This window comes from Bos grunniens, chromosome 3 (assembly GCF_055505025.1).
Source record: "Bos grunniens cultivar Pamir isolate PY7600 chromosome 3, Bosgru_T2T1.0, whole genome shotgun sequence".
In the NCBI taxonomy this organism is placed as follows: Eukaryota; Metazoa; Chordata; class Mammalia; order Artiodactyla; family Bovidae; genus Bos; species Bos grunniens.
In genome coordinates, this window is record NC_141167.1 from 86,740,890 (window position 1) to 86,841,957 (window position 101,068).

The 101,068-nt window shown below is 38.9% G+C and overlaps 2 protein-coding genes and 1 pseudogene across 4 annotated transcripts; all 3 read left to right on the forward strand.

Moving 5' to 3' along the window:
* The first annotated feature begins 9,508 nt into the window (after nucleotides 1–9,508).
* Nucleotides 9,509–42,660, forward strand: FNDC7 (fibronectin type III domain containing 7). Its single transcript, XM_086391544.1, has 13 exons — nucleotides 9,509–9,805; nucleotides 10,315–10,333; nucleotides 14,400–14,654; nucleotides 15,640–15,900; nucleotides 19,874–20,131; nucleotides 22,516–22,770; nucleotides 24,253–24,510; nucleotides 25,206–25,460; nucleotides 29,220–29,474; nucleotides 32,167–32,427; nucleotides 35,422–35,451; nucleotides 41,587–41,654; nucleotides 41,761–42,660. The coding sequence occupies exons 1-12, from the start codon at nucleotides 9,509–9,511 to the stop codon at nucleotides 41,616–41,618; spliced, it is 2,436 nt and encodes an 811-aa protein (XP_086247670.1). The 3' UTR covers nucleotides 41,619–41,654; nucleotides 41,761–42,660.
* LOC147375959 (heterogeneous nuclear ribonucleoprotein A1-like) lies at nucleotides 20,313–21,541 on the forward strand (annotated as a pseudogene).
* A 3,779-nt stretch (nucleotides 42,661–46,439) lies between the features above and the next one.
* STXBP3 (syntaxin binding protein 3) lies at nucleotides 46,440–100,598 on the forward strand. Of its 3 annotated transcripts, none has more exons than XM_086391569.1 (19): nucleotides 46,440–46,546; nucleotides 62,865–62,914; nucleotides 63,527–63,608; nucleotides 64,400–64,476; nucleotides 67,451–67,529; nucleotides 68,771–68,871; nucleotides 72,334–72,488; nucleotides 77,083–77,173; nucleotides 78,206–78,330; nucleotides 80,342–80,437; nucleotides 80,572–80,629; nucleotides 84,804–84,869; nucleotides 85,650–85,730; nucleotides 86,619–86,757; nucleotides 87,748–87,854; nucleotides 88,406–88,498; nucleotides 90,695–90,780; nucleotides 98,894–99,042; nucleotides 99,870–100,598. In XM_086391569.1, the coding sequence occupies exons 1-19, from the start codon at nucleotides 46,498–46,500 to the stop codon at nucleotides 99,962–99,964; spliced, it is 1,779 nt and encodes a 592-aa protein (XP_086247695.1). In that variant the 5' UTR covers nucleotides 46,440–46,497; the 3' UTR covers nucleotides 99,965–100,598. The 3 variants fall into 3 exon arrangements, 2 of the variants coding, with proteins under 2 accessions (XP_086247695.1, XP_086247696.1); XM_086391570.1 differs by having other exon boundaries at nucleotides 63,540–63,608; XR_015160599.1 differs by lacking the exon at nucleotides 90,695–90,780 and having other exon boundaries at nucleotides 63,540–63,608.
* The last annotated feature ends 470 nt before the right edge of the window (nucleotides 100,599–101,068 follow it).

The following is a 101,068-nucleotide window of genomic DNA, read 5'->3' on the forward strand; positions in this document are numbered from 1 at the left end:
TGAAAGTGAAGTCGCTCAGTCGTGTCCGATTCTTAGCGATCCCATGGATGCAGCCTACCAGGCTCCTCCTTCCATGGGATTTTCTAGGCAAGAGTACTGGAGTGGGGTGCCATTTCCATTATGGTCAGTGGATATTCTTGCAATTTCTCTGTTTCCCATAAGATTACCTGAATTTCTCTTCCTTGAAACCCATGAGCCTTGTAGTTTGTTTTATTGTAACCACCAAGAATCCCTGATCATTGGAGGTCTTGTCAATTTCCTTTACACTTAATTCTTAACCTGTCTGCACTTGGTACAAGTAAGACTATGTCCTCTATTTGATTGGATTGGCAAAGAAGTCCTAGGTACAATTCCCTTTCCTTGGTAGAAACGAGTTCCTCGAAGGGGAGGTACAGAAATGGTGGAGGAATGGAGTATGAATGAGGGCAACCATAAATCTCCATAGTGTCCAGTCTTTTTCTGGACAATCAGTTCTGCTCTGTATTCCTACTTTCTTTTTATTTACCTTCCGGTGGGTATTTCAGATATTCACTAGTTTCTTAAGTCCTCTACTCTACCTCCACACTTTCCACGCACAGAGACTACCAAGTGGACATTCCTACACTTGCTGCCTTCTCTTCTCCAAACTAAAAGATGAACTGTGGTCACATCTATCCTGTTCTCCTCCTACTTCTCTTTATCCATCTGTTAAATATTGCAAATTCGGCCTGAAGCTTATGCCTTGTGCTTATACCTTATTTGTTCATTCATGTGTCAGAGACTTCCCCAGTTCAATATCCATTTTCTGTTCCTTTGTAGCAATAGAATTTGTTCTTTTCTTAGCCACATGATGGGATGAGGGAACTTGTTTCCTGACCAGAGATTGAACCCATGCCCCTGCCTCCTGCAATGGAAGCATGGAGTTTAAACACTGGACCACCAAGAAAGTCCCTAGCAATAGAACTTTTTGATTGTGTATGCCATTTTCTTTTCTTTCAGCTCAGTTGACATAGCCAGGAGACCAACTTCTCACCAACAGGATGTATGTGGCAGCAGGAACCTTTCTTTAAAAGCTTACTGGCATATAGTTCATCTTTTCTTTTCCCTCTACCATTGCTGAATTCCGCTGCTTAGAACTTTGATATGACAGCTGGAGCTTTATCTTGGACTAGTAAAAAGAAGGCCTCATCCTAGGGATGGCCGACTAAAAAATTTAAGGGAACGTGGCTTCCTCAGGACTCCATGGAATAGAGTTGCAACTCCTGGATGCTCTGCTCCAATACTTACGAAACTTAAAAGAAACTTCTGTTTAAGCCACTTTCTTTATAGTTTTTCTGTCACTCTCAGCAAAATGAATCCTAGCATTATATATTTGAAATCTGGAATTGTATGCTAAGTAACAAAACTGAGGGGCTTCCCTGGTGGCTCAGAGGTAAAGAATCTGCATGGAGAAGAAAATGGCAACCCACTCCAGTACTCTTGCCTGGGAAATCCCATGAACAGAGGAGACTGGTGGGGGGTCCATGGGGGTCCCCAAAGAATTGGATACAACTTAGCAATTGAACAACAATAAAACCTAAAATACTTAACATTAGCTTGGAGGTTGGGCATCAAGAAACATGGACACAGGTATTGTGGGCTGGAAAGCTGATGATGCTTATTATGCAGCATCATAAAATATTATCTTTCTTTCATTATCTTTTTTAACATTTTACTTTTTGGCCATGCTGTGCAGCCTGTAGGATCTTAGTTCCCTGACCAGGGATCAAACTTGAGCTACCTGCAAACGGGGGTGCAGAGTCTTAACCACAGAAATGTCAGGGAAGTACCTCATTCTTTTAGCTTTTATTTTCAGCCCTTCTCGTGGCCTTTGGATGACTGACTAACCTTGATTTTCCTAGTATTATCCTATTAGTGCCCTAAGAATGTTTAAACAGGGCTTCCCTAATAGCTCAGTTGATAAAGAATCTGCCTGCAGTGCAGAAGACCTGGGTTCAATCCCTGGGTTGGGAAGATCCCCTGGAGAAGGAAATGGCAACCCACTCCAGTATTCTTGCCTGGAAAATCCTGGAGACAGAGGAGCCTAGTGGGCTACAGTCCATGGGGTCACAAGAGAAAGACATGACTTAGCAACTGAACCACCACAATGTTTAAACAGACTCCATATCCCTTAGGACCTAAACTCAAGCATTTACTGCTTTGCAGAATTCCCATTTCTGAAAGGAGAATTTCAGACAGTTGGTAAGCATAGGAATTCAAAATTTTAAAATAAATTTATAGAAAGCAACTGCATTATATGATTATTTCCTGATGGAACTGTTCAGCAATAGCACTCATAATCTATTTGACTACAACTAAGAAGTTGACTTTAGCCAGAAATCAGTTGCTGCTGACATAAAATCATCGTATGTTTCTACCTCTTCTCTGAACCTCTCAGCTCCTCTAATGTTCATGTCCACAGATTATATCATCTGCTCTCAGTTGTTCATGTCATCCATAGACCTCAAAAGATATTCCCCGACAATTTTAATGCTTGTTGGGAGCAGTAGGTGGGTTGTTTATTTTTTTAACTTTATTTTTGGCTGTGCTGGGTCTTTGTTGCTATGCAGGCTTTCCTTTAGTTGTGTAGAGTTGGGGCTACTCTCTAGTTGCCACGCATGGGCTTCTTATTGTGATAGCTTCTCCTGTTTCAGAGCTCGGGCTCTAAGGTGCATGGGCTTCAGGAGTTGCAGCACACATGGGCTCAGTGGTTGTGGATCCCTAGCTCTAGAGCACAGGCTCAGTAGTTGGGGCCCATGGGCTTTGTTACTCCAGGGCACGTGGGATATTCCCAGACCAGGGATCGAATCTGTGTCTCCTGCATTGGCAGGTGGATTCTTTCCCACTGAGCCACCAGGAAAGCCCTGGTATTGTTTAGTCAGTAAGTTGTGTCTGTCTGACTCTTGCGACTATAACCCATCAGGCTCCTCTGTCCATGGATTTCCCAGACAAGAATACTGGAGTGGGTTGCCATTTCCTCCTCCAAGGGATCTTCCCAACCCATGGATTGAACCCATGTCTCCTGCTTGGCGGGTGTGTTCTCTACCACTGAACCACAAGGGAAGCCCCGGTTCAATACTTAAGGCTTAACAAATGTCTCAATACCTCTTTCCTCACTGCTACCAGAATTCTTAGTGATTCCAGTACCCATCGAACAATTTTTCCAATCAGGCCTTTCAATTTCTTGATCACCTGACTTGTAATGCTTTTTTTTTCTTCCACCTGAACTCAGCTGCTGTTTCCCATGGTTAACATCTTAGAACTGGACCATCACCAATAGCAAACTTCTCCATAGTTCCATTTCAAATATCCCATTCTCTATTCATCTACTCCCCATTTTCTGCTTACTTCCCTCGCATATCCTTTCCAACAATTCTTTAACTCCACTGGGTCCTCCTGTCTATTGTTCCTGCCACCTTTTCATTCTCCGCTGTGGTCCCTTCCACCTCCATGGTCACAAGGCAGCAAGCCTCACTTTCTTGCCCACCCAGCTTAGTTTCCACAGTCCATTATTGGAAATCACTTCTTTGTAAACATTCTCAGTTCCCTTGCTGCAGTCTCTCTCCATCATGGCTGCCTCATAATACTGCTATGTGTGTGTGTTAGTCACATCCAACTCTGCAACCCCAGGAACTGTAGCCTGCCAGGCTCCTCTGTCTGTGGAATTCTCCAGGCAAGAATACTGGAGTGGGTAGCCATTCCCTTCTCCAGGGGATCTTCCCAACCCAGGGATCGAACCCTGGTCTCCTGCATTGCAGGCAAATTCTTTACCATCAGAGTCACCAGAGAAGCCCCCAATTAGGACTAGAAGTAATACCCTAGTCTTACTTAAATACAACTCTCAGTCTTCTCTGTGCCTGCACATGACCAGAAAAATAGACAACCATGCTGACTGGCATCTCTTTAAATTCATGACCATGACCATGAATGAGTGGAACTCTGGGCTTGTGTGAGCCTGAGCATGGTGCCTCAAATTTTGCTCCTTTTCTGCCTCTCTAGCCTCACCCTCATCTGACCCTGGTAGATGCCATAGTGCACCATTCACTTTGGTAAATCTCCCCTCCTGAAATCAGGCAAGGAGAAACTGTATTTGTTCATCTCCCAGTCTTTGGATGTGGTTGCCCCAGGGAAGAGTGTGTGATTTTGAGCAAGGAGCTCTAGGCTAAGGGCAAGCTTGAGAGAGGCTCAGCTAGCGTTCCAGCCACCAACACTTCCGCAGCTAGGGGGCGTGAGTGCTCATCTTGCTCTGGCCAAGCCCTCCTGTTCTTCAGGCCCTTTCCTTTTCCTCCTCCCTCCGCCTGGCATGTTCTTTTCCTGTTTCCAAGGGACTTATCCTCTCTTCCCTGATGTCCATGCTCAAGCACATCATTGCTGGAGAAGTCCTCTCTGACTGTGGTATACAAACTCAACTCCATCCCTCCATATTCTCTCCTGTTACTCTGCTTTTTGTTCATGTTTAGCGATACCTGGCATTAAATAGTTCTAACATTAGCTGCTTCTTTTGGTCTTCCTCTTACTAGAGTCCTCCATGAGTGCAGAGCTCTGATTTGCTTCTGTTTATATCCCCAGTGCCCCTAACAGTGCCTGGTATGCAGTAGGTACTCTATGAAAGTGAAAGTGTTAGTCACTCAGTCCTGTTGTGTCTCACTCTTTGCAACCCCTTGGACTGTACCTGCCAGGCTCCTCTCTCCATGGAATTCTCCAGGCAAGAATACTGGAGTGGGTTGCCATACCCCCTTCCAGGGGATCTTCCTGACCCAGGGATGGAACTGGGGTCTTCCCACACTGCAGGCAGATTCTTTACTACCTGAGCCATCAGGGAAGCCCCATAGAAACTTGTTAAATGCACAAGTGAAAATGTCTTGAATGCATAGTAGTCAACTCACAGAAGACTGGTTTAGTGGAAGGATCTTAGAGTGTAGAGTTAGACTGATTTTTTTAAAACAACTTTAGTGAGATAAACTGACATACCATAAACTGCACATATTTATAATATAAACTCAATGTTTTGACATATGTATACACACATGAAACCATCACCATAATTTAGATAACATACATGTGCTTCATCCCCAGTTTTGTAATCCCTCTTGTAAATGGCAGGTGGTAATAGGGCTGGATGAATTTAATGTTTTCGTTAAGGACCTCCCACTCCTTCTCGGCGCAGGGACATGCTCCAGTCCTTTTTTTGTCTTTCTTTCTCTGAATATAATTGGCATATAACATTGTCAAGTTTGAAGTATAAATCTGGGGTGTACAAGTGTTGGTTTGATACATTTCTATATTGTACTTTTGTAATCCCTCTTTTCTGCCCTTTGCCATCCCAGGCAACCATTGATTTGCTTTCAGCTTTCAGAGTACTTTGCATTTTCTAGAATTTTATATAATCGGATAGGTCTACATATATATATATTTTTTGGCTTGGCTATTTTTCAGTCAGAATAATTATTTTGAGATTCATTCATGTTGTATGTATCAGTAGTTCATTCATTTTTTTTTACTAAGTACTAGTCCATTTGTCATTCAGTTTGGTTGTTGGACTTGATGTGCTTACATTTTGGTGCTATTTTAAAAATACTGCTAGAGATATTTGTGTAAAATTTAAAAATTTTCTATTTGAGTATAGTTGGACTGTGTGAGTTTTACTGTACAGCCAAGTAAATCAGCTATATGTATACATATATCCCCTCTCTTTTGGATTTCCTTCCTATTTAGATCCCTACAGAGCAATGAGTAGAGTTCCCTGAGCCATGCAATAGGTTCTCATTCAGTTCAGTTCAGTTCAGTCACTCAGTCATGTCTGACTCTTTGCAACCCCATGAATTGCAGCACGCCAGGCCTCCCTGTCCATCACCAACTCCCGGAGTTCACTCAGACTCACATCCATCAAGTCGGTGATGCCATCCAGCCATCTCATCCTCTGTCGTCCCCTTCTTCTCCTGCCCCCAATCCCTCCCAGCATCAGGGTCTTTTCCAATCAGTCAACTCTTCGCATGAGGTGGCCAAAGTACTGGAGTTTCAGCTTCAGCATCAGTCCTTCCAATGAACACCCAGGACTGATTTCCTTTAGGATGGACTGGTTGGATCTCCTTGCAGTCCAAGGGACTCTCAAGAGTCTTCTCCAACACCACAGTTCAAAAGCATCAATTCTTTGGCACTCAGCTTTCTTTATTGTCCAACTCTCACATCCATACATGACCACTGGAAAAACCACAGCCTTGACTAGACGGATCTTTGTTGGCAAAGTAATGTCTCTGCTTTTGAATATGCTATCTAGGTTGGTCATAACCCTCCTTCCAAGGAGTAAGCATCTTTTAATTTCATGGCTGCAGTCACCATCTTCAGTGATTTTGGAGCCCCCAAAAATAAAGTCTGACACTGTTTCCCCATTTATTTCCCATGAAGTGATGGGACCAGATGCCATGATCTTAGTTTTCTGAATGTTGAGCTTTAAGCCAACTTTTTCACTCTCCTCTTTCACTTTCATCAAGAGGCTTTTTAGTTTCTCTTCACTTTCTACCATAAGGGTGGTGTCATCTGCATATCTGAGGTTATTGATATTTCTCCAGGCAATCTTGATTCCAGCTTGTGTTTCTTCCAGTCCAGCATTTCCCTTGATGTAATCTGCATAGAAGTTAAATAAGCAGGGTGACAATATACAGCCTTGACGTACTCCTTTTCCTATTTGGAACCAGTCTGTTGTTCCACGTCCAGTTCTAACTGTTGCTTCCTGACCTGCATATAGGTTTCCCAAGAGGCAGGTCAGGTGGTCTGGTATTCCCATTTCTTTCAGAATTTTAGTTACCTAATTTATACATAGTATCAATAGTATATGTGTATTAATCCCAATCTCCCAACTCATCCCACCTCCTATTCCACCTTTCCTCCTTGATGTCCTCACACTTGTTCTCTATGTCTGTGTCTCTGTTTCTGTTTTGCAAATAAGATCACCTATACCATTTTCCTAGATTCCACATATAAGCATTAATATATTTGTTTCTCTCTTTTTTACTGACTTCACTCTGTATGACAGTCTCTAGGTTCATCCACAACTCTACAAATGACCCAATTTTGTTCCTTTTTATGGCTGAGTAATATTCCTTTGTATGTACATTGTATGCAAGTTTTTATATGAACATATGCTTTTATTTCTCTTGGGCGAATAACTAGGAGTGAAATGACTGGGTCATATAATCAGTGTGTGTTTAACTTTTTAAGAAATAGTCAAGTTGTTTTTTGGTTGTGCCATTTTATGTTCCTACCAGGAATGAGATTTCCTTGCTAACATTTGGTATCATCAGTCTTTCTAATTTTAGATGTGTAGTAAGTATGCAGTAGTATCTTGTTGTGGTTTTAATTTACATTCTCCTAATAACTAATAATGTTAAGGATTTTTTTTTTCCCTCACCATGCTGCTTGCAGGAACTTCCCTGACCAGGGATTGAACCCTAGCCATGGCAGTGAAAGCTGAATCCTAACCAGTAGGCCACCAGGGAAGTCCCTAAGGACATTTTCATGTACTTATTTTTCATGTATATATCTTCTTCTGTGAAATGTTTGTTCAAATCTTTTGCCTGTTTTTTTTTGAGTTATTTTCTTATTACCGGGTTTTGGGAGTATATACATACACATATACATACATATATATTTTTTCTAAATTTTAATTAAAAATTTTTTGGATGCAAGGCCTATGTAAAACATGTGATTTGCAAATATTTCCCCCAAATATTACTCTCTGGTTTGTCTTTTCATTCTTGGAATAGTGCAGAAATTCTTCATATTGTTGAAGTCCAATTTATCAAATTTTTGCAATGGATCGTGCTTTCAGTATTATATCAAAGGAATCTTTATCTAACCTAACGTCACAAAGATTTTCTTCTTTTTTTTTTCTAAAAGAAGTTTTATATTTTTAGATGTTATGTTTAGGACTATACTCCACTTTGAATTAATTTTTATATGGTATGAGGTATGGATTAATGTTTATGCTTTTAGCATATGGTTGTCCAATTTTTTTCAGCATCATTTGTTTTTGGGTTTTGGTTTTTGTCTTTTTCAATTTTTTTGGCTGCACAGTTCTGTTTGGGAATCTTAGTTCCGCGACCAGGGATTGAACTCATGTCCCCTGCAGTGGAAGTGTGGAACCCTAACCACTGGTGTGTGTGTGCTTGGTCACTCAGTCATGTCTGACTCTTTGCAACCCCATGAACTGTAGTCCACCAGACTTCTCTGTCCATGGATTCTCTAGGCAAGAATACTGGAGTGTGAGTAGCCATTCCCTTCTCCAGGGGATCTTCCCAACCCAGGGATCAAACCCAAGTCTCCTGCTTTGCAGGCAGATTTTTTACCATCTGAACCACCATGGAAGCCCCTGGACTGCCAGGGAATTCCCTCAGCATCATTTGTTGAAAAGACTCTTCCCCATTAGATTGCCTTTACACCTTTTTGAAAATCAATTGTCACATATATATTGGTCTATTTTTGAACTCTATTCTGCTCTATTGATCTACCTATCTATCTTGATACCAATCCTTATAATTAGTCTTGTCTTAATTACTATAGATGTATAATAAGTCTCGAAGTCAGAGAGGGTAAAATCAGTTCCTTTTACCCCATTTTGGTTGGAAGTGGAGTCAGATTGATGAGTTTTAGTCCAAGCTCTACCATTTAATACTAGTATGATTTCATACAAGTCAGTTAACAATGTTTATTACTCATTTACATCCTTGTTTATTGTTAGAATTAATATTATAGTGCTTGGATTAAATGCTAATTATTATTAAGGGTCTGAACTAGAAAGATGGCCCTGAATCTAAAAGGTACTAGAATGTCAGGGCAGTGCTGGGATGAATGAATTTAATGTGCTCATCAAGGACCTCCCACTGTCTTTCTCAGTGTAGGGACATGCTCCTGTCCTTTCTTTTCCTTTCTGTCTCTCTCTTTCTTTCTTTAAACATATAATTGATGTATAACACTGTCAAGTTTGAGACATAAGTTTGAAGTGTACAAGTGTTAGTTTGATACATTTACATATTGTATGATTACTGCAGTAGCATTATCTAACACCTCTATCACATCACATAAGTATTTCTTTTTTGTGTTGGGAACAGTTAAAATTTGGTCTCTTAGCAACTTTGAGGTTTATAAATATTATATCATTAACTATTAATATAATCACTATGTTGCATGTTAAATCCCCCAAATATATTTTTCTACTAGTTTTTAGTTTGTACCCGTAAACAACATCTCCCCAGTTCCCCCAGGACCAGCCCACAGCAGAACTGATCACTTTGCATTGAAACAACAGAAAGAATAACAAATAAAGGTGACAAAGAAGAAATTAAAACTGGTCAGAATCCCCAAGTTTAAAATAGTCATTCCACTATGTCAATAATTTCTATACAGCTTTGTTAAATTTATATTTAGAAAAAAATTTGAATAGAAAAGGAGAGCATTCTACACCCAGTTACAGTAGCCTTTTGGCCCGCTTGGCATGGCTTACTTCCACTCTCTTCTTTTTTTCAGCCTTTGCAATACCTGTACCTGCCAGTCTCCAGGTGCCCCTAGTTACAGGTCAGCTCCACACAGAAGGGGAGGAGCTACTTCCCAGGGTCTGTTTCCAGCCTTGCGGCCCCACATCCCAGCAACCAGAAGTGCTGCCCACCTGGAGACCAAGGAGGACCTTGCCCACTTCGTTGTGTGCCATGTGAGTGCTCAGTCCAACAGGATGGCTGGTGCACGGGTGAAATTTTTATCTGTGGTTGGCTTCAGTCTTATCTGCCTTAAAATGGTGAGTTCACCATTCTGACCTACCTGCAACTATTTAGGGGGGGGGAAGATACATTCAATATCTTTCTCTTTTTTTGAAGGCTTTGGGGGTGGAGAAATAGAAATCAAGATACTTTGGGACCATACCAAGATTGTATATGTTTGTGTGTTTAAAATTTAATGCAATTTACTAGTAAAAGAAAACAAGAATATCATTATGTTTTAAAGACAAAGGTTTCTAAAAAATCTGTCAGCAGTTACTGAATTAATCAGTAGGCAGATTCAGGAAGAAAAATGAAATAGAAATACGATCTGCCTCCAGCCTCTCAATTCTGTTTGGGATTGCTTTCTGGTAGATTTTAGTATTGGGGAAATAGTTTGTGCAAATCGCTACTGTGTATGGATTGGAAGATTGCTCACATTATGTATAAACATGTTGTTCTAAGTGTATTACTGCTCTGATTTAGGTTTTATATTTCCTCAAATGGTGTTTTTCTTTATAGTTCTAACTTTCTAAACTTTTCTTTTCAGGTTGCTTCAACAAAAACAGGTAACATTCCCTGAAATGCAAGTTTACCCTACCCATATTTCATTTTCATTTCCACTATTAATTCTTATACTGCCCTAAAATAGAAAGGCTATACCAAGAAAAATATTCAACATTTTTTGAGTACTCATATTGTGAGTGTAACTGGTAAGACAAATACATTGATCAAACTTTAAAGATACATCCTCATAAGATATTCATCTTGAGCTGTATAGAGTCATGCAGTCATAGATTTTTCTCAGACATAGTTACCCATTAGGAAAATATTGCAATGGTTATCATTCCAGTCAAAAAAAAAATTATAGTGAAGAGCCTAATTTATATAAGTTTTCTTATTTGTCTTCTAAGGAATTAGAGGAGAGAGCTAGAAACAGTTTTGATCAAAATTTCAAGATTCTCTACTTTAGTAAAAAAGATTTTATACCTCTAATATTGCATCCATAAAATATAGATAATGATAACCCAGAGCTAGAAAAATTCTTTCTTTTAGAAGATTTTATCACCATTTTTCTTGAATAAATGACTGAAGGCAAGGATTATTTCTCTACGGGCTTCTCCTGGCTCATACATTCTAGAAATTTAAGTCCCTAGAATGGAAATTTATGTTCAGAGATTTAGATTATCTGAAGAAACCATATTATATCAATTATATCACAAATAAACTCTCTTAGCAATTCAGTACAAGTAAGAACAGTTTTTATTTATTATTTTGTTCATTCCACAGAAAAGGAAGTATAAATAAAGCAATTAAAATATGTGATAGAGATTTATGACTGAGCCATAAAGATCTGTGCTTATAAAATAGGTTTTTAAAAATTATTATGCCATGCTTTATTCTTACTTATTGTTAAGACACCTTCAGTGCTGACTAGGAAGCTGTGAGAAGAACTATTTGGCCATATACACGAAGTAATTTTTAAAATAATAAGTGGCCTTTAAATGGATGAAATCTAGCTCTGCTGTCTCTTAGAGGGTCCTCCCAGAACACCCAGACACAATGAGCCCTCAAAATGGGCCCCTTTTCAACCCCACTCTCCACACTATTTGAGAGAAGGAATGGGACAGACTGAGATACTGATGATGCTGTCAACTGATTCATCCTGTCTTTTCAACAGATGCAAAATGTTTTATTGATACTGCATAGGAGATTTCATTTGGTGTGTGTGTATTTTGATTTTCTCTGGGCTCTTGGCATCAGCTACCTATCTGTGTCTGATCCCTGGGGCCAGCTGGGATAATTTAGATCTCTGAGTTGGTAGAATGCACAAATGCTGAGACTCAAAGGGTTTCACTTTTGGTTGATTGCAAATCTAGGGAATAAATTTTTCTCTTTCATCAATGCAGTAAGTGGGCCAAATATAGAACTAAGGAAGAGTGAAGAACCACTGCTAATTTATGGAGACTTACACGTCCTACTCAATCTCATATCTTTTAAGGGAAACATAGTACAGGGATGTTGATCTTTTTTCGTTGCCATTACTGGTCAGATGCTGCTCTAGATGCCATGTGTAAACAAGCACTCTGTCTCTCCAGCCTGTGCCTATCCCAGACCCTCCAGAATCCCACCTCCTCTGGTAGCAACCCCCACCCCCATGGCAGTACCATGAGGCCTGGCTTTTCCAAACTCAAAATTTGCTAGCCCTGGTTCATACACACACACACACACACACACTAACCCTCCCTCCCTTTCAATGTGCCCTTACATTCACTATTTCACTTAATCTTTACTATCTTAAGATGCAGACATTTTACATTTCAAAGTAAACTCAAAGATGTAGGAATTATTAGTATTCTGTATATTCAAGACAGAAAACTGAGACTGGAAGAGGTGAAGTCACTTGTACATGTTGATGCATGTATGCTCAGTTGCTTCAGTCGTGTCCGACTCTTTGCGACCTTGTGGACTGTAGCCTGCCAGGCTCCTATGTCCATGGGATTCTCCAGGCAAGAATACTGGAGTGGGTTGCCATACTCCTCTCCAGTACACATTCACAGACAGAAGCAAATGGCAGAGCCAAGGCTCCAACCTAGCATTCTGGAATCTAAATCCTTTTCTGTTTTCTTGCCATGAAACTCTGTGTTTCATGATACTGGCTTTATGTACTACTATGCTGGGCAACTGTGCCCCTCCCAGATTAATTCAATAGGACAAAGTTTGTGGAGTCCTCAGACTCCTTGACAGGCCTGTGGGGAGATAGTCTGTGTTATGCCAGCCTTTTAGATGCCTTTCAAATGAACCACTCCATGAAGGCACTGTCACAACAACGTCTGGTTTGGTTGTCAGTTGTCCAGGAAATCAGTCCATTGCAATGAGCAGGACTGGCTAACAGGAGATAAGATGAATAATGGGGTCAAAGGAAGAAGCAGAGGTTGAGAGATACCACAAAGTCAGAGGAAAGAAGGCCAAGGACTAGCCAAGGACAAGTAACTGGGGCGCAGAAAAGGGATGAGTGTGTAGGAGGATTGAATGTGAGACCCCTGGGGGGCTTTCTGTCCTGCAGGGGGGCGGGGACATAGGCGCTTCCTACAGAGTCAGTTTCTGCTGGCAAATGGCTAAGATGAATCCCTGCAACTTTTCCCAAGGATATATAAGCCATCAGAGTTTTCTTTTGATGGTGAAGGAGACAGTCCTGGGTGATGTTCAAGGAATGTCTGGCCAGTGCACAGTGGACTCTTTGTCCATTCTTGCAGCATGGTTATTTCTGAGATGCTGCCAAAGCCAGCTCTCTTGGCCTTGGGGACAGAAAGAGAAGGTTGTCTGTGTCATGCACAAGGCGATTTGGCAGGTGGGGGTCTGCTGGAGGGAGTTGATACTGGCAAATCACACATTCACACTGTATTTACTCCTTCTCCTCTTTGCCCTAGAGTTTTGTTTTGCCCTTTAGTTTTGAATTTGGCATACAGTGATCTTACCCAGCAAATGCAGTTGTTGTTGTTGTTTAGTTGCTAAGTTGTGTTGGATTCTTTTGCGACCCCATGGACGGTAGCCCACCAGCCTCCTCTGTCCGTAGGATTTCCCAAGCATGAATACTGAAGTGAGTTGCCATTTCCTTCTCCAGGGAATTTTCCTGGATCAGGGATCGAACCTGCATCTCCTGCACTGGCAAGCAGATTCTTTACCAGGGAAGCCCACAATTGCAGTTCATTAAACATAAAACCCAGCAATTTCGGTTTGACCTTTTCTTCCACTTGGACCTCCTACACCTAGAGCATTTTTGTGTCCGCGGAGTTTTGCAGAGTAATCAATCTGATTGCCATGTTGTATCTCCTACCCCATTCCCAAAGTATAGGAATGCCTAGTGTAAATTCATAACATAAGCATTCATCGCCTCCTGGCAAACCATGGCCAGGTCCAGGTGAGGAGGGACCACAGCAACTCATTCTTATTCTGGGGCAGATATTTTGATAGAGAAGGAGAGAATAATGTTTAATTTTTAATATTTTATATAGAAGAATCTTAAAATTGTTACATTCTGATAGTACTAAAACAGTACAATGGAGCAATTATGAAACAACCTGATTCTCCCTCCTTTTCCATTAGGTGAAATACCACTTGGGAAGTGTGCAAAGTGCATGAAAGGAAGTCAAAGCTGTGGCGGGATGGGGGATGGAGGTGGACCATCACTGAAGGCAGTGGAGCACAGCTGTGGGGCAGGGAGGCAAGATTAGGGACAAAGCAGGCTGGGGATTCACAAGTTGGAGTAGAATCCTCCAGAGTGAAGTCCCTCCTTTACTCTCTCCCTCCCCTCAGGGTTCTTTCTCAAAATTATTCCCCATTCTTACTTAACTGTTTTAAAAGTACAAAAAGAAGCAACTGGGGAAAACCTCTTTGAAATCCCATTCCTGAATGGGAACTTTGAGCTTTCTGACTCTCTTCTGAAAAGTAGTAGCTTTACCCTCTTTTTTTTTTTTTTTCCCATCTTTCTTTTTTTTTCTTGATCGGGAAAATAAGGGCAAAGTTTATGTCTGAAGGATGGCATGAGAATGACTTAGTTTGAAGAGTAAAATGATGAAAGAAGTAATCCTTATAGGTACTCTAACTAATGTACATCTTCAAAATTTCTTTTAGCTCCCGAAATACCCACTATTGATCAGGCTTATTCAAAAATCAGCAACAGTATCACTGTGGAATGGGCTACAGTGCCAGGGGCCACCAGTTACCTCCTCACGGCCAAAGACGGGAACACTGTCGTTGAGACCATGGTGGCCAATTCCCCAGGCACTGTGACTGGCCTGAAAGCTGCAACCTTGTACCAGATCACCATCAGATCCATCAGTCCTGCGGGGAGAAGCCAAGCATCACCTCCAAAACAGGCAAAGACAGGTAGCTCGATGCTCATCCTCTACTGAGCAATTGCTTGTGACCTGAATCAATTGTACTAAGGCTGCAAATGCATGATGTAATTCTTTGTCTTGTAAGTGCTGATGATTCAGGGCCCAGAAGTGAAAGCCACCAAGTGACAGTTTTTTTTTTAATTCAAATAACTGTGGAGGAGGTGGTATTTAAATTCCAGATGCTTTGGAAAATAAAACCCATTTTTGGGCATTGTTAAAAGCATCCCTGCTTTAAAATCTCTGAAAAAGGGATTTCTGTTTTTAACCTCGGTTATCTATGAAGACCGTGGGGTATGATAAACACGTAGAAGTGATTTTGCTGTTCTTTGACTTATTTTAAATAAAACCCGTTCAAGTTTATCATCAGCATGACTTACATTGGTTTGATGAAGTTATACCTTGGCATACTTCTGAAAGGTTGTGTGCACATTAAAGTAGTATAAATTGTCATTTCTTTTATTAATTTATTTTATGATTAAGAGGTTTTATCTAATTTCTTACCAACTTCCAGTTGAAGGTATGCCTAATATTAGAATTTCTGTTCCTATTCCTCTGCTGTGTGTGGGTGCTAAGTCTCTTCAGTCGTGTCTGACTCTTTGTGACCCTGTGGACTGTAGCCTGCCAGGATCCTCTGTCCATGGGATTCTCCACACAAGAATACTGGAATGGGTTGCCATATCCTCCTCCAGGAGATCTTTCCAACCCAGGGATTGAACCTACATCTCTTATGTCTCCTGCGTTGGCAGGCAGGTTCTCTACCACTAGCGCCACCTGCCACTCTGAGTCATCTGCTGAGTCATCTGGAATTAATACACATTTAAATAACAATTATAACAACTCTGACATGAATCCTATTGCAAAGCAAATAATTTTTTCATAATATGGATAATCAAGCTCAAATTTTCTATTCCTAAATTTGAATTATCCTTGATCTCACTTTCATAATGCAAATGGACATGTTTTTGTCTTTGCAGTACTGGCGGCACCTATTCTACAAGTAAGCTCTCCAAGTTCAGACTCTATTCTTGTGCAGTGGGAAGCTGTATATATGGCCATTGGATTCTCTGTGTCCATTATGCAAGCTAATGGCTTGGGTAGAATATGGAAAGAGAATACCACCAACACCTCCTTGACATTCACCAGTTTAGACTCCGGGACTCTCTACACCATAAAGGCCTATGCATGGAATGCCAATGGAACCCCTGGGGATGACTCCACCTGCAATCAGAGAACAAGTAAGGACTTCTCAGCTCAGCTCCAGACTTTCTCCTTTTTGATTAATGAGAAGGGCTGTGCACTGCAGCCACTGAGAGCAGCGATAAGTGATAAGTACAGAGCAGCTGGCAGCAGATATTTAAACTTATTATGAGCTTATTTATAGTGCGTTGGCAGTTCCCCCCAAGTAGTTTCAATGTTCTCTGCATGTGTAAAGAAATGCTGCTCAGAGTACACAGAGCGTGGTAACCCCATGTCTGCCTCACCCCCACTGCCCCGTAGCTGATTCAGCATACATGTTCAATATCACACAGCAGGAAACAATTCTTGTTAGGTTGTCCAGTTACCTCTCATCCCTTCCTAGGTTTAGACCAAGAGTATAGACAAAAAGAATTGGGCCGAACAAGGATTTATTCAGCAGACATTTAATGAGTGTGTCCAAATTTTGAGGTGGTACTACCCTAGAGACATAGCAGCAAGCAAAATAAACTTCCTGTTATGATGAGAATTTTAAACTTCCTGATGTGGTGAGAATTGATATTTCAGACATATTTCCCAAGCCCTCACCACAGGCCTGAGGCCAACACAGGGCTTCCCACTACCTCTCCTCCAGCTGTAAGCCGAGAAGCTGGAGCACGGTGTGTGTTCTTACCATCACTATCCCAGGGAGACCCAACCAGGGCCTCCGACTGCATGATAACTGGAAGCCCAAATTGAGCTGCAGCTATGAGCCCAAAGAATAAGAGGGAGAGAGAGGGAAGGGGGCAGATTTTTCCTTCTCTTGAGGCAGAGTGAGCCATCCTCTGACAATAAAGCCTGTTGTTGAGTCTCCAAGTCATGTCTGACTCTTTTGCAACCTCATGAACTGTAGCCCATCCAATCTCCTCTGTCCAGGGGACTTCTCAGGCAAGAATACTACTGTCCATGGGACTTCCCAGGCAAGAATACTAGAGTGAGTTGCTGTTTCCTCCTCTAGGGGATCTTTCCGACCCAGGGATTGAACCCTCATTTCCTGCGTTGACAGATGGATTCTTTATCACTGAGCCACCAGGGAAGTCCACAATGAAGCCTAATAGATGCCAGACTCACCAATCAGATTAACTCTTTCATCTCTTGAGGATGTCCAAGGAAAAGGCGGAAAGAAAACAGAAATGTCCTCTCCAACAGTGCCTAAGTTTGGGGGGCAGTGAAAGTTGCCTTGTCTATGAGCCAAGGCTGAAATGTAGGGAGAAGGGTTTGCCTTTTATAATACTTCTCTAGGGAGAAATTATAACAAGGTGACCCTAAGGTGATTCATGATGGCCCTGGTGAGTTAGGATGTCTATGATAAACCAGTCTCCCTGGGCCTCTTCCGAGGCATTCACTCATTCTTTCCTTCCATAGACATTTATTGAGGGCCTGCTATATGCTGGGCATCGTTAGCTGATGAACATACAAAATCAAAAAAGGCATGATTTCTACACCCAAAGAATTGTGTCCCAGGAGGGGCCAATGTGTAAATCAATGGTTACATTTCTGGATAACAGGTTCTTTGATGGAAAGATGCACAGGCACAGGGGGGCTTCCCTTGTTGGCTCAGATGGTAAAGAATCTGGCTGCAATGCAGAAGACCTGGGTTCGACCCCTGGGTTGGGAAGATTCCCTTGAGAAGGGAATGACAACCCACTCCAGTATTCTTGCCTGGGAAATTCCATGGATAGAGGTGCTTGGTGGGCTGTAGTCCATGGGGTAGCAGAGAGTCGGACATGACTGAGTGACTAACACTAACTAACAGGCACGGGGTGGCACAGGGGAGCATCTACTTCAGGCTGGGGAACAGGGAGAGCCATCTCCTAAAGGTGACTGGTCTCTCAAAGCCTTCCTCTTCACTTGTTTCCCTATGTTTTAAAAGTTTTAGATACTTTAGACCTAGACTCTGTATTAGTTTGCTAGGACTGCCACAACAAAGTACCACAAACTAGGTGATACAGAAGTTTATTATCTCATGGCTCTGGAGTGCATAGGAGTCTGAAATCAAGGAATTGGCAGGATTGGTTCCTTCTGAGCACTGTCAGGAAATTCACGCCATTCTCCTTGGCTTGTAGATGGTTGTCTTTGTGTTCACATGGCATTCTCCCTGTATGTGTATGTCTGTGTCCAGATTTTATCTTAAAAAAAAAATTATCTATTTATTTATTTTTGGTTGCTCTGGGTCTTTGTTGCTTCATGCAGGCTTTTTTTTTTTTCAGTTGTGGCAAGTGGGGGCTATTGTCTGCTACAGAGTGTGGGCTCTTTCTCACTGCAGTGGCTTCTCTTATTGTGGAGCACGGGCTCTAGAGCACACGGGCTTCAGTAGTTGTGGCGCTCAGGCTTAGTTGCTCCACAGCATGTGGAGTCTCCCCAGTCCAGAGATCAAACCTGTTTCCCCTCACATTGGCAGGTGGACTCTCAACCACTGGACCACCAGGGACGTCCCAAAATTTCTCTTATAAGGTTATCAGTCATATTGGGTTAGGATCAACCTAATGATCTCAACTGATTACATTTGCTAGGAACTTATTTCCGAATGAGATCACATTCTGGAGTACTAGGGATGAAGACTTAGACACATGTTTTTTTGGTGCTTCCCGTGCCCCACGTGGGAAAATCAGATTGTCCTGAAATACTGCAGATGACCACTACCAGCCTTGGGCCCAGCATTACCCCAGAGTAGATCTGCCTCTGCAAATGAGTTGACTGTATAGCAGAAGAAGGGGCCTGTCAAGATGGCCTACAGGAGAAACATGGCTCGTATCTGCCTTGCAGAGGACGAGCTGAGTCCCAGTTTCCTCACACAGAGCCTTTCCTGTTTAACCCCACACCCCCAACCCCACCATATGTGTCTGAAGGGTGCTAGTCTCTGCACATAAGCTGTTCTCTAAGGTTTGTGGATGAGATGGTTGGATGGCATCACCAACTCAATGGACATGAGTCTGAGTAAACTCCAGGAGTTGGTGATGGACAGGGAGGCCTGGCGTGCTGCAGTCCATGGGGTTGCAAAGAGTTGGGCATGACTGAGCAACTGAACTGAACTGAAGGTCTGTGAGGTGGGCCTTATTATAGCACAGATTCCAGAGAACTGAGGCCAACTTTTCTCCTTCCCAGCCCAGGAGAACACTCCTCAAGCTTTTTTTTTTTAAGAGGACGACCCTGAGGAAAGGAAGGCCTACTTTTAAGAACGTAGAGGAAATTGTTTTGGAGACAATAAAAAAACTGACTTCCTGTGTGGCCATCACACTTGACACTTTCCTTCCTTCCCTTTGGTTTAGAATGAAAGGAAGTCTGCTTTTCTTTTAACAACAGGTACCTAAAAGCTCTTACATGTCTTAGCATGTATCAAAAGTAAAGAAGAAATGCTGCTGAAGCTAATCTAACTTTATCAATCTGTAATAGAATGCTTTATCTACATCTTAATGACATACCCACTTGGCTCTCCTAGCCTGTCATATTTATAATTTCATTTAATTACTTCAATCACTTATCAGATTGTGTGTTTACTCATTCACATATTCAAAATATGTTGATTGAGACTTCCCTGGTGGTCCAGTGGCTAAGACTCCATGTTCCCAATGCAGCGGGGCCAGGTTCGATCCCCAGTCAGGGAACTAGATCCCACACACCACAGCTAAGACCTGGCATAGCCAAATAAATTAATTGCAAAAAACTCAAAATATGTTTATTCAGCACTTATATGTGCTAGGGACTGATATTAGATCAATTTTACACATTAAAAAAATAAATAACAGAAAGATTAAATAACCTGGCAAAGTCATAGCTAGTTACGAGTTTGCATAGTCAATGGTGGATATATTACCAGTTCTCAGGTACCCTGAATCCCAGTTTCATGCTTTGTATACTTGCAATTATCCTGTTACTGGAGTACTTCATCCTCTAAGCTCCACAATATTGCTAGGCCAAATCTTACTTGGGTTCTTGAGTCTACTGCAAAATATCAATTGTTTCTCAAAAATGTAGGTCCAGGTACTCCTGCAAACATTCAAGTCTCTTTTGATAGTGGTGCTCTGAAGGCATCTGTTTCGTGGGCACCGACAGAAGGAGCTTTCAACTATACCGTGATGGCTTTGAGTGACTCTTCTAGGCTGAGCTGCAGTACAACTTTCAGTTCCTGCATCATCTACTCTCTCCAGTGTGGAACCAAGTACCTGATTTCAGTTTCAGCAAGTAATGATGCCGGATCTAGCAGATCGACTTCAGCAGTGACTTTGAAAACCGGTAAGTAAACAGGAGCGAGATCACTGTGGGGCTGGCAAGCCCAAGTGGCTGACCTTAGGGAAACAAATAATTACATGACAATGTTCCAGAATGCTCTAGAACAAATGAAAGCAAAAGCCTACTCTAAATGAAAGCATAGGCCCGTGGACCCCACCGAGAAAGCATCGTTGAAGTCTTCCCCGCCTCCTCTGCCATCATGTCTAAATCAGAGTCTCCCAAAGAGCCCGAACAGCTGCAGAAGCTCTTCATCGGAGGATTGAGCTTTGAAACAACCGATGAGAGCCTGAGGAGCCATTTTGAGCAATGGGGAACGCTCACAGACTGTGTGGTAATGAGGGATCCAAACACCAAGCGCTACAGAGGCTTCAGGTTTGTCACATACGCCACGGTGGAGGAGGTGGATGCAGCCATGAATGCAAGGCCACACAAGGTGGACGGAAGAGTTGTGGAACCAAAGAGGGCCGTCTCAAGAGAAGATTCTCAAAGACCTGGTGCCCACTTAACTGTGAAAAAGATTTTTGTTGGTGGCATTAAAGAAGACACTGAAGAACATCACCTGAGAGATTATTTTGAACAGTACGGGAAAATTGAAGTAATTGAAATCATGACTGACTGAGGCAGTGGCAAAAAGAGAGGCTTTGCTTTTGTAACCTTTGATGACCATGACTCCGTAGACAAGATTGTCATTCAGAAATACCACACTGTGAATGGCCACAACTGTGAAGTGAGAAAAGCCCTGTCTAAGCAAGAGATGGCTAGTGCTTCATCCAGCCAGAGAGGTCGAAGTGGTTCTGGAAACTTTGGTGGCGGTCGTGGAGGTGGTTTTGGTGGGAATGACAACTTTGATCGTGGAGGAAACTTCAGTGTTCGAGGTGGCTTTGGTGGCAGCCGTGGTGGTGGTGGATATGGTGGCAGTGGGGATGGATATAATGGATTTGGTAATGACGGAAGCAATTTTGGAGGTGGCGGAAGCTACAATGATTTTGGCAATTACAACAATCAATCTTCAAATTTTGGACCCATGAAAGGAGGAAACTTTGGAGGCAGAAGTTCTGGCCCCTATGGTGGTAGAGGCCAATACTTTGCCACACCACGAAACCAAGGTGGCTATGGTGGCTCCAGCAGCAGCAGTAGCTATGGCAGTGGCAGAAGGTTTTAATTACTGCCAGGAAACAAAGCTTAGCAGGAGAGGAGAGCCAGAGAAGTGACAGGGAAGCTACAGGTTACAACAGATTTGTGAACTCAGCCAAGCACAGTGGTGGCAGGGCCTAGCTGCTACAAAGAAGACATGTTTTAGACAATACTCATGTGTATGGGCAAAAAACTCAAGGACTGTACTTGTGACTAATTGTATAACAGGTTATTTTAGTTTCTGTTCTGTGGAAAGTGTAAAGCATTCCAACAAAGGGTTTTAATGTAGATTTTTTTTTTGCACCCATGCTGTTGATTGCTAAATGTAATAGTCTGATCATGATGCTGAATAAATGTCTTTTTTTTTTTTTTAATGTGCTGTGTAAAGTTAGTCTACTCTGAAGCCATTTTGGTTAACTACCCCAACAGTGTGAAGTTAGAATTCCTTCAGGGTGATGCCAGGTTCCATTTGAAATTTATTTACAACCTGCTTGGTGGAGAAGCTGTTATCTTCAGAACCTTGGTGTAGTTGAACTGACAGTTACTGTGTTGTGACCTGGAGTTCACCATTAAAAGGGTCACCCATGCAAAGTCATGGAGTTTTTTTTATTTATTTTTTGGTTATTAATGATTGTTGGCACATCCTATGCAATATATCTAAATTGAATTATGGTACCAGATAAAGTTATAGATGGGAATGAAGCTTGTGTATCATCCATTATCATGTGTAATCAATAAAAGATTTAATACCCTCAAAAAAAAATAAATAAATGAAAGCATAGAGTTGAACATTCTGATGATTCTGAGTAATGTTGATAGTGAAACGAGATCTTGTGCTTTGGAAAATCACTTTGAAAATTAAGAGGCCTGTTTCCTCTTCCAAATCTTTCACTAATCAGTCTATTTTCTTTTGCATTTGTAAAGTTGTAAATATTCTAAGATCCAGTTTGATCACAACCCTAACTGTGCGGCCCCTTATTTACATCATGCTTCACAGACCTAGGCCTGGTAGGAGCTATTCTTTAAGATAAACAGGGAATGTCTATAGTTTGGAATATGTGTTTAGATATCTGCCCTCTTTCATTCTTATCAAAGAGATAAAGACATACATATGTGGGAGTCTACACTTCAATTTAGAAATATTTGTGTGTTTTGAGAATGTGAACTAACATTTAGTGAACAGCTACTATGCAAAGCCACAAAGAAAATCTCTTGTAGTACTCTCAGACTCCTTTTTATTTATCATTTCCTAGTTGCTTGTGCACCTGGAAGAGTGGCGATCCAAGAAGATCCTCCTGGCCACCTGTCCGTAGCTTGGTCCAATGTAGATCTGGGTGATTACTACGTGGCCTTCGTGAAGAGTGATGATGGCTTGGAAGTACATTGCAACACTTCCCTCACCCAGTGCAATTTCTTATCTGAGTGTGGCTTCACTTACTTTATTAGTGTTTTTGCCTATAACAAGGCAGGGCAGAGTCCTTTGGGTGATGTGTTTAATTATACCACAGGTGAGTTGCGCTTGATGCTTGTAAAGGGAGTTCTGAGTTCACTAAATTCAGTCGCAGAATGGACCACTCATTGCACTCCTTGACTTCGACTATTTGGGAGTCATTCTAAGTCCAAGAATGGAAAGTGAATCTCTTCTTTCACGTTCTTTCCTGGGGAATTTGGACTAAGTGGACTCAACCTTAACAAGAATACAAGGTTTAGGAGTAAGAAGAAAGGAAAGATTGTTGCTATTCAAGCTTGCTCTGAAAAATTGAACCCTCCATCCAGATCTACTCATTGTTCATCCCTGTTCTGGATGCTGAAGGGGAGGCAAACCTTAGGTCTCAGAGTTCACTCTTTCTCTAAGCCCAGAAGACAGAGGTGCAATGGCAAAGATGCCTCATGGTGTAGAGAGTTCTGGAGTAGGACACCTGGGCTTGAGTCCTAACTTGACCACTAACTCATTTGTAAAGTGGAAATAATGATGTCTACCTTGTTAAGTCCCTTAGTATCCACGACTGCAAAATGGGACAAATAATCAGGAGTACATGAATGTGAAAGGGTCTTTATACATAAGAAAAGTACAGTGCAAATATTTTTATTAGCAGCTTTATTGCTGTTACTATTATTCTCCTGCACTAGACTTGGGCCTTCTACAGGGCAGGGATTATATCTCATTCATCTTTTCATCCTGAATGCATATCATAGTGTGACTGGCATATGGGAGATGCTCGATTTTTAAAGAATGAATGGAGTGAGAGACTTAAAATTAACTATATGTACAAATAAGAATACAGTAATACAACTATATAAATAACAATTATAGCTGGATTACATACATTTTTATCCAGATGAGGGAATCAAATAATTGGTGCCTTTGGAATTTGGAGTCAGAGGCCATCAATAAGGTCTCAAGGGCCTTCCAGAAGGAGTGGTTTTGAACTGGATCTTTAAGGATGAATGGAATGTTGGTGGAGCAAGAGCATTCCAGAGAAACCCCATATGAGTTAGACATTTGTCACAATTTGTCCATGAGGTAATGTAGGGCTCTTCTAAAATGTACTAATGCAAGGCTTCCTCCTCTCCTCCACCCCTTAGTTTTATCTAGTTTAGAGTCTGGAAAGACTGATAGGATCTAGAAGTTAGACTAAATATGATTTTGTCAGGAGAAGGGTCCCACATTCCAGTAGAAGGGACACAGTCTCTGAAAAACGGGAAAAAACATGCACGTTGGGTGGAGAATTAAGGAGTCAGGTGAGGCAGGGGGTGTGGGGAGCAGCTGGATGTGTCGACAGGGTAGCGCTTATTATAACCTTGAATGTCATGCAGAGAGAAGCTATCCTCTATGTAGTGGGTGTCAGGCCAGGATCACTGTTGGGCAGACCTGTAGGAGACTCTTACAGTGACTGCAGAGACTCCTGGGCACGGAGACGCCGGGACTCAATGCCCCTCTGACAGCATGGCTCCTGTACTGACGTCCTTCTCTCTACTCCTGCTTGCAGCTCCCTGTTGTCCTAGTGACATTAACCCTGTGCTGGTGTCCAGTGACAGAGTCGAGATTGTCTGGTCTCCCGTCCGAGGCGCCGAACTTTATGAAACAAAGGCTGTGGATGGGTTCAATGTGGTTGAGTGTAATGACACGGCTCCGGCTTGCACGCTTTCTGCTCTAGAGTGTGACACCAAGTACAACATCACGGTATATTCCTTCAGCGAAGTCCGGGGCAGCAATACGTCATGTACTTCCCAATTCATAACCACAGGTATGATACAACAAGGATTTTGTTCACCGACGTCTGGATGGCTCACCTCTATGTCCCTCAGGAAAGGCATTCAGCAAGTATGGTAAAAAGGTTAACTGCCACTAATGACTCTTGGTAGGGATCCTGAGAGCCCCTCTTACTAAGGAGAGGCAGAAGAGAAGGTGGAAGAGGGAAAGAGGACAGCAAGAAACAGGAAACCCTGGGGAGAGTGGAAGGATTGGCTGGTGATTACCTCAGCCATTCACATCCTCCTAACTTTGGGGCCGGAGAAGGCAATGGCAAACCACTCTAGTACTCTTGCCTGGAAAATCCCATGGGCGGAGGAGCCTGGTGGGCTGCCGTCTATGGGATCGCACAGAATTGGACACGACTGAAGCAACTTAGCAGCAGCAGCAGCAGCTTTGGGGCACCTGCCTATAGTCACACCATGAAGGTGCAAATGTTTGTCTTAATTACTTTTGCTTTTGGAGTTCAAATGGCTCCTTAACATTTTCCAGTTAGCCCAACACTATGGGAATCTAATACCATCTGTCAATGTCAGCAAGGTTTCCACACAAAGGCCCTAGGAATTTGGCCTGAGCACAAGGTATGGTTGAAAGTAATCATCTCATTTAAGGGAGAAAACAAGTTTTAGACCAAATGCCACGTGTGATATTTCTTGACTCTGTTTCAGTTCATAATCTAAAATCTCTTAGCTCCTTGCAGTCCTGAAATCAAAAACATTTCAAAGGATGACTTTTCCATGATTAATGTGCGCTGGCAATCCACTAATGATGAGGCCACTTACACGGTGACTGCCCAGGGAGAGAATGGGCTGCACCAGTGCAGCAGCACCGGAGAGTCCTGCATCCTGGGGGGCTTGCCCTGTGGCTCAGTGTTCTCTGTCACTGCTGTGGCTGAAACACCCGCAGGACGGAGCCTGCCCAGCTACAGTGTGCCTCTAGAGACAGGTATGTAACTACATACAATGGAATGCAATGGAATATTAGTCAGCCAGAAAAAGGAATGGAATTGGGTCATTTGAAGAGGCATGGATGGACCTAGAGGGTTCATACAGAGCTAAGTCAGAAAGAAAAAAGTAAATATTGTATAATATCATTTACATGGGGAATCTAGAAAAATAGTATAATGATCTTATTTGCAAAGCCCAAACAGAGACACAGACGTAGAGAAAAAATGTATAGATACCAAGGGGGAAAGGGGAAATGAGTGAGAGGAATTGGGAGATTGGGACTGACATATATACTACTGATACTAAGTATAAAATAGACAACTAATGAGAACCTCCTGTGTAGGTCAGGGAACTCTACTTAATGCACTGTGGGAACCTGAATGGGAAGGAAGTCCAAAATGGAGGGGATATGTGTATATCTATGGCTGATCCACTTTGCAGAAGAGTAGAAACTAACATAACATTGTAAAACAACTATACTCCAATAAAAAATAATTTAAAAAAAGAAAGAAATGGTATGTAGCAACTGCAACTTGAACCTTAGTTCCAGTGGGTCGTTAGGAATTGTTTTAGGATATGAGCTTTATCACTTGATTTACCCTAAGTGTGGTAGAAATACATTAATCTCAGAGAAGCCTTTCAAAGAGCCCCAGTCTTAGGAAACTTTCAACACAGGTTCCATATAAATATCATCTGAAGGCTCTAATATATTCATACACCAACATCAAAGGAGGAATCCACTGACTCTGCAAAAACATTTCTTTGACTTCATATTCCCCCATGACACAATCTACCAAAGCATCTAACAAGTGACCAAATGAGCTGGCTTATCATTTATTTCTTTGGTTCAGCCTTTCAAATCTTTCTCTTAAAAAGGTTTTCTGAGTTTCAGTTTCCTAATTGGTAGAAGAGGATAATGGCTTCAATGGGTGGTTGTGAATATTACATTTTTTATGCTGCAAAGCACTTAGCATAGTGCCTGCTTGCATGGTAGGAGCTGGATAAAAGAAAGCTGTTATTACTTGATAACATTTGAGTGAATGAAATATAGCAAATTACTTAAAGCCTTTGGGTCTTATTTTCTCTTATATATAACGATAGATGGCACTTTGGAGCAGATAAGTTGAAACATAAAAGGCCAATAGGGACAATGCCAAATATGCAGGAAGGTTCCAGATATCCTATATGCTGTATAATGGATCTTTGAAGAGTTGAGAATTGATTGTGGTACTCTTAGGTGGCTAAGAATATTGTAAGCTTTTATATAAACCATGTTATAAGGTTTTATATCAACTATGATATGTTTTATATCACAATGCAAAAAGGCAAAATGGTTGTCTGAGGAGGCCTTACAAATAGCTGAGAAAAGAGAAGTGAAAGGCAAAGGAGAAAAGGAAATATATGCCCATTTGAATGCAGAGTTCCAAAGAATAGCAAGGAGAGAGAAGAAAGACTTCCTCAGTGATCAATGCAAGGAAACAGAGGAAAACAATAGAATGGGAAAGACTAGAAATCTCTTCAAGAAAATTAGAGATACCAAGGGAACATTTCATGCAAAGATGGGCACAATAAAGGACAGAAATGGTATGAACCTAATAGAAGCAGAAGATACTAAGAAGAGGTGGCAAGAATACACAGAAGAACTGTACAAAAAAGATCTTCAAGACCCAGATAACTGCAATCATGTGATCATTCACCTAGAGCCAGACTTCCTGCAATGTGAAGTCAATTGAGCCTTAGGAAGCATCACTATGAACAAAGCTAGTGGAAGTGATGGAATTACAGATGCTCATGATGATGCTGTGAAAGTGCTGCACTCAATATGCCAGCAAATTTGGAAATCTCAGCAGTGACTGAGATTCCACGGGACTGGAAAAGGTTAGTTTTCATTCCAATCCCAAAGAAAGGAAATGCCAAAGAATGTTCAAACTACCACACAATCGCACTCATCTCACATGCTAGCAAAATAATGCTCAAAATTCTCCAAGCCAGGCTTTAACAGTACGTGAACTGAGAATTTCCAGATGTTCAAGCTGGATTTAGAAAAGGCAGAGGAACCAGAGATCAAATTGCCAACATCTGTTGGATCATCAAAAAAGCAAGAGAGTTCCAGAAAAACATCTACTTCTGCTTTATTGACTATGCCAAAGCCTTTGAATATGTGAATCACAACAAACTGTGGAAAATTCTTCAAGAGATAGGAAATACCAGACTACCTGACCTGCCTCCTGAGAAATCTGTATGCAGGTCAAGAAGCAACAGTTAGAAATGGACATGGAACAATAGACTGGGTTACAAATCGGAAAAGGAGTATGTCAAGGCTGTATATTGCCACTCTGCTTTTTTAGCTTATATGCAGAGTACATCACACAAAATGCCGGGCTGGATGAAGCACAGTCTGGAATCAAGATTGCCGGGAGAAATATCAATTACCTCATATACGCAGATGACACCACCCTTATGGCAGAAAGCGAAGGACTAAAGAGCCTCTTGATGGAAGTGAAAGAGGAGAGTGAAAAAGTTGGCTTAAAACTCAATATTCATAAAACTAAGACCATGGCATCTGGTCCCTTCACTTCATGGCAAATAGATGGGATGGAAACAGTGACAGACTTTATTTTGGGGGGCTCCAAAATCACTGCAGATGGTGACTGCAGGCATGAAATTAGAAGACTCTTGTTCCTTGGAAGAAGAGCTATGACCAACCTAGACAGCATATTAAAAAGCAGAAACATTACTTTGCCAACAAAGGTCTGTCTAGTCAAAGCTATGATTTTTCCAGTAGTCATGTATGGATGTGAGAGTTGGCTTATAAAGAAAGCTGAGTGCAGAAGAATTGATGCTTTTGAACTGTGGTATTGGAGAGACTCTTGAGAGTCCCTTGGACTGACAGGAAATCAAACCAGTCAATCCTAAAGGAAATCAGTCCTGAATATTCATTGGAAGGACTGATGCTGAAGCTGAAACTGCAATACTTTGGCCACCTGATGCAAAGAACTGACTCATTGAAAAAGACCCTAATGCTGGGAAAGATTGAGGGCAGGAGGAGAAGGGGACAACAGAGGATGAAATGGTCAGATAGCATCACCAACTCGATGGACATGAGTTTGAGCAAGGTCCAGGAGTTGGTGATGAACAGGGAGGCCTGGTGTACTGAAGTCCTTGGGGTTGCAAAGAGTTGGATGCAACTGAGCGACTGAACTGACTGATCAACTATGTACTATGAAATGCATGAGAAAGGCAAAACACATTTTATTGCAAATGTGATAATACGTATTAGGAGAAGAGGTAAATGCAACCATTGCATTGAAATTTGCAACTGGAATCATTAAAGCTGAAGAACAACAAAGGATTTCTTTCTTATACTGAAAAAAGTTGGGGAGAACCTCACATTAATTACCCACAGCCAGTTAGTGAACTTCGTTCTCGGGGAAAGTACTTGCTATATACAGTGATGTTAAATAATGTATCAGAGAGAATGAGATTTTGCTTAACAAAAGGACATTTTTAAAGTTTTTAAAAACTTTTTATTGCAGTATAGTTGATGTTCAATGTCATATAAGTCACAATACAGTGATTCACAATTTTTAAAAGTATGTTCCATTTATAGTTATTAAGGATATTTTGACTAACAGTTAAAGGTTTGAGAAATCTAGGATACTGACTGAAAGACAGACAGAATACCATGCTTGGTTGTTTTTCACAAATAACCCTTAGTGGAAATAAATTCCCAATTTTTTCTTTTTCCCCATTTGAGCGCCGTGCTGCTCAGCCAGTCTGACGGTAACTCAGGTCACTCAGTCAGTAATCAACGTGAGCTGGACTGTTGGGACTGGGGCCCTAACCTATGTGACGGTTCTGCAGTCACACACGGGACAGTCAAAGTGTCACACCCATCAAAACCACTGCCTCCTGGGATGCATCACATGCGGCATCAATTACACAGTGGCAGTAAAAGCAGTTAGTGCCACTGGGTTGACTACGGACTGCGCCTACCAAAGTTACTCCTCTAGTAAGTGAAATCTAGACTCTAGTTCTAGAGTGTCAACAAGGACCTTGACTATTATAGATCCAGACATAAGCCCTTCCATCTCATTTAAAAGCATGCTGCATCTCCACCACGCTTGCATGATAAATTCAGATTACTTTCTAAAATGTTTGCAATTTTCCTCTTGATTCAGAACCTCAAAGCTTCGGAGGCTTTTGTTGGTGCATGCTAAGTCACTTCAGTTGTGCCTGACCCTTTGCGACCCCCTGGACTACAGCCTGCCAGGTTTCTCTGTCCATGGGACTGTAGCCGTGTATCCCACCAGGCTCCTCTTTCCATGGGATTATCCAGGCAATAATCCTGGAGTGGGTTGCCATTTCCTCCAGGGATCTTCCCAACCCAGGGATCAAATCTGTGTCTCTTGTCTCCTGCATTGATGGGTGGGTTCTTTACCACTAGCACCACCTGGGAAACCCTTTTGGTAGTTGGTGAATGAACTCCCTGATAACAAGGTTCAAGTGGACTTTCTCTGAAAGAAGGCTTGGTTTTTATATGATCTAGCTACGTGCAGCACAGAGTAACTCAGTCTGGCAGAGTTTTCAGAAAGCATTTAGATCACATATTCTATTTGGCTTGAATTTTTTGCTTCTCAATATTATTGCGCTACTACCTCTCTTTTCTAAACCACTCCAGCTTCTCCTATGGTATCTTATTTTAACAGGCTTCAAGAGCAAGTATTGCATTTTGTTCTTCACAAAGACCAATTAGGGAATGGCGGGAGAAGTAAGGAGTGGTACAGGGTTAACAAATAAGATTTCACTGGTATGATTCTAGTCCACTACAGTGGCTGTTTAGAGCGCTGTTTCAGGAAAAAAAAAAAAACTCTCAAGATTAATGGGATGCCTCTCAGGCTTAATGGGAGCGTAAGTACCGCAACCAGTTAGCTGCATCTGTTCTGAGGCATGAGGTGGGAGAGTTGAGATGTAATTTTCATAGGACTTCCCTGGATGTCCAGTGGTTAAGACTTTATGCTTCCACTACAAGGGGCTCAGGTTTGATCCTTGGTTGGGGAACTAAGATCCCATAAGTCTTTCAACAAAAAAAAAAGAAATAAATTAATTAAAAAATGAAATTTTGGCATCCCAAAGGTAGTAGAGTGAGTCTTCAACTTAGGAGTCTAAAGATATGGCTTCTTAAACTGTCCTGCCTTATCTTATTCCCTGATTCTATTTCCTCCTTTGTAAGAGAAATAGGAATGATTATGGTGTGAAAGCATTTAAAACCTGCTGCATGCTATGTACTAAGTTGCTTTGTGTGCATTTATTAGTCACTCAGTCATGTCCATGGAGAAGGCAATGGCACCCCACTCCAGTATTCTTGCCTGGAAAATCCCAAGGATGGGGGAGCCTGGTGGGCTGCCGTCTATGGGGTTGCACAGAATCAGACACGACTAAAGCGACTCAGCAGCAGCAGCAGCAGTCATGACCGATTGTTTGTGACCCCAAGGACTGTAGCCTGCCAGGCTTATCTGTCCATGGGATTCTCCAGGGAAGAATACTGGAGTGGTCACTTCAGTTGTATCCAATTCTTTGCAACCCCATGGACTGTAGCCTGCCAGGCTCCTCTGTCCATGGAATTCACCAGGCAAGAATACTGGAGGGGTAACCATTCCCTTTTCCAGGGGATTATCCCAACCCAGGGATTGAATCCAGATCTTCTGCATTGCAGGCAGATTGTTTACTATCTGAGCCACCAGGGAAGCCCAGAACACATATGTAATCTGCTTTATAATTTCTTTCATTAGAGTTGCTGCCTAAGTTCTCACCTTGATATCTAGTTCTGGAAATACGGTCCACTGCTTACCCTCACACCTAAAAAAACCTTTTTTTTTTTTAAAGAATGAATCAAAGGAACCTAATTATCTGTAATACTTATTATACAATAACATCTTTATTTTGTTTACTGAGGAATCCACCATTTGACACCCAATGTGTGGCCTGCTCAAGGTATTCAGTAAAGGAAAAAGGGAAAGTACCCAGTCAGCACAGATGAAGTGTGGACTAGCGACAAGAATCATGTTACTCAGCTCAGCAAAATTTAGGTCTTTTCAACTAAAGCTGAATGCAGTTAATTATATCTAAATTGAATCCCACTAAAATCATTATGGGCTTTCCCAGTGGCTCAGTGATAAAGAATCTGCCTGCAATGCAAGAGAGTTGCAGGTGACACAAATCAATCCCCAGGTTGGGAAGATCCCCTGGAGCAGGAAATGGCAACCCACTCCAGTATTCTTGCTTGGAAAATCCCATGGAGAGATGAGCCTGGTGCGCTACAGTCCATGGGGTTGCAAAGAGTCAAACATGACTTAGTGACTAAACAACAACAAAAATCATATTATGGGTACTATGGGTAGGATGTTATGAAGGATCTTGACAAGGATTCTGTGTATTTGACTCATACAGTTTGAGTCATATACCCTTCATATCTGCCAAGTACTTGGACTCACCATTGCTCTCTATTGAAAACTCATGCCCCACCTCACCCTCACACATGGATCTCTAATCATGTGGCCCAGGACAGAAGGAACTTGATACCTCCTCAAATCTTGCTCTAATCGGTTGTCATTTAGAGCAGGACACTTACGCTGTTTCCCATAGTAGCAGAGGCTAGGTTTGTGGTGGTGGTGGAATAGTGATGTGTTTGTTTTATCCTTCAGGTGCCTGCTGCCCGTTAGGGGTGAAATTATACAGGCTGGGCCCTAATGGCATCCGGATCCACTGGCAGGCCTCCAGGGGCTCTGCCAATTACAGCACCGACCTCTATGGTTCCAAAGGCATTTTCACATGTGCCCCAAGCGCTGGCCTCAGTTTCTGTGATGTTACCGAGATACCCTGTGGGGATGTGTATACTGTGATGGTGTCACCAGTTGCTGAGACAGGACTGAAGCTTACTTTCTGTCCAAAAAAAATATATTCAGGTAGAGAAAGTTATGACCCTTTATTTAAAACTAACCCTTGACTCAATCTGTGAATGAAGGCTAAGAGCAATCACACTTTGCTATGTAGGAAGATCAAAAAGGGCATGACATTTCTACATCCTATAGGCAGATTCTGGCAACAGGGGACCCCAAGCTCCTTTGGAATTGTGATGCTTTGTTATAATTTGATTTGGAGGTACTCCTTTCATCCCTCTCCCTCTCTTCAGAAAAAGGAACAGATGCTTGCTTAAACAGTAAAATGGATTTAAAACAATTTTCTGCTTTGAGATTTGAAGATAGGTTTTATTCATGGTTAGAGGTAATGACAGACAACATGGAATATTTGAAATTAAGAGACTTGAACCTTTATTTGCACAGATTCAGACTTATGATTGAGGGAGAGTTGGAGGATCAGAGAAAAACAAATTTATAAATCATAAGCTAGGTTTGGAAGTACGAGTGGGCAGACAGTCTGTGATCACAAAACATGACTGTCAGCAACTGCCATTTCAACAGAGCTGATGGAAAAAGATGAGCAATTCTCCTGCTCTGTATTCCAGCACCTTCTGCTACCTTGCCCAGGGCATTGTCATATTTTTTTCATATATTTATAAAATAAAGAGATGATGAGGTCCTATAACTCTGCAGGGGAATGCAGGAAGAGTAATAAATGTTGGCTTAGAAAGCTTTACTAGTAACCAGAATCTAAAATTTCCAGTTATGTGTAGGTGACAAGAAGGTTCAAGACGGCTCCTGGTGATGGAACAAGGCCAGTTCCTCTTCGGGGGTGTTCTCACTATCCTTGGCTGTCATGCTCTGATTCCTTGCTTTCTCATTATCTTGTCCAGAGGACAAGCTGGCCCAAAGCATGGCCCTATGAGAAGGGACAGGAGTAGGTTGTTGGGTTGAAGATGAGCTCTGAGGAAGCAGAGCCTACAGGTCAATAATGATACTTCATTGTATTTGCATAATGCTTCAAAATTTATCAAGTGTTTTCACATTCAATATTTCACTGAATGCTCAAATAACTCTATAAGGTAGGTTCAACAGATTTTATTTTCTCCAATTTATAAATGAGAAAACTGAGATTCAAAGGCTCCCAAATCTCTATCTATAACCCTTCTCTTCTTCTGATCTCTAAATCCATATTCAAACATGTTATCTCTACTTAGAGATACACCTCAGGCATTTCAATTCCTCAAGACCAAAAGGAACTTCTGATCCCATGCAGTTTCTCATCTCCCATCATCCTTGTTTCAGGTATTCAAGCCTGAAAACCCTGGTGTCAGCTTCCCCTCTCCCTCACCTTCCATATCTAAATAGTCTCCAAGCTCTGTTCTTTTCACTCCATGATGGTCTCTAAATCCAACTTCTTCCCTTCATTCCTACAGCTACTTCAGTACTTCAGGGTCTCACTACCTCTCCCCTATACTATTACACCAGTCCTATCCTCCTGCCCTCTTACCAGTCTTCATGCTATCACTAGAGTTATTATTCCAGGACACGGACCCAACTGTCTTTCTTTCACGCTACAAAATTCTCAGAAGTTTTCCATTGCTCCATAGGATAAAATACAGTCCTCTGAGCATGGCATTTAACATCCCTTATAATCTGTCCCTCTTCTATCTTTCTACACCTGTACTAACAGAAGTTTAATGTAAGTCTGAAAATTTAAAATTTTCTAGTAGCCACATTAAAAACATAAAAAGAAATAGGCAAAATTAATTTGCATATATTTTCATTAATCCAATATATCCACAATATTCTAATTTTCAACATGGAATCAATGTAAAAAATTTGTATTTTTTCCATAGTAAGTCTTCAAAATCTTGTGTGTGTTTGTTTAAGACAGCACATATCAGTTTAGACCAGCCACATTTGGAGTGCTCATAGCTACATATGGTGAGTGGCTACTCTATTGGACAGTACAGTTCTTGGCTCATTCCCCAACATCCTTACTGAGAAGACTCTATTCTCTAGTCCTATGGAGTCATTCACACCCCTCTGCCCTTACCACACATGCATACTATGCCACATCGTGCTTCTGGGCTAATGCAGCACTCCCCGCTTTGCCTGGAATTCTGCCCCTCCCCCAACCAAGGGAACTCCACCAGCCCAAACTCCCCCTCCTCTGTGAAGTCTTCTCCAGTTCTCATAGGCTGAGTTCATCTCTCTCTTTCCTTTATAACTCCACAGCACACATTATTGGCACCACACCAGATTTCTGTGAGTTGAATGTCTGTAATTTCTGCTAAATGGCAATCTCTTAGACTCTCAGTACTTTGCATGTAACTGTTGCCCTATATATTTTAAGTTAAAAAAAAAAGAATGAATAAGAGTTTATGTGTTTCTCTATGATAATACAGCCAGTAAGTGAGTGAGTGAAGTCTTTGCTTCTTCTCCTAATTCATACTCACAATTTAACTTTTAGAGAGACACTCTCTCTGATGGTTTGTTAGTTGGAACTCTGATATCCTTTGGCATCTCAAGCCTATAGTCTTTGCCCTTTAGTAAGGGTTGGGTGTCCAGACTCAGGTTAGGGAATCTATCTTTGCTCTGGCTCCTTGATAAAAACCATGCATTTGGGGGAAGATTGTTGCTTTCGTTTTTTGTTTTTCTTTCCCCAATATCAGTGATGCCTTAATCTTATAATTAGGATGATATTGGAAATGATAACAATGATTAATATTTTTTGAGTGTAGTGTGCTAGCCACTATTCTAAGGGCTTTAGCTTGTGCTAAATGTGCATTAGCTTGACTGATACTTATAACAACCCTATGAGGTTGGCATTCTTATTCTTGCCACCTAACAAAGTGAAGCACAGAAAAGTGAAATGACTTATCCAAGTTAACAGTGTTAGCAGGTGTCTCCTTCTCTTATTACACAAGTTGGTTCTTATTCATTCTTCACTCACTTCCTATTATTCTTTCTTAAATTGTATCTCAAATACGTCAATGAATCTGTTTTAAACGCTTGTGTTTTTATTTATTACAGTAACCTGCTCTGGAAGTACACTTGGAATGGGTAAGTCATTTTTCTCATGGATAAACTAGAAAGAAATTTTTTGTTAAATTTTCAGTTCAGTTCAGTTCAGTTGGTCGCTCAGTCATGTCTGACCTTTTGCAACCCCATGGACTGCAGCACGCTAGGCTTCCCTCTTCATCAACAACTCCCACAGCTTACCCAAACTCATGTCCACTGAGTCATTGATGCCATCCAACCATCTCATCCTCTGTCGTCCCCTTCTCCTCCAGCCTTCAATCATTCCCAGCATCAGGGTCTTTTCAAATGAGTCACTTCTTCACATCAGGTGGCCAAAGTATTGCAGTTTCAGCTTCAGCATCAGTCCTTCCAGTGAATATTCAGGACTGATTTCCCTTAGGAATGACTGGTTGGATTCCCTTGCTGTCCAAGGGACTCTCAAGAGTCTTCTCCAACACCACAGTACAAAAGCATCAATTCTTCGGCTCTCAGCTTTCTTTATAGTCCAACTCTCACATCCATATATGACTACTGGAAAAACCATAGCTTTGACTAGATGAACCTTTGTCAGCAAAGTAACGTCTCTGCATTTTAATATGCAGTGTAGGTTGGCCATAGCTTTTTTTCCAAGGAGCAAGTGTCTTAATTTCATGGCTGCAGTCACCGTCTGCAGTGATTTTGGAGCCCAAGAAAATAAAGTCTCAAACTGCTTCCATTGTTTCCCCATCTATTTGCCATGAAGTGATGGGACCAGATGCCATGATCTTAAGTTTTCTGAATGTTGAGTTTTAAGCCAACTTCTTCACTCTCCTTTTTGCGTCCATCAAGAGGCTCTTTAGTTCTTCTTCACTTTCTGCCATAAGTGTGGTGTCATCTGTATCTCTGAGGTTACTAATATCTCTCCCAGCAATCTTGATTCAAGACTGTGCTTCATCCAGTCCAGCAGTTCTCATGATGTACTCTGCATATAAGTTAAATAAGCAGGCTGACAATATACAGCCTTGACGTACTCCTTTCCTGATTTGGAACCAGTCTGCTGTTCCATGTCCATTTCTAACTGTTGCTTCTTGACCTGCATACAGATTTCTCAGGAGGCAGGTCAAGTGGTCTGGTATTCCCATCTCTTTCAGAATTTTCCACAGTTTGTTGTGATCCACACAGTCAAAGGCTTTGGCATAGTCAATAAAGCAGAAGTAGATGTTTTTCTGGAACTCTCTTGCTTTTTTGATGATCCCATAGATGTTGGTAATTTGATCTCTGGTTCCTCTGCCTTTTCTAAATCCAGCTTGAACATCTGGAAGTTCACCGTCCAAGTACTGTTGAAGCCTGGCTTGGAGAATTTTGAGCATTACTTTACTAGCGTGTGAGATGAGTGCAATTGTGTAGTAGTTTGAGCATTCTTTGGCATTTCCTTTATTTGGGATTGGAATGAAAACTGACCTTTTTCAGTCCTGTGGCCACTGCTGAGTTTTCCAAATTTGCTGGCATATTGAGTGCAGCACTTTCACAGCATCATCTTTTAGGATTTGAAATAGGTCAACTGGAACTCCATCACCTCCACTAGCTTTGTTCGTAGTGATGCTTCCTAAGGCCCACCTGACTTTGCATTCCAGGATGTCTGGCTTTAGGTGAGTGATCACACCATCGTGATTATCTGGGTCATAAAGATCTTTTTTGTATAGTTCTATGTATTCTTGTCACCTCTTCTTAATATCTTCTGCTTCTGTTAGGTCCATACCATTTCTGTCCTTTATTGAGCCCATCTTTGCATGAAATGTTCACTTGGTATCTCTAATTTTCTTGAAGAGATCTTTAGTCTTTCCCATTCTATTGTTTTCCTCTATTTCCTTGCATTGATCACTGAGGAAGTCTTTCTTATCTCTCCCTGCTATTCTTTGGAACTCTGCATTTAAATGGGTATATATTTCCTTTTCTCCTTTGCCTTTCACTTCTCTTCCTTTCTCAGCTATTTGTAAGGCCTCCTCAGACAACCATTTTGCCTTTTTGCATTTCTTTTTCTTGGAAATGTCTTGATCGCTGCCTCCTGTACAATGTCATGAACCTCTGTCCATAGTTCTTCAGGCATTCTGTCTATCAGATCTAATCTCTTGAATCTATTTGCCACTTCCACTGTATATTCATAAGGGATTATTTAGGTAATCAATGGTCTAGTGGTTTTCCCTACTTTATTTAATTTAAGTCTAAATGGTCTAATGTTTTTCCCTACTTTCTTCAATGTAAGTCTGAGTTTGTCAATCAGATGTTCATGATCTGAGCCACAGTCAGCTCCCAGTCTTGTTTTTACTGACTGTATAGTGCTTCTCCATCTTTGGTTGCAAAGAATATAATCAATCCAGATACTGACCATCTGGAGATGTCCATGTATAGAGTCTTCTTTTGTGCTATTGGAAGAAGGTATTTCTTATGACCAGTGCATTCTCTTGGTAAAACTCTATTAGCCTTTGCTCTGCTTCATTCTGTACTCCAAGGCCAAACTTGCCTGTTACTCCAGGTATTTCTTGACTTCCTACTCTTGTATTCCAGTCCCCTATAATGAAAAGGACATCTATTTTAGGCTTCAGTTCTAGAAGGCCTTATAGGACTTCATAAAACCATTCAGCTTCTTCAGCATTAGTGGTTGGGGCATAGACTTGGATTACTGTGGCATTGAATGGTTTGCCTCAGAAACAAAAAGCAATCCTTCTGTTGTTTTTGAGATTGCACCCAAATACTGCATTTCAGACTCTTTTGTTGACTATGATGGCTACTACATTTCTTGTAAGGGATTCTTGCCCATAGTAGTAGATATAATGGTCTTCTGGATTAAATTCACCCATTTCAGTCCATTTTAATTCACTGATTCCTAAAATGTCAATGTTCACTCTTGCCATCTCCTGTTTGATCACTTCCAATTTACCTTGATTCATGGACCTAACATTCCAGGTTCCTATGCAATATTGCTCTTTACAGTGTCGGACTTTACTTCCATCACCAGTCTCATCCACAACTGGGTGCTGTTTTTGCTTTGGCTCCGCCTCTTCATTCTTCATTGTTGTTCTTTAGGGTGACTTAATGAAGTCCGAATCAAAGCTGACTCTTCAATTATAGAGGCAAATGCTTGCTTTCTGTGGTTTAAAGGGTCCCTGCTCTCCTCTTGCATAACTTTTTCTCCCCTCTTACATTGCCTCCCCTCAGATTCCACCAGTGGAGAGGAACTCCACTGGATTCTGAAATTATTTCAGTCTTCCAGGAAAATAAAAACATGCTTCAGAGAAGCAACTGATTCATGCCTCACTTGAGAGAGTGGTTCCTAGCCCTGCTGTACATTGTGTCACCCAGAGAGCTTAAAACTAATCGATTTGTTGTTGATTTTCAGTCAGTAAGTCATGTCCGACTCTTTGCGACCCCATGGACTGTAGCCCACCAGGCTCTTCGTCCATGGGATTTCCCAGGCAAGATTACTGGAGTGGGTAGTCATTGCCTTCTCAGGATCTTCCTGGAGATCTTCTCGACCCAGGGATCAAACCTAGATCTCCTACATTGCAGGAAGATTCTTTACCATCTGAGCCACCGGGGAAAAGCTTCTTAGGTGATTGTAAGGTGTAGCCACGGCTGAGAACTGCTGCTTTAGAGCACAGCTTCTCAAAGCTTATTGTGCATAGAAATCACCTGGGGCCTTATTAAAGCAGATTCTGATTTGGTAGGTGTAGGAAAGATCTAAGACTTTGCACTTCTAACAAGGTCCAGGTGAAGCTGGTGACACTGATGCTGCTGGTCTGACCACACTTCTGGCAGTCAGGTGTTAGAATCTGTTAACGGCCTGCAGAGTCCTAAGATGCCTGCTTCCAGTTTGCATGGGTGGACGTGGCCAGCAGAGGTAAACGGGTGCTGAAAGGGCACCTGGAGTAAAGGTAACCCTCACTGCCACTCAGATGTGCTCAGGACTGATCCCATCTAGGCTATTCTGGGGGCCCCATCGGGGCTATTCTTGGCTTGGGGCTGTAGAGATGATCACAGAGCTGTGTGTGCTGACCCCGTGAGTAGCATATGGTGCTTCAAGAGGAATCTTTGCCACCATCTTCTAGGAGGATTGCTTGATTTGAGGCCTTGGGAATACCCCTAGGGAATATTATAAAACCCAAAATACAGACCGGACATGTAAACACACACACCACACACACATAGTCAGACATGGCTGACTTCAGAGGATTTAAGAGAAAATGAAGCCTTCCTTTGAGCAAACCCCACTGGATAGCCTTCCAGCCTGGGCCAGCTCCCTTCCAACACTTCCTGCCACCGGTAGGACATATGCTTCTCTTTGCTGCCGGTTCTCTGTTTCCTCTCCCAGTCCATTTCTTCTCTGAGCACAGAAGACACATGTTTTCTAATTCTTGCCCCACCTGGTGGTGTTGTCTAGGTAACTAAGTCATGTCCAACTCTTTGCGACCCCATGGCCTGTAGGTAGCCCACCAGACTCCTCTGTCCATGGGATTTCCTGGACAAGAATATTGGAGTGGATTGCCATTCCCTTCTCCAGGGGATCTTACCGACCCAGGGACTGAACCTGCATCTCTTGCATTGGCAGGAGGATTCTTTATTGCTGAGGCACCGGGGGAGCCCCACCAGCAGTTCTGAAATAAGAATAATCCCTATTAATTTTAAAGGGTTTCTATTTCCAGTGATTACAGGGAAACAGACCTGGCTTATTAAAAATAAATTATGAGGAAAGTTCTAAATTATAATTACTTGAAAAAAACTCCCAAAGTACTAATGCCCATAAGCTCTGGTCTTCAGGAAAATGTACATGGGCCTGAGTCTACATTCTTGGAATATCTTTCCAGTATTATGGTGGTTTTAATTCAATATTTCTCCTGAGCCCCAGAGGGGTAGTAGAATGGGGATCCTTGGGGATCCCTAGGAGGTGAAGAGTGGTGTATTATATATTGGTCTTCCCTAAGATTTTGTTAAAGAGATGATACTTTTTTAAAAATGCTTGAAAACCGTCTTTCTTAAGACCTTGCTATTTGAGATCACCAGAAACCTTGTTCAAAATGTATAATTTTAGGCCCCACACAGAGTTACTAAATCCCCAGGTGATTCATTCACATGCATATTAAAGTTTGCAGGTTACTGGTTGGGTAGTAGTGCTCAAACTTTGGTGTGTATCAAAATCTCTTGGAGAGCTAGCAAAGGCTGTAGGGATCCATGCCTGCTGAAGTGGGCCCCTGTGTTTCTATCAGGTTCCTATGTGATTCTGACACTCTCCAAGTTTGAGAAGCACTGCTCTAGGTCACTGCTGTCCACTTCCTATGTCCCTCTGGGCTGGCCTTGATTATTACTTCTCCTTTCTTAGCGAGTTTCAGTCTTCAACCTGAAGAGATCTGACCTTTTCTTTAAGAGATTGTTGTAGAAATTCTGCAAGACTATCAAAAATGATTATTTGGGGGTCTCTACATCATATATAATTCACTGTATTAAGGGAGAAATTCTAAATTGCTGTCCAATTTCAGCATTTCTCCTCTCTATACACAGGACTAGTCAGAGTAGGTCCCTAGCTGGCATGGGGCCTCTAGATACGCTAAGGGAAACCTTGGGAATCTTGTTGGTCTAAGGCTTTTGGTCTTACTTAACTCTTGGGTTATCCTAAAGCTTTTCAACAGCATGAATGGATTTTTTAAGAGACAGATCTGGGTTCAAATCCTGCCACTGTCCCTTTCCCTTAGGTAAGGTGCTTCAATTCTAAGTACAGGTTTCCTCATCTGAAAATTGGAACAAACTTCTCATAAGATGTTATGAAGATTAAAGGAGATATAAATTGTTAGACCCAATGACAGGCTCAAAGTAGGCTCAGTAAATAAAAGTCTTGGGGGTGGAGAGGAAAGTCCTTTGTCTTGGGTCAGTAGTCTGAGCTCCAAGAGACTCTTGGGGAGGATTCATTTCACAAAGCAGCAGAGAGAACATCCTGGTTAGTTAGACCCTGATGGTCAGTTTCTTCTTGCCCTTTGAACGGTTCAGTTTATCTTACTTTTCTGCTTACTTGCTGGGAAGTGCTGCCAAAATAGCATTTCAAATCGAAACGCTAATCTGAACCTCAGTGACATCTGAGGGCTTTTTAACTTAAGAAAATGTCTGCATACTAATGCATTTTGTGGCTTCCTCCCTTCCTTGCCTTTTTAGTGATTTACAGAGGGAAGAGAAATGTGGAATGACACAGTAAACCACGGATAAAAACAGAGACTTGTCTAGTGAGTAATTTAAATTGAAATGTTATAATTCAAAGGCAAAGGCAAAGTGTTTTTTTTGTTTTTTTTTTTTTTTTGCTTTAAAAATGTCTTCCCATATCTTTTGCAGAGGTTCCTTAATTGTTAGTGTGATTAGAGCTGGAAAAAGTCTATTAGAATACAAAATTCCTCTAGGCTAGGACAAGCTCCTTTGGCCTTTAGAAGAACTGCTCTGACTCCACTTCCTGAGTTCAAGGTCAGGTGTGTCCTCAATGGCAAGGAGTTCAAGATCTGCTGCAGAGAAGACTCAGGGGAGAAATTAATCCAGAAAGTCTTGTGGAAGGCTGCCAGAATGAGCCAGCACACGGGGAAAGTCCTGGAGATATGAAAGATCTGCATAGCAGAAATTCTTGGAGATTTCTTACACCCAGACATAGTACATACTACAACACACCCACTTCATAAGTGTTTCAACGACCCAGCACTTGCCATGCAGCTCTCTAGCTATTCAAGAGTTGGAAGCATCCACTCCCAGAGAAGTCAAAATCAAGCCACCACACATTGACTGCACTCATCCAGAACAAAACTCGACAAGGACTTCGGCTGAGGTTGGATAGCAGCAGCTGCCAGGGCCACCTGTAGGAAATAACACCCTCATCTAAAGTTAGGAGGAAGCCGAGCCACTTGCAAGCTTTCCCAAGCGAGAGAAAGCATCATGTGTTGACACCTCTGTGTGAGTGTCTGGGAAAGCAGAGTTGCTAGCCTGTTACTGGAAAGACTGTAGTCATGCTTTTGAATGAGCAAAGACTTCAGATGGAGGGATACTCAGAGCCAGAGCCCCAAACTGTGGCAGACTGACATACATGCATCTTTGGAGGGAAGGACCATTGATCTTGTTGGCTCTATTGCTCACTCACACTGTAATTTTTTTTTTTTTCAGAGAGAAAAGACAATGATAACTCTGTTGTACCTAAAAAAATAATTGTGCTTTGAGTGCCAGAAACCTTATTAAAAGATAGTGCAAGCTGGACTTGTGTAACACATGTAACTAAAGTGTTTGCTCCCCAGAAGCCTAGCTGTGGAACTAAGACTGTCTGTAGTTAGGAACAACCATGGAACTCTGCCCAGAGGGAATTGGAGCATGGAATTAGGCTTGAGGTACACTGGGAGGGAACAGCAAACTTCCTTTTCTGTGTCTGCTTTCCCTTTCTGTGTGAGACTGAGATACAAAGGTGCCACTGATGAGATACTCAAGAGCATTTGCACTTGAAAAGAAGGCAAGTCAAAGAACTTAGATTCCAGAAAAATAGAAATCACTGAGTCAGACAGTACACACAGAAGAGGACCGAATTTAGTTCACTTTTGTTCCTAAGCACTAGTGGGTGAACAGGAGTCAGACTAGGTGCATTGACATCAGCTGGGGAGCTCATTATTTAATACAAACTTCCTGGTATCATCCCCTGGAGATTCTAACTCAGCAGGTTTGGGAGCAGACCTGGGAATCTATACTTTTAACAAACTCACAAAGTGTTTCTGCCTGGTGGCCAAGTTTGGGAACCTTAAAAGACTTGCGTTGGCCCCATTCTTCCTTGAAGCAAAATTTCAGCGATGGGAAGCTGAAACATGTTAAAAGATAAACTGAGGCATGTTAAAAATTTTAAGAGTTTATTTGAGCAAAAATTGATTTGAATTCAGCAGCACCAAAACCGAGATGATTAGGAATACTCTACTGACAGGAGCAGGGGGCAGGGGTTGGTGGGAGGGGGAGACTTTTACTGAAAAGAGGTGGAAGCAAAGCAAGGATATTATTTGACTGGCTATAAAACCAATAGCTATGTAGCTATAGTGGTTGTCTTATGTGTGCCCTCTGATAAGAGTTGTGTCCATGGCTGACTGGAACAGGCAAAGAGCCAAGGGCAAAAGCCAAATGGAAGGCCAGGATCCCTGGTCCAGGACACTAGGGGGCTGCTAGGACCAGTGCACTCATACCCTACAAATACCAGAATACAGAAAAAATGAAATGGCTGTCTACTTAGCTAGGCATCTAATTCTGGGCTGCTTTGGTCAGAATTCCACAGAAGACAATGTGATCCATATTGGGTGAATGTAAAACCAAAACATGGATGTCACACATACTACATGCTTTTAAGTGCTTTTCCTATACTCATTCTCATCACAACTTTCTGAGCTAAATGATAATATTCCTTTATATATATATAACAAAAATGAGACCCAGAAAAGTCAAGGAATTCATCCATGTTCTCACAGCTAACCAGTTGAAACACAGATTATCAGGGGGCCAAGTATGTATGTAGCATTGATCAGACCTGCTAATCTATGATATTTTTATGGAAAATATCTATCTGGGTTATCATGATTAATTGATAAATTATTAGAAAAGAAGACCTGGATATAGGATGGTGAGTGAGTGATCTGCCTTAACTCAAGAGCTTTTACATTCAGTCTCAATTATTTCAACTGTGTATCTGCTCTACAAATTATGCAATGCAGATTTTTCATCTCTGATTAGCATTGGTGGATTCTGTCTTCCACTCTGCTATATCCTGTTCAGGGAATTCAAATTTTTCGTTCAATCTTTTTAGGTAAACCAACTAGAGGAGACTAGAGAGACAGCTCAAAGAGGTTATGTGAAACTAGGAGGGCAAGTGAGGTTAGGCAACGTAGTATGATGGAAAAGCCAGTGGTTTGGGAGCCGTCTTGAGATCTTACGTAATTTAATGTCTCCCTCTGAATCTCAGTTTTCACATCTGTAAAATTGCTATAAAGATTATCATCTTGTTGGGTTGTTGTGAGGTTTGAGATACTATACTCACCTTCAACATATAAATGCAATGACACTGAAGTGTTTTAAGTCATGCTACTAATAAGAGGCCAATCCAGGGTTTGTGGACACATGTCTATATGCTCCTAATGCCCACATTTGCTCCACGCATTGCCACCTTGGAATCTGGCCTTCAGGAGCATGAATCACAGCTATACCCCATGTGACCCAAGTCAAACTTCCAACCCAGAAGGTGCTTTCTGTGTTACCCTTGGCACGTGGTCATTCTTCTCAAGACACTTTCACCCACCTCATTCCTCTGTCTCGGTTTGACCCTTGAGGACAAGGAGCTTCATTTTAGAAGTGTGAGTCTGTAACATGTCTTTTTTTTTTTTTTATGTCTGGGGGCTCAACCCTGCTATACAGAGCAGAATCTGATTTATAATATAAAATATATAATATAATATAAATATATAATATATATATATTATATATTATATATATATATATATATAATAAATAATATAATATAAAAAAGAGAAATATAATATATGCATTTGTTTAAAATTTTGAGCAGCTAAGTCTATTTAAAGGAGATTTGAAAGAGGCCAGAGCCCCAGAGCCCAATCAAGTCTATAATGGAAAGTCATTCATGCCATAGGTTTTTACTTGAACCCATTTTATGGTTGTTTTTATTCTTCATTTTCCTTCTCCTAAAGAGCAAAAATTGCAAGTCATCTCACAGCCTGCCTTATCTGTGTAACTCAAACCTTATTCTCCTTCCCACTGCACCACTCCTGTGCATCCTTGGCAAGTTATTTAGTTTCACTAAGCCTCAGGTTCCTTGACTGTGAGGACTGCTTTGAGGATCAGTGAGATAATTCATTTAGCATGCTGCCTAGCATATACTACATCCACAGTAAATGTTAGCCAATATTATTACTTGTAGTAACTAACCATTTCCACTTCCCTATGTGACCAACTCGAAATAAGACCATTTGTTCTTTGCAAATCAGTTGTGAGAAAGTCTGCTTTTTGCTAGTGTATATGCTGTTTATGTTACAGTTGAGGGTCTCAGAAACTAAACTGTTTTAATTCATGATTGATAACTTGTTTGTTGTTGGTCTCAGGGCTTGTGGGATTTTAGTTCCGCGGATGAGTGATTGAACCCACCCACTCATCAGTGAAAGTGCTGGAATCCTAAGCACTGAACCTCCAAGGAATTCCCCTATGATTGATTACCTTGATTTCAAGTCTCAAAATGACCGTCTCAAGAAACAGATCTCTGCCTAAACTTTCTCTAAGTCTGAGCTCAGATCATCTCCTTTGTGAATCAGCAATAATTGCCCTCTTTTAAATCGAAAGCACTGATAGTCCCTTCCACATAAATTAATGTTTGTTGACTAAGTATTGTTTTATTGGTTCATTTATGTATATTGTCATCATTATGGCATTCACTATTTCAACCAATATTTGACTGCCTTCAAGCATGCCAGGAACTGAGCTAATTAGATTTTTCTTCAGAAGTGGGTCTCTCCTTTCTTTGCCTTGCCTGAACGTCCTACACAGTTCTGGGCACAGTGGGCTGCACCTCATGGTTCTACATAATTATTATGTCCTTGAAAAGTGAATAAACTTTTTGGAGGCTAAATTTTCTATTCGGTAGCTGACTGAGTGAAGTCTATTATAAATAGCTTCTCAAAGTGAAGAATTCTTTTGTAAACCGAAGAACCCCTCTCTTTTTCATGAATCCTATGCGTGAATTCGAGTTTCTTAGGCGGTGTTAGCTCACAATCCATTGGTACGGTTTCACTTTCTGACATCCCAGGACGCCGAGATTCGGCTGAGAGCCTCCCGCTAGGGGGCGCGCAATTGCCCACGGAGAATTCACCCACACTGCGCAGCCTCAGTCCGGGGTTGGGCGGGAATCCCATGAGAAGCTCGTGACGTTACTTGTGGGCGTGACCCGTGGGTGTGGGCGGGGCTGTCCCCGCAGCGAAGGGCGGGGCCCTCCAGAACTCCCTCTCACAGAGAAGTAGGTTGCGAGTAGGAGGCGGTGGCTGCTCCTCCACAGCGTTTGGGAAGATGGCGCCGCCGGTGACGGAAAGGGGGCTGAAGAGCGTCGTGTGGCAGAGTGAGTTCGGTGGGGCAGAGGCTGAGAAAGGGAAGGCCAGCATGCCGTGGCTCCGGGCCCTGCTTTCCTTTCCCAGACCAGCAGTGTCTTGGAGAGCCGCGGTGGGCACTTGTTGCTTTGGCTCCCAGGTTCCTGTTAGGATTTCTTCCTGTTTTTCCTGTTAGGATTTCTTCCTCTTTCCTTCCCAGCCCTCTGGCGTTCTGGCGGCGCCAGAGATGGGCTGGGAGCGGGAGGACGAGGCCTGAATGCCGGCGTCCGCCACCGTCTGGGCTCTGCTCGGCCGGGCCCTGACATCGACGTCCCGTCCTGGATGAGCGGCCCCCGGCCCAGCTTTTCCGCCCGGGGCCCCTGCGCGTATCTCGGCCGCACCCCTGCCTGGGCCCCACCAGTAGGCGATGTCTCTCCACCCGAGACAATCTGAGCACTGTGTTCCCTTATCCCGTCCCCCCGCGTCTCCCCACACTTGAGTTTCCGAAGACTGCGTATTCTGCTCATTCGTCTTAGTATCCGGGAGAATTTTACACCTGTACTTTGCCATGCCTGTCCTTTAAAAAAAACAGACCCTTCTTTCTTTCTAGAAGAACCCACTTTCTCAAGAGTTCTTGAGAAGGGACCACGGGAATGAGTGTATCTCGGGGCAAAGTTGCACCTTCAACCTCTTTACACTCTCGGAGCCACGCCTTTCATCTAGGGCTTCACCACTTACTGGTGACTGACACTCTGCCATTCTGCTGTGTCGTCTACAACTTTCGTAAATATCACTCCAAACCTGTGTCTGCGACCTTAGAGAGAGAATGAAACGGCCAGACAGGAAGAACCATCATTGTTTGGCCTTGCTGGGTTCAAAGTAATTATGGCCCAGTAGTGGAAAGGGGTATAACATCTAATTAGTATTTCTGGTTCTGGCTTGTTGAGCAAGAACAGAAATAATGACTGAGTTAATAAAATTCTGGGGGTTATAGAGTTTCTTGTGTAAAATTAAAACTCCAAATCGATAGCTGTCGTATTCCTTAACATATCAGGTACTAGAAACAAGTGTATAAATAGAAAGGGGGAAAAAAGTTATAACATTTTTTTTAATTGGATAATTATAAGGTTTGGAGAAGGAAATGGCAACCCACTTCTGTATTCTTGCCTGGAGAATTCCATGGACAGTCCATGGGGTCGCAGAGATTCGTATACAACTGAGTGACTTACACACAATTATAAGGTTACCATTTTGTTTTTCAAAATTTATATGGGTCACTTTTAAGAGTTGATAATGTTTTAAAATCACAATCGTATTTATATATATATATATATGAAAATAGGTAATGAATTGTGTTGTATAAATAATTTCCAAGACGGTCCTTAACATCAGCATTTGTCAGGAAAAAAAAGGTTAATGTTAGTAACATTAGTGTTGATAGCATGGAAACGAGGCAAGAGGGAATGTTTACAGATAACAAAATTTCCATCTTGTGCTGTTAACTTGAGGTAGCACCAGGATATAAACATGGAGTGTAAGATAAAGAAGAGGGGATGATGAACGGAAGAAAAGTGTTATAAAGATTCAAAAAAATAGTTTTTGAAATTGTAGTGTAAACAGGAAAGTGAAAGTGAAGTTGCTCAGTCGTGTCCGACTCTCTGCGATGCCATAGACTGTAGCCTACCAGGCTCCTCTGTCCATGGGGTTTTCCAGGCAAAAGTACTGGAGTGGGTTGCCATTTCCTTCTCCAGGGGATCTTCCCAACCCAGGGCTCAAACCTGGGTTTCCTGCATTGTAGACAGATGCTTTACCGTCTGAGCCACCAGGGAAGTCCTGTGTAAACAGGATCATAACTAAAAGGATAATATTCATTCAACATTTAGTGAGTAGAGAAGTGGGAGCCCCTGAATTCTGTTAGCTAAAGAAGATGGAGTCTGAAAGAAATGAGGACATCTCTTCAGAGGTAGGAGAATCATATTTGACTGGGAAAAGGTTTTGCTCGGCTTAGGGTAGTATCGGAAAAGGCAGTGGCACCCCATTCCAGTACTCTTGCCTGGAAAACCCCATGGATGGAGGAGCCTGGGAGGTTGCAGTCCATGCGGTGGCTAACAGTCAGACATGACTGAGCGACTTCACTTTCACTTTTCACTTTCATGCATTGGAGAAGGAAATGGCAAGCCAGTCCAGTGTTCTTGCCTGGAGAATCCCAGGGACGGGGGAGCCTGGTGGGCTGCCGTCTATGGGGTGGCACAGAGTCGGACACAACTGAAGCGACTTAGCAGCAGCAGCAGCAGTAGCAGTAGCAGGGTAGTACAGTTTGATGAGGGTAGAAAGATAAGTAACTTTCAATTTACCTGCAAAGTAGGAAGAAGGGAATTAATGTTTTTTCAACATTACTCTGTGCCCGGCACTATTCTTTATAAACATTAAAACTTAATAAGAATTATTATCTCTTTAACAGATGTTAAAGCTAATATACCTATTATCATAGCAGCAGCATTCTAAATACGCAAAAAGTCAGAACAGCCCAAATGCCCATCAACTGGTGAATGGATTAATAACATGTGGTATGTCCATATAATGGAATATTATTGGGCAATAAGAAGAAGGAAGTACTGATACATGCTACAGTATTGATGATCCTTGGAAAACTATGCCAAATGAAAAGAAGCCAGGCGTAAAGAACCATATGACTCCAATCATATTAAATGTCCAGAATAGGCAAATATATAGAGATTAGTAGAAAGTAGATTTGTGGTTGCTTATGTCTAGGGAGGCTGGGGAGATGTGGGAATTATGGCTAAGGAACTGGGTTTCCTTTTGAAGTAATGCGATGTTCTAAAATTGATTACAGTGATAAGCATACAGCTCTGAATATACTGAAAGCCATTTAATTGTATATTTTGGGTGAGTTATATGATATGTAAATCATAATAAAGCCATTTTTTTAAAAAAACCTTATACATCTGTTAAATATAGACTTAGTATTCCAATCCAGATCTTTTTGGCTGCAGAGTTTCTGTGTGACCTATGACTTTCTATAATGTTTAAACTTCAGTTCAGAGCCTTATTTTTTGCCCAGTCTGTTTCAGTAGCCTATATGAGCCTCCAAGCCTTGTTCTTTCTCACTCCAGTTCATCTGACCAGATTGGTTTTCCTGTAATAGTATTGAGCTATGATCATGCTTAAAAAGACCTGCAGAGAGATACCCTGCACTTGTGCCTAAAGATCTTTTCAGACACTTAGTCTGCATTTGAAGATTTATAACCTGCTCCAGCCTACTTTGTTATCAACTTTTCCTAATATAATACTGATGTTTGGCTAGTCCATCCTGTTGACTCTTGTCAAAATCTTCTGCCTCCACATCTTGATGGCAGTTCTTCTGTCTAGAATGCTCCTCTTACTCCTATTCTTCAACTATCCAAGTTAGCCAGCCTTCAAGACTCAGCACAAATGGGGCAATTACCTCCGTAGCAGCTTCTCATTTTAATCCCGTGTCTCATATTTCTGTAGCATGTGTGGTTTATACTTTGCAAATGGTGCCTGATGTGACTCTTTTAATAAGCTTCTTAAAGGTAGGTCCATTATTGTGTCTTCTAGAGATTTAAATTCCAAACAGTCCCTGGGAGAATGAAATGGGTAATAATGCTTGTTAAAAGTAAAATGTTGGGTGGCGATGGGGTGGGAAGGGGGGACCTCCCTGGTGTCCAGTGGTTAAGAATCAGCCTTACAATGCCTGGGGAGCAACTAAGCCCATGGGCCGCAACTAAGACCCAATGAAGCTGAGTAAATAAATATTTTAAAAAAATAAACAGGAAAAAAAGTGAACAGATCAGTTCTGTAATGCCCCCCAATTTATTCAGTAAATATTGAATTCCTGTGGGAATACAGCAATAGAAAGGAGATAAGTTTCCTGTCTTCCTGAAATCTTCTATTCAAGTGGTGAATAATAGAAAATAAGTGTGTAAACAAAGAATAAGCATGGTTATTTCAGTCCTTGATATCTATATATAGAAAGAGGCTGCTCTGGATAGATAGGTCAGGAAAGGATTCTCTGTTCAGTTCAGATACTCAGTCATGTCTGACTCTTTGCAACCCTGTGGACTGCAGCATGCCAGGCTTCCTTGTCCATCACCAACTCCAGAGCTTGCTCAAACTCAGGTCCATCAAGTCAGTGATGCCATCCAACCATCTCATCCTCTGTGGTCTCCTCCTCCTCCTGCCTTCAGTCTTTCCCAGCTTCAGGGTCTTTTCTAACAAGTCAGTTCTTCACATCAGGTGGCCAAAGTATTGGAGCTTCAGCTTCAGCATCAGTCCTTCCAATGAATATTCAGGACTGATTTCCTTTAGGATGGACTGGTTGGATCTCCTTGTAGTCCAAGGGATTCTCAAGAATCTTCTCCAACACCACAGTACAAAAGCATCAATTCTTCGGCGCTCAGCCTTCTTTGTAGTCCAACTCTCACATCTATACATGACTACTGGAAAAACCATAGCTTTGACTAGATGGACCTTTGTCAGCAAAGTAATGTAATGTCTCTGGCTTTTTAATATGTGGTCTAGGTTGGCCATAGCTTTTCTTCCAAGGAGCAAGTGTCTTAATTTCATGGCTGCAGTCACCATCCACAGTGATTTTAGAGCCCAAAAGAATAAAGTCAGTCACTGTTTCCATTGTTTCCCCATGTATTTGCCATGAAGTGATGGGAGCAGATGCCATGATCTTAGTTTTTTTAATGTTGAGTTTTAAACCAGCTTTTTCACTCTCTTCTTTCACCTTTATCAAGAGGCTCTTTAGTTCCTCTTTGCTTTTGGCCATAGGGTGGTGTTATCTGTATCTCTGAGGTTATTGATATTTCTACCTGTAATCTTGATTCCAGCTTGTGCTTCATCCAGACTGGCATTTCATGTGATGTACTCTGCATAGAAGTTAAGTAAGCAGGGTGACAATATAGAGCCTTGACGTATTCCTTTCTCAATTTGGAACCAGTCCATTGTTCCATGTCTGCTGCTAACTGTTGCCCCTTTATTTGCATACAGATTTCTAAGAAGGCAGGTCAGGTGGTCTGGTATTCCCATCTGTTTAAGAATTTTCCACGATTTGTTGTGATCCACACTGTCAAAGGCTTTAGCGTAGTCAGTGAAGCAGAAGTAGATGTTTTTCTGGAACTCTCTTGCTTTTTCTTATGATCTGGTGGATGTTGATAATTTGATCTCTGGTTCCTCTGCCTTTTCTAAATCCAGCTTGAACATCTGGAAGTTCTCAGTTTACGTACAGTTGAAGCCTAGTTTGGAGAATTTTGAGCGTTGCTTTCCTAGCATGTGAGGTAAATATAGTTGTGTGGTAGTTTGAACATTCCTTGGCATTTCCTTTCTTTGGGATTGGAATGAAAACTGACCTTTTCCAATCCTGTAGCCACTGCTGAGTTTTCCAAATTTGCTGGCATATTGAGTGCAGCACTTTCACAGCATCATCTTTTAGGATTTGAAATAGGTCAACTGGAATTCCATTACCCCCACTAGCTTTGTTCATAGTGATGCTTCCTAAGGCCCACTTGACTTTACATTCCAGGATGTCTGGCTCTAGGTGAGTGATCACACCATCATGATTATCTGGGTCACGAAGCTCTTTTTTGTATAGTTTTTCTGTGTATTCGTGCCTTCTCTTCTTAATATCTTCTGCTTCTGTTAGGTCCATACCATTTCTGTCCTTTATTGTGCCCATCTTTGCATGAAATGTTCCCTTAGTATCTTTAATTTTCTTGAAGAGATTTCTAGTCTTTCCCATTCTGTTGTTTTCCTTTATTTCTTTGCATTGGTCACTTAGGAAGGCTTTCTAATTTCTCCTTGATATTCTTCAGAACTCTGCATTCAGATGGATATATCTTTCCTTTTCTCCTTTGCCTTTCACTTCTCTTTTCTCAGCTTTTTGCAAAGCCTCCTCAGACAACTGTTTTGCCTTTTTGCATTTCTTTTTTTTTTTTTTTTGCATTTCTTTTTATTGAGTATGGTTTTGATCACCACCTCCTGTACAGTGTTGCGAACCTCCGTCCATAGTTCTTCAAGTGCTCTGTCTATCAGATCTAATCCCTTACATCTATTTGTCACTTCCACCGTATAATTGTAAGGGATTTGATTTTGGTCATACCTGAATGGTCTAGAGGGCTTCCCTTGTGGCTCAGCTGGTAAAGAATCTGCCTGCAATGCAGGAGTCCTGGGTTTGATTCTTGGGTTGGGAATATCCTCTGGAGAAGGGAAAGGCTACCCACTCCAGTATTCTGGCCTGGAGAATTCCATGGAGGAATCCATGGGGTGGCAAAGAGTCAGACACAACTCAGTGACTTTCACTTTCACTTTCATTTTTGATGGTGTAGTGGTTTTCCCTACTTTCTTCAATTTAAGTCTGAATTTTGCAGTCAGGAGTTCATGATCTGAGCCACAGTCAGCTCCCGGTCTTGTTTTTGCTGACTGTATAGAGCTTCTCCATCTTCGGCTGCAAAGAATATAGTCAGTCTGATTTAGGTATTGACTATCTGGTGATATCTGTGTGTAGAGTTGTCGCTTTCTGTTGTTGGAAGAGGGTGTTTGTTATGACCAGTACATTCTCTTGGCAAAAGTCTGTTAGCCTTTGCCCTATTTCTCTGAGTAGGTAACATTTGAGCTGAGACCTAAAACATGAGAAGGAATCAGCCTTTAGGGACTACATTAAAACCCCTTTTAAAAATTTAATGTTTCGAGTGCAAAGGGCTGCGTTTATTTACAAAATTAATTCCTGTACATAATATCAGTAAAAATTTATAGTGCTTAGTATTGCTCATTTGCCATTTTTTGCTGTAGGGGAGTCGTAGCAAAGCTATCACTGATAAAAGATTTTAAATAAAAATTTGATGTAGTTTATTTGAAAAACACAGCAGAACGATAGTAACTAAATATAGTAACTAAGTAAAGCAAGTTGAAGCCACTTATAATATTTTATTTTTCCTTATTCACTACAGCCTATTATAAACAATAGTCTAATGTCTATAATTTACTTTGTATATTTTAGAGGAAATGTTGGAGAATGTGAAATTTGAAAAATTACAGATCAAAGTAATTTGTTTACAAATTAAAATTGACACCTTAAATTATAAGCTTTTTGCTTTTCATGTTTTTCTTCTAGTCCTTATATACCTTCAGATATATTATTAATTACTCGTCATTTTGTTGCTTCCATTTTTTAAATGCTTAACATTGACATAACTTTTTCTTCATCCTTCATAATCTTTGTAATTAGTATTTTTAGTCATTCTTAAATACCTTGATGTGGCAAAAAATTTTGATAATAGAAAAGATTGTAATATAAAATTAATCTTCATCCCTACCCAGAGCCCAGACTCCTTTCCCAGAGACAACCAGTCAGGTTTGTTTTATAAATTCCTTGAGAACTTATTTTTCCCAAATATAGGGCTTCCCAGGTGGCGCTCGTGGTAAACAATTTGCCTGCCAGTGCAGGAGACGCAAGAGACTTGGGTTCAGTCCCTGGATCAGGAAGAATCCCCTGGAGAAAGAAATGGCAATTACCCAGTATTCTTGCCTGGGAAATCCCATGGACAGAGGAGTCTGGTGGGCTACAGTCTGCGGTGTCACAAAGAGTCGGACACAATTGAGCATGCATGCACACACGTACATACACACACACACGGGCATATAGAAAATATTTTTTTGTTTTTCTGTTTTAATCTGTTATCTTTATGGCTTTTTTCATTCTGGTTACTTCTTTATCTTGTAACACAATTTTTTGCTTTTTGGATATTTGCAGAATCATGTATTCATTTAAACCAATTTTTATTGAGTAACCTGTGCCACCCACTGTTCTAGGTGTATATTCCTTTTGTTGTTCAGTCAATAAGTCGTGTCTGACTCTTTGAGACTCCATGGACTGCAGCACAGGCTTCCCTGTCATTCCTTCACTATCTCCTGGCATTTGCTCAAATTCATGTCCATTGAGTCCATTCATGTCCATTGATGCTATCCAACCGTCTCATCCTATGCCACCCTCTTCTCCTTTTGCATTCAGTCTTTCCCAGCATCAGGGTCTTTTCTAGTGAGTCAGCCCTTTGCATCAGGTGGCCAAAGTATTGGAGCTTTAGCTTCAGCATCAGTCCTTCCTGTGAGTATTCAGGGTTGATTTCCTTTAGGATTGATTTGTTTGATCTCCTTGCAGTCCAGGGGACTCTCAAGCATCTTCTCCAGCACCACAGTTCAAAAGCATCAATTCTTCAGTGCTCAGCCTTCTTTGTAGTCCAACTCTCACATTCCTACATGACTAATGGAAAAGCCCTAGTTTTGACTCCATGGACCTTTGTTGGCAAAGTGACATCTCTGCTTTTTAATACACTGTCTAGTTTTGTCATCGCTTTCCTTCCAAGGCGCGAGCGTCTTTTAATTTCATGGCTGCAGTCACTGTCCACAGTAATTTTGAAGCCCAAGAAAATAAAACCTGTCATTGATTGCACATTTCCCCCTTCTGTATTCATATTCCTTGACCTCCTGGAATTTACAGTTCAGTGGGAGGAGACAGTTATACCGGTACTAAGTACTATATTAGCAGCATGAAGAAGTTTCACAGAAAAAGAGAAGAAAAAGAAATTTTTTCCTCTTTGGAACTGCATTAGGGAAAACTCTAAATAGAAGGTAACATTGAAAGGTAGTAGGTTTTTGCCAGACAGGGAAATCTGAAGTAGGACCCAGAGGCATCAAAGTATGTGATTATTTATGGAAGAGGGAATAATTCCTTTTGTTTGAGTACAGAATATTTATTGCAAGGAATAGGGGGATGAAGGCTATAAAAGGTAGGTTGGAGCTAAATTTTTTTAAAATGCTCTAGCAGTGGGAAGCCATTAAAGGTGAAAAGTTTGTTTTCCTCCTCCAACAGCAGCTGTCAGCATTTTGTGGACGGACTAGAACAATGCTGAAAGGAAGTCATTTTTTGTTCCTAAAGTTTTCACTAAGTATAATGCTAGTGTAAAGTGCGCTGTTGCTAAACGTATAGCTGGATAAATTTTTATTCATGTAAGTACCACCTCTATGAAGTGTTAACCCCAGAACCCTTCTGATTATACATTTGGCATTGCTGATGCCATACACTATTTTATTAGTTCTGCTTTCATTTTTTCCATCAGTATTTTCACATCCTCTTTGATGTTAAAATTTAAAATATATTTCACTTCATATGTAGAAGAAAAAAAAGGAGAAAAGTTGGGGTAATTGGTATTAATAGGTCATTAATTGGGTAGCATTTGGACTGGTGGAAGATTAATTTAGAGATTGGGTGAAGGCCACTTGATGGAGGATTTTGAATAATAGAATCTAGATTTTATTCTGAGGTAACAGAATTTGAGAGAATTTTGAAGTGGGTATTGAAGTGACAGGGCTGTGCTTCAGGAAGAGGACTCTTGACTGCAATGTGGAAAACGTACTGGGGAATGTAAAGGGGTTAGAGGTAGGGAGCAGGAAATCCAGATAGGAGATTATTGTAGTAATTCTGTGAGAGAGAGTAAGAATCAGGGCATTGGTAGTGATGGTGAAAGTGAAAGTGAAGTCACTCAGTCGTGTCCGACTCTTTGTGACCCCATGGACTGTAGCCCTCCAGGCTCCTCAGTCCATGGGATTTTCCAGGCAAGAGTACTGGAGTGGGTTGCCATTTCCTTCTCCAGGGGATCGTCCCAACTCAGGGATCAAACCCAGGTCTCCTGCATTGCAGGCAGACGCTTTACCATCTGAGATGGTGGCAGTCGCCAAGAAGAACAATTGATACTGCCTAGTGATTAGAAGGCAGTGGCACCCCACTCCAGTACTCTTGGCTGGAAAATCCCATGGACGGAGGAGCCTGGTGGGCTGCAGTCCCTGGGGTCGCTAGAGTTGGACACGACTGAGCAACTTCCCTTTCACTTTTCACTTTCATGCATTGGAGAAGGAAATGGCAACCCAGTCCAGTGTTCTTGCCTGGAGAATCCCAGGGACAGGGGAGCCTGGTGGGCTGCCATCTATGGGGTCCCACAGAGTCGGACACAACTGAAGTGACTTAGCCACAGCAGCAGCAGCAGTGATTAGAAACGGAGAAAAGAGAAAATAGCTGAAGACAATGATTAAGATGACAATAAAACTCATAGAAGTGGAGACATCTAGAGCAGTTTTTAGGGCATTTAATCTCAATTTAAGGCATGTAGCTGCTTAAACCTGTATTGTGTAATTGAAAGAAGTACAAGGAGAGATGAGAATGTGTGGAAAAATGAAGGATTGCTGTGGATTAGCAGGATATAGGGAGAAGTTGGTCAAAGAGTACAAGCTTCCGGTTCGAAGATGACTAAGTTCTGAGGATCTCATGCACAGCATTGTGATTATAGATAAAAATACCATACTATATAATTGAAAGTTGCAGAGAGAATAGATCTTACATGGTCTCACCCCAAAAAAGAAATGGTATGTGGAGTGGTGGAGGTGTTAACTAACACTGCAGTCATAATTATAGTGCAATATATGTGTATCAGATCAATACCTTGTTAACCTTAAAAGTTACACAATGTTATATGTGAGTTTATCTCAGTAAAGTTGGGGAAAATTGAAGAACGGATCTGATAGATGAAACTTTGATGATGAACGTGGTCTCTGAGGAAGAGTGTAGAGACCATGAGCAAAAGTAAGAGAATTGAATCTTAGGATGTATCCGTATTTAGGGTACTAGAGAAATGGATTATAAGGTTAAATAATTTCCATTAATAATTAGAGGAAATACCTTTTTAGTTCTGTAATATTAGTTGATGTGATTTCCTTGGACTACTCCAAACACATTTTACCTGTAACCAAATCACTTTTCATGGATGCCCCTAACCTCTGTCCACATACTGCTGCTGCTGCTGCTGCTAAGTCGCTTCAGTTGTGTCCAACACTGTGCGACCCCATAGACGGCAGCCTACCAGGCTCCCCGTCCCTGGGATTCTCCAGGCAAGAACACTGGACTGGCTTGCCATTTCCTTCTCCAATGCATGAAAGTGAAAAGTGAAAGTGAAGTCGCTCAGTCATGTCTGACTCTTGGCGACCCCATGGACTGCAGCCTACCAGGCTCCTCCATCCATGGGATTTTCCAGGCAAGAGTACTGGAGTGGGGTGCCATTGCCTTCTCTGTGTCCACATACTAGTTATCTCTTTATCATTTATTTTTGAGATGCTAGCACTTACTGGCTTGGTATCCTCAGATTCTAAGGTGGTACTGTCTAGTTAGAAATAAGAGGCAAGCCACATGTGTTACTTAAAATTTTCTAATAGCCAAATTAAAAAAAAAAAGTTAAACAGGTGAAATTAATTTTTAAAATATATTTTTTTAACTCGATATATCCAAAATGTTACCATTTAAATGTCTAATCAAATAAAATAATGATATTTTAGATTTCTTTTTTTATACTAAGTCTTTGAAATCTGGTATGTATTTTATACTTGCAGGACATCCCAGTTCAGGCGAGCCACATTTCCAGTGCTCAGTAAGCCACATGTGATTAGTTTCTGCCATATAAAACAATGCCATTTCCAAGGTGTTAAAAGACTAGAATGATTTGTACTGGGGAGCTGTTCAGTGTGCTCCATCATAAATCCCATGAGCATTCATTTCTTAAGAGAAAGACACAAATTTGGCAAAAATAAGCAAAATGTCTATGATTTTCTATTTGTTTTAGGTATCCAAGAATAAAGCAAGCTTAGATAGGGAAGTACCATAATGTTTTAGTGTCTCAGTGCTACTTAAAAGCCTTCCTCTTTGCCTGTAGAATACTAGAAAATACTGCTTTAGGCTTGAATTATGGTTAAATACTTCAGGCTTTTGCTGTAAATCTCATATAACTTCATAGTCTCCCCAGCAAACATATAAAAGCCCTTTAACTAATACTTCTTAACACTTTCAAACCTTCCCAAACACAGTAAAACCTTTAAGGTCATAATTCTTATAATGAATATCAGTTCAGTTCAGTTCAGTCGCTCAGTCATGTCCGACTCTTTGCGACCCCATGAATCGCAGCACGCCAGGCCTCCCTGTCCATCACCAACTCCCAGAGTTCACCCAGACTCACGTCCATCAAGTCAGTGATGCCGTCCAGCCATCTCATCCTCTCTCGTCCCCTTCTCCTCCTGCCCCCAATCCCTCCCAGCATCAGAGTCTTTTCCAGTGAGTCAACTCTTCACATGAGGTGGCCAAAGTACTGGAGTTTCAGCTTCAGCATCATTCCTTCCAAAGAACACCCAGGACTGATCTCCTTTAGAATGGACTGGTTGGATCTCCTTGCAGTCCAAGGGACTCTCAAGAGTCTTCTCCAACACCACACTTCAAAAGCATCAATTCTTCGGCGCTCAGCCCTCTTCACAGTCCAACTCTCACATCCATACACGACCACAGGAAAAACCAGAGCCTTGACTAGACGAACCTTTGTTGGCAAAGTAATGTCTTGGCTTTTGAATATGCTATCTAGGTTGGTCATAACTTTCCTTCCAAGGAGTAAGCGTCTTTTAATTTCATGGCTGCAGTCACCATCTGCAGTGATTTTGGAGCCCCAAAAAATAAAGTCTGACACTGTTTCCACTGTTTCCCCATCTATTTCCCATGAAGTGATGGGACCGGATGCCATGATCTTCGTTTTTTGAATGTTGAGCTTTAAGCCAACTTGTTCACTCTCCACTTTCACTTTCATCAAGAGGCTTTTTAGTTCCTCTTCACTTTCTGCCATAAGGGTGGTGTCATCTGCATATCCTTATCAAATATACCCTCTACTTGGACATGTCATTTTTAACACGATGCCAAAAACTTTATGGTAAATTTCCAGAAGTATGAAGTGAAACAAATATAAATTAAATAGAAATGCATTGTATAAATATCTCATTATCAAGAATTAAGGAAAAACACAAGTTACTATAATTTATATTTAATTTTACTACAGTTTTCAAAGTTAATTGTAAATTAATAGAACATTAAATGTGGGAAATTTTTGTCTTACCAAGTAGAATAACATGTATTTATGTGGATTGCCTTTGTGTACTGTTTAATAATTTAAAATACATATTTTTAGATTAATTTTGAAAATCATTGCAAGGAACACATTGCTAATATTTATTCATTATAGATCTGAATATTTGTATCCTAATGCTGTAACATTGGACTTTCTGCATAACTCAGTCAGTAAAGCATCTGCCTGCAATGCAGGAGACCTGGGTTCAGTCCTGTGTTGGGAAGTTCCCCTGGAGAAGGAAATGACAACCCATTCCAGTATTCTTGCCTGGAGAATCCCATGGACATAAGAGCCTGGTAGGCTACAGTTCATGGGATCAAAAGACAGTACTATCTTTCTTGGGCTTCCCTGATAGCTCAGTTAGTAAAGAATCTGCCTGCAGTGGAGGCACTTTGATTCCTGGGTCGGGAAGATCTGCTGGAGAAGGGATAGGCTACCCACTCCCGTATTCCTGGTGGCTCAGCTGCTAAAGAATAAGCCAGCAATGTGGAAGGCCTGGGTTCCATCCCTGGGTTGGGAAGATCCCCTGGAGAAGAGAAAGGCTACCCACTCTAGTATTCTGGCCAGGAGAAATAGCAATAACCTTAGATATGCAGATGACACCACCCTTATGGCAGAAAGTGAAGAGGAACTAAAGAGCATCTCGATAAATGTGAAAGAGGAGAGTGAAAAAGCTGGCTTAAAATTCAACATTCAGAAAATGAAGATCATGGCATCTGGTCCCATCACTTCATGGCAAATTGATGGGGAAACAATGGAAACAGTGACAGACTATTTTCTTGGGCTCCAAAATCACTGCAGACAGTGACTACAGCCATGAAATTAAAGGACACTTGCTCCTTGAAAGAAAAGCTATGACCAACCTAGACAGTATATTAAAAAGCAGAGACATTACTTTACTGACAAAGGTCCATCTAGTCAAAGCTGTGGTTTTTCCAGTAGTCATGTATGGATGTGAGAATTGGAGTTTAAAGAAAGCTGAGAAAACTTGAGAGTCCCTTGGACTGCAAGGAGGTCAAACCAGTCCATCCTAAAGGAAATAAGTCCTGAATATTTATTGGAATGACTGATGCCAAAGCTGAAACTCCAATACTTTGGCCTCCTGATGTGAAGAACTGATTCATTGGAAAAGACCCTGATGCTGGGAAAGATTGAAGGCAGGAAGAGAAGGAACGACAGAGGATGAGATGGTTGGATGCCATCGCTGACTCAATGGACATGAATTTGAGCAAGCTCCAGGAGTTGGTGATGGACAGGGAAGCCTGGCATGCTATATAGTCCATGAGGTCGCAGAGTCCGGCACAACTGAGCGACTGAACTGAATGCTGTAACACATTTTTGAAAATTGTAATGAAGTAAATCAGGAAGAAACTTACTTACCTGGTTTCATTTGTCAGATGTAATTTAGTAATGAGCTGGTTAGGGATTTTCCTGCAGGTTTTTTGTTTTCATCTTGTTTACTTAGGATTTAAGTAGAGTTGGGGAAACCAAGTCAAATAATACTTGCAGAAATTTTTTCCAGATGTGTTTATATAATTAAATATTATTGTTGTTTACTTTCTAAGTTGTGTCTGACTCTTTGCAGTCTCATGGACTGTAGCACTCCAGGCTCATTTGTCCTCTGCTGACTCCCAGCGTTTGCTCAAATTCTTGTGCATTGTATCAGTGATACTATCTAACCATCACTTCCTCTGCTGCTCTCTTCTCATTTTGCCTTCAGTCTTTCTCTGCATCAGGATCTTTTCCACTGAGTTTGCTTTCCACATCAGGTGGCCAAAATATTGGAGCTTCAACAGCAGTACTTACAATGAATATTCAGTTGATTTCCTTTAAGACTGATTGGTTTGATCTCCTTGCAGTCCAAGGGACTCTCAAGATTCTTCTTTAGCACCACAATTCGAAAGCATCAATTCTTTGGCACTCAGCCTTCTTTATGGTCCAACTCTCACATCCAACACTGGAAAAGCCATAGCTTTGACTATATGGACCTTTGTTGGCAAAATGATATCTTTGCTTTGTAATACGCTGTCTCAGTTTATCATAGCTTTCCTTCCAAAGAGTGTCTTTTCATTTCATGGCTGTGGTCACTGTCCACAGTGATTTTGGAGCCCAAGAAAATAAAATATGTCCTTGCTTCCACTTTTTCCCTTTCTATTTGCCATTGAGTGATGGGACTGGATGCCCTGATCTTAGTTTTTTGAATGTTGAGTTTTAAGTCAGCTATTTCATTCTCCTCTTTGACCCTCATCAAGACGCTCTTTAGTTCCTCTTCACTCTCTGCCATTAGAGTGGTATCATCTGTATATCTGAGGTTGTTAATACTTCTCCCAACAATCTTAGTTCCATCTTGTGATTCATCCAGCCTGGCATTTCGCATGATATACTCTGCATATAAGTTAAATAAGCAGGATCATAGTATACAGTCTTGTCATGCTCCTTTCCCAGTTTTCAACCAGTTGTTCCATGTCCAATTGTAACTGTTGCTTCTTGACTCACATACAGATTTCTCAGGAGGCAGGTCAGGTGGTCTGGTATTCCCATCTCTTTAAGAATTTTTCCATTTGTTGTGATCCACACAGTCAAAGGTTTTAGCATAGTGGATGAAGCAGAATTAAATGTTTTCCTGGAACTCCCTTGCTTTCTCCATGATTCACTAAACATAGACAATTTGATCTCTTGTTCCTCTGCCTCTTTGAAACCCAGCTTGAACATCTGGAAGTTCTCGGTTCACGTATTGCCTTCATGGATCACAGCCTTGTCTTGGTGAAGGGGCTTGCATAATTCAGTGAAGCTATGAGCCATGCTGTGCAAAGCCACCCAAGATGGGCAGGTCATGGTGAGAGTTCTGACAAAACATGGTCTGCCGGAGGAAGAAATGGCAACACACTCTAGTATTCTTGCCAGGAAAATCCCATGGACAGAAGAGCCTTGTTGGCTATAGTCCATGGGGTCTCAAAGAATCCGACACAACTGAGTGACTGAGCCCGCATGCACCAGAAAGAATGACGTGGCTAGGCCAAAGTGGAAACAACACTCAATTGTGGATGTGTCTGGTGGTGAAACTAAAGTCTGATGCTGTAAAGGACAATAATTATATTAGCCTTTTTAATATTTTTAGTCTCAAAAAGTTAAAATATATTATGGTTTAAATGTACCGTATAGGTTAAGTATTAAAGAGAACTGGGTTTTTACTCATGTATATGTAAAGCTGAGCAGTTATGAAGCTGAGCAATTGCAAGTGATATTTCCCAGCCATCTTGAACATTTTGAGTAGTTATTCTAACAATTTATTAAGATTCCTAAATAGTTCTCTTTTTCTTTGCAGAGATAAAAGCAACAGTGTTTGATGACTGCAAGAAAGAAGGCGAATGGAAGGTAGGATTTACATAGTCACATAGAATTTGCATAACACTAGAAACCTTTATTGAGGGCTTGTACATATTTTTTACTTATTACGCTTGTATAAAATACAGAGTTAGAACCATAGTGTTTGCCTTCAAATCCCAACTTAACCTCCTATTAGCTGTGGCTTCTTGAGCAAATTACTTGATGGCTCTATGCCTGTTTCTTTATCTGTAAAATAGGGATGGTAGTAACATAGAGTAGTTGTAAATATTAAATGAATTAATTCATGAAAAGTGCTTAGAACAGTGCCTAGAACAATTATTCCACCACAAGCAGCATTTTATGATTTTAAGAAAATTTGATGTTCAACATAAGATACATTTGAAGTGAACAAATTCTGCTTCAAAGTGAAAATATTGCTTACTTATGTATAATATTATATGACCGTATATTGAGGAAATAAATTTCTAAGTCATGAAAGTTAAATGAGTTGAGATAATTTTGCTTGCTCTCCTGATATTTTAATTTTATGTTATAAAAAGATTATGGAATTTGAGTATATTTAATGCATTAAATTATGTCTTTTGTGAATTCTTGGCAGTCAAATGCTTATACTATTGCTTAATTTATATTCATTTTAAGATATTGCTTCTAGATGAATTTACCACTAAGCTTTTGGCATCATGTTGCAAAATGACAGATCTTCTAGCAGAGGGTATAACTGGTAAGTGTTTCAAATACTCACCATGAAAAACTTTTTTTTTTATTATGATAAGGAGAGTTTAAAGTATTAATAAATTTTAGTTAGTAATTGTGTTTCTCAGGGGATTATGTCTTATTTTCTTAGTAACTCTAGCTATAATTATTCTGGACACTCTTTTCTTTGTGAATCTTCAGAATAACCTCTGTAAGTCAGGATTTTTCCCCTCAGCTGAGACATATAATTAAGCACCCCTAACCAAGACTAAGTCACTTGCCTTGTTGAGTTTGTTCTTCAAATTTTTTATTGTTTTATATATTCGTTATAGTTTTGTGTGTTGATGCAGTAAGTTTACTTAAGTATTTTGGCTGATGTTTGTGGTTTTCATGTTTTGTTTTTAAATGGATAGTAAGATTTATGTCATAAAATCAACTTTTGTGCATATTTCCAAGTGTGTAATACTGACTTTTTAACCTTCTCTTTATTACCTGGATATGAGGCAATTGCAAATTTAAATCAGCTTTAGTGTAGGGTTATGAAAAATAACACTGCCACAGTTGCTGTCTTCCACCAGGCAGGATTGTGTTAATGAGATTTTAATTTTTCTTACATTTTGGGGAAAGTATCAATATATTGTAATATTCATAATCATATTATCATCCATAACTCATCATTGTTTAACTCATTTATTTAAATTTGCTCTTCATAATAGACTTTTGAAGACAGCTATTAAATGCCATAATTTGTAATGTGAAAACTGAGACTCTAAGTCAAATATAATTCTTTTGTTTATATTTTGGACTTTTTTTTGTTAGTTGTGGAGAATATTTATAAAAATCGAGAACCTGTCAGACAAATGAAAGCTCTTTATTTTATCTCTCCAACATCAAAGGTGAGTGTTTTGAATCTAAACAGTATGTTCTTCAAAACTGTCACCATAGATGTGATTTTCTCTTAGAAAATTTAAAGTAATAAAATGTCCTTTATTATACAGGTAGTGTTATAAACTAGTTTGTGTAAGAAAATCTTTCTGAGTTAGAAGATTGTTTTATTTGCATTCTTCTCAATGGGAATGTATGTGAAAGAATTCCTTTCTCCCCTATATGAAAGCAGAATTTATTTGTATAAAACAATAGAGTTTCAAAGTTTCTTTGAATAATTTGTTACTCATGTAGTTTCTAGTCAACCATGATTTTAGGAGAATAGAAGTGTATGTAAAAGAAATAGTCTTGGATTAATCTTTCATTAGTGTTAGTTACTTCCCTATGGCATACACATACATATGTATGTGTATACACACATATATGCATATATATGTATGTGTATATATTTTTTATAGGAAAGGAATTTTTAAAATTTATAATCTAACCATGATTTAATTCATACTTAAAGTCAACAAGCTTTTAGAGTCATATAAAGTATCAGATTCATTTATTCTGTATAGTATCTGAGAGTGCATTTTCCAACACATCCTTTGGCTTATTCTTAGAATAAAAATGTTAATTTTACACTTCCAGTTTCTTCTAACTCTAGCAGACAGTAGGGAAAAACCCAAATATTTACTATGTAATCTCTACATGTTGGCTGCTGGTAGATTTTAATGACATTTTGTATCTTATCTGTAATATAATTTTGTAAGAAAATTTATGCTCAGAAAAAAATGAAAGTTAAAAGCACCATTTTCACTTACTAAATTGGCAGAGGGACTAAAAAAAGTGTGTGTGTATATTTAGACATTTATTTATTTATTTGTCTTATCTATGTATCTTATCTAGCTCTCAATATGCATTGTCAATGGATAATGGAGCAGAAACTACTATACACTGCTAGTGGGAGTATAGATTAATACAGCCATTTTGGAAAATAACTTGCCATATCAAGAACCTTAAAACGTTCTGAATCGTAAAATTTATTGTTAAAAAAAAATCCGTAAATGGTCAAACTAAATTCCTAAAATCCAGAGAAATTCTTAGTATTAACACATAATGGTAGGAAAGACCATGTGACCATTGAAAATGAGATTTCTAGAAAATTTTAATGATCTATGTAAATGTTCATTTTTAATGTAAGTGACAGAAAGCAGGATACAGAATTAAATATTCAGGAAAGGATCAAAGAATTCAGAGAAAATTATATCTAAGTGTGACTCCTTTATCTCCCACAACCAACTCCAGTTTCTCTTCCTGTCCTGAATCAATTATCTTTTGGGTCCTATAGACCTATGGGTACATGTGAAGCCTTGGACTCTTTGGGCACTTGTAGAGAAACTTGGTGTGAGATTTCCTTCCTCAGGGGCTGGGCAAGCATCTGGGGACTAGCTACAGAGAGTTCTCAGGCAAGGGTCATGAAATGACAGATTTTAGGAAGAGTTTTGGTTATAAAAGATCTGTGAATGTGAACGTGAAGTTGCTCAGTCGTGTCCAACTCTTTGCAACCCTGTGAACTGTAGCCCACCAGGCTCCTCCGCCCATGGGATTTTCCAGGCAAGAATATTGGAGTGGATTGCCATTTCCTTCTCCAGGGGATCTTCCTGACCCAGAGATAGAACCCAGGTCTCCTGCATTGCAGGCAGACGCTTTAACCTCTGAGCCACCAGGGAAGCTAGGGAAAGGTCAGATGGGTGGTTTGTTTTCTTTTATACTTATAGCCCTCAGGAGGAGAAACCTGTTTACCTTCTTCTTATGGTACTGCCTCTCTTTAGGATACTCCCAACAACTAAACCTAAGTGTTAGCTGAGCTGACATGGAAGCAACCACACATCTAAGTGGGTCAAGTGACCTGAGAGAGAAGGTTTAGTAAGAATGAGAAGAGGATACATATGGCAAAATACAAGAGCTTGGAAGGAAGGGTGATAATCTGAACAGAAAATAGTACACTTAAGAGTCTGGTGTAACATGTAAAAACTTTCTGAAGCTCTGAAGTATATTTTCTTAGTTAAGTAGTTGACTGTAGAGGAGGATAATCACTATGGAAATTTTAATTGATAGTCTTTAAGATAAAAACGAAGTATCTCGGGACTTCCCTTGTGATCAAGTGGCTAAGACTCTGTGCTTCCAATGCAGAAAGCCCAGGTTCAATCCCTGGACAGGGAACTAGATCCCACGTGCCTCAACTAAGAGTTCACTTGCCTCAACTAAGATCCAGAGTAACCAAAATAATAAATAAATATTAAAAAAAAAAAAAAAAAAGTATCTCAAAGCAAAAAAAAAAAAAATCATGGAAATCATGGTGGGGAAGATAAGAGACTTGCAGGATACATTAATGAGCTCTAACAGAAATATACTGGTTGTAGGAGTTGCAGGGAGACAGAAAGGAACAGATGGATGAGAAGATTAAATTGTTCTTGCTTTCAGACTGTTGTATCTTGAAAACTACCAGCAGAGAGGCAGATACTGTTAGAGTATATTACCTGCTTTCCCTCTTCCTCGTAGTCTGCTAACCTTTTAGTCTTTCATTCTAATCCCTCTTGGCAATTTTAGCTCTTAGCTCATTGGCAGTCTCTTTAACACTTCTCCAGTAGTAGTCTCGATGGTTTCATTATCTGTGTAGGTAATACTTCACCGTACATTCATTTTCTTCCAGTAGTCTTGTCTTCTATGTTGCTTCAGCTTCTTAGTTACTTGACCATTCTTAGGTCTCCTCATCACCAAAAGAGCACTCTCTGTTCATATATCTTACCTTACTACTTATTTCACTTCTCACTGTAAGTGGCTAGATAACATAGCATCTTAAAAAATCAGTTTGTAAGTTACAGTTTTGACAGTTAAGGTTTTACTTTATCATCAAAATAATCTTAGTTATTTCAAAAGTAGCACATTTAAATTAGTATTTGATAAAATGTATATTAACATCCAACCTTTTTTCAGTCTGTAGACTGTTTTTTACGTGATTTTGGAGGTAAATCAGAGAACAAATATAAAGCAGCGTATATCTACTTCACTGACTGTAAGTAGCTTTGTAAAAGTTATTGCTTCATTATTTCAAATCCTACTAATTATGAAATATTTCTTAGGCTAATTTTAATAGTAGTGACTTTGTATTTATTGTTTGTTCTAGTTAGATTAGAAAGAATCTAAAAATTCTATCCTAAGGTTATTTCTATCCTAATTCATGATAAGGTGATAGAAAATTAAATCATTCCAAACTAGTTTCAGAAGATGGTCATTTTTGCTGGTGTACAGGGGAGAGGGGTTTGACAGAGAGAGCTATCCCTCAAATTCTGTTCCAATAACAGGGAGAATTCTTCTTTAAACCAAAGTTACAACTGGGGATTTGACTGTATAATAAAGTATATTATAAGACCCTTTGGGAGATGCAGTGAAGAAACTGTCATCTGTTTGCTAACAGTAAGGGAGAAAATCTATCACATTTCTTTTTCTATGCTGTAGATTCAAATAAAAAGCAGCTTTCTAGCTTATTTTTCCTGTAAATTATTATTTATCTCATACCTAGCAGCAGTTTGCATTTTAGAAAATGCCATATCATAAGTATTTGCCATTTAAGTAACCTTGTTACACAGAAATCATGTTTATGGAGTTGATAAACTTTAATGTGTGAAGCCTCTTTTAATTTAAGGAATCTTGAAATTAAAGAACATCGTGTTAAAAGATAGTAGAAGCCCATGGTTAATACTCCAACCTAGATTTAGTGAAACTATAAGCAGTTAGGTAAAAGGCAGGGGCAAGGGGAAGACGGCTCTAGGGTGCAGAATTTACTAGTTTGGAGGCTTGGAATTTCCTCACATTGAAGAAAGCCCTATAATGCAAGGAAAGATGAAAAATTTGTATGGTGTGGCTACACTTAGTGGCAGATATAGAAAAGTGTGAATTCCTAAGAAGCTCTGAAAGTCCTTCAAAAGTTTATTAAGTCCTTAGTTTGGACTTGATTTTCCTTCCTGACAATTTTAGCTTGCTGTGTTAACAGCTCTGTAAGGAAACACATCTTAGGTTATGGTGGATATGAATGGGGAAAATGGAATTTCTGTTACAGTGCTCATTACTAGAATTTATCTGCTGTATAAAGTGAAAAGCAGTATTTACATATTATCTCTATCCTCATAGTAAATTACTTTGTGAAAGTCAGTAATTATATATAAAAATAAATATTCTTGGATGTTGGAATGACTTATTCAAAAGAATGAAAATTTAAATGCAGTTATATACTTTGATTTTTTTTCCTCCTCTCAGTCTGCCCTGACAGTCTCTTTAACAAAATTAAGGCTTCTTGCTCCAAGTCAGTAAGAAGATGTAAAGAAATAAATATTTCCTTCATTCCACTTGAATCTCAGGTACTTTCTACTTTTATTTTTTAAATGTTTTTATTAAAAAAAAATTTTTGAGCATTGAAAGGCTTAAAGCATTAAAGCATTAAAGCATTAAAACTCCTTTTATTTTGGATTATTATAAACTAAAATTAAAAATAAAAAGTTTTACTGTAAGCACAAGCTGCCCATTCTCCTTGCTTGACCCTTGTAATAACGATTTTAAAATGCAGTTTTATGAACTTATTTGCTAAAAAGGCTTATCCTAACAATATTTTATGTGTTGTACATTTGGTGAATTTTAAACAATCCACAAATAAGCATTTACTCTGATGAAGGTAGGAACAGGAGTACTAAATTGGAATATAGCGTTAATAGTAAAAGTGGACTTAAATTTCACATCTCTAAGTCCTGTGTGTGTCAAAATGTACAGCCCTATTAGATTATGAAATCAAAAGATTTTGAGCATAATCTTTGTTAAATGACTCCAAAGAAAAATGTTTATATTCTGTAACCGTTTGTGATATTAAAACAAAATTCTTTAGTAAACTTTTTACACAACATTATATAAACTATCGTTTATTTTAATTTATAAAATGAAGGATTCTCATAGATTTTATTTGCCTTTGGAATAGTTAATGAGCCTTCAATTAATAATAATAATTGCAAACACACAGTACTTTCTCTGTCAGATGCTTTCCTAAATGCTTTACATAAATGTATTGGTAATTCTGTCTCCATTTTAAAGATGGGGAAATCAAAGTGGTTAAGTAACTTGCCCTAATCACACAGCTAGTGTATTGTTTAGCTCTGTTCTCTGTGTTTGGATTCTAACATTTTGTAGAATTGGAATAGTTTACTATTTCTTAGAACCATAAGGTTGATATTTTAAGAAATAAAAAGGTCCTGAATAATGAATTTTTCTTTTAAGCTATTGCTGTTTTTGATGAAGGCCATAATCGTAAAATCTTTAGATACCTGCTTAACATTAAACTGTTTTCCAAAGGTTACTTTAAGATTTTTTTCCTTTAATATATTATGTGCTACTGCTAAGCTGCTTCAGTCATGTCCGACTCTGTGCGACCTCAGAGACGGCAGCCCACCAGGCTCCGCTGTCCCTGGAATTCTCCAGGCAAGAATACTGGAGTGGGTTGCCATTTCCTTCTCCAAAGCATGAATGTGAAAAGTGAAAGTGAAGTCGCTTAGTCGTGTCCGACTCCTAGCAACCCCATGGACTGCAGCCTACCAGTCTCCTCCGTCCATGGGATTTTCCAGGCAACAGTACTGGAATGGGTTGCCATGGCCTTCTCCGAATATATTATGTAACTTTAGTTTAATACTCTACAAAGTGAGACTAGCCTCAGTGCAAAGATACAGAAGCAGAAAAGTACAAGAAAGCAGCAGGATTATGGATTATTAGGGGTGATGGTATGATAAATAAATCTGTAGGTAGGCTGGGACCAAGTTGTAGGAGGCACCAGGTTCCATCAAGAATGATGGCAGAAAATGGGCAGACACAGAAGAGTACCAAAGTCTTTAAGGAAAAGTAGAAGTTGGGAGATCATTGAAGAGAAATTGGTAAAGTCAGATATGATAGTCTTCCAAAGAAGAGAAGTTCTACATTAAACATATTTAGAAGTTGCATGGAGAGAAAAGTGGTTGACTTCTCCTAAATCCATGAGTCAAAGTGATTAAAGAAAACTCTTTCCCTTTCAAAGGGTTTAATTAATACTATCACATATAAATTAGGACAATTAGATGGAAAGCATCAATATAAGAAAGTTTGTTTACAGTGGACCTTAGGAGTACAAAAAATCTGGTATAGTTAGTAGAGAAGGTGCTAGATTGTGTCTAGATAGAAATAGATCTAAGCTAGCTATAATTTTGCAAGAAAAGTAAATGGAAGTTGTGAGTGGGGGTAACGGAGAATTCCTATATTTAAGGAACTGGTTGTGGGTCATGGAGATGAAGAAAGCATTTGGTAATAGTCTAAAGGAACACATCATGTTGGTGATAGAAAGTAGGGGGAGGAAAGGGAAGGAAAGGCAAGATGTGAATGTAGAAAGAAAATCAGCTCCAGAGTTCTACTTGGTTCATTGGAGTATTAGATAATAACTTAGATTAATTTAAGATGTGGTAACAAATCTCCAAATCTGTGTTTCACAACAACAAAGTTTATTTCTCATTCATGTTATTGTCCACTGTGGTTTGACTAGGTCTTTGCTCTATATCCTCTTCATTCTGGGATGTAAGCTGAAGGAGTAGAGTTTACTCTTCTCTGGGACATAGCAGAAAGAAAAGAGAAATGGTGGAGCCATACAATGGCTTTTAAAGCTTCTGCAGGGAAGTAGGCACATGTCACTTCTGTTCACATTCCAATGACCATAGATAGGCTGATATCCATGAGTGGGAACTATACACCTGTAAGGAGGGGCCCTGTCAGGAAGGGCAATAAATATTTTTGAACAGATATTTTCCACTGCAGTGGGATAGAATACTGTGAGAAAGCCACAGTCCAGCTGTAGGGTACTTGTTGGCAGTTATGGCAGCTAAGACTGAGCAGGACAGACATAAACAACACATTAGCTTTAGCTGAATCTCAGTCCATGTTCAGGCTCCTACTGTTAGTGATAGGTTATGTTCAGAGAAATGTATTACTTGTGTGAAAGGAAATGCAGGGAAGTTTATCCATAATTTATTAGTTAATATATTATTTATTACATGTCTACTTTTATACTCAATACATTAGGCTAAGAGGGATTACTACCATTGTTTAAAGACAAAATTAAAATTAATTGAATGTGAAACTCTCACCTCCGATTAGAGAGCCTTTTGTTTTGTATTCCTCAAATAACACAATAGTAAATCTCTAATCCAATTCTTTGCATGTAGATAAATGCTTTTGTTAGTTGAAAAATGTCTGTGAGATTTTACTGTATGTATACAAAGACCAGTACTATGTCTGGCACAATGCTGTGTTCTTTGGGGAAGTATTTTTCTACTTTAAGGAGAGAAATTTATCTATACTCTTAATATCAAGAGTATAAGCTAAGGAATTAAAGATACATATTAACTTTGGAAAATTTCTAGGTTATTCTCTGATTGGTTGAGATTTTAATGTATGTCAGATATATAGACCAATTTTGGCTTTATTTCTTCTTGCCAGGTATTAGGTTTCTATTTTTCTTTGATTACCTCAGATCCCTTTATTTGCTGCACGGGTAGAGAAAATCCAACAGTACAATCTATATATAAAACAAGAACTGAAGGAGAGAGGTAGATTAAGCAGGAAAGGAGAGTGAGAAAAGGAATGAAATCAAGATGACAGAGAAAATGAGATTTAATTAAGGTAAAGACACAGTTGATTCAGGAAACAGCATGGTTAGTACAAGTATTTTGTAGAGTCCCAAGGAATAACTGTGCTTTTCTTGATACATATTTTTAATCAAATTTCTAAATTGACAGTGTGACTTTTTTGGCCTAACTTAGGTATATACTCTTGATGTACCAGATGCATTCTATTACTGTTACAGTCCAGACCCAAGTAATGGAAATGGAAAAGATACCATCATGGAAGCAATGGCTGAGCAGATAGTTACAGTATGTGCTACCCTGGATGAAAATCCTGGAGTAAGATATAAAAGGTAAGGCACCCAGTGGTGTCATTATATGTTATGATGTCTATTTGCTCTTTGGTATAGAGGTAATGTCCCAGTGCTTTTGTGTGTTGGTTTGCAGATTTTCTTTATAACATGCTGTATATATAGATTTAAAGTTTAAGGCTTAAATTTCAGAGTAACTGATAGCCTCTGTTACTGAATTTCAGAGCTTAAATTTGGTATGATTTACATGAATATTTTTCATGAGTTTAAGGAATGCTTAGAAGAATGTCTTTGTTGCCCTGTGGGGAATACTGTCTTACATTTAATGTTTCATTACATTTCCACCAAATTGAAATAGTCATAGTATCTGGATACTGGTTATAGTGTCTAAATATGGTATCCAATTACAGTGGCCATTTTAAATAGATTTGGGGTTTTTTTTAAAAGTTAAAGTTTGACTTTAGTACTATGTACCTTTATTTATTTGCTCCTTATTAAAAGTAAAGTTTACTATAAAGTGCATAAATTATATTTATGTGGCTTGATAAATCATTCCAAAGTGAACATAGACATCTAACTTCACCCAGGTCAAGAGATAAAATACTAGCAGCATCTCAGAGGCCCCCCTTATGATCCCTTCTAGTCATCACCCACTGTCTCCTCCTCAGAAGTAACTGTTATTCTGACTTCTAACACATATTTCAGTTTTGCCTGATATTGAACTTGATATATATATCAGATCAGATCAGTCATTCAGTCGTGTCCGACTCTTTGCGACCCCATGAATCGCAGCACGCCAGGCCTCCCTGTCCATCACCAACTCCCGGAGTTCACTCAGACTCACGTCCATCGAGTCAGTGATGCCATCCAGCCATCTCATCCTCTGTCGTCCCCTTCTCCTCCTGTCCCCAATCCCTCCCAGCATCAGAGTCTTTTCCAGTGAGTCAACTCTTTGCTTGAGGTGGCCAAAGAACTGGAGTTTCAGCTTTAGCATCATTCCTTCCAAAGAAATCCCAGGGCTGATCTGCTTCAGAATGGACTGGTTGGCTCTCCTTGCAGTCCAAGGGACTCTCAAGAGTCTTCTCCAACACCACAGTTCAAAAGCATCAATTCTTCGGCGCTTAGCCTTCTTCACAGTCCAACTCTCACATCCATACATGACCACAGGAAAAACCATAGCCTTGACTAGACGAACCTTTGTTGGCAAAGTAATGTCTCTGCTTTTGAATATGCTATCTAGGTTGGTCATAACTTTCCTTCCAAGGAGTAAGCGTCTTTTAATTTCATGGCTGCAGTCACCATCTGTAGTGATTTTGGAGCCCAGAAAAATAAAGTCTGACACTGTTTCCCCATCTATTTCCCATGAAGTGGTGGGACCAGATGCCATGATCTTCGTTTTCTGAATGTTGAGCTTTAAGTCAACTTTTTCACTCTCCGCTTTGACTTTCATCAAGAGGCTTTTTAGTTCCTCTTCACTTTCTGCCATAAGGGTGGTGTCATCTGCATATCTGAGGTTATTGATATTTCTCCCGGCAATCTTGATTCCAGCTTGTGTTTCTTCCAATCCAGCGTTTCTCATGATGTACTCTGCATATAAGTTAAATAAACAGGGTGACAATATACAGCCTTGACGTACTCCTTTTCCTATTTGGAACCAGTCTGTTGTTCCATGTCCAGTTCTAACTGTTGCTTCCTGACCTGCATACAAATTTCTCAAGAGGCAGGTCAGGTGGTCTGGTATTCCCATCTCTTTCAGAATTTTCCACACTTTATTGTGATCCACACTGTCAAAGGCTTTGGCATAGTCAATAAAGCAGAAATAGATGTTTTTCTGGAACTCTCTTGCTTTTTCTATGATCCAGCGGATGTTGGCAATTTGATCTCTGGTTCCTCTGCCTTTTCTAAAACCAGCTTGAACATCAGGAAGTTCACGGTTCACATATTGCTGAAGCCTGGCTTGGAGAATTTTGAGCATTACTTTACTAGCGTGTGAGATGAGTGCCATTGTGCGGTAGTTTGAGTATTCTTTGGCATTGCCTTTCTTTGGGATTGGAATGAAAACTGACCTTTTCCAGTCCTGTGGCCACTGCTGAGCTTCCCAAATTTGCTGGCATAGTGAGTGCAGCACTTTCACAGCATCATCTTTCAGGATTTGGAATAGCTCACCTGGAATTCCATCACCTCCACTAGCTTTGTTCGTAGTGATGCTTTCTAAGGCCCACTTGACTTCACATTGGGTCATGATATTTTTTTATATATGGCTTTGCTCAATATTATGTTCTTAGACTTTCATGTTGTTCTATATAGCCAGCTTGGATTTTAATCTCTGCAGTTTCTGCATACAGTTTAATCATACAGTTTACTGGCTGTATGATTCTTCTGCTCTCAATTTCTTTATATATGAAGTGGGAAAAATAATAGTAATCACATCATAAAGTTTTTTTTAGAATTAAATGAGTTAATACCTATAAAGCACTCAATATAGTGCATGGCGCTAATGAAACGGTAGAATTAAATACACTGTACTATTATTACTAATAATAAGTAATATAACTTGTTTCTGTTTTAAAAGGTTCTTTAATTTAAACACTGACATTTGTCAAGGTAGTTGGCATAATTGTTCAATTTCAAATTCATGTAGTGCTTTATATTTAAGTTTCATTATCCTTAACCATTTAAAAAGTTTTCTTAATTACTTAGAAGAAATATTGTAAATCTCCTTAATTCATATGTGACCAGACAAGCTCTTTACTCATACCTCAAGTGTTAGAACCATTCTTTTTCTTACAGGTGCTGTGCTAATTACATTCTGAACCAAGTGGTTTTGCTAGAGTTCAGTCTCTGTTCAAGCTTCTGCTCTTGGTGTTTGGCTTGTTCAGGGAAATGAAACTGTAATATGGTCCACTATCCTGTATCCATAAGTTTGGCATCCTCAAATTCAACCATTTGTGGATTGAAAATGTAAAAAAAAAAAAAATTCGAGGAAGTCCCCAAAAGCAAAACTTGAATTCGCTACATGCAGACCACTATTTACATAGCATTTACATAGTATTTATGACTGTTTACATAGCATTACATTATATTAGTGTTGTAAGTAATCTAGAGATGATTTTTAAGGATATGGGGTATGTGCATAGGTTATATGCAAATTCTATACCATTTTATATGAGACTTGAGCATCAGTGGATTTTAATATCTGAATGAGGTCCTGGAACCAATCCCCTGTGATACTGGTGGTGGTTTAGTCACTAAGTCGTGTCCAACTTTTGCAACCCCATGGATGGTAGCCTGCCAGGCTTCTCTGTTCTTGGAATTCTCCAGGCAAGAATACTGAAGTGGGTTGCCATTTCCTTCTCCAGGGGATCTTCCCAATCCAGGGATCAAATCCAGGTCTCCTGCATTGTAGGTGGATTCTTTACCACTGAGCCACCAGGGAAGCCCTCCTGAGGGATAACTGTAGCCGGTTTATAATTTAATAAGCTTACCAGTTCTTGTGGTAGTTAATAATAATCCAGGCTTTTAAAATCCTATCCTATTCTTTTGTAAAGTATTCTTCTATGCCTTATGAACTTTTCAGGTGTAATTCTAACATGAAATTATTTCCTTTTGAAAATATTTTAAGGCATAATGTATAATAAATTATCCTGTATAGTTGCTGCTTCATTTACTTTTGAAGTATAAAACCTAAAGGATCTTTAACACTTTGAAGCCTTTACAAAGAGTTCCTCCATTTTTGAGGTTGGTGTGCTAATTGAAGAGTCTTTTCCAACATTTTCTTTATAGATTCAGAAGTTACACTAATATCACTGGTCTTAAAGTTAAAATTTAGAATATGGTTTTATCATTTTAGAAGATAGTGATATATGATTTTATACAAACAACTATATTGGAAAGTTGACTAAATGTTAGCATATAGGGAAATCTCATAGATAATTGGGCGAGATAATTGGTCAAGTAATTTGGAGAGTAATATGGTAGCAAAGTTGAAAACGTACATACTATATGACCCACAATTCTACTTTTAGAAATAATATACCTAGAGAAACATTTACATGGATATTTATGTATAAAGATATTTGTTTCCATGTTGTTTGCAATAGTATAAAATTGAGAATGACTTAAATGTCCATCTTTAGGGGAATGAATGTGTAAATCCAGTATAATCATATGATGGAATACTATGTGGAACTAAAATGAGTAAATATTTTTTGATGTGTGTGTCAACATAGATCTCAAACATATATGACAGTAAAAACATATACTGTTAAAATACATATAAAACAGTAAATATATGTATAATTGTAATGATAGGAAGAATATACATCAAATTATGGTAGTAGTTGCTTTGGGGCAGGAGTGGCTAGGGGTAGGGGTGAAGACTGGGAATTGGGAGGGGAGTAAAGAAACTATAGTTTTATTTATATTTCCTTCATATGAAAAAAATCTGAAGCACATATGATAAGGTTTACATTGATAAAATCCAAACAAATTGATATAGCATTATATTTGTTTAGTATTATTATCTAAATTTCTCCATGCTTATAAAATCTTTTAATTTATGGTTTAATTTTAGAATTCAACTTGATAATATAAAGTGTGTCTTGAAAGATAGTTTGAATATCTTTTTCGTTTCTAGTAAACCTCTAGATAATGCCAGTAAGCTTGCTCAGCTTGTTGAAAAAAAGCTTGAAAACTACTACAAGATTGATGAAAAGAGCCTAATAAAGGTAACATATAAAAAACAAATAGTGGTTATGCTTAAAATCTGTCTTATTTCTTTATAAACCAAGGAAACTGTTCATTTATTTTCCAGCATTGATTTGAGAATTTTGATTTGGATATCACTGATTTAAATGGTAGTAGAAATCGTAATAGATAATGTGGCTTAGTGGGGAACATAACAGTTTTGAATTAAGTTCTTTGTCCAGATCCTGGCTCTGCCATTTAATTCATGTATATATCAATTAGCAAGTTATGTTAAGTTTTTTATGTATAAAAAGGGGGTAATAGGAGAATACCTATTTTATAATATAGAGGACTAAATGCATTAATACATAAAAAGTTTTTAGAATAATCCTTGAAGCTGTAAACATTTAATAAACAGTTTTTCCTTTTATCACCAACTCTGTATTCTTGGACATATTTACTGTGAGTTGTATTTTCATATAATATGGATCATATGATATGTACTTTGGTTGGTTGGTATGAGGATTAGGCAGATTAGCATGTGTTTGGCACATATAGGAGTTTAATAAATGACAGCTACTACTATCTTATCAAGATAATATAATCAAAGACTAAGATTGGAACCTGGGGAATTCCAGCATTTGGGCTTGGGTTGGAGAGTGAGGAGTCTGAGTAGACTTGACAGAGGTGGTATCAGAGGACTAGGAAGCTTAGTTTAGTGCAATGTGTAACATAAAGAGCTCAGGTAATATCTTCCTTTCATAACTTAGATGAGTTTTAGTGTTTATGAAGCTAAATTCCAAGAAAATAGATTTAGTGAAAGCCAAATGTTATTTTTTTAAAGGAATTTTCACAGTATCATATTATTAAGTAGGCCTGTTAATCTAATTATGAAAGCTTTGGTTTTGTAGTCTTATTTTCTTCCCCTCTTGTGCCTCTCATATTTTTCTATTTTAATATAACTTCATGTTTAAGAATGTGGGATAAGTCTGATTTTGTTTTCTAAGATATTAAAAATGTGTTCACAGAAAGAAATGGAAGTTTCTTAAGATAATTTTATCTTGTTATTCCAGGGTAAAACTCATTCCCAGCTCATAATAATTGATCGTGGCTTTGATCCTGTGTCCACTGTTGTGCACGAACTGACCTTTCAGGCAATGGCATACGATCTACTGCCGATTGAGAATGATACATACAAGCAAGTATAACTTGAAGGGAATATATAGGGCATATACAAACAGGATAGGATGTTAGCATTTAATGATTTATGCAGGCAACAGAAATCTAAAGCCCCTATACCCTTTTTTATTCAAGGCTTTATCTTTCTCTTACACCTATAATCATAATCTATTAAAAATGTCCTGACCTTGTTAGTTAATAGGTAATTTAACTGCTTTGAAGCTTTTTTGGTATATTTGCTTCCTTAACTATGTCTGCAACAAAAATAGGTTTTAAACAGCTGGAATTGTACTTTTCAGTAAATAAACTGGGCCCACTACTATATTTACTGAAGTGGAAAACATATTCAAATTGGTTAGGCAGTGATTATTCTGAATTGGACATCCAAAAGTATGTAAACGTGTGTCTTGTCACCATAATGTATTTAAAAATACTAGAATATTAGAAAACTATATAGGCTGGTTATTGAGAAGAGAAGCAGTTTTACCAGTTTGGTACCTATTATTGATTTAACTCTGATATAAGCATATTAACTTTAAAAGTAATATCAAATAGTTAAATGGAAAATGAAATTATTTTTCTATTAAGGAACCATCTTATTGTCACCTATGTATATCATTTATGTATATACATACACACATATATATATAACATGTTATTTGAGTGTATGTACCACATGCACACATATATATAAAACATGTTATTTGATATCATAATTTCAAAATCCAGATTGGCATTTTTCAGCCAAGAGTTACTGCTTGGAAGTAATAAAAATGAAAATTAGTTTTCTGAAATCTTATGTTTAGTAATTTTTGTAGATTAAAAAATCCAAAAATTTGTGCTAATTATATTTAACATTTTTTCTTAAATATTGTTTAAACTAATTTTGTATTTTCTCTTGTATTTTTATTTGCCTTCTAGTCAAATTCTGAGTTTTTCTTTGTTACTTGTATTAATATTAGCTGACAGAGCAACATAGCTATTTTTCTAGTATAAAAGTAGTTTTAAGCAGTTTATTCCGAATTTTCAGAAAGGATGTTATTTATCTCTCTTATCCTTTAGGTCTCTAAACCTACATTGCTCAAGAGATTTGGAAATGACTTGAAGTAATGGACACTAAAGGATTTGGTTCCAGTTTATTGACGTTAACTTTCAGACATTTCTAACCTAGTACTTAAAATATTTATCTCCCTAGGTTTGTTGGCAAGGAAAGCAAGATTTAATTTTTTAAGGGTAGTGGAGAGACTTATTTAAAAACAAAAAAATCAGAGATATGCCTTTTCTTATGAGTCAAGAAAGTCTAGGGGTCAGACTAGAGGGAAGCATGAACTTCCTATGGATTGTGCTCCATCACGATTTTTAATGGAAATAATACAGAGCAGAAATTTCTGAGTATCCATTTGGAGTAATTTCTTGAACCTCTTTAATTGCCTCTCAGTTCAGTAGAACTCATTAAAGCAATCAAAGTTTTTAATGGCTACATTAGTTTTTTTCTCATTGCCTTTCCCAGTTCTTTAAAGGAGATGTGGTTATAGGGTAAGGAAAGAATATAGAAATAGATAAATATATATGTTTGTGAATTTTGTATCAACTCTGAAACACCTTCAGTATTTAATAGACTTCATTAGGGAGTGACATTTCTTAATGGATGTTTGACAATTGTGTTGATGGTTAGTACATCAAAAGTATTGTTTTGAGCAATTAGAATACAAATTGTTAATATATTCACTCTTGTTAAAGTTGACTGTGGAACACTGAATTTTTGTTTCTAAGATACTGAGATAAAAGTCTGTAATAATGACAGCAAAAAATTGAAAGTAACATTGAAAGTAAAAAGGTCGTGGTGGGCGTGGCACTTGATTTTTGTTGTATGGATAGCAATATGCCTTAGTTTTGGATAGGTATTCATTATCCTCCTAAAAATCTTCAGTTTCTTGAGCTGTGTCTTAAAATTGTTATTTATAAAAACTTTTCTTTTACTTTATCTGGCACAAAATAATCCAAAAGTTTCATACTTCTCTTACTTGTAGATATAAGACAGATGGGAAGGAAAAGGAGGCAATCCTTGAAGAAGATGATGACCTCTGGGTCAAAATTCGGCATCGCCATATTGCAGTTGTATTAGAGTATGTGAACCTGTTTAATTTTTGTTCCATATTTAAATACTAATTACAGAGTACTAATAGTACATTTTTTAATCTTAAGATACTTTTGTGAATTAAACTTTAGAAATTTAAAGAACTTTCTAATAATTTGACAGGGAAATTCCCAAGCTTATGAAGGAAATTTCATCAACAAAGAAAGCAACAGAAGGAAAGGTAAGAGTGTTAATATAACTTTCAAGGTTATGACAAATGTGAATTTTAAAGTTTGTGTAAATTTTTTTATCTTTTTAACTTTCCATTTGAGAAGTTTCTAACATACACAAAGTAGAGAAAATAAACTTTCCTGTACCCATTACTCAGCCTCAACACTTAGCAATATTTTATCTGTCTTGCTACATTTAAAGTTTATTTTTAAAAGACCATTTAGCTAATTGCATAAATGTATTCATGTTAAGGTTTTTAATATTAAGCTATGGTGGCTCAGTGATAAAGAATTGGCCTGCAGTGCAGGAGACCCAGGTTTGATCCCTGGGTCGGGAAGATCCTCTGGAGAAGGGAATGTCAACCCACTCCAGTAGTCTTGCCTGGGAAATCCCTTGGGGACAGAGAAGCCTGGCAGGCTACAGTCCATGGGGTCGCAGTGTCAGACACAACTGAGCAACTAACACTTTCACTTTTCACATTCATAATTTACCTAAATAAAATGCACAAATCTTGTGTGTATACTGAATAACTTTTTACATACATATATTTGTATTCATACACACACACATGTAAACACACACCATGTGGAACTGCCACCTAAATCAAGATATAGGACATTTCTGTCATTTCAAAAGTTGCACAATAATATCTATGAATAAAGAAAATTTAGCCTATCCTTTTGACTCTTTATACATTTTATACTGATTTTCTTGATACCTCCTATTTGGTATTTTCTTGGTATTTTCTTAATACCTCCTAGCAGTAAAATATAGAGTAGATCTGGTGACAGGATATCCTTGTCTCATTCCCAGCCTTGGGGGAAATGTGTTTGCTATTTCATCATTGGGTATTATGGTAGTTTTAGGTTATTGTAGATACATCCTTTGTCAGATTAAGAAGTTCCCTTCTATTCCATATTTGTCAACAGGTTTTTTTTTGTTTGTTTTTTAAATCAACAATGAGTGTCCGACTTCATCAAATGCTTTTTCAGCACCTATTAAATTATTTTTTCCTTTTTTATTCTGTTCATGTGATGAGTTACATTCACTGTTCTCTAACATTAAACCATCCATGCGTTCTTAGAATTAGCTCCACTAAGTTATGATAACTTATCCCTTTCCTATATCACTGGATTCTGCTTGCTAATATTTTGTGTAGAATGTTTACTTCTAGGTTTATGAGCAATAGTATTTCTAGGTTTATGAGCAATAATTCTTTTTATTCTTGTGGTAATGTTCTAGGCAGTTTTGGTGGCAAAATTATATTGGTCTAAAATGAATTGTAATGCTTTCCCTGTCACATTATTCTCTGGAAGTGTTTGTGTAACGTGGTCGTTACTTGTCCCACCATTGCTTGAAAGACTTCACAACTGAAGCAGTCTGGGCATGGAGTTTTCTTTATGTGGAAGTCTAATTATAAGGTCTTTAATAGGTACAGAGCTCTTCAGATTTTAATTTTTTCTTATATCACTTTTGGGATACTGCATTTTTAAGGGATTTGTCTACTACATCTACATTTTCAAATATCCTCTTATCTTCTCAGTGTCTATAGAACCTGTACCTATGTTCTATTTAATCCTAATTTTGTTGATTTGTGTTTTAGTTTCTTTACTATTAACATCCCCTATTTATAAATTATTAGTATTTCGAAGAACCAACTTTTGGCTTTGCTGATTTTTCTTTTGTATGTTAGTTTTATATTGAATTGATTTCAACTTTCTTTGGCTTGTTTTTCTTTTTCTAACTTCCTGAGTCGGATGTTAAGAACATTGATTTTTGACTTTTTTCTCTCCTATATATATTTAGTTATTTCCTTCTTAACATTATGTAGCTGCATTTCCCAAGTTTTGGAATAACCTATTTTTACTTCCATTTAGCTCAGAATATTTTCTTATTATAATTTCTTCTTTGACTCATGTGTTATATAGGAATTTTTTTTTTTAATTTCAAGGAGTTTGTGAGTTTTCTACTTATCTTACTGTTACTGAGTTGTAATTTAATTATATAGTGGTCAGAGAATGAAGTCTGTATGAGTTTAGTCCTTTGAAATTTGTTCAGGCTTGGCTTGTGACCTATCATATGATCTGTTGTGGTAAATACCCTATGTGTACTTGAAAAGAATACAAATTCCGTGAATGTTAATTAAGCCAAGTTGATTCATCATGTTATTCAAATATTCTATCTCTTTACAAATTTTTTATCTGTTTTTTATATCAGTTACCAGGAATGGTATAATGTATGGTTGAAGTAGTGTATTTTAATAATCTTATCAACTCTCAAAGCTATATCAACTGATGCAGCCTTGTTTAATTAGACTCTTTATAAATTTAAGATAGTTTTCTTTCTATTGAATTTATCTTTTATCAGTATAAAATGTCATTGTAGTTTTCATTTGCAGTATTCCTTGCCTTAAACTCTACTTTGTCTGATTTTAATATAGCCATACCTGCTTTATTTTGACTAGTGCTTTTTTAAACTGAGTTAGAAAGTAAAGTTCCCCTTTATAGTGTATGATTCTGTGAGTTTTGACAAATGTGTACTCTCATGCAACCAAGATATAGGACGGTTCCATCAATATCCCCCCATTGCCTTCTGCCACTTGGTAGGCAACCTCTCCACCTTAGAACCACTATTCTTTTTTTCTATTATTATAGTTTTGCCTTTTCCAGAATGACAGCTAAGTGTCATTTGCGTCATAACATAATAAAAACAACAATATGGCTTTTTCATTTAATCTATTGCACTTGACATTCATCCATGTGACATATAACAGTAGCTTCGACATTTTTATTGCTGAGTAGTATTCCGCTGTATGGATATATTGTATGGATGTTATCCGTTCACAAATTGCAGAACATTTAGGTTTTTTCCCAAGTTGATGGCAATTACAAATAAAGCCACTGTGAACATTCAGGTTTTGTGTGAACGGATGTTTTCATTCACTTGTTTAAATAAGAGTGGGATTGCTGGGTTATATATTATATAGTAAATGTATATTTAATCATGTAGAAAACTTCCAAACTTACTAGTTTGCTGTACCATTTTACAGTCTCACCAATAATGTATGTCATTCATTGTATTTTTAATTTCAAAGATTGCATTTAGTTCTGGGACATTCATTGCATTTTTTTAAATCAAGTCTGATTCTCTACTGATATACTCCATCTTTTCATTCATTTATAGTTTATCTTTTCCCCTGTTTTCTTTAACATAAATATGTTATTTTAAATTCCTTGTCTGCTAACTCCAGCATCTGGATTATTTTGAGTCTGCTTTTATTGACTGTTTTTACCACTTGAGTATCACTTTTTCCTGTTTTACATGTCCAGTTATATATTGTATGTTGGAGCTTGTGGATGCTATATTGCAGAGGCTATTGATGATGTTCTGTTTACAAAGAGTGCTGAGTTCTGTTCTGGCAGTCGGTTAATTTGCTGGTAAATAACCTAGATTGTGTGAAAATTTCATGTGAGGCTTTTGTTACGTTGCATGTATTTCACTTTTACATTTAGTTCAAAGACATAGTCCTTCCAGGACTGAATGTCTGGGATGTTCACTTAGAGCTCTTTACTTTGTCTGGATCAGAGAATGCCAATACTGTCTTAGTGTAAAGACCATCTGAAATCTCTGCAGTCATTCTCTGTTAGGCCTCTAAGACTTATACCCTGTACACATGCAGCTTAGTGTTTGGCCAGGGATCCTAAGGCATCTCCTCTACACATCTGTGAGTTATGCTACCCCTGGACCGCAGACCCTACCTCAGTAGCCCCAAACTCTGATCTCTTTTTCCTCTGCCTAGAGAGACTTTTTTTCTACTTGAACTCTACCTCCTTTTACTGTGCTTTGGAAAATGTTCCAGAGAAGAGCCAGATGAGTGCAGGGATCACCTCCTGTGCTTCCCTTTGCTCAAGTAACCTAACTTTGAACTATTTTTAAGACATCCTTTGCTTGAAAGCTGTTGTCTTTTTTTATTTTGTCCAATTTGGGTTTTGTTTATGGAGGGAGAATAATTTTTATATCAGCTACTTTTATCATGGCTGCAACTGGAAACCTCTTGAAATTGTTTTTTTTAATTGGCAAATATTTAGTAAATTAATAAAGATTTAAAACTATAGGATTTAAAAGTTATTGTATAAAATAGCTGAATCATAAGTTAGTTTTTTAAAATGTTTGATTTTTCCTAGACATCACTTAGTGCTCTTACCCAGCTGATGAAAAAGATGCCTCATTTCCGTAAACAGATTACTAAGGTAAGTGATATCATATATAAGAAATCATTTTTAATTTATTAGTCCACCCAGTTCTGTAGTCAAGTTTAGCATTGGGTGTCATGGAATACTTGGTATTAGTTGTCCTTTGAACCCTTACTTTAGGTCTGAGAAATACCCCAAATGTCTAAGCTACCCAATAGAATTCTCTATATTTGTTCAAATCCAGCCAAAACTTTTTTATATCTTTGTCTTGAACAGCCAGAGAAACTTTTATTTTTTATCAGCTTAATAAGAAAATTCAATATTGGATTGACAAGTCCTTGTTATTATACTTGCTTCTTTGAATTAATAGTTATATATTAGTAAATTTTAAAGCAATTAAAGCTGTGTGGGCAGGTAAACTATTTTTTGTTTGTTTTTGCTGTTTCAGTCCTTCTCAGAAGTCATTGTCAGAATAATATTTAAATGTTTTTTTATTGTATTACTCCCTAATCAAAAATCAATAACGTAAATTCAGACTTTTTCTGCTTGACTTTATGGACTTCACTGGTTTTTTCTCACTTTATTTTTCACTACTTGTAAACCCAATACAAGTTCAACCCTTTCGTTCTGTTTTTTGTGGTCTATTGAGTGTCCCCTTTAGATCATGATAATTTCCACTTTTTTTCCTTTCTTGAGTTGTTTCCCTTGATTTACATGGTACCTCCTTCCCACATAAGCTCATACTTCCCTTCAGGCCCATCTCAAAAGTTTAGCATTATCAGTTACACAGAAAGAAATGAAAATGCTTTAAATAATTGATTTTTTTCTGTTTTTCAGCAAGTTGTTCATCTTAACTTAGCAGAAGATTGCATGAATAAGTTCAAGCCTAATATAGAAAAGCTCTGCAAAACTGAACAGGTAAGTGCAGAATCAGAAACACCTACATTCAAGGTAGATTTCCAGAATTAACTCTGTAAGGTAAAACCTAACTTTTTGCTCAATATAGTGCCCTAAACCACACAATCTCTTTTAGGAGGAGATACACCCACTTGGTATTTAATACAATATTCCTTACCAACGCTAACAAGTAGCTATACAGTATCATGTTAATAGTAGGCTGTCCCTCCTAATCTGCATGTTTGGTTGAATGGGATGATTTCAATGTTTGGAGCATTAATTCAGGGTAACATTGTTGACTGGCCTTTTTCAGTGGGTGCAGCATTTCAGGTAACACCCTGCAGAGTACTGTGTAGGCACATTTAATTAAAGGCTCCTCTCTGATGCCAAAACTGTTCAAATCAGTACTGTCTAATAGAAATAGAATGCAAGTCATATTTAATTTTAAATATTCTAGTCATTACATTAAAAATGTAAAATGAGATGAGTGTGGTTAATTTTAATAATATATTTGACTTAACTCAGTACATCCAAAATACTATCATTTCAACATGTAATCAGTATTAAAACAATTATTGAAATATGTTACACTTTTTTTCAAATGTAAATCTTCAAACTGTTGTTTTAACTTACAGCACATCTTGATTCAGACTAGAGCCATTTCAAGTGCTCAGTAGCCACATGTAGCTCATGTCTACCATGTTAGCAAAAGTTTAGATTAATGATTTTCTTCCTTTCTGAATTGTTTTGACTTTTTACATTTTATACAGTAATTGTTTACAAGTGATGCTCACATTTCCTATGAAATATCATCAATTTTCCATTAAAATTTGGCAAATTTTAGTAATATTTTTAACTGAAAAATGAATTTAGATCATAGACCACTGACTATATTTCATTTTCATTAAGGACCTGGCACTTGGAACTGATGCAGAAGGACAGAAAGTCAAAGATGCTATGCGAGTACTCCTTCCAGTTCTACTCAGTAAAAATCATGATAATTATGATAAAATAAGAGCAATCCTACTTTATATCTTCAGTATTAATGGTAATATAGATTGTTTATTTTTTAATAAATATATTAAGATAAAGATCAGTTCAGTTCAGTTGCTCAGTCGTGTCTGACTCTTGGCGACCCCATGAATAGCAGCACGCCAGGCCTCCCTGTCCATCACCAACTCCCAGAGTTCACTCACACTCATGTCCATCAAGTTGGTGATGCCATCCAGCCATCTCATCCTCTGTCATCCCCTTCTCCTCCTGCCCCCAATCCCTCCCAGCATCAGGGTCTTTTCCAATCAGTCGGCTGTTCACATGAGGTGGCCAAAGTATTGGAGTTGCAGCTTTAGCATCATTCCTTCCAAAGAACACCCAGGGCTGATCTCCTTTAGGATGGACTGGTTGGATCTCCTTGCAGTCCAAGGGACTCTCAAGAGTCTTCTCCAACACCACAGTTCAAAAGCATCAATTCTTTGGCACTCAGCTTTCTTCACAGTCCAACTTTCACATCCATACATGATCACAGGAAAAACCATAGCCTTGACTAGACGGACCTTTGTTGGCAAAGTAATGTCTCTGCTTTTGAATATGCTATCTAGGTTGGTCATAACTTTCCTTCCAAGGAGTACCCAGATCTAAAATTACTTTACAATAAGTGGTTTACTACTGGTCATAAGAGAATCTTAGAAAAATTAAAGTGAAAAGTGAAAGTGAAAGTTGCTCAGTCGTGTCTTTTTGCGACCCCATAGACTGTAAAGTCCATGGAATTCCCCAGGCCAGAATACTGGAGTAGGTAGCTTTTCCCTTCTCCAGGGGATCTTCCCAACCCAGGGATCAAACCCTGGTAGAATCAAAAGTAGTGGTTAAAGTTGATTAAGATAAATAAAAGGAAAAATGTGGAATTGGGAGCAGATTGAAGGTTATATAATTTAAATGTTTGCTTTCTTTAAAAAAAAAAAGCTTTATTCTTGGGTACCTAAACCTAGAAATGATTGTGGTAGCAATTATTTGACTGTGCATTCATTTTTATTTATCTAAGGAACTACAGAAGAAAACTTGGACAGATTGATCCAGAATGTAAAGATAGAAAATGAGAGTGACATGATTCGTAACTGGAGCTACCTCGGTGTTCCCATTGTCCCTCCAGTAAGAAATCTTACATTCTGTATAAACTTATACATGTGCGTGCATGGTTGTTTGCATTAAATGTGTTTTCTTATGTGGGAATCCATGTAGACAGTCTTCTTAATTTCCTTTGTAGATTTGGTAAATAAAATATTAAAATTTTTCTTTTCTTTTCCATGTATGAGTAATTTGGACAAATACATTTTTCTAGTGAATTTATATCTTTTAGCTTCCGTTGTAATTTGCTATTTATGCTTTTCTTTCTATGATTTATTTATAGCAAAATTTGAAGAAGTCTGTAGAATCTTACTCTTTCCCATCAAGTTTTATATAAGCATTTTGGAGAAAACACACTTTCTGATACTATCATAAATTTTATCATTAATGTACAGAAATACTGTGAAGTTATGTGACTACACCTATTCAGATATTTTTAGTGGACTTTTCCACTCTTAGTTTTAAGTCAAATACAACATAGTATTTGTTGTAAATTAAACATCTTGATAGAAAAGATAAAGAGTATCACTAAATAAAATCACTGATCTTTAGTTTTTTTCCTCTAATTATATTAGTCTCAACAAGGCAAACCATCAAGAAAGGATCGGTCTGCAGAAGAAACTTTTCAACTGTCTAGATGGACACCTTTCATCAAAGATATTTTGGAGGTAAAATTCATTAAATTTTATTTATACTCTGCCCTTTGTAGAATATTTTTTACTCTCTGTCCATTTATCTGTCAGTTTGAGCATATCTTTGGGTCAGGAATTATCTGCAGTACTGAGAGGGTTCACAAAAGAAGGCTGTATCTGATATCAAGGGAGGAGAGGAAGCTTTTGAAAGTTCTCCCTTAAAGACTGCCAATTCATACCACTAATTGCCTCAAAATAAATTTAAAAATATAAGCACAGGCATGCTTTATGAAAAAGACTCTGTTGTTTGAAATTACTATGTAGCAGAAATATGAATAATTTAGTTGAATGAAAGTTCAACAAAATAACATTTTTTGTGATCACTATTAGAGTGTTAAATTCCAATATTCTTAGAAATGGATTTGTGATTAAAATGTAAACCTCACTATCGTTTGCTTTTATAATCGACAGATGCCTGATTCTTTTAGTACTGTTTGCTTTTAGAAAATAATTTTCAATTATAGGAAATTAGAAAATGAACTAATAATTGCATTATGAGCTCAATAAAGTCATAATCAGATAGTTCTATTTATTCCAATTTGCCTTTAACTTATTAAACATTAATTTCTACTTTCCTTTGGAAATTGTGTACAGTTTATCCCATGATTTTTCTGTTTTGCTTGACTAATTCTATGTCATTTACACATGCTTGATTTAAGATGAAGATTTCAGAGTTTAGACTTTTTTCCCTACAATGTAAGATTTTTTTTTTTTTTCCTGATCTGTAACAAGAATGTGGAACTAAGGAGTTTTTCTTTGCTATTGATAGTATTTTAAAAATAAGAATTGACCTTCTCAAACCTTTTAACAAGGATTTACATGTTAAATTCAAAAACTCCACTTTACCTCAGTAGCAACCTAAGGCCTTTGGGGTTCTCCTGAAGCTTTGATGCTTCACATCTTGCAGTCTTATTGAAATACTCTAGGACTATGGACAGAGAAGGCGATGGTACCCCACTTCAGTACTCTTGCCTGGAAAATCCCATGGATGGAGGAGCCTGGTGGCTGCAGTCCATGGGATTGCTAAGAGTCGGACACGACTGAGGGACTTCACTTTCACTTTTCACTTTCATGCTTTGGAGAAGGAAATGGCAACCCACTCCAGCGTTCTTGCCTGGAGAATCCCAGGGACGGGGGAGCCTGGTGGGCTGCTGTCTATGGGGTCGAACAGAGTTGGACATGACTGAAACGACTTAGCAGCAGCAGCAGCAGGACTACGGAGGACCTTGTGTCCATTCCTACTTATTGTTACTGTTTGTGCAACCATGTTCTAAAGTTGTGGTGTTCTAAATCGGTGGTCTTCAAACTTTTAATTACGTATACTTTCTCATAATAAATGTGACCAGGAGGCTACAGTATGTGGCTGTTTATAAACTGTGTAAGTGCTGTACTGATTAAAACACTATACATTTATTTATAAGCTATATAAATGCTGTACTGATCAAACACTATGTGTGTATTATATACATACACATAAATATCGTAAGATGTTAACCATAAAAAGAAGGAAACATTTTTAAATGAAAAAGAAAGCTTCTTCCATCTCATCAGATAGTCTTGAATACACCTAGGCCAGGATGCATGTTTTGTTTTAAAGCCGTCACTGTGAAGGGCAAAGACTTCACTGGTGGCTCAGACGGTAAGGTGTCTGCCTACAATGCAGGAGACCGAGGTTCAGTCCCTGCATCGGGAAGATCTCCTGGAGGAGGAAATGGCAACCCACTCCAGTATTCTTGCCTGGAAAATCCCATGGACGAAGGAGCCTGGTAGGCTATTGTACATGGGGTCGCAAAGAGTTGGACACGACTGAACGACTTCAGCTATGAAAGGCAAGGCCTGGACTCTGGTAGCCTAAGAAGTCTGTCAGGGTTAAGATGGTATTTACAAACCCCTAGCATTCTCGAGATAAAGACCCTGATAAAGTACCTGGGATTTTTACACCAAAGTGGTAACCCTCTAAATAAGAAATGTAGGCATGCAATAAATATTGGTTTAATAATTGCATTAATTTTGTAGCAAATAAGATTTGTGAGTTTCAAAAAGAGGGCTAACCTTATTTTATTAAATATGTACCCTTGTGGTCTTTAATTGTAAATACAAGTTTTGAGTTTTATGTAAAACAAAATATTGGAGTTTATAGTATCTTCTTGATGGATTTCTTATCTTCCCTAGGATGCCATTGATAACAGATTAGATTCAAAAGAGTGGCCATATTGTTCCCAGTGCCCAGCAGTCTGGAATGGCTCAGGAGCTGTAAGGTAAAATCTGTAAATGAAAGTCAGTGAAATTTTCACTGTGATATTGCAGACTAATAATTGAAATGGTACACAGATATTCCTATATTGATAACTCTCCTTGAAGCATGTAGTCACTTAAAAGGTAGTTTTTCTGTAACTGTAACTGTCTTAATGAATCCAGATAAGCAATGGGGCTTCCCAGGTGGCACAGTGGTAAAGAATCCTCCTGCCAGTGTAAGAGACTTGGGTTTGATCCCTGGTTGGGAAGATCCCCTGGAGTAGGAAATGGTAACTCACTCCAATATTCTTGCCAGGAAAATTCCATGGACAGAAAAGTCCATGGGGTCACAAAGAGCCGGACACGACTGAATGACTGACATACAGACACACATGCACACATACACACAGAGAGGCAATATGAAAATGTGCTTTATTATAAAAAATATTTTCATGAAACTAGAGAAGAGTTTCTCCCCTTATCTTTTTTTTTTCCTTCACATTAGCAGATGACAAAATCCTTTTTGATGACTTTTGGTGAGAAAATATTTGAAGCATTCAGAAAGCTGTAGAGAGTATTATAATGCATACCCTATACTTGGTGCCCAGATTAACAAATGAATCATTTTAAGTACAGTTCAAGCTTCCTATATATCACTCTCTGATTTTTATTATTCTCCCTTCTTCACTATCTTGAATTTGCTGTTTATCATTGATCTATATATCTTCATACATTTTCTACATATATTTGTATTCTAAACAATGTATATAGAGTTCTGTTTTGTAGGATTTTTCTACTGGTCTTTGGCTTTTAGCAGTTTAACTGTTGTGTGCCCAAGTGGAGTTCTTGTTGTGTTTGTTCTTCCTGGGATTAGTTGAATTTTCTTGGATTTACAAGTTAATTGTTCTCATCAAAATTTCGGAGGTTTTCAGTTGCTGTTTCTTCAAATTTTTTCTGCCCACTTCTTTCTCCCTCATCTGCTTTTGAAAGTCCATCACCCAGATGTTGGAACATTTGACTTTGTCTTATGGGTCACTGAGGCTCTGTTTACCTTTCTTCCACCTTTCTTCTTTCTGTTCTTCAGATATGCTAATATCTATTGATCCATCTTCAGTTCTTTGATTCTTTAATCTGACATCTCAAATCTGCTATCGAGCCCATCTACTCAATTTTTCATTTCATTATTGTACTAATCACCTTTTGAATTTCCATTTGCTTCGTTTTTACTTTCCATTTCTCTTTTGAAATTCTCCATTGATTAACATATTGTTAGCATAATTTTCTTTAATTATTTGATCATATTTATAATAGGATCTTTGAAGTCTGCTAAATCCAACATCTGGATTCACTTAGGGTCAGTTTCTGTTGATGGTTTTTTTTCCAGCATGTGGATCACCCTTTATTGTTTTCTTACACATCTACTAATTTTTGGCTGAAAATTAGGCCTTTAAGACACTGTTTTGTGTAACAGCAACTCTAAGTTGTTTTTTGTTTTAGTAACTTGTATAGATTTTAAGCTGTGGGATCAATGCCCCTTGCAGTGTAGCCACTGATATCATTGTAGGGCTTTTTTTATTTTAAATTTAATTTTTTAGCTTGGTTCCTAGTAGTTGCCCTATGTCTGAATAGTTTAGAGGTCAGCCAGTTATCTTGGCAGAGCTTGTATTTAGACACCTCAAGCCTGTAAACCTTCCATCGACCGCTGATCAATCTGATTGTGGGTTAAGGACTGCATTACAAGTCATAGTCAGTTCTTGAGTCTTCTCCCCACTATCCCCCTTCTTTTTTTCTTATTTTTTTCCTTGGGCTTTGGCTTACCCTGGCACAGGCATAATTTGGCAGTCGCTAAGGATGTGGGGGGACTTTGTCTTCTTTGGCTTTCTTAGTCTCAGGGTTTCCCCATTAAATTTTGGCTGATATGCCGCCTATCCCATCCTGGGACCAAGGTTTGTGCTACCAGTGCTGCAGGTCTTTAAACCAGGTCTGCCTTTCACTAGCAAAGCTGTAGGATTTTGTACTCACTTTGCTTCCTACCTTGTATCAAGTCTTCCGCCTCAGGCAGTAGAATTGGTGGTTCTCTCAGCCAGCTTCAAGTCAGTAAAGCTACAGTTTTTGCTGAGTTGGAAGAACTGTGCAGGTTGGATGTAACCTCAGGCCAAAAGGTTGCATAGTCACCACCACCATTCTTACCTATATATTAACATTTCTTTTTTTTTTTTCATGAGGCTGTTGGATAGCCTATGGGAGAGGCTATAGCGGTGGATGGTAGTGGGTCTCCACCTCCTGCGCAGATCATATTTTCTGCCATTGACAAAGAAAAGGAGGGAGACTGTGCTCTACCTCCGGAGGAAGGAGAGGGCTTAGAGGACGCTGCAGCCGGGCACCCTGACGAGCCCCCTCCCCCTCTACACAAACCTTTAAAAATTTATCCAACAATTTCTGATTTAAGGCCACTACCCCACCTCCGCTTGCACCTCCCAGGGCCTAAGAATTCCCCAGTTTACATCCAAAGCCTCCCAGACCATTGCCTAAGGCTGAAAAAGATTTAAAAAAAAAATTCTTTTAAACAAAGGAGCTTTTAAAACATACACAATATACAAAGCCTGCTCCTTGCAGAAAACCCCCTCAGGGGGGCCTCACCCAAGCCAAAAAAAAAAAAGGGGGAGAAAAAAATAAAAAGAAAAAAGTGAAAAAGAAAAAAAGAAAGAAAATAGAGAAAGATCTAAAGATAGAGAAAAAGCTAAAGAGTGAAAAGGAGAGAGGAACAGAGAAGGAAGGAATCAGGGAATGCAGCAAGATTGAGAAAGGAAGAAAGGAAGTTAGAAAAAGAGAGAGAGAGGGAGGAGGGAAGAAAAAGAGAGAAAGAGGGTAAAGGGAAAGAAACAAAGGAAAGAGAAGGGTAGCGAAAAAGGAAGGGGGAGAGAAAAGTGAGAAAAGCAGGAAGAGAGGAAGAGAGAGAGAGAGCTAACATTTTTAAAGAGTAAATTCTTCTTAATTTGTCATTTGCCTGTGGTTCATTTTCCCAAGTGATCTGAAATGGTTTTTTCCCCCACAGTTTCATCCAGGTTTATACTTGTTTTCTTGGTGGGCAGCCTTCTGACCATCTTACTCTATCATGACCCCAAGCTATCTTTGTGTTTTTAATCTTAATATAAATGGTGTCATGTTGTGTCTTCCTGCAACTTTTTTTTTTTTATTAATTAATTAATTTATTTATGGTTGCACTGGGTCTTCGTTGCTGTGTACAGGCTTTTTCTAGTTTGGTGAGCAGAGGCTGCTCTTTGTTGTACGTGGGTTTCTCGTTGCAGGGCTTCCCGTGTTGCTACAGGCTCAAGGTTCATGGGCTTCCGAAGTTGCAGCACGCAGGCTCAGCAGTTGTGACATGTGGGTTTCAGTAGTTGCAGCTCAAGAGCTCGAGAGCACGGGCTCAGTAGTTGTGCGCATGGGCTTTAGTTGCTCTGCACATGTGGGATCTTCCCAATCCAAGGATCAAACCCATGTCCCCTGCATTGGCAGGCAGATTCTTATCCACTGTATCACCAGAGAAGTCCTGCAACTTGCTTTTAAGTATCTCTCAACATTATCCTTGTGATATTTATCCCAAATTGATACATGCATAAATTTTTTTACTGCTGTTTGGTGTATTCTTATATGATTATCACAGTTTATTCATGTATTTTCCACACAATGGAAATTTAGACTAGGTCAAAACTAGCATCCTTCCTAACAATATGCAGTGAGCATTCTCACACATTTACGTGTGTTTGAGTATTTCTTTAGGGTAATTCTCTTGATCTAAGGACCTTTTATTTAGTTTATTTTTCCCTTTTCTCCTATTTTAGAAGTTACATAGCTTATTTGTACTTTCATAGCAGTTATATTTAGAATTATAGTACACATCTTTGACTCACCAAAGTCTGAGATTAGTATCTTTGCCCTCTTGATGAACAGTACGGAGCCTTAGAAAACTTAATTCAAACTATGCACTCCTTAAATGTTCTCTTAATTCTTTATTGTTTACCTTATGTCTTTTTTATTTCCAGAATTAATGGTGAGCATTCTTTTTCTTAGTTGTATGTGCATATTAACCAGTCATGTTGTGTACCACTTCTGCTTGCATCCCCTTTTTTGAGCTCAGTTATATTCTTTTCTGATGTGTATCCTTCAGAAATTTCTTCAGTGTGGGTCTCTTGGTGGTAGGGTCTCTATGGTTTTGTCTGTCTGAAAATGTCTTTATTATTGTTCTTATATGATAGCTTTGAATTTCTAGGCTCATGGTAATCTTCATGCAACACTGAGGTGTTATTCTGCTGTTTCTTGGTTTCCACTTTAGCTCTTGGGAAGGTGTATGTATGGGGGTGGGGTGTTTTCTGTCAGTTTCCTCATACTTTTATATAGGTAATTTGCCTTTTCTCTCTGGTTGCTTTTGTCTTTGATATTCTGTACATTTCCCTATTCTATGTTTGCTGCTGCTGCTGCTAAGTCACTTCAGTCGTGTCTGACTCTGTGTGACCCCATAGACGGAAGCCCACCAGGCTCCCCCGTTCCTGGGATTCTGCAGGCAAGAACACTGGAGTGGGTTGCCATTTCCTTCTCCAATGCATGAAAGTGAAAAGTGAAAGTGAAGTCACTCAGTCATGTCCAACCCTCAGTGACCCCATGGACTGCAGCCTTCCAGGCTCCTCTGTCCATGGGATTTTCCAGGCAGGAGTACTGGAGTGGGGTGCCATTCTATGTCTGCCTGAGGGTTTATTTTTATTTCTTTCATTGGGATTCAAATGTATTTCCTAAAATCTTAGGTTTCATATCTTTTATAAATTCTTATTTTGTTCAAACATCTCATTATTTTCATGCCTTGTAATATCTCTCAAGTTTTAATATTTCTTTTACTTTTTGTATTTCATTTTAGAAAATTTTCTTTGGATTTAATTTTCAATTCTTTAGTTCTGTCTTAAATTTGTACCTAAACTGCTGAGTAAGCTGTATTTATTTATTTTTTAGTTTCTGTGTTCATCGACTTTACTTTTCCTTCTTTCTTTTTTTTTAGAAATTGTCCTTGTTTCTTTTTCGATATGCTTGGATTTCCTTGTCCTTATTTTGTTTGCTTTCTGTTTTATCATTTTCAACATACTTAGTCTATTTTTTACTAAAATAATAAATACTAAAATTTACTAAATTCAACATGTGACATTCTTTGGGTTCTAATTTTACTGCTTTTCATTTGTGCAGACACTTAACGGTTGCTTATTTCCTCATGTGCTTTGTTGTTTTGGATTCTGAGCTTATTTCAGTACCCAGGATCAAGAGAGAGTTACCTTCAGAGAGGTTTTGCATGTGCATCTTTCAGCTATGCTTTTAAACAGATGTTTGCTCTTATTTTAACAGGAGCTTCTAGGTGGTTTCTGGAGTGAGAGTTCTAGGATACAGAGATGTAATCATTTATGTGTCTTTCACAGTATAAAACTATTACAGTGTCTTAGACATACATATGAAACACATTAAATGTAATCCTGTTGTCCTGAAATTGCTATTCAGAAGTTTAAAAATTGTTCGAATCACATAATCATTTTGAGCAAATATTACTGGTTTTTCTTTTGCTTTCTAGATTTATCTTGCCTTTTTTGGACATTTTTAAACCACAGTTGTACTTCTAGTATGTCCTTGATTTATTCTGTATGGAAACCAAGAATGTGTCTTGTTCCTCTTTCACCTTTCAAAACCAGCTACTAAATCTCTTTACTTTTTCTGTTGTTTATTATCTCGTCATTCCTTACAATGGCAGATGGAAATTACCATCCAAAAGGCTAGACTGAGAACATTATTAAAAGTTTACCATGATATCCTATATTGTATGTCTTAGAGGTATCTATAATATGGTTTCCAAAGTGAGTATAAGATAATACATTGGATATTATTCTTACACTAGGAAAAGGAGAAGGTTTATTTCACTAGAACACATATATAATTTAGACATATTTTTAATAGATTACATAAATGTTTATTCTAAAATACTTAGTTTTCAAATAAAAGCTCAGAATTTCTACCCATGGGGTATGGGAACAAATATAGTGATTTTTATGATTTAAAGCAGTGCTACCCAATAGAACTTTCTTACAATAATGGAATGTCCTTTATCTTCACTGTCCTGTTTATAACCACTAGCCATATATAACTGTTGAGCACTTGATATGTAGCTAGTGTGACTGAGAAACTGAATTTTTAATTTTAGTTAAGTTTAAATTGCCTCATGTGGCTAGTGACTACTATTTTGATAAGTGCAGATCTAGAGCATTCTAAGTGGGGAGGAGGTAGAAATAACAGCTGTTTATTCAGTGGTTTCCCAGTATCACTGTATTCCATACAGTGTCTTCTGTATATTATTGCATTTAATCTTGAAAACAACCCTTGAGGTTTAGAGAGAGGTTAAGTAACTTGCTAAAAATAATACAGAATTAAAAAGAAGCAGAATCAGAATTGGAACCCACATTGCTCTTTTTTTTAACCAGCATTATTGAGGTAATTGATTTCATAATGTTGCATATGTTTAAGGTATACAGCTTGATTTTGATACATATACATTGTGAAATCACCACAAGCTAGTTAATATATCCATCACCTCCACATACACATAATTACATTTTCCTTCTTTCCTTTCTTTTTTTGTGGCAAGAAGACTTAATTAAAATCTGTCCTCTTAGCATATTTCAAATATACAGTGTGGTTTTGTTAACTATAGTCTCCACGCTCTATATTAGATCTCTAGAACTTACTCATCTTGCATGGTTGAATTTTGTGCCCTTTTGACCAACACTGTCTCATTCCCTTCCCCTGCCCACCTTCCCAGACCACCAGCATTCTTCTCTCTGCTTCTGTGAGTTTGACTGTTTTAGATTCCACATATAAGTGAGATTATGCAGTCTTTCTGAGTCTGCCTTATTTTACTTAGCATAATTTCCTCCCTGTTTATTCATGTTGTTGCAGATGGAAGAATTTGCTTCTTTTTTAAGGATGAACAATATTCTACAATATATATACACAATTTTTTTTTTGGTCAATTTGTTCATTGATGGACATTAGGTTATTTTTATATCTTGACTGTTGTGACTAAAACTGCATTGAACACAGGCGTGCAGATGTGTTGGATATCTCCTGTCTGGATATCTCAGTACTTCAGCGAGTTCCAGCAAGGGACATTGCCATACCACGTTAGCTCCAAATCAGTACCTGGGCTTCCCCACCTCCTCTATGTCTTTAAAACTCTTACTACTGTCTCAATGCAACCTGCCCTGCTTTTATTTAACTTCAGTAAGTCATAGACTTTCCAGGTATACTATGTATTTATCTGAAATAAATAAGACAGGCCCTTAGCTCTGTTTGGGGCTTCCCAGATGGCTCAGAGGTAAAAAATCCATCTGCAGTGCTGGCGACACAGGAGACACAGCTTTGATCCCTGGGTTGGGAAGTCCCCTGGAGAGGGAAATGGCAACCCACTCTAATATTCTTGCCTGGAAAATCCCATGGATAGAGGAGCCTGGTGGGATGTAGTGCATGGGATCGCAAAGAGTTGGACATGACTGAGCACACACACACACATAGCTCCGTTTTATAGGTAAACATGCTAAGCTAGATTATGAGTCATTTGTCCAAACTCTCTCAGATCAAAATTGAACTTGGGCTCTCCTGCCTAGCTCGTGGTGCTCCAGTCATACCATAGTTAAGTCATTTTCTTAAAATCAGTGCTGCTGCTGCTGCTGCTGCTGCTAAGTCGCTTCTGTCGTGTCCGACTCTGTGCGACCCCATAGACGGCAGCCCACCAGGCTCCCCTGTCCCTGGGATTCTCCAGGCAAGAACACTGGAGTGGGTTGCCATTTCCTTCTCCAATTCATGAAAGTGAAAAGTGAAAGTGAAGTCGCTCAGTCGTGTCCAACTCTTAGCGACCCCATGGACTGCGGCCCACCAGGCTCCTCCATCCATGGGATTTTCCAGGCAAGAGTACTGGAGTGGGGTGCCATTGCCTTCTCCGAAAATCAGTGCAGTTGGTGCCAAATTTGAGTTTGCCTGAGTTAGGCTCTTTTAAAGACTACAAACAGTATGGCTTTGGAAATATTTTTAACGTGTTCGTGTTTATTTTTTTAGTGCTCGGCAGAAACCCAGAACTAATTATTTAGAGGATCGAAAAAATGGATCTAAGCTGATTGTTTTTGTGATTGGAGGGATTACGTACTCTGAAATGCGTTGTGCTTATGAAGTTTCTCAGGCACATAAGTCCTGTGAAGTTATTATTGGTAAGACTTGTGTTTTCCTTTTGTCTATTTTTTTAAAACAAACCCTTAGATGCAAAAATATATATGTAAAACTTTATCTTGTAATTTACATTTAGAACTAAATTGTTGAGTGTAAAAAAATATTTTTTGAATCAGTGTGTTTTATCTGATGTACCAGTTTTTTCCTGGTTGACCTTTTGATGATTTTTTAAAATTACAATTTTGATTTTGAGAGAATGAGTTTCAGGAATATTGCATTCTTTAAATATAATTAAATATATCCTTTAAAATATTTCATCCTATCCTTTTCTTGCTTTCATGATTAAATACTTTTTGAAACATTTATTTCTACTACAGAAATATTTTGAAACTTTTTGTGGCTGTGGACCTGACGTTGGCCGAGCCTGTATGGAATTTAGTTTTAAGAATTTCAGTCAAAGCCACTGATACCTAGACTCTCCTGACGTGTGGAGATGCCGCATTTGTACATCAAGCTTCGTTCTGTGGTTCTGCTTAACAGTTCTCTGTGACTGAATTCACAGTGACTCTTGCTGTTCTGTCAGGGGGACAGGCTAACCTCCGATTTTGCTCTTCAGTATATCAATATATAGTACAAAGTGGTAACTACAGTACAAAATATAGTAGTGGGCCTTGTTTGTGGATTACTGAGCATGCTTAGTGAAGAGGAAGGATTAAAATATTGTAGTTTAGGAAGGCAGCCTACAGAAATTTTGTTAAGCTGCCCCAAGCTACTGTACTTTGTATATTTGAAGGACAAGGCAATATAGTTAGCCAGGGAAAATTGATTTGACTGCTGGCCTCTGAAGATTTATCTTTTCCTCTTCCAGGATCCACGCATATTTTAACACCCAGAAAACTGTTGGATGATATAAAGATGCTGAATAAGCCCAAGGATAAAGTCTCCTTTACTAAAGATGAATAACATTTTGGGTGGGGAGCAATTTAGAGATTCTTATTAATTTGTTCAACTAAAATAGATCAAGACATTGTTGCTCTCATGTAATTTAAACAGTGTAAATATTTTAAGGAATAATGACTTTCAGATGTGTTTCTTAAGGGACTGTTTATGATTACATATCATTGGATTTGCCATTTTTAATTTAAATATTATTGCTGCTTTGTGGATGATGAGAAGAAATGTTAAAATGCTTTCTAAAAGGAAATGTTTTCAGCTTTGGAACAGAATATATTATAGTTGTGGTTAATTTTTCACAGCCTACCTGTGTACATACTAATTACTTATTAGATACTTGTCTGTCTTATGCTGGAATATAGTTTTTGGGGAAACAATTTTAAATGAAAAGATTATAAAAGTGAAAACTGTAAATTTATATGTATAATAGAATGATTTCCTAAAAGTGCAGTTTTTCTTTCAACTGAAATTCATAACTTCTTTTATATGTAAAGTAATTCAATCATTAATTGCAATATTTTACAGCATTTACTGTCTTGCCAGATATTTCTAAAAAACACAATTTTATATAATTTTGGAATGTTTAAATTATCAAACAAATAATCATGAACATTTTAAGAAAATAAATACATACTTACAAAAATTATCTTTTGTTTTTTGGGGGGAGGATGGGAACATTGGGAAACTTTAAATTTCTAAGAGAATTACAAAGAAGGAAAAGAATGTATCCTAATCTTTCCACCAAGGTAACTCCTTTTGACTTAGATGATAATGATGTAGTCTTTGCATAAGGTTGAATAATGTGACGATATGGGTGTACATGTGTTACACAAAGGGAACCTCTCCTCTCCATTCCCGATCTCTCCTTTTACCTGGCCTCATCATGTTCTGTCATATAATGGACCCTAATTTTATATATCACTTATCTAAAGAATTTTGCTCTTACAAATAATGCTGCATTGTTTGGGTACATACCTTTGCAAACTTACACAAATATTTCTTTAATGTAAATTTCTAGTGAGGACATAGCTGTCAAAATGTTAGTGCATTTAAAATACTGATACCACCATTTAAAATTTTTATTTAGATAAATCTATCACTTTTCCTTTATGG

Excerpts from the sequence above, each read along its gene's own strand:
- STXBP3 (XM_086391569.1), top strand. The coding sequence starts at position 46,498 with ATGGCGCCGCCGGTGACGGAAAGGGGGCTGAAGAGCGTCGTGTGGCAG. Across the intron at positions 72,489-77,082 it reads CCTGGAGTAAGATATAAAAG|TAAACCTCTAGATAATGCCA; the intron begins GTAAGGCACCCA and ends TTTCGTTTCTAG. Across the intron at positions 77,174-78,205 it reads ATGAAAAGAGCCTAATAAAG|GGTAAAACTCATTCCCAGCT; the intron begins GTAACATATAAA and ends TTGTTATTCCAG.
- FNDC7 (XM_086391544.1), top strand. The coding sequence starts at position 9,509 with ATGGCTTACTTCCACTCTCTTCTTTTTTTCAGCCTTTGCAATACCTGT. Across the intron at positions 20,132-22,515 it reads AGCAGTGACTTTGAAAACCG|TTGCTTGTGCACCTGGAAGA; the intron begins GTAAGTAAACAG and ends ATCATTTCCTAG. Across the intron at positions 25,461-29,219 it reads CAGTGTGCCTCTAGAGACAG|CGCCGTGCTGCTCAGCCAGT; the intron begins GTATGTAACTAC and ends TCCCCATTTGAG.